We start from the raw sequence: 143490 nt of genomic DNA, 5'->3' as shown, positions 1-143490 counted from the left end.
TTGCCACCGCCACTCTCCCCGGGCTCTTACCTGCCTCCCCTTCAGCCCCGTTTTCACTGTTGCCACTCTCCCCTGGCTCTTCTCTGCCTCCCCCACTCTCCCCGCAGTCCCGTTTTCACTGCCGCTGCTCTCCCCAGACTCTTCCCTGTCTCCCAAGCTCTTCCCGCAGCCCCGTTTTCACTGCCGCTGCTCTCCCCCGGCTCTTCTCTGCCTCTCCCACTCTCCCTGTAATCCCGTTTTCACCACCACTGCTCTCCCTAGACTCTTCCCTGCCTCCCAAGCTCTCCCTGCAGCCCCGTTTTTGCCACCGCTGCTCTCCCCGGGTGCTTCCCTGCCTCCTAATCTCTCCCCACAGCCCTGTTTTCGCCGCTGCTGCTCTCCCCAGGCTCTTCCCTGCCTCTCCCGCTCTTCCTGCACTGCCTGCAGCCCCGTTTTTGCCGCCGCTCTCCCTGGGCTCTTCTTCCCACCCCCAAGAGCGTGAGAGAGAGAGAGAGAGAGATGGGGCCCGGAGGCTGGCTGCTGGAAGAAGCAGCCAAGACTCCATGGCCCCCCCAACCAAAATTCTCTGGCTCCGGGGCTGGTGCACTGCCTTAAGATGCTTATGGAATAAACTGCTGAATTGTTGGACTGTGTTATTCCTTGACTCGAGGTCTTGACACTATCCACAGTCGACCCTGCTTAGCTTCTGAGATCTCCCAAGATTGGGTCAGGAGCAATTTCAAGTATTGTGCTTTTCATTTTCCCCACAATTCATATATTTTTGAAAACTGGTTATCAGCGTGTGTGGGTGGGTGGGGGTACTACTAAGCCTTGCCTAGGGTGTAAAAAGTCTGGTTCTGGCCCTGGATAAGATAAACAGACAAAACTTAATTTCACCGATATTCAAAATACTTCATGTATATTACCTCATTGTGTGTGTTTGCAACAACCTGGTAAGTTAGGTCAGTATTATTAACCCCAAATTGCAGATGTGGGGGGGGGGGGCATCCTGAGGCTGAGAGTGACTTGCTTAGCACCCCTGTTGGGTTTATGGCAAAAATAAGATTCAGCCTTCCTGATTCATCCCTTAGCAACCACATCACACCAGTTCTATACAGCACAGAAGAAGTCCACTGAACATGTTCCTTGTGACAGCAAAACCCAAGCAGTGTACCAGAACAAGATCATCTTGCACAGAAACGTACATCCGAACTCGAGCAAACAGACAAGCAACAGCTGCTGCGTGATGCAGAACAAAAGCCAGAAGTGCAGCACCTTATCACACTGGGAAGCAGAGCACTGATGGAAAATAATTGGCAGGATGATACGTTTGCTTCCCATACTGTGTGAGGCAGATGGTGCCTTGCAGGATAAATAGCCAGCACTTGGAGAAAATGGATTTCATGCTAGTTGCAATCTGCCATTATCTGGCTGGGAGCAATCAAAACGAAAGACGACTCAAACAATCCCATTATGCAACCCAATCTCGTGGCACATTTCATACCTTCCTAACTGTTTAGCAATTGAACAAAGGGAAGATTGCATCTTGAATGAAAACCTCACCAGTCAGTATAAGAGTATGCAGACTTTAAAGTTACCTGTTTTCACCAAGCAGTATGCAGTGTAGGAGTCTGCAGCCTCTTATGATTTAAAGAGCCAAATTATATTAAAATTCAGAGCAAAAGATCAACAGAGAGCTACTATAGAAAGATCAACAGAGAGCTACTATAGGCCTCAGATTCAGCAGGAGCTCACAGGAGCATAGCTCCTGAACTTTTCTGACAGTTCAGCCTCTTAAGAACATAAGAACATAAGAGAAGCCATGTTGGATCAGGCCAACGGCCCATCAAGTCCAACACTCTGTGTCACACAGTGGCAAAAAATTTTATATACACACATACACTGTGGCTAATAGCCACTAATGGACCTGTGCTCCATATTTTTATCTAAACCCCTCTTGAAGGTGGCTATACTTGTGGCCGCCACCACCTCCTGTGGCAGTGAATTCCACATGTTACTTTACTTACTTTACTTTACTTTATTCGATTTATATCCCGCCCTACCCCACCGAGGTGGGCTCAGGGCGGCTTACAACAATAAAAGCTAACAAAGGTCGATTTAAATACAATTAAAATTATACAATAAAATACATAAAAGCCTAAAAATACATAAAACTCACATCGATATACACTATGCTACTATTACTTAAATCAGTCCTTCAAATTTCCAATATTCGGTAATCTGATGTTTAAGATTTAATAATCAGGCATTCTGCTCACAGTTAATTATATGCCAACCGGAAGAGGGTTGTTTTACAGGCCCTGCGGAACTGTTCAAGGTTCCGCAGGGCCCTCACCTCCTCCGGGAGCTGATTCCACCAACAGGGAGCTGCAATCGAGAAGGCCCTGTCCCTGGTCGCTTTCAGACGGGCCTCCTTTGGCCCAGGGATTATAAGGAGGTTCTGAGACCCCGACCTCAGCACTCTCTGGGGGACATGTGGGGAGAGACGGTCCCTAAGGTAGGCAGGTCCCAGACCATAAAGGGCTTTAAAGGTCATAACCAGCACCTTGTACCGAACTCGGTATGTTATCGGCAGCCAGTGCAGTCCTCGAAGCCCCGGCTGGATGTGCTCCCGTCTAGGGAGCCCTAACAACAGCCGGGCAGCGGCATTCTGCACTAGCTGCAACTTCCGGGTTCGGCACAAGGGCAGCCCCATGTAGAGGGCATTGCAGTAATCCAGCCTCGAGGTGACCGTTGCATGGATCACTGTTGCCAGGTCGTCGCCCTCCAGGAAAGGGGCCAACTGCCTTGCCCGCCTAAGATGAAAAAATGCGGACTTGGCAGTGGCTGCTATCTGGGCCTCCATAGTTAGGGTAGGCTCCAGTAGCACCCCCAGGCTCCTAACCCTGTGTGCCGCTGACAGAGGCACACCATCGAGGGCCGGTAAGGGAATCTCCCTCCCTGGACCACGGCGACCCAGGCAAAGGACCTCTGTCTTCGTCGGATGTTAATCACCCTTTGGGTGAAGAAGCACTTCCTTTTATCCGTTCTAACCCGTCTGCTCAGCAATTTCATCGAATGCCCACGAGTTCTTGTATTGTGAGAAAGGGAGAAAAGTACTTCTTTCTCTACTTTCTCCATCCCATGCATTATCTTGTAAACCTCTATCATGTCACCCCGCAGTCGACATTTCTCCAAGCTAAAGAGTCCCAAGCGTTTCAACCTTTCTTCATAGGGAAAGTGCTCCAGCCCTTTAATCATTCTAGTTGCCCTTCTCTGGACTTTCTCCAATGCTATAATATCCTTTTTGAGGTGCGGCGACCAGAACTGCACACAGTACTCCAAATGAGACCGCACCATCGATTTATACAGGGGCATTATGATACCGGCTGATTTGTTTTCAATTCCCTTCCTAATAATTCCCAGCATGGCGTTGGCCTTTTTTATTGCAGACGCACACTGTCTTGACATTTTCAGTGAGTTATCTACCACGACCCCAAGATCTCTCTCTTGGTCAGTCTCTGCCAGTTCACATCCCATCAACTTGTATTTGTAGCTGGGATTCTTGGCCCCAATGTGCATTACTTTGCACTTGGCCACATTGAACCGCATCTGCCACGTTGACGCCCACTCACCCAGCCTCAACAGATCCCTTTGGAGTTCCTCACAATCCTCTCTGGTTCTCACCACCCTGAACAATTTAGTGTCATCCGCAAACTTGGCCACTTCACTGCTCACTCCCAACTCTAAATCATTTATGAACAAGTTAAAGAGCATGGGACCCAGTACTGAGCCCTGCGGCACCCCACTGCTTACCGTCCTCCACTGCGAAGACTGCCCATTTATACTGACTCTCTGCTTCCTATTACTAAGCCAGTTTTTGATCCACAAGAGGACCTGTCCTTTTACTCCATGACTCTCAAGTTTTCTAAGGAGCCTTTGATGAGGAACTTTATCAAAAGCTTTCTGGAAGTCAAGGTAAACAACATCTATCGGGTCGCCTTTGTCCAAATGTTTGTTCACCCCCTCAAAGAAATGTAACAGGTTAGTGAGGCAAGATCTTCCCTTGCAGAACCCATGCTGAGTCTTCCTCAATAACCCGTGTTCATCAATGTGCCTACTCATTCTGTCCTTGATAATGGTTTCTACCAACTTTCCCGGTATTGAAGTCAGACTGACTGGCCTGTAATTTCCCGGATCTCCTCTGGAACCCTTTTTAAAGATGGGGGTGACATTTGCTACCTTCCAGTCCTCAGGAACGGAGGCAGATTTCAATGAAAGATTACATATTTTTGTTAGAAGATCCAAAAGTTCAACTTTGAGTTCTTTCAGAACTCTCGGATGTATGCCATCCGGACCCGGTGACTTATTAGTTTTTAATTTGTCTATCAGTTGTAGGACCTCCTCTTTTGTCACCTCAATCTGACTCAGGTCTTTCAACACCCCTTCCAAAATTAGTGGTTCTGGGGCGGGCAAAAAGTTCTCGTCTTCCACAGTGAAGACGGAGGCAAAAAATTCATTTAGCTTCTCAGCCATTTCCCTATCCTCCTTCAGTAATCCTTTTACCCCATGGTCATCCAAGGGCCCCACTGCCTCCCTGGCTGGTTTCCTACTTCTAATATATTTGAAGAAATTTTTATTGTTGGTCTTTATGTTTTTTGCAATATGCTCCTCATAGTCCCTTTTTGCCTGCCTGATCACAGTTTGCATTTGATTTGCCACAGCCTGTGTTCCCTTTTACTAATCTCACTTGGACTGGTTTTCCACCGCTTAAAGGAGTCCTTCTTACCTTTTACAGCTTCCATTACTTTGTTTGTTAACCACGCAGGCCTTTTCTTATGCCTGTTTGTGCCTTTCCTAACTTGTGGTATGTATTTTATCTGAGCTTCTAGGATTATAGTTTTCCTCCCCACCTACCTTGTCTGTTGAATAGTAGGTAGGTACAGCTGCATAACAATCCCTGGATCAGGAGAGTGGGCAGCCAATCAGCCACCAGGAGTTTTGCCACGCCCCCAGCAGCCTTCATTAACCTCATTAGAGCCAGTTTGGTGTAGTGGTTAATTGTGCGGACTCTTATCTGGGAGAACCGGATTTGATTCCCCACTCCGCCACTTGCACCTGCTGGAATGGCCTTGGGCCAGTCATAGCTCTGGCAGAGGTTGTCCTTGAAAGAGCAGCTGCTGTGAGAGCCCTCTCAGCCCCACCCACCTCACAGGGTGTCTGTTGTGGGGGAGGAAGGTAAAGGAGATTGTGAGCTGCTCTGAGATTCTTCGGAGTGGAGGGCGGGATATAAATACAATATCTTCATCTACATCACAGGGTGTCTGTTGTTGGGGAGGAAGATAAAGGAGATTGTAAGCCACTCTGAGACTCTTCGGAGTGGAGGGCGGGATATAAATCCAATATCTTCATCTACCTCACAGGGTGTCTGTTGTGGGGGAGGAAGGGAAAGGAGATTGTGAGCCGCTCTGAGACTCTTCGGAGTGGAGGGCGGGATATAAATCCAATATCTTCATCTACCTCACAGGGTGTCTGTTGTGGGGGAGGAAGGGAAAGGAGATTGTGAGCCGCTCTGAGACTCTTCGGAGTGGAGGGCGGGATATAAATCCAATATCTTCATCTACCTCACAGGGTGTCTGTTGTGGGGGAGGAAGGGAAAGGAGATTGTGAGCCGCTCTGAGACTCTTCGGAGTGGAGGGCGGGATATAAATCCAATATCTTCATCTACCTCACAGGGTGTCTGTTGTGGGGGAGGAAGGTGAAGGAGATTGTGAGCCGCTCTGAGACTCTTCGGAGTGGAGGGCGGGATATAAATCCAATATCTTCATCTACCTCACAGGGTGTCTGTTGTGGGGGGGGGGGAGGTAAAGGAGATTGTGAGCCGCTCTGAGACTCTTCGGAGTGGAGGCCGGGATATAAATCCAATATCTTCTTCTTCTTCTGGAGAAGCCCATGGCACCCTTTCTCCACTTCTTATGTAATTTTGGGTGGTGGGTGGCTTGCTGGCCTTTTGACTGGGGGGGATCTCTAGCCAGCCCAAGCAGGCCTCGCTCGCCCAGGGCTCTCCTTTCTTGCATTGGGTTGCTTTTGGCTTGGGGGGTGGTGGTGGCAGCATATGCTAATAAGCTCTGCCACCTATTTTTCTATAAAATTACCCCCGATTGAAAGTATACAGTTTAACATTACTGATAATTGACAAGTTAATAATGTCTACAATGTCCCTGAAGTCCAAACACTGGGGTACACACAAGATCTCACAATTAGAAATAAAATGGGAGACCCACAAAGGGTTGCAGGGGGCATCTCACTTCCCATTCTGTCACTACATTCCCTTTTCCTTTAGCGAAAGCCCCCTTAGCCTCTCCCTTTTCCTGCTTCCTTCTCTCCTTTCCACACACAAGCCAGTCCAGGTTTAGCTGCTCCTCTGTCTTCAGTTTTTCTGCTTTCCCAACCTCTCCCCAGGAAACTATGGGCCAGATGTATGATGCCTACTGAGCTGGACCCAGTTGCACTGAGTGGGAGAATCTGCAAGGACTTGCAAAGTACCTCATTTTCTCCTGCATACCCTCTCCATAGTATGTACTCTTTCTTTCATCCTAAAAAGGTAAAGGTAGTCCCCTGTGCAAGCACCAGTCATTTCCAAATCTGAGGTGACATCGCATCACAAAATAGTAGGGTTGCCAAGTCCAATTCAAGAAATATCTGGGGACTTTGGGGGTGGAGCCAGGAGACATTAGGGGCGGAGCCAGAAGCAAGGGTGTGACAAGCATAAATGAACTCCAAGGGAGTTCTGGCCATCACATTTAATGGGACGGCACACCTTTTCAATTCCTTCCTTCCATAGGAAATCATGAAGGATAAGGGCACCTTCTTTTGGGGCTCATAGAATTGGACCCCCTGGTCTAATCTTTTAGAAACTTGGGGGGTATTTTGGGGAGAGGCACTAGACGCTATACTGAAAATTTGGTGCCTCTACCCCAAAACACAGCCCCCCCCCCCAGAGCCCCAGATACCCGCAGATCAATTCTCCATTATTTTCTATGGGAATAAATCTCCATAGGGAATAACAGAGTTCCCAGCAGACATTTCCCTCCCCTCCCCCTGCTTTCTGACGACCCTGAAGTGGGGGGAGGGCCTCCAAACCGGGGGATTCCCTGCCCCCACCTGGGGATTGGCAACCCTACAAAGTAGCAACTCCCATATTCTGACCTTTCCCTGCTTCCTTCTCTTCTTCACACAGCTTACATCGTTCTCATGTCCTCCATTTTATCCACACAACCCTGCGATATCATTTAGGCTGAGAATGTGTAATTGTCCCAAGGTCACCCCGTGAGTTTCCAGTTGAATAGGGATTGGTGGTCCCAGTCTGGAACTCTAACCAACACGGTACTAGCTTTCATGGGGTGGCTGCTGTTGAAGTAGGGTTGCCAAGTCCAATTCAAGAAATATCTGGGGACTTTGGGGGTGGAGCCAGGAGACTTTGGGGGTGGAGACATTAGGGGTGGAGCCACGAGCAAGGCTTTGACAAGCATAATTGAACTCCAAAGGGAGTTCTGGCCCTCACATTTAAAGGGACGGCACACCTTTTCAATTCCTTCCTTCCATAGGAAATGATGAAGGATAGGGGCACCTTCTTTGGGGGCTCAAAGAATTGGACCCCCTGGTCCAATCTTTTCAAAACGTGGGGGGTATTTTGGGGAGAGGCACTAAATGCTATACTGAAAATGTGGTGCCTCTACCCCAAAACAGTCCCCCTAGAGCTCCAGATACCCGTGGATCAATTCTCCATGATTTTCTATGGGAATAAATCTCTAGAGGGAATAACAGAGGTCCCAGCAGGGTCCCTGATGACCCTGAAGCGGGGGGAGGGCATCCAAACCGGGGGATCCCCTGCCCCCACCTGGGGATTGGCAACCCTATGTTGAAGCGATCAGGCCTGCGTGAGTCATGTAGTTCAGGTGGTATCAAGTTGCCTGGTGATTGCTGCCAGGCTTGACCCCATGAATTTTCCCTCAAAACCCACAATATCCCCAGAAAGGGCCCTGCTCCTCCCCTTGCTTTTTACTGACAGAAACCAAGCTTGGAATGCTGGCTAAATTGTGGTTGCCTACCATCAGCTGTTGATAGGGTTGCCAAGTCCAATTCAAGAAATATCTGGGGACTTTGGGGATGGAGCCAGGAGACATTGGGGCGGAGCCAAGAGCAAGGGTGTGACAAGCACTTCAAGGAAGTTCTGGCCATCACATTTAAAGGGACTGCACATCTTTTTAAATGCCTTCCTTCCATAGGAAATAATGAAGGATAGGGACACCTTCTTTTGGGGCTCATAGAATTGGACCCCCTGGTCCAATCCTTTTGAAACTTGGGGGGTATTTTGGGGAGAGGCACTAGATGCTATACTGAAAATTTGGTGCCTCTATCTCAAAAAAACAGCCCCCCCAGAGCCCCCAATACCCATGGCTCAATTCCCCATCATTCCCTATGGGAATCGTTCATGGAGGTGCATGATGGCTGTGGGGATGGGGCTTCCCCCGCCAGCCAGCTGGCTGGAGGAGGGGGGAAGCCTGTCAAACCGGGGGATCCCCCTCTGGGACCTGGGGATTGGGAAGCCTAGCTATTGAGGGCATCTTTTTGTTAACACTACAGGCACTCTTTTTATAATTTTGGGTCTTTTAACCCCTCTCAATGCTTTTTTTAGATTTCAGATTTTTCTGTGAACCTGAGGCATGTTTCGTGCTTGTCAAAAGAGCCATCTCATCTGCTCAGTGCCCCAATCTCTGGATTTAAGTATCCTCAGATGGGACCACGCTTCACTATCAGAATATACAAGCAGGAACCCACAAGGACTGGCAGTGTGAATTTCCCTCATCCCCACTATTGCTTCTTTCTCTTCCTTGAAAGCTCCCATAGCCTCTCCTCCTTCCCAACCCTTGGCCAACCTACCTTTATCTTCTCTCCATCTTCAATCTTCCACCCTATCTAGGGTTGCCAAGTCCAATTCAAGAAATATCTGGGGACATGGAAAATATGGTGCCTCTACCCCCCAAAACAGCCCCCCCAGAGCCCCAGATACCCGTGGATCAATTCATGATTTTCTATGGGAATAAATCTCCACAGGGAATCATGAGTTCCCAGCAGACATTTCCCTCCCGTCCCCCCGCTTTCTGATGACCCTGAAGCGGGGGGAGGGTCTGCAAACCAGGGGATCCCCTGCCCCCACCTGGGGATTGGCAACCCTAACCCTATCCCTGGGACCCTCTGCCCAGGAAAACTAAGGCTTAGTTGCAGGGTGCCAGTTGCCAGGGTAGGTCCAGTTGTCTAGGGGGAACTTGCAAGGACTTGTGAGAATACTGCCTAAAGGAACTCTACCCACAGCAAAGCTGATTATTAATACAAATATTTTGAGTATGTTCAGGTAATGATCTATTCCCAAAGTTTTGTTAACACTGCAATCTGTGCAGTGTATGACAAATAAAACTACCAGCAGCACTCTCCAATTTCATTATCAGGAAATTATCTCTCTTTCTTTATTTTAAGCGTTTTTATGTCTCCTTTGCTGCCTATGGTAGTAAACAGTCAAAAATGTTAAAAACAACTTTAAAAATACACATTAAAACAATTTCAAATAGTTAAATAGTTAAAACATATAAACAGGAAAGGGGTCAGTGAGGAAACGTCCAACAAAACATAAAAATCTTCCTTCACTGGTTGAAGACAATGATAGAGAGAGAGAGAAAATCTCCTTGGGGAGGAAATGCCATTATTTTAGGAGCATGATCAAGAAGGCTCCTTTCCTGGCTTGGCACCCGTCTAGACTCAGGTGGTAGGGTCACCAAAAGCCAGGCTCCTGACAATGACCTTAGTGGTTGGGGAAGGTTCATATGGAATTAAGATATGCCAACCCAAACCCGTATAGGATTTTAAAGGTCAGTTCCAGCATTTTGTATTGGGGCTGAAAGCAAAGTGGGATCCAGCACTGGAACAAGACTGGAGTGATGTGGTTTCAACAATCCAGTCAAGTCAGCATTAGGGCCATACATTTTAAATAATCAACTATCACAAAGTAGCTAATGGTAGAAGAAATTACAAGGCAAAAATCAGATGCACTTAATTGAGGGGAGGGGGAAGAATGATGAATGTATCTTAAAGAGGAACATGTCTGGAATACAATCAGACCTGCTTACGATAACAAGCAGAAAATGAAAGGCAAATATGGGCAGTTGTTTAGTTTCTGGTAAAAAATGCAATTGCTTTATTATAATAAGTAATAATAATACCTCTGAGTGGTGGTATAGTAACTGACCCCATCTCTTTCCTGTACCTTTTTGCTGAGCTTGATCTGCTTTTCCTATTCAGGAATGAGTGAGTTGCAGATGAACAAGATTTGTTGAGAACTGAAGCCTGCTGGTAGGAAAACAGTGCATTGTCCTGTACAGCTATCCTAGCAGGTGCACAAGAAACAGATGCAACCAGTGATAGACTGACCCTAATCAAAATTTGTGCAGGTTTCAAATAATTGCTTTGCTTTGGCTTTTACAGTAAGGAATGTATTTTCAAAAAAAGTTAATTAACAGTCTTTCTCACTGAATTGCAGCAGAACATGCCACTCGTTCAACAATGGCCTGTTTGCTCAGGTTGAAGAGGCTGCACATGAAGGAATTCATTCAGGCACGTACACAGCATTTCTCAAAGCAAGGTCACCTCTGAAGATCTATGTTTGACAAAAGATTCTTGTAGGCTTCTACAATTCAGAAATACTTGTAAGAGAATCTATAACTTGATAAAGCAACCAACAAAAGCTAGACATTGGATTATTTATTGTATTGTTTTCTTACCTCCATTTTTTCTGTTCTCATGACTTCATCCATATATTCCTTCCTTTTTCTTTCATTGAATGCAACCATTAATATAGAAAGGAAAAACATCCAATTAGTCAAGCCAGAAAAACGATTGTATTGATTATCAGTCCAAAGTGTTCAAGTGTATGAATGGGAACAATACTAAAAAGAATCTGAAATATTCCACCGATGAAATTGCACGAGTATTGTATTTTGGTCACATTATAAGAAAGCAAGACTCACTGGAAAAGTTAATAATACTAGGGAAAGTTGAAGACAACAGGAACAGCAGAAGACCCAATATTATTCCAGACAACTGGAACTGGTTTTAGATTGTTGTTTTTAAACTACTGTATAATTTAATTGTTGTTTTAATTTACCTTATATTGTATAATTTTATTGAACTGTTGTTAGCCGCCCTGAGCCTGCCTAGGCGGGGAGGGCGGGATATAAATAAAATTTATTATTATTATTATTATTATGAGATGGATTGACTCAGTGGTGGTATTGTAACTGACCCCATCTCTTTCCTGCACCTTTTTGCTGAGCTTGATCTGCTTTTCCTATTCAGGAATGAGGGGAGTTGCAGATGAACAAGATTTGTTGAGAGCTGAAGCCTGCTGGTAGGAAAACAGTGCATTGTCCTGTACAGCTAGGAAGCCACTGGCCCTCAGTTTGCAAGACCTGAGCAAGGCTGTTAATAATAGGGCGTTTGGGATTAATTCATAGGGTCACACACATATTTTTCTAGGGACCGTTGTATTTTTTCCTACAATGGGCTTTACTACTAGTCCTTTAATAATTGTATAGCTTAAGGAATTTAAGCGGCTGTCACTTTTCTTGCTACTGTGAGCATAACAACCTGCACTCACTGCAGTCGCCTTGTCTATGCAGCCCTTAAAGCAGGGGTCCTCAACCTACGGCCCGCGGGCCAGATGCGGCCCGCTGAGGACGTTTATGCGGCCCGCCGGGTTATGGCAAAATCAGACCGGAAGTGACGTTCGACCTAAACTCGCGTTAGCAACGCATGCTTCCGGCACTGGGCTGAGGCGGCAGAGACAGAGTGTGAGGCGATACCGAGGTGAGGTGAGTTCCCAGGCCGGGGTGTGTGGTGTGGGGAAGGGAGAGAGATGCAGAAGACGGAGAACTGACAGCCCGCGGCCTTGTACAGTAACGGCAGTCCGGCCCTCCAACAGTCTGAGGGACAGTGAACTGGCCCCCTATTTAAAAAGGTTGAGGACCCCTGCCTTAAAGAAACAGGAGCCCTGATCTCATTTGCATCAGGAGAAAGTAGGATTGCCAACCTCCAGGTAGGAGCTGGAGGTCTCCTGGAATTACAACTGATCTGGAGGTCTCCTGGAATTACAACTGATCTATAGACTACAGAGATCAGTTCCCCTGGAGAAAATGGCTGCTTTTGCTGGTGGACTCTATGGCATTATACTCCACTGAGGTCCCTCTCCTTCTCAAACCCTACCCTCTGCAGGCTCCATCCACAAATTTCCAAGAATTTCTCAACCCAGAATTGGGAGCTCTAGAAAAGTATGCGTACACAGACAGACTGGGTCTCCCATATTCTGTTCTGCTTCTGTCCTGAGTTTTGGGTTGGAGTTACAAGCCTCAAGGTAGGGGACTGGCGTTCTCTTGGAATTATGGTTAATTTGGCTTTTGCCATCTTGTCTGTAAGGTGCTTGCCTCGTTAGTTTAGGGTTTTCCGGCCCAACCTGGCATTGGTAGACTGGATGGATCAAAGACATGGGGTGGTAGTGGCTGTCAGTGATGGTGTGACATTACTTCTAGGAAAACTAGTTTTACTGTAGAGTTTCAAGCTCTACATAGATTTTCTAGGAAAACTAGTTTTACTGTAGAGTTTCAAGCTTTACATAGATTTTCTGGCCATTCCTACAGAAGTGTTCCCAGAAATGACATCACAGTGTCACTTGACTCTAATTCTTTTTATCCTGCGAGCCACTGGAGAGCCAATGGGCAATGCCGACTGGAGTGGGAGATCTCCTGCCCCCTGCAGGCGCATGACGATCCTACACTGGTTAGTTCATCCAAATGATCTTTCGCTCATATCGGATCTCCTCCTGCCCAAACATACATCAAGCTTTTCTAGGATAGCCAGAATTATCCCTCTAGGATTGCCAGAGCCCAGGAGTTTTGTGGAGTAATGCCTGGTGAGCACAGAGTTTCAGGCCAGGAGGTGTGATGTTGCGTCCACAGTGACACTCTAAGAATTTCTCCAATCTCTGTGGTGACTATGATGCTATTCCCTCCCCCACCCATTTATCTCCCTCTCCTCAAACCATCAAGGGCCACGGACTGAGAGTGGGATGGAGAGGGAGGTTACTCATTGTTAGTGGACAAACAGCAAGTCTGTATACACCCTTCTCCTGTCCGTACTACATTCCTTGAATCTATTAGTCTTATGGGCTACAGTCTTAAACAAAGACTTGAGGTACAGAGAGTCATTTCTCTATCAAGGTGTCAATCCAGACCAATTCCATATGAGGTAGCAGATCAAAAATGGATTATGAATGATTTACCCAAACAATCAGTATTAATATGGTTGTCAGACTGCATCCCAAACCACATGCATCAACCACTAGTATTTCCTACCTTTTCCCTCAGGGCACCCATTATTCCTACCTGCCATGGGGCAAAATAATCCCTGTCGCTCTATCATCTTCTGCTGCTGAAGTATTATTAAAGGGTCCCTCTGATTGCACTAGGTGTAGTGGGCTCAGAACACCAGAGTGATTTCAGCATAGCTCATTATTAGCAAAAGCATCACAGAAAAACAAATGTGGCAAGCTGCAACTATATACTCATAACCCGCCCAGAATACAAACCCACCAACAGAAACATCAGGCGCTGTGGAAACCCCATTCCCTAGAGCAGGGGCGTCAAACATGCAGTTTGGGGGCCAAATCAGGCCCCTGGAGGGCTTCTATCAGGCCCCCGAGCCACTGGCTCTCCCTCTCTCTTGCATCCTTCTGCATAACAGCTTGCTTTACAAGGCTTGCTCAATTGCACAGGAGCTATAGAGCAAAACCTCTGTTTTCTCCATTGGCTGAGGCTTCTCCCTTGGGGAGTTATAGCTTGCTTTGCCAGGCTCTCTCAATCGCACAGCAGAGCTACTGAGCCAAGCCTCTCTTCCTTCTTTGGCTGAGGCTCCTTCCCCCCTCCCCCAAGTCTCTGGGGAAGGAAGGAAAGAGCCGGAGTTCCCTTTGCCCAGTTCCCTGGATCCCATGGGAGAAATACAAAGAAAGCACCTTTAAGACCAATGAGTGCTAACTTTTAAAGCATGTTTTAAGTTTTTTATATATATATATATATTTGTGTTTGTCTGTGTTCTTTATAAAATTTATATATCTGCTACCTAAAAGAGGTACACATATGGCCCAGCCCTACGTGGCTTGACCAAACCAGACATGGCCCGCCCCAACAAAGTCCCTTTTATGATAGATCCGGCCCTCATAACAAATAAGTTTGACACCCCTGCCCTAGAGTGTTAGTCCATAGAGGTAACCTGATTGGCTGGCTCAACAAGAGTGGCCAATCTGAGTGCATTTGCAAGGAGCCTCTCAAACAAAGGGTCTTCACTTGAAGCTCTCAATATACTACACTAGGCATCTTCACACTGGAGATCCACCATACTATGGACTATCAAGTTTCTTCTGAGATGTTTCCTGAGTTATTGGTTGGTTTTGTAGGACCCAGTATTAAAATGCTGAATATAAGATGTTCTAATTCTTTGAAAGAAATACCATCACATAAAGCAACTGTAGTGTCTCCAAACATGAAAAGGAATGGAACTCAAAATGGAATTGTTTCGGTTCTGTTAATGTACTAGGCTGATTGAGCAGTAATGAGGCTATGTACTGTAAAAGAACCTAGCAATAGAAATGGTATTTTTGTAATAACCTCTCTTGGCCAGAAACTCATTGGGACCTTCTAGCAGGACAATTTGTTCATCTGTAATTCTTTTACTAGTGCAATTTGCCTTATTATACCGTCAGATATGATGACTGAACTTTCCTTGGGATCTCATTGAAAGCTTATCTTTAACAGATTTGATTATAGCTGCATTCTTCCTCTTAGCTTGACAGAGGTTTGAAACTCTAAGTTTTCATCTGTATTGGGTAAAAGATTATTTTCTGTAATTTCTAAAAGGAGATTAGTGTTTTTAGTAGCCTGGTAAAATAAAACACATTTTCAATCCTGGTGTCCAATATTTTAAATTCATTAACATGCATGGTCTAAAAAGTTTTTCTCTCCATGTCAGCCGAAGGTGGAAAAGGTTGTTTTGCTATCTGCTGTACCAGTCTTCTGTTTCTCTTTTGCTGAGCTGCCCACCAAGGATCTCAGTTTGCTTTAGAGGCCCACATAGAGACTTCGACTGCTGTGGCTGCATCAGCACTACTGTAAATCAAAAGTCCTGTTGCACACCACACAGTGTTGATGTCCAGATGAACAGATGCAGCGTACCAGTATCCAAACAAGCCAAGTTGCAAAAGCTGTATCAATGCCTCTTTGAAAAAGGTAAAGGTAGTCCCCTGTGCAAGCACCAGTCGTTTCCAACTCTGGGGTGACGTTGCTTTCACAACGTTTTCACGGCAAACTTTTTACGGGGTGGTTTGCCGTTGCCTTCCCCGGTCATCTACACTTCCCCCTCAGCAAGCTGGGTACTCGTTTTACCAACCTCAGAAGGATGGAAGGTTGAGTCAATCTTGAGCCGGCTACCTGAACCCAGCTTCCATCAGGATTGAACTCAGGTCATGAGCAGAGTTTAGGACTGCAGTACTGCTAGGGCTGCCAAGTTCCCAGCTTCCCATAGCGGGGGACTTCTGCGCATGCAAAGCGTGTGCGCTTTGCAACGACGTCACCCAGAAGTGATATCATCAAAATGGCAGTGCCCGTGCGGGTCCACTCTAGCCGTTTTCGGGAAAACTCTATGGTTTTTCCCAGCCGCTCTAGCCATTTGGGAGGTAAAAACTCTATGGTATGTAATGTAATTTGCTATGTAATTTGCTTATATTGCTTACTGCTATTTAATGTCAAATAACTTTTTAAAAAGTTTATATTTAATATAGTTGTGGGGTCTAGCCTGGAAGAAAACCGAATTTTTAATCTCTTATTTCACCTTCAGCATTCATTGAGTCTTAATAGCTTGTCAGTTAAGTGATGGAAGGGCTGAAGGGCACCATTGTTGGTCTGTGCTTAGGGCATCAATTGGCCTTAATCCATCCCTGTTTGTTCACATCCCTATTTACTTATCATAACAGGTACCATTTCTTAAAAGTACAGTCAGGGCTTTTTTTGTAGGAAAAACCCCAGCAGGAACTCATTTGCATATTAGGCCACACCTCCTGATGTCACCATTGTTGCACACAGGGCTTTTTTGTAGATAAAGCCCAGCAACAACTCATTTGCATATTAGGCCACACACCCCTGATGCCAAGCCAGCCAGAACTGCCTTCCTGTACATTCCTGCTCAGAAAAAAACCTGAATACCGTTATTCCTGGCCTTGGCTTGAGCACTTCCTGTCCCAGCTAGGTGGATTTCCGTTTGCCCCATAGTGTGTTTGGGAGTGCCCCTCACATGGATACCTCTGTGCCTTTTTTCCAATCAGCGAAGGACACACATTTCACATCTCTTCTCCCCTGACCCAACAGGTCATCCAAATAGCCATCCATCTTCCCTGTTCCCAGCAGCTGGGGGAATAGAGATGCAGGAAATTTATTTCTGTTCAGCTGCAATTAAAACAGGTGGTGGTTGGAGAGCTCCAGGGATTACAATCGATCTCCAGGGAACAGAGATCAGTTTCCCTGGAGAAAATAGCCACTTTGGAAGGTGGACTCTATGGCATTATACCCCAGTGAAGTCCCTCCCCAAATCTCTAGGTATTTCCCAACACAGAGCTGGCAAACCTATTATATCCCCACTCCCTGAGAAAAAAGAACTTTCCTCCAGGTCTTCTCGGTGCAAAGGCATCTTGTACCCTAAATGTGAGTTGTAATGAGAATTTGTCACTACCAACCTACTTAGTCGTTTCTGATGATGAGAAGGAATTGACAGCAAGAATAGCCTTACCCTTCATCTTCTTTGCTTTCTCTGTCCTTCTGTGCTGCTTCCTTTCTCTCTTTGTGATTCTCTGCATATATTTTCTCTTTTGAACCATTATTTTGCATTATGAGCTGGTGGGGGCGGAATTGCTCCCACTCTTGGAGATAAATGGTTTGTTTGGATACTATGATCTTCCATCTGCTAAGCTCCACTTTGCTGATAGTTCTTTCTCCAGCAACGGTGTGTGTGCGTGTGGCTATTCCGGCTGGCGTGATTCTGTCGTGCGCGTTCTCAGAAGCACATCTGGCAGGTATCCATTAGCCAAAGAAGGGCGCCTCGTAGCATTTTGTCCCAACAAAAGCATTATTGGGAGCTTTTCATTTCAGACAAAATGAATTTCATTCTAAAGACATGTTCTAATTATTATGATTTTGTTTGACATTAATCAGAAAGTGGGACCTGCCAATGGTAGAAATGTTTAGACTAAATGAGTCATTGAATTGCTTTAAAAACATAAATTTGTTGAGTGTTCCTGTGCTTTTGAGTATGAAATGCCGGCAAACAATGCACAGCCACTTAGAACACCAGGAAATTCACCTTTGAATTAAAATTGCTTATTATACAGCATATAACCCTCTTCCAGGTTTGTTTAGCCTCTGGCAGCACTGGCTTACCAGATGTCCCCCATAAGAACATAAGAGAAGCCATGTTAGATCAGGCCAATGGCCCATCCAGTCCAACACTCTGTGTCACACAGTGGCAATTTTTTTTTGTGGCTAATAGCCACTGATGGACCTCTGCTCCATATTTTTATCTAAACCCCTCTTGAAGGTGGCTATGCTTGTGGCCGCCACCACCTCCTGTGACAGTGAATTCCACATGTTAATCACCCTTTGGGTGAAGAAGTACTTCCTTTTATCCGTTTTAACCTGTCTGGATCAGCAATTTCATCGAATGCCCACGAGTTCTTGTATTGTGAGAAGGGAGAAAAGTACTTCTTTTAAGGGACATCCCTTATTTTTGAGAGAACATAACTGGTCCCAGAACACTGAAATGCTACAGAACTTGGTCCTTAATTTTGAAACATCGCAGTGTCAGAGGTCAGGCATCAGAGCAGAGGCTTTTCACAGGGAGATTTTCTCACCATGTAGAGGCCAACCTGCAGTGATTCTTCTCTCAGAACTTCCTACATCTTCATTCTCCGTCTGTCATCCTTTCCATGGTTTCTTAGTCGTTTCTCTGTGTTTTCTTAAATCAGATCAAAGGTGGTTTGAGAAATCACGGAGAAACAATGGAAAACAATGGAAAGAGAACAGCCATTGCAGGTTGGAACCCTTACCACGGAAAGCCTCCATGCGAAAGACCCACCATTTATGTAAGCCCTGCCTTCAAGTTCTCCACTCGGTCACAGCACAGACCCACTCTTTTTCAGCAGCAGCCCTGCCGTAAGGGAATGCCTTTCCTGAGGGTGTGAGGAGAACCCTATGCTATTCATTTTTCATGAGGGGAAAAGCATACCAAATGCTATCCTTTTCAGGCAGACATTTCTTTCAACAACCATCTTCCTTATCTTCAAATCCCCTTCCAACCCTCCCAGCAATTAACACAGAACAATGGTCACATTCAACAGCCAGTTTCCTTATCACTACCCTTCCAGGAAGCCCCACCAAACAATGGGCACATCCACAAACCAATTGCCCCTTCATCACACCCCCTCCAGCCTAGAAATAGCAGCTCTCCAGCAGCCCTGGCCCCACTCAACGCACAGCAACCAAGAAGGTCAGAGCGCCTGCTCCGGCTGCAACGCCACTGAGGATGTTCTCCGCAGCTGAGAACGAAACGTAACTGGAAGAAAAACTTTCTCCAGTAGAACACGGCACTTGAGCCCGAAAGATTCTACAAACCCTAATGATGTTACCAGCCGTGAAAACCTGAAATCTTTGATAGACATTTCTTTAATTTACATTATATTATGGTGGGAATGTTCTGAAGTCACTTATTTCCTATTGTCTAATTTGGTTTTGACTGTATATTGCTTGTGGGTCATGCTTTTTGTAAGCCACCCTGAGTTGTCCTGGTTAGTGCAGAATGTGGCATATAAATATTTTAATAAATCAATATTTATTCGTTTTTTTCCTCTTTTTTTATATATCACCTTTATTCCATTAGGAAATTCAAAGGGCTATGGCTTAGTGAGAGAGGATTTATTTTACATACAGAATGTCCAAGGATCAATTCTAAGCATCTCTGCTTTTTAATTCTAAGCATCTCTGGTGTAGAGAGCCAGTTTGGTGCAGTGGTTAAGTGTGCGGACTCTTATGTGGGAGAACCGGGTTTGATACCCCTCTCCTCCACTTGCACCTGCTGGAATGGCCTTGGGTCAGCCATAGCTCTGGCAAAGGTTGTCCTTGAAAGGGCAGCTGCTGGGAGAGCCCTCTCCAGCCCCACCCACCTCACAGGGTGTCTGTTGTGGGGGAGGAAGGGAAAGGAGATTGTGAGCCGCTCTGAGACTCTTTGGAGTGGAGGGTGGGATATAAATCCAATATCTTCATCTACCTCACAGGGTGTCTGTTGTGGGGGAGGAAGGGAAAGGAGATTGGGAGCCGCTCTGAGACTCTTCGGAGTGGAGAGCGGGATATAAATCCAATATCTTCATCTACCTCACAGGGTGTCTGTTGTGGGGGAGGAAGGGAAAGGAGATTGTGAGCCACTCTGAGACTCTTCGGAGTGGAGGGCGGGATATAAATCCAATATCTTCATCTACCTCACAGGGTGTCTGTTGTGGGGGAGGAAGGGAAAGGAGATTGTGAGCCGCTCTGAGACTCTTCGGAGTGGAGAGCGGGATATAAATCCAATGTTTTCATCTACCTCACAGGGTGTCTGTTGTGGGGGAGGAAGGGAAAGGAGATTGTGAGCCGCTCTGAGACTCTTCGGAGTGGAGGGTGGGATATAAATCCAATATCTTCATCTACCTCACAGGGTGTCTGTTGTGGGGGAGGAAGGTAAAGGAGATTGTGAGCCGCTCTGAGACTCTTCGGAGTGGAGGGTGGGATATAAATCCAATGTTTTCATCTACCTCACAGGGTGTCTGTTGTGGGGGAGGAAGGGAAAGGAGATTGTGAGCCGCTCTGAGACTTTCGGAGTGGAGGGCGGGATATAAATCCAATATCTTCATCTTCTTTTTTAAAAAAAAGAGTCAGGGGGTCGATGGTATGAAAGACTGTCACCTGAGATCTTGGAGAGCTGCTGCCAGTCGCAGTAAACAATACTGACCTTGAGAGCAGTGGTCTGACTTAGTGTAGGACAGCTTCATTTATAATAATAATACATGGGGTTCCTAGGAGACTTCTTATACAGTAATTGACCTGATCCACGCCTGCTGAGCTTTCCCAAGCTTGCTGTATCATGTCCTCTCCGACTGTACATGGATCTTTTTCATGGCGCCATAGTTTGCGACACTAGCGCTAAAGCCAGCTAATACAACGGATCACTGAATAAGGGGCTAGTCTCGGAATGAACATCCTTGTTATCTTTAGACCCTGCACTTTCAATGCAAAATCATAGCAAATTAAATTGCATCAACAGCTTGTAAGCTGTGCCAGGAATAACCAATGGCATTCAGCAACTTGACCGTCAGTACTACTTACAGTCATAACATCATAAGAAGATCCAGAACACCCACCTTGCAATTCCACTGCGAACATGGGATTTAACTAGTTAACACAGCCACGGCCCCATTTGCTCTAAAGGCAAATGAAGGTGACTTAAAACATACCCGGAATAATGGTGTGATATACCCCCATTAACGACTCAAATTTAAGAGAGGAGGAGGAAGTTGGATTTATACCCCACCCTTCACTCAGAATCTTAGAGTGGCTTAGTTACAATCTCCTCCCCCCCCGCCACTCAACAGACACAGTGGCTGCTAACAGAGCCACACTTTGGGCCGACTCAGAGACGCCTCAGGAGGCGACCCAAAAAAACCCTCCACATGCAAACATCTGGCGGGCGTCCCGATCCCGTACTCACCCCGTCCTTGAGGCCGCTCCACCCACCTCAAAAAGGCACCATGGCAAAAGTGGTGCCTTATCGCTGGGGTGCCTCCGAGGTGGCTTCTGGCTGTCTGGAAGGCTTGGAAGCGCCTGAAGAACGCCCGGGGAGCCGCAAATGGGACTCATGAGCGTTCCAGATGCTCCCCTGGTGCTCATGGCCCACTCCTTTCTGCAAGCGCCATCCGGAAGCTCCGGGGCGCTCTATTTCTGACCAGTTGTATTCGGGGCGGCTTCAAGCTGCCCCAAAGCGGCCGTCTGTTATCAGCCCCTGTGAGGCTGAGAGCACTGAGAGAGGTGGGGCTGAGAGAACGCTTTCCAGAACTGCTCTTGAGAGAACAAGTCTGAGAGAACTGTGACTGACCCAAGGTCACTCAGCAAGTGGATGTGGAGGAGTGGGGAATCAAATCGTGTTCTCCCAAATTAGAGAACACACTCTTGCTACACCAAACTAGCTGCCACCACCTTTCTACACATTTAGGTCCAAACTGACACAGGCTGACAGAGACATTGAGCAGCCTCTGTGGCACTGCTGGACCTGGCCAACAGAAGCTATGGTTTTGGGTGTCACCTTGTTCATCAGCTCTTCTCACACCACAACTGGCCATGCCTGAGCAGAGCAATGTTGTGGTGTTGTCTGTGCTGTTAAAGGACATCTTGGTTTCCTCCTGGCCCCTAGAAGTCTACCAGTGCAGCAGACTCCCCCACACTCTGGAGATTTTTGGGGATGTTAATCCATTATTGCAAATAGAGAGTTTATGTTATTGGCTATAACAAGCATAAGAGCAGCACAGTCAGGTATGAAGTCTGTTCACCTCTTTTCTCTTTGAATACAGTGGCTTTGCAGTTCCACCACATACCTTCTTAAAGAACAAAACCTCGAAGTCGTAAAATTTGTGAGCAATCTTAACTTGAAAAACATTTTTTCATTGTTTTATATCACTAGTTCATCAAATCTAGAGCAGGGAACCTAATTAGAGGGCAGCAGGAACATCTAGGCTTGCCAATCCCCAGGTCCAGCGGGGGTGCTTCCGCTTTCCCAGGCTCCTTCCCGCCCCAGTCAGCTGGCTGGCGGGGGGAAGCTCCGCCTGCAGAGGATCATGTGCCTTTCCACCTCTAGAGGCTTCAGTCTCTGATTGAAAGGCTTCCTCTTGGAATGGTGTGCCTGTGTTACTTGGAAGAAGTTGGTAGCAACTCGTGAGTAGAGAGGCCAATCCCTTGCTTCAGAGTCGCCAGAAGCGGGGTGGGGGAAACGTCTGCTGAGCACTTCATTATTCCCTATGTGAAGATTGATTCTGATACGGTATAATTGTCAAGCATGGTGAAATTCCATTGATAATTGATTGTTATAGGGTCCTGCCTAAACCTGGTCTGTGAAGTATCATGGAGGATCCTACTTTGTCAGCTTTGTTATTCTTTCCCTTCCCCCCCGTCCTGCTTTATGGCTCACAAGTAGAATTAGTGAGAACTGAAACTTACATGAGAAGAAGTAATCAGCACCTTCCCGTACATTCCTGTAAGGGAGCACGGGACATCTGGGGAAAGCAAGGACGGAGTCCTGATAACACTATGGGAACGTAGACATTTATGATAGTTTATGTGTGAGTGCTACCCCGCACCCCCCTCCCTTGGAATCCTTTTGAAGTAAGCCTTAAAAGTATTGTATCAATATATTGGCAGCATTACTCTCAAGAACCCGTTACACAGAAAGTATCGGTATCTCAATAAACGTAGTCTTTGTATCAACTTCGACTCGTCATTGAACCCGCATGCTTGACAATAATGGGGAATTGATCTGGAGGTTTCAGGGGCTCTGGGGGAGCTGTTTTTTGAGGCAGAGGCACCAAATTTTCAGTATAGTATCTAGTGCCTCTCCCCAAAGTAACCCCCAAGTTTCAAAACGATTGGACCAGGGGGTCCAATTCTATGAGCCCCAAAAGAAGGTGCCCCTATCCTTCATTATCTCCTATGGAAGGAAGACATTCAAAAAGATGTGCTGTCCCTTCAAATGTGATGGCCAGAACTCCCTTGGAGTTCAATTATGCTTGTCACACCCTTGTTCCTGGCTCTGCCCCCAATGTCTCCTGGCTCCACCCCCAAAGTCTTCTGGCTCCATCCCCAAAGTCCCCAGATATTTCTTGAATTGGACTTGGCAACCCTAGGTACATCTTTCATGCTCTGCTTGAATGCAGATTTTTGAGATTGTGAGGGATTACCATATTAAGCCTTTATTCAACCAACCATCCCCCCATACTCTGGAAACCCTGGCTCCTAGGAAATGAAATTTGTCTCAGATTCAGTCCTTTTAGCCCTTGCATTAAAAAACCCCAGAATGAATGTCTTCTGCTGCTCAAGATTTGTGAATCAATCAACTTCTAAAGACACCCCGCCAGTGAAACTCCCCCAGCCCAGCATGGAGTTCATGCTTAAAGCAACAGATGGGCAACTGATCAGCAGTTAATCCCAGAGCTACCTTCTGTGTTTAAGAGAGAAGTCTGCACATTAGGCTTCAAGCCATTGGGGAAGGCTCCATAAACTGGCAAGGAGCCTTGCTGCTTGCTTCTTCACCACCTTTAATTGGACATTAAGCAGTGGAAAGAGCATTGATGGTAGGTCAGTGAGCTGCATTACAATTTTTGCTTTGCAGCACCTGGAGTCTATCGTCCCTAGGTCTGAGGTTGTTTTCCCCCATGCTTTAGCTGAAATTGTTTACAGCAGGAAGATGTCTAGCCTTGTGGAATATAATCATGTCCCTAGGAGAATGGAAATGCAAGAGACATCGATACCTTTCCAGAGTCAGCTGTCACCTTTAGAGGGTACCTAATATAATCATACTTTGAATCAAAATCAAATTCTGACGTTGGTCAAAATTGTTCTGCCAATGCATGGGGTGGAGAAAGTGGGAAATGTTTTCTCCCCAAATATGAGAATTAGGAGCACCCAGAAAAATGGATGAATCATAAATTACGGACAGGCAAAATAAATGTGTAATTATCTTGTGGGCATCGCTACCAGTGCCAGAGAATGCAGTGATGATCAGCAGTGACAGAGCTAGGCTCATTGTGCACACACATCTTACTGCAGATTTTCAGATCAGTAAATCTTTAATCTTGACTTTGGTGTCAGACACTGGAATACAATTACAATTATTGCTTAGCATAAGTGACTCCATTTTCTTAGCAGTGATACTAACCATGAGAAAGCTTGCTGCATATCAAAGTAGAGGTCACAGAATGTTACTAGTAGCTGGTGTGAACATGCCTTTCCCTGCAAACTAACAAAAGATACTTTCCTTTGAAGATAAGTGACTCAGGGTTGGCAATTCAGCCATCCCTGTGAAGCAGCTAAACAAAGAGATAAGAGGAAGGACCCGTGTGAAAGTTAGCACCCTGACCTAGCAATGTTTATATGTGTGGGTTTTTGCATAGCAGACTTTGATGTAGAATTCTTTAAGATATGTGCTCATGTGCAACAATGTATCAGTTCCAATCTTTCTTCGTTCAGATGCTATGGGTTCTCTAATAAATCTTAACTTTGTTTCAAATCGAAGTCTGGTTATTTGAAGTTCCATTGTCTGACATTTGGATTCTGGGCCTGCCTCACACACCATTCTTTTTCCTCTATTGTATTTATTCTGCAGCTACAATAAAAAACAACAACAACAACCCAGCACTTTTCTAAATTGGGATGGAACCTCACTTGTGATTTTTTTTGGGGGGGGGGTTGGGGGGGGTCCAATTTTTTTAAAAAATTGTACAATTGCCCTATCACAGCTAGGTTTGCCAAGTCCAATTCAAGAAATATCTGGGGACTTTGGGGGTGGAGCCAGGAGACTTTAGGGGTGGAGCCAGGAGACATTAGGGGTGGAGCCAAGATCAAGGCTGTGACAAGCATAATTGAACTCCAAAGGGAGTTCTGGCCACACCTTTTCAATGCCTTCCTTCCATAGGAAATAATGGATAGGGGCACCTTATTTTGGGGCTCATAGAATTGGACCCCTGGTCCAATCGTTTTGAAACTTGGGAGGAATTTTGGGGAGAGGCACTAGATGCTATACTGAAAGTTTGGTGCCTCTACCCCAAAAATCAGCCCCCCCCCCCCAGAGTCCCAGATACCCGCGGATCAATTCTCCAGGATTTTCTATGGGAATAAATCTCTATAGGGAATAACAGAGTTCCCAGCAGACATTTCCCTCCCCTTCCCCCGCTTTCTGACGACCCTGAAGCGGGAGGGGGCCTCCAAACGGGAGGATCTCCTGCCCCCACCTGGGGATTGGCAACCCTAATCACAGCTGCTCAGTGGCAAGTGCCTTCCATTTAAATCCTCATGGTTCAGGTTTTGTGCTTGCATTTTAGCATTAGTTTGTTGAACGAAAGGGAACAGAACAGCAGGCAAAGGGGGGAAACCCACTGTTGAAACTGATCAGTTTTTCAGAAACTGACAAGCAACTGCAAAGCCCTGTTTAGCATACTGATGAGCACTAGGGGAAGGAGTCACACCATTTCATAATATGGGGGAACATGTTGAATGTACAGAATGTACAGTAGAACCCACTAATACTGGCGTTGCAAACTGATAGTTGGCAATGTGTGTGCGTGCGCACCTGTGCATAGTTAGCTGCAACTCTAACCCGCTATGCACAGCATTCAATTTGTATGGGGGAAGAGTCCTCCGGCAGAAGCTCTGGAGAGCTTTTTGAGGCTTGTGGCACTAAATTGAAAAAAAAAGGGGGGGGGTATTTTCAATGATGCCCTAGCACAACTTCATAGTAATCCTAATTTCCTGCCCTTCCTTGCAAAACTGCATGGTTTTCTCTTCATGATTCTTTAATTTGATCCTGCACATTTTTCGTGGTATTGGCAATTTTTTTAGAGCCCGTCCTGTGCTGATTGCACTCTGTCCTCCAAATGGATCAGTCTCAAGTGATTCTTAAGTGCAGAAGGGCCATGTGTCTCAGCCACCATTTTAATTTTAGTCTTTTGGAGACTGCCAAAATGGTCCCCCCCCCCCGAAAAAAAAAACTTTGTTCACTAAAGCATGAAAGGGGGAAATGTTTTTAAAGTTTGAGGCTTCCTATTCCAGTCTATCTCGCTCTTTCTCTCTCTTTGCATCTCATATCAATTTCATTCCATGCTGACAACCCCCCCTGCCAAATTTCATTTGCATGCAGCACTGTTTTTGTTTGTTTGTTGTTTTTTGCACTGGGGACACTGCTGTTTGCCTTTTCTCTTATTTCCCTTTCAGGTCAATGCAACTAAACCTTGTGCAGCTCCTTTTAAACTCCCCAACCCATCATTTAATTTTTCTAAAAAAATTCAGCTGAGTCTAGCTATGGTCTCATATCACTAGACTCATGCTGCTTGTCAAAAAATTAAAAATTGAGGGGGAAATTGAGCTTGTACACTGAGGATAGTGGAAAGTGCAGAGTGGGCGGAATGACCTTGATGTGGATGGGGGAGTGACTTTTAAGGGGCAGCAGAAGGGCGGGGGGAAATCTGAGGGAATCTGTATACTTTTGGATTACTTTCAGCTTGGAAGGGAAACAAGGGGAAAATCAGCACAAAAGCATTTCCAGAAAACCCAGAAAAACAGCGACCAGAAAGTGAATTGAGTGATGAAGGGAGGGAAATGAATGCAGAATGACACTGAAAACCCAGTGGACGTGCATGGTGAAAGTGAGGGAAAACAGCAGTGCATAATAGGCCCTATACTCCATGAATGTGTCTAATCCCCTTGTAAAGTTGTTGAGGATAGGTCTATTGACTGCCATTAGCCATGACAGCTAAATGGAGTCACCATGTTCAGAAGCAATATACAGTACCGCTGAATGTTAGTTATTGCCAGGCCTTTTTTGTGGAAAAAGCCCAGCAGGAACTCATTTAGGCCACACATCCTTGACACCAAGCCAGCCGGAACTGCATTCCTGTGTGTTCCTGCTCAAAAAAAAAAAGCCCTGGTTATTGGGAGACAACAAAAGGGGGAGGCTTTGGCCTCTGTGGCCCTGCTTATGGCCCTTTCTGAGCATCTGGTTCGACATTATGGGAAGCAGGATGCTGTAGATGGTCTGTGGCAGAAAGGCTTTACCTTTTTTCTTACATTCCTATTCTCCCTTCTTGCCACCCCACTGCAGCCATTGTGGGGGGGGGGGGGAGAAAAGCAAGAGGGAGGTCTCCCTCCCACCAATGCCACACCACATGAGAGGGACGGTGGCTCAGTGGTAGAGCATCTGCTTGGGAAGCAGAAGGTCCCAGGTTCAATCCCCGGCATCTCCAAAAAAGGGTCCAGGCAAAAAGGTGTGAAAAACCTCAGCTTGAGACCCTGGAGAGCCGCTGCCAGTCTGAGGAGACAATACTGACTTTGATGGACCAAGGGTCTGATTCAGTATAAGGCAGCTTCATATGTTCATATGTTCACAGCTGCAGCATGCCACAGGTAAGTGGGTGGATATGGAGAGAAGGAATCCTTTGCATTAGGTTTACGTTAAAACTGAAACTAAAGAAATTGTACTCTTAAAGTACCTTCACGTTGATTGTAAGTCTGTGTTTGTGTTCAGAGCCTGGGAGTTGCAAACTCTGGCAACATCACTAATCCTCAAGCAATATCAATCTATTTTCCAAATGTTTCACAAACTGCTTCTAGAGGACACAAAACGTTTAGCGACATTTTCCAGCATGCTTCAGATTTAGACTCAATTCTTTCTTTGCCCAGTGTTACTAGTCTCCAAGCAGGACCTGGAGACTCCCAGAATTGCAACTGAATTGCAACCGATTTCCAGATGACAGAGAGCAGCTCACTGTTACCTGGTAGAGCAGAAGAAGAAAAATGGGAGAAAGTGCCATTGCAGCAATGCTGCAACATCAGTTCCTGTCCTGTATCACCGTGATACTCTCGTCCCACCCTCTGAAACTCCCAGGTTTCCCTGGAGGAAATGGGAGCTTTGGAGGGCAGGAGAAACAGATGTTTTACTGTGACATCACATTACTGCTGAGCTGCCTCCTCTTCCCAAACTCTGCTGCCCCTTGGCACCACCATTAAAGCCCCAAGAATTTTCCATGTCGGACGTGGCAACCCCCACTTCAGTGAAGAAAAACATCAGAAATAACTCAAGGGGAAATGACATAATTTCCTCACAGTCCGGGTGACTGACATTCCCATTTGGGTCTGGATTAGATCCTTAACCCTGCTGAGTTCCTATGGCTCAGAGCTTCCACAGAAGCAATACTTTGTAGATACACAGCAGCTTCCAAAGCTGTCTCCTGGCATGCCTGTTGTGTGGTATACAGACATCCCTCCCATACCTCCAGCAAGTGAAGTGAAGTGGGGATTTGTGTGCCACATTTGTAAGGTTGGCTCTTGAGGCCTACCTGCTGTTTCTCTCATTGTACCGGCAGACCTGATTGTTCCTCACAAAAGTGGAATACTAAATGAGCAGCAGCAGTCGATAAAACACAGAGGGAAGTGCTTCTGGAGAACAGGGCTGAAAGTGGCTTCCTGGGATGCACTTTGATTGTTGAGTGCTTGTCAACGGCAGGAGCTCATGAAAAATTTAATAACCCATTTCCTCTGTGCCCAGAGGCTGTATTGGGCAAGTTGGTCATTCCAGTCAAGTCACCGTGATTTGTGGCTGCCATTTTCTTCATGCTGAACATTATCACAGATGCCCTGGAGAAAAATATCAGTTTGGTTCACCCCAAGCAGTTTTTGGATGGGGTCAGAGAAACTTTATTCCACAATGCTTACCAAATCCTATGCAGTGGTTAACTGTTTCAAAAGAAGCGTATCTGTTTTATGTCTGGAACGCTATCAGTGACAGAACATTTTTGACAAAAAAAATTGCTTTAAGTCTTTTACAGTAAAGGAGTTTCCGTGGCTGAGTATATACTTTCCCCATTCATTCTCCATTTCAAGCCCTAAATGTCTGCTCTTTAGGCTTCCCAACCCTCCCGCCCTGGCGGGGGACCCCTGAATTTACAGCCTCTTCCCCCGCCCTCCAAAAACCTGGAAGCGGGGGGAGGGGGGAAACGGCGCCAAGGAGTGTGGCGAGCCGCGAGTCTGGGTCCTTCTGAGCCCATCTTGGAGGAGCAGCTAGGTGAAGCGGAGAAGAGGCGGCAGCCGTGCAGCGGCGTCGCCTGCTCCATTCCACCTCTGAGGTACAATGAGGGAAGGGGAGGGTGGAGGCAAGCCAGGAGCGTGGCGAGCCGCGAGTCCGGGTCCTTCTGAGCCTCAGAAGGACCCGGACTCGCCACGCTCCTGGCCTGCCTCCACCCTCCCCTTCTCTCATTTTACCTCAGAGGCGGAGCGGGCGACACCGCTGTACTGCCGCCTCTTCTCCGCACCTAGAAGGACTCTTCGTTTGATCTGGCAGGTCTGTTTGCATGTGTGTTTTTATGATCCATTGTCTCCACATTCCCCACTCTCCAAAGAAACACATCTCTTTTGAAAGAGCAGTGGAAACCTCGACGGAAGGGATTGAACTGGAAACGGGCTGAGTGGCGACATCCTGCCCTCTTTCTTCTCTTCACAATCCTTGTGACTTGAAGATGATTCCCGTCTTTTGTCAGGGGTTACTTATTACTTTGAAAAATGTCTTTTATCCCTTTACCTGCCAAAGGGGGGGAATGGGGGGTGGGGAAGGAGCTATTTACACAGCTTTGCTGACTCCAGGTTTCTGTGTGTGTGCGGGGGTATTATTCCGTATATTTTTTTTATATCCAGGGCGAATCCTGAGAGTCTGTTCACCAACCTTCAGCCCGTGTTTTAAAAGTAACCTGTAAAGTAGGAAGTATTTCTCATTTCTTCGGTCTCTCTTTACTTTTTTTAAAAAAGAACTTAAAAGGTTTTGCAGAGGGTTCCCCCCCCCCCCCTTAAGAGCCAGAAATGTCAGGTTTTGACTGGGAATGGAGTGTTATTGTTGTCAGTCCAAGAGAATGAAAGATGGAGAGAAACAGAGAAGGCCATAGGTTTGCCCCTAAATTCTGTTCTTAAATGTTTTGCTAGCATTTGAGCTTTGCACAATACCCTGGCCAGTGAACCCAAACGTCCCCTCTTTTTTTGTCTCTTTGCTTTTGTAAGCCACCGCTGGGCCACCAAGAGGGAGTGTTGAAAGAGGGGGCAGATACTCTAGAAACTAGCACCATGGAATGCTGTGACTTAGGGTTGCCAATCCCCAGGTGGGGGCAGGGTTTGGAGGCCCTCCCCCCCGTTTTAGAAAGTGTGGGCGGGAGGGAAATGTCTACTGGGCACTCTATTATTCCCTATGGAGAACGATTCCCATAGGGAAAAATGGGGAATTGATTTGTGGGTATTGGGGGCTCTGGGGGGGCTATATTTTGAGGTAGAGGCACCAAATTTTTAGTATAGCATCTCGTGCCTCTCCCCAAAATACCCCCCAAGTTTCAAAACGATTGGACCAGGGGGTGCAATTCTATGAACCTCAAAAGATGGTGCCCCTATCCTTCATTATTTCCTATGGAAGAAAGGCATTTAAAAAGGTGTGCTGTCCCTTTAAATGTGATGGTCAGAACTCCCTTGGAGTTCAATTATGCTTGTCACACCCTTGTTCCTGGCTCCACCCCCCAATGTCTCCTGGCTCCACCCCCAAAGTCTCCTGGCTCTGCCCACAAAGCCCCCAGATATTTCTTGGATTGGACTTGGCAACCCTTGTTCCTGGCTCCACCCCCAATGTCTCCTGGCTCCACCCCCAAAGTCTCCTGGCTCTGTCCACAAAACCCCCAGATATTTCTTGGATTGGACTTGGCAAGCCTACTCCTCTTACATGCCGCTTGCTGATTTTGGAGAAAACCTCTTCAGAGCTACATACATAAATACGACTACCCATTTTTTCTTCTATTTTTAGCTTTATAAGAGACATGGGTGTTCCATCGTGGTTTTGACTGGCGGTAGCAAACTAGATCACTATCTGGATATCCTGAACTGGGTCGTAAAGATTTTGGAAAGTGCACCTTGATTTGATTGGAGAAAAGCTGCATAGAAATATGTGTGGCCACTCAAAACTCAACGTCATGATAAAGTAAAACCTCCCAGCTGGGACAGGAAGGCCTAGACACCCCATCAGAAGAGATCAAAGCAAGGACCGGGAAAAGGGAGCAATGGTGTGAAGTAGTCTTGGTCAGCTTTTATTTTCAAAATTTCAGTAGGCTTGTGTCCCTTCCAGGGAAAGGAATGCCAATGTAATGCCAAGATGGGTAGCCATCAGTGTTCCCTCTAAGCTGAGTTAGAGTGAGCTAGCTCACAGATTTTTAGCCTCCAGCTCATACATTTTTGTCTTGGCTCGGGACCCCAGAACACACTGATTTGTGCAGTAGCTCACAACTTTAATGCCAGTAGCTCACAAAGCAGAATTTTTGCTCACAAGGCTCTGCAGCCTAGAGGCAACATTGGCAGCCGTGTCTGTCTGTAGCAGAAAAGAGCAAGAGTCCAGTAACACCTTAAAGACTAACAAAATTTGTGGCAGGGTATGAGCTTTTGTGAGTCACATCTCTGTACAGCTAGAATGCGAATCCATTTGTCCTATATATTGGAAAGTGGAGTTATTTTAGATGCCAAAATGACATTAGCAGGTGAAGGACAATAGCAGGCGTGATTGGACTAGGTGTGATATGCAGAGGCTAGTAGGTGCGGAGAAATCAGAATTGGTAATGAGGCAGGAAACCTAAGTCTTGATTAAATCCAGGTGGATACATGAAGGTAATGCAAGGAATTCTGGTTCACTACAAGTTTTGCTCAATGCAAAATCTTCATTCAGACTTAAGGCCTACAAAATAGTTTCTCACAAGAGCTGTGGTCTACAGGTTAACTGCTTGCATCTAGGGTTGCCAAGTTCCATTGAAGAAATATCTGGGGACTTTGGGGGTGGAGCCAGGAGACTTTGGGGGTGGAGCCAAGATCAAGGCTGTGACAAGCATAATTGAACTCCAACGGGAGTTCTGGCCATCACATTTAAAGGGACGGCACACCTTTTCAATGCCTTCCTTCCATAGGAAATAATGAAGGATAGGGGCACCTTCTTTTGGGGCTCATAGAATTGGACTCCCTGGTCTAATCATTTTGAAACATGGGGGGTATTTTCGGGAGAGGCATTAGATGCTATACTGAAAATTTGGTGCCTCTACCCCAAAAAAACAGCCCCCCCCCCAGAGCCCCGGATACCCACGGATCAATTCTCCATGATTTTCTATGGGGGTAAATCTCCATAGGGAATAATAGAGTTCCCTGCAGACATTTCCCTCCCCTCCTCCCGCTTTCTGATGACCCTGAAGCGAAAGCAAAAAGTATGACCCTGAAGCGAAAGCAAAAAGTATTATCAAACAAAGAATCTGCGATATAGAGAGACAAAGGGATCTAGAACAGGCCCCCTCTTTTTTAGCAGCTACTGAGACCAAATATGTTATGAGGACGGCCAAGTACTTTTTTTATTTGGAGGTACCAGCCCACAGAAGAGCCTTTACGTTGGCTCGATGCGCAGCCATGCCCTCAAAGGTGCTAGAAGGGAAATATAGAAAAGTCCCGTATGAAGACCGACGCTGTCCTTGTGCTATGGGAGAGGTGGAGTCGATGACTCATATGTTTTTTCGATGCCCTTTCCACCAGGTACAGAGGGATAGGTTTGTTTCCCCGTTTGTAGTTAAACCAATGGCAGACGCGGACGAGGCATGTTTGGAGAAACTTTTGGTAGATGCAAGTCCAACTATCTCTAGACAGATAGCCAAATTTTGCCATTATCTTGTGAAGTTCCATACTAAGAAACAAGAAACTGCATGTCTTGTATGATCTCTTGGAATTTTAGTTTATAAATGTTTTTATATACTCTGATTTAAAGGATTTATATAAATTGGAACTGACTTGAATTTTAAAATTGGTTCAATTATATTTTAGTTATCTTGGATTGTATAGGTGGGGAAATGTTTATGTATTTTATTGTATTTTATGTTTTTTTAGGAGGGTATTTTATACTATCTTAGGTATTTTAGGAGGGTTTTATATGATGTGTTATAGTTTTTATATTGGTCTATGACTGTAATAAAGTTCATTCATTCATTCACCCTGAAGCGGAGGGAGGGTCTCCAAACCGGGGGGGGGGGGTCCCCTGCCCCCACCTGGGGATTGGCAACCCTACTTGCATCTGGCCAGGGGACGTAACCTTCCTCACCTAGGCTTCTTAATTGGTGAATTTCTAACATCTGAAGAACAACCTTGTACCTGGGAAACAAGCAGCTCATCTACAGGCAGGATGTCATGTGTCTCAGGTACAAGAGGCAGAGATTACATCACCTCTTTGATTGTGATTGGTTCCTCTGGGCACGAGGCCCATCAGAATGATTTGCTATAAGTTGGCCTGTCTTTAGCCTTGCTTTCAGCTTGGTGATCACTTGGCTAACAGCATGTCAGTGGCAGCCCAGCCCAGCCCAGCCCAGCCTTGGAATCCATCTTGATTGCTGTTCTAGTATGGGCTGAAGCCCCAACTAGGGTTGCCGAGTCCATAAGAACATAAGAACATAAGAGAAGCCATGTTAGATCAGGCCAATGGCCCATCCAGTCCAACATTCTGTGTCACACAGCGGCCAAATATATATATATACACACACACACACACACTGTGGCTAATAGCCACTGATGGACCTCTGCTCCATATTTTTATCTAACCCCTTCTTGAAGGTGGCTATGCTTGTGGACGCCACCACCTCCTGTGGCAGTGAATTCCACATGTTAATCACCCTTTGGGTGAAGAAGTACTTCCTTTTATCCGTTTTAACCTGTCTGCTCAGCAATTTCATCGAATGCCCACGAGTTCTTGTATTGTGAGAAAGGGAGAAAAGTACTTCTTTCACTACTTTCTCCATCCCATGCATTATCTTGTAAACTTCTATCATGTCACCCCTCAGTCGACGTTTCTCCAAGCTAAAGAGCCCTAAGCGTTTCAACCTTTCTTCATAGGGAAGGTGTTCCAGCCCTTTAATCATTTTAGTTGCCCTTTTCTGAACTTTCTCCAATGCTAGAATATCCTTTTTGAGGTGCGGCGACCAGAACTGCACACAGTACTCCAAATGAGACCGCACCATCGATTTATACAGAGGCATTATGATACTGGCTGATTTGTTTTCAATTCCCTTCCTAATAATTCCCAGCATGGCGTTGGCCTTTTTTATTGCAAACGCACACTGTCTTGACATTTTCAGTGAATTATCTACCATGACCCCAAGATCTCTCTCTTGGTCTGTCTCTGCCAGTTCACACCCCATCAACTTGTATTTGTAGCTGGGATTCTTGGCCCCAATGTGCATTACTTTGCACTTGGCCACATTGAACCGCATCTGCCACGTTGACGCCCACTCACCCAGCCTCAACAGATCCCTTTGGAGTTCCTCACAATCCTCTCTGGTTCTCACCACCCTGAACAATTTAGTGTCATCCGCAAATTTGGCCACTTCACTGCTCACTCCCAACTCTAAATCATTTATGAACAAGTTAAAGAGGATGGGACCCAGTACCGAGCCCTGCGGCACCCCACTGCTTACCGTCCTCCACTGCGAAGACTGCCCGTTTATACTCACTCTCTGCTTCCTATTACTCAGCCAGTTTTTGATCCACAAGAGGACCTGTCCTTTTACTCCATGACTCTCAAGCTTTCTAAGGAGCCTTTGATGAGGAACTTTATCAAAAGCTTTCTGGAAGTCAAGGTAAACAACATCTATCGGGTCTCCTTTGTCCACATGTTTGTTCACCCCCTCAAAGAAATGTAACAGGTTAGTGAGGCAAGATCTTCCCTTGCAGAACCCATGCTGAGTCTTCCTCAATAACCCGTGTTCATCAATGCGCCTACTCATTCTGTCCTTGATAATGGTTTCTACCAACTTTCCCGGTATTGAAGTCAGACTGACTGGCCTGTAATTTCCCGGATCTCCTCTGGAACCCTTTTTAAAGATGGGGGTGACATTTGCTACCTTCCAGTCCTCAGGAACGGAGGCAGATTTCAATGAAAGATTACAGATTTTTGTTAGAAGATCCACAAGTTCAACTTTGAGTTCTTTCAGAACTCTCGGATGTATGCCATCCGGACCCGGTGACTTATTAGTTTTTAATTTGTCTATCAGTTGTAGGACCTCCTCTTTTGTCACCTCAATCTGACTCAGGTCTTTCAACACCCCTTCCAATATTAGTGGTTCTGGGGCGGGCAAACACTTCTCATCTTCCACGGTGAAGACGGAGGCAAAAAATGCATTCAGCTTCTCAGCCATTTCCCCATCCTCCTTCAGTAATCCTTTTACCCCATGGTCATCCAAGGGCCCCACTGCTTCCCTGGCTGGTTTCCTACTTCTAATATATTTGAAGAAATTTTTATTGTTGGTCTTTATGTTTTTTGCAATATGCTCCTCATAGTCCCTTTTTGCCTGCCGGATCACAGTCTTGCATTTGATTTGCCACTGCCTGTGTTCCCTTTTATTAATCTCACTTGGACTGGTTTTCCACCGCTTAAAGGAGTCCTTCTTACCTTTTACAGCTTCCATTACTTTGTTTGTTAACCATGCTGGCCTCTTCTTATACCTGTTTGTGCCTTTCCTAACTTGTGGTATGTATTTTATCTGAGCTTCTAGGATTATAGTTTTAAATAGTCTCCAAGCTTCCCCAAGGGTTTTGACCGTATTTACCTTTCCTTTGATGTAATGTACTGGGAGACGAGACATGGTAAAGGCATTGGTCTTTAATCGCTGGTACATTACAGAACTAGGGAACACGCGGCCGGGTCCGCTAATATATACATGCACCCCGGATCAACCCCCCTGCTGGCCAGCCCAATCCTGGCCAGTTAAACTTCCCGCGCTTGGTCTTGATTGGCGGTGACTTTTCCCGCGCTGCGCCAGGTAACCCGAGGACGTCCCGGCTTGCGCGGCGCGGGTGCAGAGTCCGATACTCAACACTCCTCCCCCCTTAGTTTAAACCACATAGTCCCGGAGGTACGCCGGTGCTCTCCGTTCCCGTGTCGATCTCCTCGGGGTCGCTCTTGGTGCGGAGGCTGGTTCCGTTGTGGGCGATGCTGCTTCTGGCTGCGGGATGTTGGGGTCTGTTTCAGGCTCCGGCTCTGGTTCGGTGTCTCTGGGGGCGTCATAAGTGGGTAGTTCCTGTATTGGCGAGCGCCCCTCCGGACCTTCGGTTGCCCGCGGTTCCCTATTCCCTACCTCCTCTGTTTCTTCGGGTAGGGTGCGGCGGCGCAGCTGATCTATGTGCCGCCTTAGTACCTGGCCCCCTTCGGTGGTCACTTCGTATGACCTGGAACCTGTCACCCTAAGGACTCTCCCCGCGACCCACTCGGGACCGCTTGCGAAGTTCTTCGCGTATACCGGGTCACCCGGAAAGAACCCCCGCACCGCCTCCCGGACCTCTGGGGACCCGCGGACCTCGGGGGCCCGGTCGGGGTGCAGCCTGTCTAGGCGTGTTGTCAGTTTCCTCCCCATAAGCAGTTCTGCGGGGCTGGATCCCGTTATGGGGTTTGGGGTGATCCTGTTGTGGAACAGGAAGGCTGAGAGGCGGTGGTCCCAATCCCCTTGTACTATTCTCCCCAGTGCTTCCTTGGTGGTCCGCACCATCCGCTCTGCCTGGCCGTTGGTGGCCGGATGGAAGGGGGCGGATCTTATGTGTCGTATGAGGTACCTCTCCGTGAACTCCCGGAATTCCCGGGAGGTGAATGCAGTACCGTTATCCGTCACCAGGGTGTCTGGGATCCCGTGCGTGCATAGGACCCTCCTGAGTGCCCGGACGGCTGCTGCTGTGGAGGTCGAGGCTACTGGAATCACCTCCAGCCATTTTGTGTAGGCATCCACAAGTATAAAAAAGATTTGGCCCTGATACGGGCCTGCAAAATCTAAGTGGAGGCGGGACCATGGTCGCCTGTTAGACTCCCATCTGTGGACCGGGGCTGATGGGGGATCGGGCCGGGATTCTTGGCAGGGTTGGCACCTCCTCACCCACCCCTCCATCTCCTCATCCATGCCCGGCCACCACACATAACTACGGGCCAGGGCTTTCATCCTCACGATGCCCGGGTGGGTCTCGTGGAGGTCTTCCAGCACCTGCTTGCGCAAGGGGGGGGGGAACCACCACCCGGCTGCCCCAAAGCACACACCCCTTGTGGGTTGATAGCTCGTCCTTCCTGGACGCGAACGGCCTGAACGCGTCTTCGACTTTGCCTGATGGCCACCCCCTCCCCACCCAGTCCCTGACCCGTGCCAGGATGCGGTCCCTCCCTGTTGCCCGAGCCACCTCCGCCGCGTGCAGGGGGCGCTCGGGGAGCGATTCAATGAGCATTACCCCATGTGCAGGGGCGGGATCCGGTTCTGTCATGGGGAGCGGCAGGCGGCTGAGGGCATCGGCGTGTCCCATGGCTTTACCCGGGCGGTGGACCAGTTCATACGTGTAGGAGTTCAGGAACTGGTTCCACCTCAGGACCCTCTGGGATAGGATTTGGGGGGTCTGACGGTCTGGAGCTAGGAGGCCCAGGAGCGGCTTGTGGTCCGTGGCGATGGTGAAACGCCTACCGTAGAGGTAGTCGTTGAACTTGTGCACCCCCGCCACGATCGCCAAGGCCTCCTTGTCAATTTGAGCGTAGTTCCGCTCCGCTGGAGATAGAGTCCGTGAATAGTACGCGACTGGCACTTCCCTCCCGTCCGGGAGTTGGTGCCCCAAAACCGCTCCTACTCCGTAGGGGGAGGCGTCGCAAGCTAGGATCAGGGGTAGGTTTTCGTCGTAGTGGTGAAGTACCGCGTTAGAGACCAAGAGGTCCTTCACTGCTTGGAACGCCGCGGCTTGGCGTTGGCCCCAGACCCACGGGGCCTGTTTATCCAGCAAACGGTGCAACGGTTCCGCTACGGCGGCTTTGTGCGGTAGGAACGTGTGATAAAAGTTCAACAATCCTAAAAAACTCTGTAGTTCTGCCTTGCATTTGGGCGCAGGAGCCTGGACTATGGCCCTGGTCTTGTCCGCCGTCGGGTGTATCCCCGCCGCGTCCACGGCGAACCCCAGGAACTCCACTCGCGGGACCCCTAGCAAACATTTCTCCTTTTTGACTCTCAGCCCCGCCGCTTGGAACCGTCTGAGGACCTCGCGCAGGCGGCAGCAGAACTCTCCTTCATTGGGGGCGGCGATTAAAACGTCGTCAAAGAAGGGTTGGACTCCGGGGATCCCTTTAAGGAGAGAGTCCATTATGCTCTGGAATATCCCCGGAGCCACACTGACCCCGAACTGCAGCCGTTTAACCCTGAACGCGCCCCTGTGGGTCACGATCGTCTGCGCCTCCGCTGTCTTAGCGTCGACCGGCAGTTGCTGGTATGCTTGTGCTAAGTCCAGCTTCCCAAAAACCTTCGCCCCGGCTAGCGCTGCTAGGACGTGGCTGACCACCGGGACTGGGTAGGGGTTGTCTTGTAGCGCCTTATTGATCGTGCACTTGTAGTCAGCGCAGATCCTCACCTCCCCATTGGGTTTAACGGGCATTACTATGGGGGTTTCCCATTCCGCGTATGTTACCGGTTCTAGGACGCCCTGGGCCGTTAGGCGGTCCAGTTCTGCCTCTATTTTCGGCTTAAGGGCGAACGGGACGCGCCTCGCTTTAAGCCTTATGGGCCTGACCATTGGGTCAATCGGTAGGGTGATGGGCGGACCCTTATAGCTCCCCAAAGACCCGTCAAAGACCTCGGGGAACTCCCGGCAGACCCCGTCGAAATTGCTTGCCTGCAAGTGGTCCACCCCCACCAGCTGGATCCCCAGGGGATTGAACCAAGCCAACCCTAGAAGTGTGGTCAGTTGGCGCTTGACCACTAGGATGTCCAGGGGCCCTCTGAAACCCCTTCTTTCCACATGCACCCGGGCCCACCCCACGATGTGTACTGGGTTCTTCTGAAAGTCCCTCAGTACGAAGTCCGCTGGCCTCGTTTGAAGGCGGCGGTGGGGGCATAGTTTCTTGAGGGTCTCCTCCGAAATGATGGAGATGGAGGAACCCGAGTCCACTTCCATGGTGCAGGGGGCGCCCTCGATTAGGACCGACATTTTGACCTTGTCTGGGGCCGATAGGGGCAAGTTCAATACCTGCAGAGTGGTGGATGCCGTCGTGTGGGTGTCCAGGGAGTCGTGATGCGCTGATGGTTGTCGGCGGCTGTTCTTGGCCCGGCAAGCCCGAGCGATGTGGCCCGTCTTTCCGCAGCTGCGGCAGTCCAGGTTGCGGTACGGGCAGTCCCGGCGCTCGTGGGGGTCGCCGCAGCTGGCGCACCTGGGACCGGTGGTGGCGGTGGCCCTCTCCGTCGCTCGCTGTCTAGTGGGGGCCCTTGTGTCCGTTCTTTGGGGCCGCCGGAGTTGAAACGCTTCTTCCTCTGTTCGGTCTTCTGGCTCCGTTTCCCCTTGGTGGACGGCTTCACCTCGTGGCTGGCCGAACGCCTTGGTGGCCCTCTCGAAGGCCGTTGCCTCGTTGAAGGCTTGTTGTAGCGTTAGCTCCTCCTTCGCGAAGAGCTTCTGCTGCAATCGCTCGTCGCGGAGGCCCCAGACGAAACGGTCCCGCAGGGCTTCGTCCCTTTTGTCAAAGTTGCAATTTCCGGCGATCTGCCGAAGGGCCGCCAGGTAGACCGCCGCTGTCTCCCCCGACTTTTGGTCCCTCTTGTGGAAGAGGAATCGGCGGGCGACGATGGACGGTTGGGGTGAAAAGTGGCCCGTGAGGAGCCTCACGACTTCCCGGTAGGTCCTCTCCGTCAGCTTAGCTGGAGCGGAGAGACCTCGTGCGATCTCGAAGGTCTCTTCGCCGCAGACGCTCAGCAGGACGTCTCTCTTTCTTTCGTCATCGTCGATCAGGTTCGCCCGCAGGTAGCACTCGACCCTTTCGGTGTAGGTCTCCCATCTCTCGGGGTGCTCCGGGTTGAATTCCGCAAGATGGCCCGTCGTTACGCTCGAGTTCGCCATGGTGGCGGCGGGCTGCCCGATCCTGCGGTCTCTCGCCTTCCTCGTCTCCGGCCGGACCTATCTAGATCCCACCTTCGTCGCCAGTGTAATGTACTGGGAGACGAGACGTGGTAAAGGCATTGGTCTTTAATCGCTGGTACATTACAGAACTAGGGAACACGCGGCCGGGTCCGCTAATATATACATGCACCCCGGATCAACCCCCCTGCTGGCCAGCCCAATCCTGGCCAGTTAAACTTCCCGCGCTTGGTCTTGATTGGCGGTGACTTTTCCCGCGCTGCGCCAGGTAACCCGAGGACGTCCCGGCTTGCGCGGCGCGGGTGCAGAGTCCGATACTCAACATTTGAGTTTCCTCCTCACATGCCTCCTCATCTCAGAGAATTTACCCCTTTTAAAGTTAAATGTGGTTGTGGCGGTCTTTTTGGGCAACTCCCTATTTATACAAATGGTGAAATCAATAACATTATGGTCACTGTTCCCAAGCGGCGCAATCACTTTTACGTGTCTCACCAAGTCTTGGGCATTACTTAGGACCAGATCCAGGATCGCCCCACCCCTGGTAGGTTCTGTGACCATCTGCTCCATAGCACAGTCATTGAGAGCATCAAGAAACTCAATCTCTTTCTCTCGACCAGAACACATGTTGACCCAATCAATCTGCGGGTAGTTAAAATCACCTATTACGACACAGTTTTTATGTTTAGCCGCTATCTTTAATCCCTCCATCATATTATAATCGTCCTCTCTCTTTTGATTTGGTGGGCGATAACAAACTCCCATAGTTAAATTTCCTTTTGGGCCCTCTATTTCAACCCAAAGCATTTCTAAAAGGGAATCTAATTCTCTGACCTCAGTCTTACTGGACCGTATATCCTCTCTGACATACAGAGCCACCCCACCTCCAACCCTTCCCTCCCTATCCTTCCGATATAACTTATATCCAGGAATCACCGTGTCCCACTGATTCTCCTCATTCCACCAAGTTTCTGAAATTCCCACAATGTCTATGTTTTCTCCCAACACTAAACATTCCAATTCACCAATTTTACTTCGGACACATCTAGCATTTGCATACAAACATTTATAATTTCCCAAGCAAGCTAGGCCTGCCACCTCTCTCCTGCCGCCTCGAGACTCTAGCAGACAGTCCATACTGTTTGTCACCATCACAGTGGACAACTCTGATCCTTTACTCGGTAGAAAAATAGAAGCCAACCCTTCATCTCTTTGAGACGAGTCCTCCCGAACCAGAGACATTCCATCTCCTGTCGGCTTTCCCCCAAGATTTAGTTTAAAAACTGCTCTGCCACCTTTTTGATTTTAAGCGCCAGCAGCCTGGTTCCATCCGGAGACAAGTGGAGACCGTCTCTTTTGTACAGCTCCGGCTTGTTCCAGAAAGCATCCCAGTGCCTAACAAACTTAAACCCTTCCTCCTTACACCATCGTCTCATCCACACATTGAGACTTCTAATTTGCGCCTGTCTCTCCTGCCCTGCACGTGGAACAGGTAGCACTTCCGAGAAGGCCACCTTGGAGGTCCTGGCCTTAAGTCTCCCACCTAGCAGCCTAAATTTCTCCTCCAGGACCTCACGACTGCATTTCCCCACATCGTTGGTGCCAACATGCACCATGACCACAGGCTCCTCCCCAGCACTGTCTATCAGCCTATCTACTACACGCGTAATGTCCGCTACCTTCGCACCAGGCAGGCAAGTCACCATACGGTCAATACGCGGTTTCGCCACCCAGCTGTCTACTTGCCTAAGGATCGAATCACCAACTACCAAGACCCCCCCTCTCCCCCTGCCCAGGGATGGTTCCTTGGCGCGAAAGGATACCCGCTCACCAACCGAAGAAGAGGTCCCTTCTGAGGGCGCATTCCCCTTATCCTCAGCAAGGTGCCCTGTTCCCTCTAGACCCTCACGCTCTCTGGCAGCAACGGGGCTGCCACATTCAGAGTGGGGCTCATCTAATACGCCCCCAAGAGTCTTCCCCAATTGCCTAACTGACCGTCTCTGCTTCTCCAGGGCAGTCACCTCGGCCTCAAGGGTACGAACTCGTTCCCTGAGGACCAGGAGCTCCTTGCATCGAGCACACACCCAAGACTTCTGTCCTGTGGGCAGATAGTCATACATGTGACACTCAGTGCAAAACACTGGAAAGCCCCCACCCCCCTGCTGGCATTCTACCTTCATGATATATATATTAAATATACAGTCCTCTTTAAATGCTGTTGTTTACGTGGCTCCCCTTCTGGAAGGTCAACTTACCTTATTGGGAGAACAAGGAAATCAGGGATCTGGGTTCCTGGTCCTTAGGAAGCCCCCAGGCAAAGAGCCACAGGCCAAGAGCCCTTTGGCTCGCGCCAAAGGCTCGCACCTTTGGCAAGGCGCAGCTTAAAATGCAAAGAGGGTGGAGCAGACCACTCCTAAGCAATCATCAACAATTACTCTCAATCAATCAATCAATCAATCACTTTCACCTTTAGCCCACTCACCCAAACGTACAGCAGTTCCCCAGCTATCACAACTCAGCCTTTTCAGCAGTCACCCAAGCCTCAGAATGAAGTCTTTCAAAACGCAGAAATTCTTAGCAACTTCTCCAGCTGTCTCAGCTTATCAGAGCTATCTGGGGACTTTGGGGGTGGAGCCAAGAGACTTTGGGGGTGGAGCCAGGAGACATTAGGGGTGGAGCCAAGATCAAGGCTGTGACAAGCGTAATTGAACTCCAAAGGGAGTTCTGGCCATCACATTTAAAGGGATGGCACACCTTTTCAATGCCTTCCTTCCATAGGAAATAATGAAGGACAGGGGCACCTTCTTTGGGGGCTCATAGAATTGGACCCCATGTTCCAATCTTTTTGAATCTTGGGGGGTATTTTGGGGAGAGGCACTAGATGTGGTACTGAAAATTTGGTGCCTCTACCTCAAAAAACAGCCCCCCCCCGAGCCCCAGATATCCACAGATCAATTCTCCATGATTTTCTATGGGAATAAATCTCCCTAGGGAATAACAGAGTTCGCAGCAGACATTTCCCTCCCCTCCCCCCGCTCTCTGACGACCCTGAAGCGGAGGGAGGGCCTCCAAACCGGGGGATCCCCTGCCCCCACCTGGGGATTGGCAACCCTACTTGTCTCTGAGACTGAACCGAGCAACATGAACTACACTGGTAACCAAGCTGGATATGCTTAGAGTCCTTATTTTTATTCTTTCACAGTCATGTCCTTTCAGAAATACCTTTGCACTTTAATGAAACAATTATATCTTTAAAACTGGTGTGGTTTTTCGTCTCCTAAAGCCTCAAAAGCTAAATCTAGAAGCCTCGGAACTGACCAGCTACTGGTATTTTAATTTGGAAACTCAGTCCATAAGCCTACCTTGCAGGGCTGACCTTTCTTATTAATTCCCTGCCCAGAGCTTAGTCTCTCCTCTCTGGTGCAGTTGGGAATAGTCAAGGAGATACTGGTGACAGATACTATTTTAGACTAGAGTGAGAATTATTCTCCCTCTAGTAGTTTTGTAATTTGTTTTGCTATGCTCTCTGAACCAAGGTTTCTTCTCATCCCTGGCTTGGGGTGAGGGGAAACCGTGACAGGTAACCATCTCAGGCTCATATTCCTGCTCATCCTCTAATGTGATTTATGCCATCACATGTCAGCAATGCCCCTCTACACTGGGGAAACAGGCTAGTCCCTTTGACAAAAGATTAATGGACAATATTCAATTAACCTTACAGGAGATTCAGTTGCTGGCTTAAGAGTAGCAGTTCTCTTACAAAAGAATTTCAAAGAGATTAGAAAGAGAGACTGCTGAACTAACTGATAATTAAGCTCAAGACAATGCATCCAGCGGTACAGTAAATTTCACTTAATCAGTGGGAGTTCAAGGACCATCCATCCAGATGTCAAATTATTTTTAAAAATCCCTTTTAGATCGATACATGGAGATGGTGCAAGGGCTTTCTGCAAAAAATTATCTCCCACCCAGGATCTAATATATGGACTTTGAACATTTTATCCTACTTTGCCTTAGATTTATTCTGTAAAAACTCACTTAAATTGAACAGAATAGAATAAATGTTTCATAAATTTCTTTTCCAATATAACCTGAATCAATACATCATGTTTAAAGTGTTGCCAACCTCCAGGCGGGGCCTGGAGGCCTTGCAGAATTACAGCAGAACTCTGGAAGATAAGAGAACAGATCCCCTGGAGAAAATGCCTGTTCTGGAGGGCACCCTCTATGGTTCTAGACTCTGTGGCCACTGAGATTCCTCCCTTCTCCAAATCCACCCTCCTCAGACTCTACCCCCAAATCTCCAGCAACTGGCAAGCCTTGGGCTACCAATGCAATCTAAGCCTATGGGCTGTAGGTGTCCTATATTAAATGTTTTGGAGTATCAAAACCACCATGTTTATTGAAATAGCACCAGAATGTTCATTTTAGGAAATTTTAAATTAGATTGTTTTAAAACTAGTTACTGTTTTTAAATACTTATTGTATAATTTATTGTATTTGATGTTGTTAGCCGCCCTGAGCCTGCCTCGGCGGGGAGGGCGGGATATAAATAAAATGTTGATTGATTGATTGATTGATAAATAATCTCACCAGTCTTTTGTACAGGACTTATTAGCTGCACACAGTTTACACAGGTGTGGATTTTGTACAGGACTTATTAGCTGCGCACAGTTTACACAGGTGTGGATTTTGTACAGGACTTATTAGCTGCGCACAGTTTACACAGGTGTGGATTTTGTACAGGACTTATTAGCTGCGCACAGTTTACGCAGGTGTGGATTTTGTACAGGACTTATTAGCTGCGCACAGTTTACGCAGGTGTGGATTTTGTACAGAACTTATTAGCTGCGCACAGTTTACGCAGGTGTGGGTTTTGTACAGGACTTATTAGCTGCGCACAGTTTACGCAGGTGTGGGTTTTGTACAGGACTTATTAGCTGCGCATAGTTTACGCAGGTGTGGATTTTGTACAGGACTTATTAGCTGCGCACAGTTTACGCAGGTGTGGATTTTGTACAGGACTTATTAGCTGCGCACAGTTTACGCAGGTGTGGATTTTGTACAGGACTTATTAGCTGCGCACAGTTTACACAGGTGTGGATTTTGTACAGGACTTATTAGCTGCGCACAGTTTACGCAGGTGTGGATTTTGTACAGGACTTATTAGCGGCTCACAGTTTACACAGGTGTGGATTTTGTACAGGACTTATTAGCGGCGCACAGTTTACACAGGTGTGGATTTTGTACAGGACTTATTAGCTGCGCACAGTTTACACAGGTGTGGATTTTGTACAGGACTTATTAGCTGCACACAGTTTACACAGACAACCAAAGCCCAGAGGACAAACATCCATTCATTAGGTTTGTTTGCTGCATCATGCTACTTCCACTGCCTGGCTAGCATATTAGTTCCATCATGGCCAGTAATCAGGAAAATATGCTGTTGTATTGGTTTGCATCTGAAATAATGAGCTTAATGAAAGGACATTTGTTTTTAAAAGCACTTCAGAGGCCTGGATGTCTTTTATGTCCAAGGGTGGGGAGGAAGTCCCTTTTCTTTTTTGCTGTGAATAAATTGAGACTTTAATATAATGATGCTTTTTAGTAATTTCCATACCATTGGGAGAAATAGCATCTTGTAGTGCTTTAGTGACAGTATCTACAGATATTCAGTTTATGTGTTCTTTCTTTCAGACATTAATAGAAAAATAATGATCACCTGCAGAAAGTACGGTCTGAAACAATGGAAAGTGCCAAATTTGAATGCTTTTATTCATTAAAAACAGACAAATTCAGGTGTGGATTTTCAGTCTGTGAAAGGTTGTTCCTTACTAATCCCCTCATTTCAGGACATTTTGCCAATGCATGGATTGGTCATGGGCACTGCATAGACAAATTCAGAGGATCCATCTATCCAAAATGTGATTTTCATTTGTTCAGTAAACCCATTCTAAAAACTGTCCCTGTGATCATGCTACTTAGATACAGACAGAAAATAGAGAATATCTATTTTCATTTTTAAAAGAAGGAATGCAAATTTAATATTATAGTAGCATTATAGTATAATCTCCATTATAATATAATTCTCCAGACAGACTGGTCATGGGTTCACCTAATCTTCCATTGGCTGAGGTGCCTGTCACTCAATCTAAATGGAGAGCAACCCCCACCCTCCAGCCATTGGCTGAGCTACCTGTTGCTCAGTGGAGAGAAATCCCTACCCTCCAACCCTAGGACAGACAAGGATTGAGCCACTGCTTCAAAGAGGAGAGAAAGAAAGTCTTCCCTCGATTGGCTGAGGGCTCCTCCCTCTCCTCCTCTGGAAGGGAAACAGCCAGAGACAGGAGGAAAAAATTGCGTCCTGTGGCAGCAGACAAATACAGAGGGAGGGAGGAAAAGCAAGGCAGAGAGAGAGAGGGCGTTTTCGCACTTACCTTTTACTGGCTCGACCACCCTCCTCACGCCGGCGGATCTGCAGGGATTTCGCACCAGAAGCGCCGGCGCAGCCAAAAGAGCCGGCAACTTCCGTCGCGGAGCCAGCTCAAACGTTTTGGTTTCCGTTTGAGCTGGCTCCGCGACGGAAGTTGCCGGCTCTTTTGGCTGCGCCGGCGCTTCTGGTGCGAAATCCCTGCAGATCCGCCGGCGTGAGGAGGGTGGTCGAGCCAGTAAAAGGTAAGTGCGAAAACGCCCAGAGAGATTGAAGTCCTGTGCTTAAGACCAACAACCAGAGGGAGACTGTTGGTCTGAAGAGTATCACTAAAGGCCTCTGAGGGAGAACTCATTGGAGCCAATCCTGACTAGGGCTGCCAGTTCCAGGTTGGTGAGAAATTTCTGGATATTTTGTAGTGGAGTTTGGGGAGGGCATAAGAGTTATGGCTTCAGAGCAGAGTCTGCCAAACCCCGGTTTTTGTTGTGGAAGCTGACTGGGTGATTTTGGACCAGTCACAGACTTTCAGTCTAATCTACCCCACAGATCAAAGGGGAGAGAGGAGAATGATGTAAGCTAGTTTGGTCCCCCCCCACTGTGGAGAAAGACTGTTCTTTTCCTAGGTAGAGGCTGTAGGGAGGGGGGGGGGAGATGAAGTCAGAGGGCAGATAAAGGGAAGCAGGTAGGGTTGCCAACTCCAAGCTATGAAATTCCTGGAGATTTAAGGGGTGAAGGGTGGGGATGGGTGGGACCTCAGACAGGTACAATGCCATAAACTGCACCCTCTAAACCAGCCATTTCCTCCTCAGGAACCACTGTTGCCAATATCCATGTGAGGGCTGGAGATCAATCAGAATTAGAACTGCTCTTCAGATTGCAGAAATAAGCTCCCCTTGAGGTGGTGGGGGGAATGAATTTCTTCACTTGGGTGGGTGGGAAGACAACAGAGGGGGCACTTGCCCAGAGCCTCTTTCTAAAGCCTGTTGTATTTTTCCTCACAATGGGCTTATTCCTAGTTTAAGCATAAGACTGAAAGAATGGATGGAGGAGTCAGAAATTTTGAGTATGGGACAAGGTGGGGTCCACCAAGAATGCTCTGCAATTGATCATTGGGTGTTGACTAGATTATATCAAGACATAGAAGTGAAAATCAGATGTAGCCCTGAAGGCCAAACTACAGATTCTATCCCAGCCTTTATAAGCGTTCAACAAGGTCCTTTTATATCCCCTCATTTATTTAATCCATATATCAGTTATATCATCAAAGTAGTTTCAGGACCTACTCACCATGCACCTATCCTTAATAATCAAGATCTTTCAGTTCTAATTTTATTTTGATGATACTGTGTTATTATCTCACACATTGATAGGTTTGAAATGCATGTTAGCTTAGTTTTGGTACCTACTGTGCTGATGAAGGTTTAATGCTGAGAAATCAAAAGTGGTTGACACAAGAAGATGTCGAGAAGAAGGACTGGAGGATGGCAAATATCAACACTGAACAAGTAACAACATTTAGATATTTAGGAATGATATTCTCCCATGACCTATCTTGGAAAAATCAATTCCAATCTCTCTCATATAAGATAATGCCATATTTAAATGCCTTGACACTTTTTTCACATGGAAGGAGGGAAGTATTACCCAGCAGCTATAAAGACTTTAGGGGGTAAAATTGATCAAATGATACTTTATGGCACCAGCATGTGGATAGGAGGTATCTCCAAGACTACTGAGTCATTCCTGAGAAAAATAACCAGGTAACCAAAGTATATATCCAATATAGCTATTTGCAAAAATTTGCAATTATTTCATTAGAATCAGCTTCACTGGATACATTTAGACTCAGGGTTAAGATTATTTTAAACTATAGATCTAAACTTCTTTTTAGACTAGAAGAAGATCCCTTCTACAGTAAATGGAAGAGGCTGGTTGATCAGATACTGCAGGGGTGGCCAATGGTAGTTCTCAAGATGTTTTTTGCCTACAACTACCGTTGGTCACTCCTGAGATACTGGAACAACTAGGCTTTATTCCAGCTTTACTATTATTGATGGGAAGTAAGAAAACTGTATTCCAAAGACTCAGAAAGCAGCTATTGATGCCAGATTTCAGAAGCACAAATCAATGAGCAAAAGGGGTATGTTCCCTTGCCTACAATGGACTTGAACCTCCAGCTAACTTACCAGCATACTTAAAGTTCATGACTGTTCCCTCATATTGTGGGTGTCTGGGTGTGTGGTTTTGGCTGCGAGAATGAATGCTGTATCAACCCTAGAAGGAGTTCCCTTTTCAGAACACTGGTGTTTCCGCAATACAGGGAAGATAGGTACTTTGGCTCATCTAGTTATTGAATGTCCCAAATTAAGTTAGGAGAGACAGAAGTGAATTACCCTGATATTTGAGAAAAATTTGCTCAGAAAAGCTGAGCCTTTCTTTTCTTTTGTCCACCCTTTCCACTAGACAGGTGCAGATAATATATCACCAGGTCACCGGCATCCTATCTTTTAGCAACCCGGCTTAAAATTTAAAGACTTCTGTGACTGGAGTGAGCTCCCCCCCCCCCCGCTCGATCTCTCTGTGTGATTAGGCTCAAGTCTGTGGCCAAAAGAGCACTATCATTGAAGGAAAGGAAAAGCTCTTCATGGCCTGGGACTGTCTTATCATCTATGAATCTGTGCAAGAACACTCCTCTGATCAGCTACGGATGCCAGCCTCCAGGTGGAACCTGCAGAGTCCCTAGATTACAGCTCATCTCCAGACTACAGAGATCAGTTCCCCCTGGAGAAAATGGATGTTTTATCATTTCAAGTTTTTTACTGAGTTTAAGCAGAAGGAAAGGGGAGGAAGAGGGAACAATACCAAAGAAAAATGAAATAGACACACTCCAGTTATTTCTACTACAGAAAAAACTATAAGATTCATTATATCTTCAAGCTAGCATATCTTAACCAAATATTACCATTACATTCTACTAACATTTTTTGACCTTTTGTAATTTCTTACAGTTCTGTTAATCAAAATTATAGATCATATCCATTTGTCCTTAATACCTGTACAACGAAAGAAGGAAAAGAAAAGAGGAAGGAAAAATAACAAATAGAATAATTAAAAACAAGAAAAAAGGAAAAAGTAAAGGAGAAGTGAGCAAGGATTTTTAGTCTGTCATACAAGCTCATTGCTACCAAAAATAAGATAACTTCACAATACAACCATGAAACTATCTATATTAATGAGAATTCCAAGTAAAACGTGAAAAGCAGATCTCCAATGTTATACAGCAGAAGTGGCCAACAGTTGCTCTCCAGATGTTTTTTCTTACAACTCCCATCAGCCCCAGACAGCATGACCAATGGCTGGGGCTGATGGGAGTTGTAGGCAAAAAACATCTGGAGAGCTACCTTTGCCCACCCCTGTTATACAGCATATCTATTCCCTAAAATACCATAAATTGACAACAGTAAAACATGCACTTAAAAAGTTATTCAAAATTATCAAAGATTTCAGGTTTTCATGGCTGGTAACATCATTAGGGTTTGTAGAATCTTTCAGGCTCAAGTGCCGTGTTCTACTGGAGAAAGTTTTCCTTCCAGATGTTTCGTTCTCAGCTGCGGAGAACATCCTCAGTGGCGTTGCAGCCGGAGCAGGCGCTCTGACCTTCTTGGCTGCTGTGCGTTGAGTGGGGCCAGGGCTGCTGGAGAGCTGCTATTTCTAGGCTGGAGGGGGTGTGATGAAGGGGCAATTGGTTTGTGGATGTGCCCATTGTTTGGTGGGGCTTCCTGGAAGGGTAGTGATAAGGAAACTGGCTGTTGAATGCGACCATTGTTCTGTGTTAATTGCTGGGAGGGTTGGAAGGGGTGTGAAGATAAGGAAGATGGTTGTTGACTGTGCTGATTGTTCTGTGGAATTTGCTGGTTGTTCTGAGACTTTCTGCAATTTATAGCCTGTAGGGTGTTCTAGGAATGGTGATCAAAGCAGCAGGGCATCACAGGGACAGCTCAGGGAGTTGGTCACCATCAAACTCCCAAGCTTTGTCAATCTGCTTGCCTCCCAAGACCCTCCCCGGATCTTGGAGTCGAGTCTCCCTGTCAGGAAGACCCCCCCCCCCCCCCAGATGCCAGATTTATGAGCAGCCACCGGGAGCGAGTCTGGGGCTGCTTCTAACACTGAGATGCCATCAACCGGAAGCCAGAAAATGGATGTTTTAAAGGGCATTGTACCTCACTGAGGTCCCTATCTTCCCCAGGCTCCATCCCCAAATCTCCAGGAGTTTCCCATTCTGCTTCTGGCAACCTACCCCCATTCCCACTGGTGGACAGGGGGACCTGGCAAGCCTAGCTCCTGCTGTCCCCACTAGACAGGTGCAGACAGTGACAGCACACTGAAAATGTAAGGAAGGTCCCACTCAGATGGGGCTGCAAAATTGAATCTTTAAAGACAGTTTACAATATTCCTTGAATATATTCTGGACCACATGGTAGAATGAAGATATTGTGCTGTGATACTTTAACACGTATTGTTCCTGTGGATTTCATTTGTAGCTACCCCCCTTGGATATTTGCCTAAGGTAGAAAGTTGGGGTTCTAAGTATTTAAAAGAAATAATTAAAAGCAAAGATTTTTCACTGGAGACAAGGACTGCAGTTGTAAGCTCCCTTACATTAGAAAAGCGCCCCCCCCCCAGCTTTTCATGTCAATATATATTGAAATCAATGGCTCTGCAGCCAAACAGGAAATGCCACAGGTGAGGGGTAAATAACAAAGCAAGTCGAAAAGGCCCTCCTAGGAGAAAGCAAGAGAGCCTGAGATCAGGAATAGGAGAGAAAGCTCAGGAAAGCAGATAATGATAGCTAAAGGAAAGAAATCAATTTTAAGACATCTTTGTAAATTCTGCCTCTCTTAAGAACAGAGTTACCTTGGATACTAAAAGTGCAGTGTCCAGCAATTTACCCCATGTGTTTCTATTGGCTTCTTTTATTTCTTTTCATTTACAGATTAATTTATTTAGAGTCTGACATCTTTTTGTTCTGTTTCGTTTAGAGAACTTTAATCAACACTCTTGGTTGCCATGATGCAGCCACTTACAAATACCCTGCGCTCTTGCTTCTGTTAGTCAGGTTCTTTTAATATCAGAACCTGCCCTCTAAATTGGTTTGCTTTCTGTGAAGTCACAACCCACCTGCTATCACCCCTGCCATATTCTAGGGCCAATCTAGTTTGGTCCATGTACTTTACAAACTCTGACTCAAGAGTGAATTTTAGTACAAAAGTGGCTCCATAGCTTGGAGCATCTCTTAACAACTGTGCTACATATGCCAGATGTAATCATTCCTGGGAAAGGACTGATCAAAGTTATCCAAACCTAGTGATATGCAGACTACTCACTAAATTGAATTGCACATGTAGCTTTTTAAAAGAGTCTCCAGGGGTGCGGTCACATGTACCGTTAAAAGTGGGTGTGTAGCGCTCAAATCTGAACCACTGAATATTGATTCGATGCAGGGCAGTTCAGACGAGCATCCAAGAATGAGATTCATTCTGTTGTTGCGCGATCAGACATCCAATACTATCACGCTCTTTTCTTGGAGCGTGCATAATCAGATGGTGATTTCTGGGAGGGGGGGTCCATTGAACATGCGCCCAACTGTTTGGAGCTGGGAAATCAAACATTGCTTCAGAGGCAGGGGGGAAGGGGGAAAGTTTCCGGAATTAACATTGCCGATCCAAAACAAGGAACTGCCAGGAATTAGTTTCCTAGAAATTGGCAGTGACAATGATATCTTGAAATCCTCCACATTGAAAAAAAAGATGTTTTTCCTGTTCTGAATAGTGGGATAATGTCCCCCCCCCCTCCGATCCTGTGTTGATTGGAGAAGCAGAAGCGTCACCTCAGATTCCCGGATGATCTGGCAATGAGCATGTCTGCTGGGGCTTTAAAAAAAAAAAAAAAAAAGATGGGAGGCAGTATCACGCGTGAGCTGTCCAAACAACAAAAAGCCGATCTTGTGCTGCTGTTTTGAAAAAGGGCTGGACTTTCTGTGCTGTCAAATTAATGCGGCACTGATCCGCAGCAAGTCGGAATGAACCTGGATGATGCTCGATTGCCAGATGTGGATGTCTGAATGAACACATTTAATCTGTCAGCGAGACGGAGCTGTGTCGCCACTAATGGTATGTCTGGCTGCACCCCAGGTACTCCCATTAATGCAGAATATGGTATCAATCTCTTGTCTATAGTGTTTTGTTTCAATGTAGCCCATAGATGGCTTCTAGATATAGAATCAAATGCATATGAAAGGACTATGAAAGCTGCATATAAAAAGCCCTTCCTTGCAATGGCATACTTACTGATCAGGTGGGATAGCACATAACAGTGATCAAGCATACAATATTCTTTATCTTAGAATCAGCCATCCAAGACTGAAGTCCGCTCAACAAAAATGCCTGACAACAAATAGGTCAATGGTTCTTAGGGTTGTTTTTATCTCCAGCTTTATGGAGTGGGACAATTATACTGGAACACCATTCAGGGGGAATCACCCCACCTGTAGAGTTCACTCTAATAAAAAAAGATTACTTGAAGTGACAAGCCAATGCATATTATTAATGATAAATTGTGCTAGAATACCATCAGGGTCTGCAGCCTTTTGAGCAAGGAGATGTTGAATAAGGTTTGCTCTCTCTGAACACAGAGATCAAGAGACAATGAAGTATCTAGGTTGTCATCATTTTTCGACTTACAATACAAGGATGAAAAATATGGTACCCAAGTCTGGAGCAGTAATATAACATGAGAAAAACTACCTCTGATTTTTAAAGAAGAGGAAACTCTATCAACCAGAATGTAGATGACTCATTATACTGGGCAGCCTTAATTAGCTTCTGCCAGGATCTCATTCTGGTGACAGCTTTCTTTCCAGTTATAAGCACCCTTAGCAGCCTGGAAATCTTTCACCAAACTATAGGTTTGAAGCTGTCTCATAAATCACAGTTTATGAGATACCTGCCATTTTAGCAGCTCTGCATGCTCTGTCAAACCAACTTGTTTCTGGAAGCTGCTTTATAAACATATAGCTTAAGTAAAAATGGAGAGAAAATTTCCATCAATCTTGAAAAAAGACCAACTCCCTTTCTATGATCAATGGTATTCATCAATGTATAAAGAGTTTGACTTCTTTTAAGTCTAAGACTGCTTTCAAAAGGTAACCTAATGATGGGGACCAGAGAGCAGCTCTCAAACCCTTTCGTTGTGTTTCCAAATGTGTTTCCAAATGAGAGCCAGTTTGGTGTAGTGGCTAAGAGTGTGGACTCTAATCTGGAGAAGCAGGCCACCTTCTTCGGTTGAGTAAAAATATGCTTTGTCTTTGAGCAAAGGGGTCTGTTGTGAAACTGCCGTTAGAAACTGACTTTACCGCCCAGTGGGTGTGAGCTCCAGCTGTAAGATTAGATAAGGGAGCAGCCTCCTACAGGTGAACAGTCGCCTACAGGTGACTTGCTGTATATAGATAAGTAAGGAAACTTCATCATGGAAATCTACTAGAAGGAGTTCTGTGAAGGCGGGGCCTTTGAAATCAGAGAAGCCTGTGTGCATGCCTGCTTGTTTTCTGTGTGAATAAAACGGTCTATATGTAGAATGATTTTAACAATTCTACCTCACAAATTTTGGTTCTTACAAGACACCTTTTCTGAGTGTTTTGTTTAGAAAATCCTTTCTATGTTTCATTTGAAGTTATAGCATGTGTTATAGAAGAATATCTGTACTCTTCCTTGGGTAAAACTACCCTCTCGCTGTGCATTTTCTCTCTTAAGTTTTGAGAATCTAATAGTTTTTTTACCAGTGACCCAATTATTCTCAGTGTCGTGTATTCTCTTTACCCCATCTCTGTCAATATACTATTTCATTACCCCATTGTAGTGTCATTTCAGTCTTTCCTGGGAATGTCAAAACCAAATTGTCACCTAGCTGTCCTTCCTGAGTGGTCATACAGAATTAATGTGTTTAATGATGATGATGGTCAGTCTCCTTCAGTCTAAATAAGTTTTCAGAAGACTGAAAGGGGGGAATGAAGGAGTGCCCCTGAATAATTAATTAATACCCCCAATAATAATAATATTTGTCATATGGAGTAAAAATATACTTTGTCTTCAAACAAAGGGGTCTGTTGTAAAACGGCCGTTAGAAACTGACTTTACCACCCAGTGGGTGTGAGCTCCAGCTGTAAGATTAGATAAGGGAACAGCCTCCTACAGATGATTTGCTGTATATAGATAAATAAGGAAACTTCATCATGGAAATTTACTAGAAGGAGTTCTGTGAAGGTGGGACCTTTGAAATCAGATAAGCCTGTGTGCATGCCTGCCTGTTTTCTGTGTGAATAAAACGGTCTGTATGTAGAATGATTTTAACTCAGTCATTTTAGGGGCCCATGCCCGATTGGGTACCATAAAGTAAACCTTGCTTCAAACCAGTAAGTCTGTGTGGACCTCGTTATTTCTCTGCTTCAGAAGCCTGGAAGAAAAACTCCTTTGTAGAGGGTCTGTGGTTCACAGCTTTGCATGAAGAAGATTCCAGACTCACTGCCTAGCGCTGCCAGGTAAGCGGATCTCAGGGTACAGAGACTGAAAAGGACCTTTATATACCTGAAGCTTTGGAGAACTACTGTATCTGCAACAATGGAGATAGTACTGAGCTAGATGGGCCACATAACTGAGTTTATGTTGGATTAAATGTAAAAACAAAACAAAAAACCCAATTGCCTTGAAAGCACATAAGCTTTGCACATTATCCCCGATTCTCCACCTTTCTTGGTAGAGGGAAACAGCTTTAAAACAAATTACAAAGATGATTTTGATGGTAACAAGAGAAATATATTTTTGCTTACAAAAAAATAAGCACATCTCACATGCCTATTTCATGTAGGTACGTTTAACTCATTTTGAATGGATTAACTTCAAAAATAGGTTAATTTGCTACAGCTCCAAGCCCAGGTAAGAGAGAAGAGAGGTCCTATATTAGATGAAAACAGAAGGCAAGCAATGGCCAAAGAGGGTCAACACCTAATTCAGGGGTGTCAAACTTGAGGCCTGCAGGCTGAATCCAGCCTGCACAGGGCTCAAATCCATTCCCTGAGCAACTTCCCTCTCTTGCTTCCATTTCCATGGCTGCTACTGCAGCCACACCATCGTTTGCTTTTTTCCCTATCTCCCTCAGTGGCTCTTCATTTCCTGTTTTCTGCCTCTTACCTCCCTCCCTCCCAGACACACATGCACACACAAACAAGACTTCTGAGGGTGCTTTGTGCAGGAGAGATATAAAGACAAGTCTCTGTGTGTCTCTCTCTGGCACACACACGTAGAGCTTCTGCTTCCTTCTCCAGGGCTGTTCCTCATCTTTTGGGGAAGAAGGGAGGGGAAGGGGAAAGAGTCCCATGATGGCAGTTTCAAGATCAACATTTTATTCCAGGTACTAGGAATAAGGCCCATTGTGAGGAAAAATACAATGGGCTCTAGAAAGAGGCTCTGGGCAAGTGTCCCCCTTGCCGTCTTCCCACCCACTCAAGACGGTCATTTTCTATAGTGGAATTGATCTCACTTCATCTTTCCATCTCTTCCCCTCTCCCTGTAGCCTCTATCTAGGAAAAGTACAGCCTTCGTCTGCATTGAGGTCCAAAACAGCCTACACCATTCTCCTCTCTCCCTTTTGATCTTCACAACACCCCTGTGAGGTAGGTTAGTCTGAAATTCTGTGAGTGGTCTGAAATCACAGTGTGGACTAAAGCAGGAGAGAAGCAACCTCAGCAGGGTATTATGACACAGAAACCACCCTGCAAAGCAGCCATTTTCTCCAGGGGAAGTGATCTTTGCCATCGGGAGAGCCCTCACCTGGAGATTAGTAACAATGGTTCCTGAGGAGGAAATGGCTGGTTGGAAGGTGCAGTGTATGGCATTGTACATGTCTGAGGTAGGTTAGGCTGAAAGTCTGTTAGTGGTCCAAAATCACCCAGTCAGTTTCTACAGCAAGAACCTGGGTCTGGCAGACCTTGCTCTGAAGCCCTAACTCCTATGCCACACTGGCTGTCATAGTGGGGCTGCTGCTGAGCAGTAGCAAGCAGCCAGGCCTAGGGTAGCCAACCTCCAGCTGGAGCCTGAAGATCTTCAGGTATCATAACTGAACTCCAGGCAACATATCTCTCTGGAGAAAATAACTGCTTTGGAGGGTAAATGAGTCTAAAGCATAATATTCAACTGAGGCCTCTCCCCCCCTTCCCAAACCCTGCCCTCCTCAAACTCCACCACAAAATTTCCACTAACCTAGAACTGGCAGCCCTAGTGCAGACTGGGCCCAATGAGTTCTCCCTCAAAGGCCTTTAGGGATACCTCAGACCAACACTTTTTCTGAAAACATTGTTAGTCTTAAACACAGGAGTTCATTCTCTCTCTCTGACTTCCCCTCCCTCCCTCTGTATCTGCTCTGCTACTATGGGACTCCATTTCCCCCCTTGTCTCTGGCTTCTTTCCTTCCAGAGGACTTTCAGCTAAAGTTCATCTGGTCTTTTTCTCTATGGCAGATTCTGCATAATGGTGAGAGAAGGTGTCTCCACTTTGGAAGCTTCAGGAAGTAGGATGGAGGTGGGTAGGGACAGCCTCTGCATAGGCGTTTCCTTAGCTGCTCTCCCTACCCCCTCTGCCTTTTATCTGTCACATCAACGTAGAAGTGCCAAGGACACCACAGTTGCAAACCCTGCCCCCACCCCCAGCGATAGGGTTGCCAAGTCCAATTCAAGAAATATCTGGGGACTTAGGGGGTGAAGCCAGGAGACTTTGGGGGTGGAGCCAGGAGACAAATAACAGCTCCCCCAGAGCCCCCAAAACCTCCAGATGAATTCCCCTATACCCTATGAGAATCGATCTCCACATAGGGAATAATGAAGTGCTCAGCAGACGTTTCCCTCCCCCCCCCGTTTCTGGCGACTCTGAAGCGAGGGATTGGCCTCTCTACTCATGAGTTGCTGCCAACTTCTCCAAAGTAACACAGACACCCCATCCCAAGAGGAAGCCTTTCAATTGGAGTCTGAAGCCTCCGGAGGGGGAAAGTCACATGGTCCTCTGGGGGTGGGGCTTCTCCCCCTGCCGGCCAGCTGACTGGGGGTGGGAAGGAGCCTGGGAAAGCAGAAGAACCCCCGCTGGACCTGGGGATTGGCAAGCCTACCCGGCAATGGCCTCCTTTCTCTTCACTGCTGTGTGTAAGCCCTTTCAGCTGCGGAAAGGAGGCCCAATAAAGAGTGTAAAGCAGGAAGAACAGCAGAGTTTAGCTTAATCCTTTCCTTTGATTGGGTGTATGCAGAGCTTCCACATGAAGGCTCTGCCCACAGCCACTCCACAGTTTCCCCTTCAGAGAGGTATTTCCTTTGCTCTGGTTTAAAAGGGAAAGCCCCAGGAGCCATATGTATTGTGCTCCAAATATATTGTGGAAGCTCCCCTAAACGTGGGGGCATCTCATTGGCCACAAAAGGCAAAGGCCATGTGTGGAAGTAGCCTGCATGTCATTTGTTACTTGTGTGATTCTTTTAAAATTATTTATTATTAAAAGGTTTGTGCTGTGTTTGCATAGTGGGTCCTGGTGTGGAAACACTACCCTCTAGAGGGAGGCAATTTCTACAGAGAGACTGAATGAGTGATTGCCTAGCAACAGGACAGGAAGGCAGGGTGAAGTCCAAGAAGGAGAAGCAGAGATAGAAGAAGCAGAGGGAGTGGAGAATGTCTGAGAAAGGCAGTCGTCAGAAGAGCGGCCACCTTCTGGTGTGGGCATTTGATCCTGAGTATTTCGGAGACTTCTGTAACTGTGAGGAAAAGTGACTTCCCAAAAGTTAAGGAGAGAGACTTCACCAAATGTGCAGTTTATGAATCAAAACCCAGAGGCGAAGGTGACTTCCTTCTGTTTCCACATGGTCTTTGGGACTGCTCCATATGATTTTTATTTACAGTGTTTTGCTTAAAACTCCCAGTTCTCAACCCATTGTATCTCCACCCACCTTTCAAACTGTGACTATGAACACAACTCTTTTAAGTCTGAAATATTTTTCAACAAGATTCAGGTTGAAAAATACATGATTGAAATGCAAAAAGAGAGCCAGTTTGGTGTAGTGGTTGAGTGTGCGGACTCTTATCTGGGAGAACCAGGTTTCATTCTCCACTCCTCCAGTTGCACCTGCTGGAATGGCCTTGGGTCAGCCATAGCTCTGGCAGAGGTTGTCCTTGAAAGGGCAGCTGCTGTGAGAGCCCTCTCAGCCCCGCCCACCTCACAGGGTGTCTGTTGTGGGGGAGGAAGATAAAGGAGATTGTGAGCCGCTCTGAGACTGAGATTCAGAGTGGAGGGCAGGGTATAAATCCGATACCATCATCATCATCATCATTGTATGAAGTTATTGAACTGTCTGCTGTATTAAGAATTAGTGTGAGACAGTTACATATAGAAATGGGGAATTACTGTGCGTTTCCTTCAGCACACCCTCTCCCTACGTACACAACTTTATTTTAATATATCTTCAGCTACTGACAAATTGCTCCACTCCTTCCCTCATCTTATGGCTACGGAATCAAGCTAAGATGAATTGCTGCTCTCAAGCCAGACTATTTACTCATTCTGAAAGGTGAACTCTAGGCTATAGTACAAAAGAAGGACCTATCCATAACCTTGGGGAATTACAGAGAAGATGCAGAGGAGGCATGAGACGGCTATTAAATAAATATCCCCTTCAACCTCAGAAGATTCAGACCAGGTGGTAAATAAGGTAATATATAATGGAAGTGTTTATACAATCATTGTACATGATTCATGCCAGAATTGTTAGACTAAATATAGCGATTATTGATAGGATGCATTGCATCTCTCGACATAGGAGCAACTGGTCCTGGCAATCAGGTTTAATGGAGATTAACCAATGTAGACGGGAGAGAGTTTCTCAGAATCTCTAGGGAGGAGACAGCATCAACAAGAGGAGGCTTTTGATTAAAGGGTTTAGAGAAGAGATTTTGCTAATATATTAGTGCGTGTTTTGAATGTATTTGCTTGTTTTGCAGTTTGTATGCTGCCGGAGGGCTCCATCAAATTTGACCAGTGAAAACAGCAATCAAAAAAAACCTTCCGGAGGGTCTTCTGAGTTCACAGATGTAGAGGTCTCCTGAGTTTATATGCAGACTATTGTAGCATAAACCACTTGAGGTTTTAGTTTTAAACAAAAGGTCTCCTGTCATCAGTCCAATACTGGAAATACGGCCCACACCATTAAGGAACTAGCCAAGTCCTCACTACTCCTTCCTCCTCCTTTACGTCTAAGGAGAAAACTACAAATGGGAACTGCATATGCTAACCTCATTCAATCCTTACATCTGTATTCTCACCAGTCCCCCAGAAGGGACATACATCCTTTTTATTTTATTTCTTATTTGGAATAGCAGATTAGAAGAGTATATTGTAATATTATAATATAGTAGGTTCAATGCAAGGAGGAGATGAGGTTGCAGTGATCACAGCTCTCTTTATTAGTTACAGCATGGTAACGGCTGAACTAGGCTTCCCAAATCCCCCGCCTGGGCGGGGGACCCCCGATTTGGAGCCTCCACCCCCCGCTCAGCAAAAATCCAGAAAGCAGGGGGAATGGCAGCCCTTCCCACGCAGCCTAGATCCCAGCAGCTTCTCCTCATCCCTTCCCACCGATCCCTGATGCTTCTCCTCCTCCCTTCCCTTCTCACCTCGGATCACAGCAGCTTCTCCTTGCCCCTCCCCTTCCCACCCAATTCCATCGCAGCAGCCGGAGCTTTCCCAGGCTGCTTCCTGCCCCGCCCCAAAGGACCATGTGCCTTTGCACCTCCGGAGGTGGTGAAAGGCTTCAACTTTCTGTGTCTGTGTCTTTGTTACTGTGAAGAAGCTGGCTGGTGAGTAGAGAGCCAATCCCCTACATCAGATTTGCAAGAAGGGGTGTGTGTGGAGGAGAGGGAAACGTCTTTATTATTCCCCATGTGGAATATTTCTCATAGGGTATAATGGGGAATTGATCTGGAGGTTTCGGGGGCTCTGGGGGAGCTATTTTTTGAGGTAGAGGCACCAAATTTTCTGTATAGTATCTAGTGCCTCTTCCCAAAATACCCTCCAAGTTTCAAAACGATTGGACCAGGGGGTCCAGTTCTATGAGCCCCAAAAGAAGGTGCCCCTATCCTTCATTATTTCCTATGGAAGAAAGACATTTTAAAAAGTGTGCCGTCCCTTTAAATGTGATGACCAGAACTCCCTTGGAGTTCAATTATGCTTGTCACACCCTTGTTCCTGGCTCTGCCCCCAAAGTCTCCTGGCTCCACCCCCAAAGTCCCCAGATATTTCTTGAATTGGACTTGGCAACCCTAGGCTGAACTAGAAGACTGCTTTTCTGGGCCAATGGGGCCAGATATATACAGATCAAGGTTCCTGTGCTAGGGCACCACTGGACCATTCAAACCAGCAGGGAGTCCGTGATTGGAGGAGGACAGCAGGGATTTGGATCCTCCTGCCCCTTGTTCCTGAGTCCCCAAGCTCAGTCTTCCAGGCTCCAATGAGCCAGGCAGGAACTTTACTGATAACAGATAGATTAGTCAATATACACAACAAATATAATGTATAGTAGAATGCAATGTAATTTGGAATGGTAGATTGGAATGCATTTCTCTGGTCTGGGGAGAGGGGAGATATGCTACACAGCCAATGGCCCCACTTCAAAGAAGATGATGCCGTGAGGTCGCCTCCATGCTTGAAAGGAGATGGATAGAGAGTAATGGCAGGGTCTTAGTTAATTATTCTCAGCATTCCACGGTTAAGGATACATCTGCCCATCAATCTCCAATTTTGATATATTTATTTCCTTCACTTATGTTCTCTCCCAGAATTAAACCCAAACAAACAGTAACCATGTAAACTAAGCTTGTTATTCCTGTTCGGTCCTTGAATCTGTTAAACATCTTCATTATGCTGTATGCTAATTTACTGTGTTGGGATTAACTGGTATAGTTAGACCAGTTCCCACTACTTAGCAAAGCACTTAAATAAAGCTACAAATGCAGGAGCATCACTTAACCAGGTTACTCAGCTTACGGAGCTACACAGAGCCACATCTGCAAGTTTAAAAGGAGAAAATGCTCCTCTCTTTATTAGAGAAGTACACTTGGATAGGAAAAAGCAGAGGCAGGATAGAGTATTAACTTACTAGCTAAGGATGGAAGCTGATGGCAAGAGGGCCGTCTGCCTCATGGTGCCAGGAGCATGTTGTCCCTCCTGGTGTGTGCAGGGAGAAGGCATAAGCATTGTGTAAGAGAGGACAGACAGAAGGAAGTTCCCGGAGAAAACAATCCACACTTTAAAGGGATAAAGGCAGAAGAGTACATGCGTAGGAATGGAGGGTCAATGTGTGACTATCTAGCTATCTACTCTGTTGCCACGATGTCTGGAGGCTGATACGGGGGACAGTGCTTTCACTTCTAACATACTGCTCACCCTCTGCCTATATGTATGCACTGGTATGTTCCATTTCATTGTATCTGAAGAAGTATGCATACACATGAAAGCTTATACCTTGAATAAAACTGTTGGTCTTAAATGTGCCATTGGACTCAAACTCTATTCCATACACACAATGAAATCATCCTTAAAAGCCAGAGCCAAAATGCACATGCAAAAGCATAAAAACAGTTAAAAGGTTGGGCAGGCAGGAGGGATCACTGAGGGAATTCCAAACAAAACAAAGGCTTTACCCACTGATGGAAGATGGCAGCAGAAGTGGATACAGATGAATCTCCCTGAGGAGAGAGTTCCCCAGTTTTTGGTACCTTTCCTGAGCTGCTGCCCTCATAATCTCAAAAGGCACTTGAAGTAAGGTCTCAGAAGATGGCTACAGTGGCTAGGTAGGTTCAAAATGGAGTAAGCAGCCCTTCAGATATGTTGGTCCCAAACCATACAGGCTTTAAAGGTCAACACCAGCACCTTTAATTGTGCCCAGAAACAGGTTGGGAGACAGGAAAGATAGGCCAAGACTGGAGATATATGTTTCATAAGGCATATTCCACCTAGCTTCTTGACTGCTGCATTCTGTACCACTGAAATTTTTGAACACTTTTGAAGGACAGCCCCATGTAGGTCACATTACAGTAATTAATATAATAGTAACCATAGCTACCACCTGCTTATTCAGCAACAGGCCTAGATCCAAGAGGACCGTCAAACTATGGCCGTTTCTTACGGGGAGTGCAACCCCATCTAGAACGTGTGACACCTGAAATCTAGGTTCAAACCTTCCACTCACTAGTATTACTTCTATCTTGATAGAATTAAGCTTCAATTTATTAGCATGCATTCACTCCAAAACTGCTTCCTGGTTCAGGGTTTCTTCAGTGTCCCAAATAGGCTTCCCAATCCCCAGGTCCCAGCGGGGGATCCCCTGGTTTTACAGGCTTCCCCCCTCCCCCAGCCAGCTGGCCGGCGGGGGAAGCTCCACCCCCCATAGCCATTATGCACCTTCAGGAACGATTCCCATAGGGAATGATGGGGAATTGATCCGCGGCTGTCAGGGGCTCTGGGGGGGCTGTTTTTTGAGGTAGAGGCGCCAAATTTTCAGTATAGCATCTAGTGCCTCTCCCCAAAATACTTCCCAAGTTTCAAAAAGATTGGACCAGGGGGTCCAATTCTATGAGCCCCAAAAGAAGGTGCCCCTATCCATTATTTTCTATGGAAGGAAGTCATTCTAAAAGGTGTGCTGTCCCTTTAAATGTGATGGCCAGAACTCCCTTGGAGTTCAATTATGCTTGTCACACCCTTGCTCCTGGCTCTGCCCCCAATGTCTCCTGGCTATACCCCCAAAGTCTCCTGGCTTCGCCTCCAAAGTCCCCAGATATTTCTTGAATTGGACTTGGCAACCCTAGTCCCAAAGATCAGCTGGAAGTATGATATAAATATGAGTGTCATCCACATATTGGTGTCAATCCAGCACAAAATCTCCAGACGACCTCTCTCCCAGTGGCTTTATTGAGGTCACTGAAGAGCATAGAAGACAAGATGGAACCTTGTATTGAGCAGCAATCCCCTCCCCTCAGCCCACACACTCTGAAACCTATCTTGCAGACAGGACCTGAACTACTGCAAAAGGCAGTCCAGAAGGATACCATGATTGATGTATCAAAAGTTGCTGAAAGGTCCAGGAGAATCAACATCTGGCCATCTCCCAACACAGGTCATCAAACAAGGTGACCAAGGCTGTTTCTGTCCCATAACCAGGTCCAAGTACAGATTGGAAAGGATCTAACACAATTTGCCTCATCCAGGAGAGCCTGATATTGTCTAGCTACCACTGTTCTATTACCTTGCTCAAAAACTGAACATTTGGAGTGGTTGATAATTATTAAGATCACCTGGATCCAGGTATACTTCTTTAGAAGTATATGCATCATAGCCTGTTTCAATGCTGGGGTGATCACTCATCTCTCAAAGATGCAAAAGAGTTTATCTGTAAAGTGCTAAGCAATACAGGCACAAAGGGCCACTGACCAGTTCACCTCATGCAGGTAATATTCCAGCAGGTCTCTGCCTGCCTGCACTGTGCAGACATAATGATGATAGGAAAGTGTTGTTTCTTTGTTATTATCACTGCTATGGAGTACAATTTAAAATGAACTTTTTGCCTGTCTCTTATTATATTTGTTCTGAGTCTTCCCCCAGGCACTCTACCCATATCCCATGTCTTTTCATCACCCCCTCAGTAATCCAAGGGGCTATCTGGGTTCTAAGAAAAGTTGCAAGAAAAGTGTTAATTTTAATGGTTTTATAATGCAAATTTATCTTGCATGTTTAAAACTGTTAGCCACCTTGGTAGCCCTTGCAAGGGCAGAAATTCAGGATATAATCTTGTAAATAAATAAACAGAAGTGGAGAGTGGAGGAAGAGGAGACTAGCTGGGGTATAGCGGCTGGGGACTCAAGTTGGCTGAGTAACTTCTTCATTCCCTGTGGTGCAGAAATGGCACTGGCAAGGCCTGTCTCACCACAAAAGCCATGGATATAAGCTTTCTGTTGTGTCCTAGGTTCAAATGGAGAACTGTTACTTTTGGAGGGAAGCTGAACAAGCCAAGCTTGTACTCCACACCAGGGTTCCAGAGAAGGCCTAAGCATGCCCAATCAGGGGAAGGATTGAAACATATGTAGCCAATCAACATCTAGGCTCATACTGTACCCTGATAGGCCCTTAGGCCTCTGTAAATAGCCAATCCATGTACATAGTTAAGGTCCAATCAGAAGGGGGCAAGAATTGTATAAAGGAGCAGGAGGTTTGAATAGAGCTCAGTCTGTGTTTGTGTTCCTGAAGTAAAGCTTGCTGAAATCACTCTCCGACTCTGGTCTCTTACTGCGTCGACCCCAGTACTTTACACTTTCATTGCAATTAACTACAGTGACAACTTGCATTCTCTCATCCTCGGTGGATTGTCTGGGTATAACTAATAAGCAATGGTTTTATCTATGTTTCCAATGTACAATCATCCAGAGCGCTGTGAGGACAAAGGATGTGTGTCAGATTTGTTACCAATAAATAGGGTTCCCAGCCGCCCGCCAAGGGCAGAGGTTTTCCCTGATTTTGGGGCCTCCAATTCACCACCACGGAACTGGCCCACCCCTGAAGAGCATTGGCATGCCACAACATGCCTGGCATGATGACGTCACCTGGAAGCGACATGATCACTTCAGGCACATTGCAGGGGGATGCTGAGTCCGCTTGCGGAGAGGGCGGGTTAGAAATTTAATGTAATAAATAAATATGATAACCATAGAGGGTTTTTTTAGGGTTGCCAAGTCCAATTAAAGAAGAACCTGGGGACTTTGGGGGTGGAGCCAGGAGACATTGGGGGTGGAGCCAAGAACAAGGATGTGACAAGCATAATTGAACTCCAAGGGAGTTCTTGCCATCACATTTAAAGAGACAGCACACCTTTTAAAATGCCTTTCTTCCATAGGAAATAATTAAGGATAGGGGCACCATATTTTGGGGCTCATAGAATTGGACCCTCTGGTCCGATCGTTTTGAAACTTGGGAGGTATTTTGGGGAGAGGCACTAGATGCTATACTAAAAATTTGGTGCCTCTACCTCAAAAAATAGCCCCCCCCAGAGCCCCCAATACCCACGGATCAATTTCCTATTATTCCCTATGGGAATCGTTCTCCATAGGGAATAATAGAGTGCCTAGTAGACATTTCCCCCCCACACACGCTTTCTAAAGGGGGGAGGGCCTCCAAACTAGGGAATCCCCTGCCCCCTCCCTCTCACACACACACACTTACCAGATGTTCTGCCGGACAACTCTACTTCCTGTGAAAACGAAAGCAAAAGAAAGGGAGGGGCCGTTCTCAGAAGCCCTTTCTGCTCCCTGCTTCCTGCCCAGCCTTAAAGGGGCAGACATTTTGCAAACGGCTCAGGAGCTCTACAACATGAAGCCTAAAGGTATGTTCTCCCTCTCCCCCCACCCCCACCCCCCGCTTCCAGAGTTTTGAAGAGCGGGAGATGAGGCTGCGAACCCAGAAGTCTCCCGCCAGAGCAGGAGGTTTGGGAAGCCTAGGTTTTTTGTAAGTGCTAGAGCATCCCCCCTGCAATGTGCCCAGTCCAATTACATCACTTCTGGGTGACATCATCATGCTGCGCACACAAAACGCTCACAAGGAAGATCCCCCACCCAGAGCCAGGTAAGACCCCGTCAACTCTACCAATAAAAGCGTCTGGTAGATCAGCCCCTTATTCAGTGTTTTACTACAGATATCCCTTGTTGAGACACAGCACACGTTCGTTGAAAGCAGGTACAATTTTATTAACTAATACAAAGCAAACTGACTATACATTAAGCAATTCTTTTACTCTAAATTCAGTAAGGTGAAGGTTCCAAGTAGAATGTATACAATTATCTAAACTTTGGAATAGTCTTGAGCTACCACCAGTGCTGCTCAGGAAAACTAATCTTCTCAGGCGCATGGGACAAGCTGAAACACTGCCAGTAGCTGCTCCTTCATCTTCGGGGTGTAAGTCTTCCAAAATCTTCTAATTTAAATACTTTTATATATGATTCTACACACAAAGGTCACTTGCAACCCTGGTACATCATCACTGTCATGCAGATGCCTGTGTTTGGAACTCCTGAAACAATTCTACCTATGTGGATAATTGTCCTGTATCCTTGGGGATCCCTTTGTTATGAAGTCACATCCCAGATCATTTCAAATTCTTGGCTAGGGGAAGGCATATATAGTGCTATCGCCACAAGCTGACAGATACAAAATACATCCCTGCTTGTTTTACCATAAAATGGATTCTACAGCGTCGGTGCTTCAATAACTGCTACCTAATTTGTTATTATTTTGGTTGGAAGCATTCAGACATCTAGGGAAATCAAACACCCACGCTACCTTTTGAAGCTTCTAATAGAGGCCACTTTTAAGAGCCATGGACAACGAAGCATATGGATAATTGGCACGAGCCATCTGGCTACTCTTACTCTTTTTAGAATTCCATATTATGTTCTTTAATTCATACAAACTCAACCACAATGATGTTCAAGAAGGATTCCTCCCTCGATTAGAGCCAGGTGAAAGGCCTAAGTGACATTAAAGGTGATGAACGAATTGACAGCTTTCTTTTGTCGTCTTGGATGTTCTGTCTCACTCCATGTTTGGACAGGAAACTGACAGCAGGAAGATGTCCTGGCATATGTGGGATCACTGACATGGGTGACCTCAGTCAGATCTGCTTCCAAGGTACTAACAGTGTGGGTCACCTGTGCCACATGGACCTTGTTGGCGACTCTTTTGTGCAAGAGGCAGCTAAAAATCTTCTTGAATCCCTTACGAAAGTGCTTGGATACCAAAGCATAGACAATAGGGTTGACACAGGAGTTGGCATATGAAATCAGGTGCGAGAGGATCCTAAGCACATAGGTGGAATTGTTCAGTGGGAAATAGCCAAACCAAAAGCAGAGGATAACGAGGTGATGGGGGAGCCAGCAAATGCAGAAGAGAACAGCCACGATAACGATCATTCGAGTGACCTTGTGCTTGGCCTTCTTGGAATCAGACATGTCTTCAATGGGATCCACAGAGGTCCAGAGATAACGGATGGTCCTCACATAGGTGAAGCTCAAAATTAACACCGGAATGACATAGCTAAAGACAAAAGTGCAGAGGTCCATGACTTTGCGCTTAGAGATTTTCCAGATGGGATGGCAGACAGTAACGTTGGCTATCTGGAATTCCCGGTAGTAACTCAGATATGGTCCAGAAAAAATGAAGGAAAGACCCCAGATGAGACAAATGGCTATGAGAGCGTTCCTGGGTGTTCTTAGTTCTCTTGAATGCAACGGGTACCTTATGGCCAAGTACCTGGGAAGACAAAAGAAAAGCAAGAAGTACTATGATACTGAGGCACTCTCAGAATAACCTGGAAAATGCTATAGGTGAGGAGAAACTAAATTTATGAGGCACAATAGCAGTAATATAAATAGCTGGGATAATATTTGGAGTGATGGAGAAAGATATGAAGGAGTTGAATCATTGATCCTGGGAAGATGCTGATGACGTCTACAGTGAATGATGAGCGCTGAAATAAAATATCCTTAACACTGGGTGGAATCGGATGAGGAATTTGCTGCTGTGGCCTCTCAGCTCAAAATAAATAAATAAATAAGCCGATCCTAAATAGGGTTGCCAAGTCCAATTTAAGAAATATCTGGGGACTTTGGGGGTGGAGCCAGGAGACATTAGGGGTGGAGCCAAGATCAAGGCTGTGACAAGCATAATGGAACTCCAAAGGGAGTTCTGGCCATCTCATTTAAAGGGACCGCATACCTTTTCAATGCCTTCATTCCATAGGAAATAATGAAGTATAGGGGCACCTTCTTTTGGGGCTCATAGAATTGGACCCCCTGGTCCAATCGTTTTGAAACTTGGGGGATAGTTTGGGGAGGGGCACTAGATACTGTGCTGAAAATTTGGTGCCTCTACCTTAAAAAACAGCCCCCCAGAGCCCCAGATAACCACGGATCAATTCCGCATTATTTTCTATGGGAATAAATCTCCATAGGGAATAATAGAGTTCCCAGCAGACATTTCCCTCCCCTCCCCCCGCTTTCTGACGACCCTGAAGTGGGGGCAGGGCCTCCAAACCGGGGGGGTCCCCGCCCCCACCTGGGGATTGGCAACCCTAATCCTAAAAGAGGCATGCCGTGGCAATCACAAAGTTCCTGGGATGCTGCTGACTCCTACACAGGCTGCACACATGCTGAGAGGAGTATTCACAATGCTCCTGCGCATGTGTGGCGAGTCCAGCTGGAGCAACTTGGAGAAAGTGTGGGATAAAAATGTACTGAAAAGACATTGCTTAAGCTAATTGGAATATTACATGGTTCAGGAGGTTTTGATGTCAGGGAGAAAAGTGGAAAAAAAAATAGAAGACGTGTGAGGGAGCAGGAAGGCAGATTTATAAACTAGTATGGGCAGAGGCTCTAGGATGATATTCCCTTTATACTCAGAGGCACATTACTGCTTCGAAGTGCCACGGCATGCAATGCTTCTGGCATAGAGGCACATGTCTTCCCAGTCAAGTCACAGTGATGTAAAAACCCATGGTATTTTCTCTTTGTTCTCACAAAGGAGGAATACCTGCTAGTTTCTTCCACTAAATCAGGGTAACTTCCCAGCTAAACTCTCAGACATGTATACAATCACATAATGGCTGGGAACTTCATAAGCTCTGTCACTGATATAGGATTGTCAGCATATATCCACATGGCTGGCACATAGTAGGCCAGGTAGGCGGCTGCCTAGGGCACCACCTAGCCACAGAGGCAGGGAGCATGCCCTCCCCACTTGTGCCGACTGGCTTGGCTCCGAGGTGTTGAGAGCAGCTCTGAACGCCTCGGAGTTGAGCAAGTATGCCACTCCCCACAACCAGCCCCTTCTGGATCTGGAGGGAGCTGAGTGGGGCACAAGGTGAAACCTGTTTTCTCAGCTCTGAGGCATTCGGAACTGCTCTGAATGTCTTGGAGCCAAGAAAACATGCCCCCACCCAGCCTCTTCTGGGTCTTCTGTGCCGTTTGGAGGATGCCTTCCCTTGAGAGGGCAGCCTCCAAGCAGCGCAGAGGCACCCACCACCCCTTTCACCTGCCTGGGACTCGGGGTGAAAGGAGTGGCACGGTGGTAGGGTTCCCAATTCCCAGGTCCCAGCGGGGGATCCCCCATTTTTACAGGCTTCCCCCCGCCCCCAGCCAGCTGGCCGGCGGGGGAAGCCCCGCCCCCACGGTCACCATGTAGTTTTGGAGTTCCTGCAGGTTTAGAAACCTGCAAACAGGTCCGTTTTTAAAATGTGTGCCTTTAAGGCTGAGCAGGAAGCAGGAAACAGGAAGGGCTTCATGGGAAAGGGTCAGTAACAGTTTCGTCGGACAACAGCCCCTCCCTTTGTTTTGCTTTCGTTTTCAGAGCAAGTAAAGTTCTGCAGGAAGAAGACCCAGTAAGTATTTGTGCGTGTGGGAGGGGGCAGGGGATTCCATGGTTTGCAGGCCCTCCCTCCGCTTTAGAAAGCGGGGCGGGGAGGGAAATGTCTACTGGGCACTCTATTATTCCCTATGGAGAACGATTCCCATAGGGAATAATGGGGAATTGATCCGCGGGTATTGGGGGCTCTGGGGGGTGCTATTTTTTGAGATAGATGGACCAAATTTTTAGTATAGCATCTAGTGCCTCTCCCCAAAATACCCCCCCAAGTTTCAAAACGATTGGATCAGGGGGTCCAATTCTATGAGCCCCAAAAGATGGTGCCCCTATCCTTCATGAGTTCCTATGGAAGAAATGCATTTAAAAAGGCGTGCTGTCCCTGTAAATGTGATGGCCAGAACTCCCTTGGAGTTCAATTATGCTTGTCACACCCTCATTCTTGGCTCCACCCCCAATGTCTCCTGGCTCCACTCCCAAAGTCTCCTGGCTCCACTTCCAAAGTCCCCAGATATTTCTTGAATTGGACTTGGCAACCCTACATGGTGGTGACGTGCACACCGCTGAGAGGAAGGCAGCCTCTGAGCAGTGCAGAAACTCCCCACTGCCCCATTAGCCTGCCTGGTATCCGGGCAAGTGAAAGGGGTGGCGTGGTGGCAACGTGTGCACTGCTCAGAGGTTCATTCAGAAGACTGCCTCCAAGCAGGCGAAAGAGGCGACATGGCAACAACATGCATGTGGTTGCTAAGGGGTGGGGGTTCTTGCCTGGTGCAGCAGAACCTCTAGCACCAGCCCTGTATATCCAAATAATGGAGGGACTTGATAGCAGTATCATGTTCTTTTTGGCCTGGTTACTTGAATGTAACGGTGTTGACTTTTATTTCACAAGAAAATTGTCCTCCTATTGCTCATTTTATTAGCCCTAAAAGTTTGATCCGCTTTTAATCTGTTAATCATTTTGGCCCACAGCCAGGTATCCCAGATCTATTATTCTACTTGTATTTCTACTATATATGAAAAAGGTACTGACTTACTTTATGTACTTATTTATGTTCATTTGTACCTCACTCCTCCTGTGAACGGCTTGGAGCTGCTTCCAACATAATAATTAAAATAATAAACAATACAATAAAGCATAATTAAAATCATAATATATCATAAAACAGGTGTCAAAACTCTACAAGCTACAATCAGTAATGGTGGCCATGTGGCATATCCACATAGATGGTTTCTTATTAACAGAAACATCAACAGGGAGCCAGATCACTCTTGCCAGTTGCCTCGAGATGTTAACCAAAGGCCATCCGGAAAAGCTTGGTTTTACAGGCCCTGTGTAACTGTAACGAGTCTCACAGGGCCCTATCTTCCAACAGCTCTAGTCAAAGCCAACTGTAATGGACTAAAGCAGTTAGTCTGAGTAAGCAGGGAACAGCTTGCTCTGATTGGCTGAGCCGCAACCATGGATACCAAATGTATCAATTTGCAAGAAGGCTTACAGTGGGGGAAATTCGCCTCACAGTTGAGTTCAGTCTGAGTACTGAAGCAGTTCACTCTGAAGGAGTTCAGTTGTGACAATCAACTGGGAAGGAGCTAAGAACAGCATGTGGGCTGAGTTCCTTGTAAGACTGAACTGATTTTAGGGTTTCTATCTGTGAGAGAGTTAATTGGAGCAAGGGGCAAAGCCAGGCTCTTTCTGTGAGGAAACTCTCTGAGTGGTAGCAGAGGAGAATTGAAGGCTCTGCTTAGGAGATCTGTCAGATCATCAGGGCAGACTTCTGGTTCAATTAAGAACACACCAACACACTGGGGGAGAGACTAGATACTTATGGCTGAGAAGAAATCCCAGGAGACAGGGACACTAGCTGGGTGGGACTGAGACACACAAGATTGATGGGCTTGTGGGATAGCACTCAAAGGTGTGAGTCCTGCGGTATTTCTCTAAGGTCAGAAGTGTGCCTGTATGCTAGTGAGATAGTGTCTGTATGGGGAAAATTCTGGCACAAGTCAGATAGTCCTCGGTGTGAAAGACAGAGTGTGTGACCCTTTTTAAAATTTCATTCCCTCCCTTTTGTAAATCAATACATATACTTTTTGGTTTTGAATCTGAAAATGTCTGGTGCTTACACCATTCTGTAATCAGAATTAAAATTCACAAAGGAAATTCAATATATGGAGTTTTGGAGGTAGGTAGTGCTCAGAGTGGCGAACTAGGATCTGGTATCTGGTTTGAATCCTTACTCTGCCATCAAAGCTTGCTGAGTAACTGTGGACCAGTCACACACTGTCAGCCTAATCTAACTCACATGGTTGTTGAACAAAGTTTGAGTCCAGTGGCACCTTTAAGACCAACAAAATTTAATTTTGGGAATGAGCTTTTGTGTGCATGCACACTTCATCGGATACTAAAGAAATGTGCATGCACACAAAAGCTTATACCCGGAAGTAAACTTTGTTGGTTTCAAAGCTGTCACTGGATTCAAACTTTTTTCTATTGCTCCAGACCAACACTTGAATCTATCACGTGGTTGTTATGAGGATAAAATGGAGGAGAGGGAAACAATGAAAGGTGTGTTTTGGTAGGGTATAAGTGAATTAAATAAACTATTTTAGAATCTTCTAGGTATCAATCTGGGGTGTAAACTCACCCCTTTACAGTAATTTCTACAATTCTTTCAAAGGGGGAAGAACCCCCTGCTGTATCTCTGTCTGATGATCTCAACCAAGATTGTGCATGCTGAAAAACTTGTTTGTCTCCCAGCCTTCCCTACTGATCATGCTTTTTCTATGCCTTGTTCCACAACAGCCTTGGACCAGTACAGTCTCTACAGTTTCCATTCCAAGGCAAAACCTTCCTCGCCTAACATCAGGAAAAGATTAGAGGAATTTCTCCAACACACCGTGCTAAACCACACCTTGAACCAGTACAGTCTCTACAGTTTCCATTCCAAGGCAAAACCTTCCTCCCCTAACATCAGGAAAAGATTAGAGGAATTTCTCCAACACACCGTGCTAACACGGGTTAATCACATTCTCATCAGAAATTACCCCCAAACATATTTATTTTCCACTGAAACATGGTATGCAACTCTTCTTGGTATTTATTCCTCAGTAGCCCAGTCCTATACATTCACATTCACTGCTTTGGAACAAACAATATAGATGGGGGAAAAAAAGACATGGTTGTGTATTTCTTAACAGCCCTTTTCTTATACCAAGGGTCCTTGCCTGAGCTCCACCTCTGATCCCTGACTACGTACTGCTGAAGGCTTTGCTCCGCTAGCAGTACACTCAGTTTATTTACTCAGAAATAGCCTGTCCTGGACTGCTTCCATACAGGGATTTTTCTCTGCATGGATAATGGGAAGCCCCATTTGAGAGCATCCACGGGACATTGTGAAGCTGGCAATGGAAATAAGACTGCAGAATAAAACCCAAAAGTGGAGACACTTTAAAGAATGAGAGTAGGTATAGAGAAGATTCAAGAAAGGCTGCATGGTCTGTCGTAGTACAGAACAGAAAACAGCAAGATGATTAGTTGCTAAAGCAGAAAAGACTTGAAACCATTTATACATAATAAGAAAGTCAGCTGGAACAAATCACAGCCTTCATAGCCAAAAATAAGAAGCTCCGGCGAAGCATGCACTAGCATGGTATGAAAGAGTATCTAGCTAAGAAGTCAAGGTTTTGACATCAAAGTATGCAGCCACTGACATAAACTTCTGCAGCACATCGTCAAGGGCATCAGAGCTCGCAGACAGACAGGAGCTGCCTTCTGCCTTGGAACTGAAGCAGTGATCAGCCTAATCCTTTGTACACATAGCAGAGCCCAAGTTTGGGCAATAAAATAACCTTACAGATCATAAATAGATGGATCAACAGAGAATAAAATTATGTCATCTGATCTGAATCCAAACAAACAAGGTAATCTATAAAAATGTAAAGAAGTAAATAAGAAAATAAATAAATAATAAAATTAGGTCATATGGCAGGAAAGGAAAGGTCCCCTGTGCAAGCACCAGTCATTTCCGACTCTGGGGTGACGTTGCTTTCACAACATTTTTGTGACAGACTTTTTACGAGCTGGTTTGCCATTGCCTTCTCCAGTCATCTACACTTTCCCCCCAGCAAGCTGGGTACTCATTTTACCGACCTCAGACGGATGGAACGCTGAGTCAACCTCGAGCCGGCTACCTGAAAACCCAGCTTTCGCCGGGGATTGAACTCAGGTCATGAGCAGAGCTTAGGACTGCAATACTGCAGCTTTAACACTCTGCGCCACGGGGCTCTTAGGTAATAAGGCAAGGTCATAGCTATTAGATTATGGTTGTGATGCCTCTCTACAACCTAGCCACCAGTTCCCATCATGCCCCACTCTCACCATTTTTACATAAATCTTGTGTGGAAGACTCTTTGTTGAGTTCAGACGACCACTGTGATGCCCAGAGGTATCCTAATTTATCTCCCTTCCCTTTCCCACATCTGCTTTGCACCAATTCTGGTTCCTTATGCTTTCTGCCTTTTTCAGTCATTACATTTTGTCACATGTATAGGGAAAATTCACTACACATGATTCTCCCAATAGGGGCAATCACCCTTTTGACATGTGCATGGCAATCGCGTATATCAGGAGGACCATGTATTCTCTCCATATGTGTGGTAAAACTTAACGACTGAAAAAGGGCTCGAACATAGTCCCTGGGAAATTTGTTTTTTTTTCTTTATATATTTATTTCCATTTATTTATACCCCACCCCTCCCGCAAACGGCTCTTGCTATTAATTTGTTTATAATGTGAATGTACTCCCTACATTGTACAAAATGTCCCTGGCAGCCTCTCTTCGGCTTCCTATTCCATGTCCGCAAGTTTGTCTTTACAGGAAGACAGATGCTGAAGAGCCATTTTTGCTCATGCAGATTGGAGGCTCATCTGGATAGGGCGTACCCCAAACAGTCTTCATCTGCATTGCAAAGTGTCAATAGAAGAAGAAGAAGAAGAAGAAGAGGAGGAGGAAGAAGAAGAAGAAGACTGCAGATTTATACCCCGCCCTTCTCTTTGAATCAAAGACTCAGAGCGGCTTACAATCTCCTATATCTTCTCCCCCCACAACAGACACCCTGTGAGGTGGGTGGGGCTGAGAGGACTCTCACAGCAGCTGCCCTTTCAAGGACAATCTCTGCCAGGGCTATGGCTGACTCAAGGCCATGCCAGCAGGTGCAAGTGAAGGAGTGGGAAATCAAACCCGGTTCTCCCAGATAAGAAGATGATATTGGATTTATATCCCACCCTCTGCTCTGAAGAGTCTCAGAGCGGCTCACAATCTCCTTTCCCTTCCTCCCCCACAATAGAGACCCTGTGAGGTAGAAGAAGATACTGGATTTATATCCCGCCCTCCACTCCAAAGAGTCTCAGAGCGGCTCACAATCTCCTTTATCTCCCTCCCCCACAACAGACACCCTGTGAGGTGGGTGGGGCTAAGAGGGCTCTCACGGCAGCTGCCCTTTCAAGGACAACCTCTGCCAGAGCTACGGCTGGCCCAAGGCCATGCTCCAGGTGCAAGTGGAGGAGTGGGGAGTCAAACCCGGTCCTCCCAGATAAGAGTCCGCACACTTAACCACTACACCAAAATGGCTCTCTATAAAAATGCCCTTTTCAGTCATTACATTTTGTCACATGTACAGGGAAAATTCAATACACATGATTCTCCCAATAGGGGCAATCACCCTTTTGACATGTGCATGGTAATCGCGTGTATCAGGATGATCATGACTGAGGAAATAGGAATGCATGTTTATATCTGCCCTGCAATGTGGGTGCAAATCTTTACCCCTTTCTTTCTGTCCCCAGCCACTAGTCAAACATGATTGTTGTGCGTGACTTCCCATGTACTGTGCATCACCATTTCTTCACCGAGCATATTACATCGGAGAAAACTAAAACAAGGATTTGTTATATATCCAAATGGTCCGGTCATCTGTCTGGGACTTCAGTGCCTCAATGCAAAATTAATCTCATTTTCGTTCTGCATCTCTATCTGACTGATAAAAGAAGCTTTACATTTCAGAGGCTGCAGCATTTTATAACCATTACTTGGACAATAAGAGGTATAACAATTGCAACACTCTTTAATAGTTCACTTTTTAGTATTTAAAGGGTTTCATAGTGTATCAGCTCTGTAATCATTACAACAACCCTGCAGGGTAGGTAACCGTCCCCTTGGAGGTGAGTGCTAAGACTGAAAGAGAGGCATTCCTATGGCTATTTCAGTAAACACATGACTGAGGAAAGATTTGATTCTTTGGGGCTCAAAGTTCCTGCTCTTAGCCACTACACCATACCTTCTCACTGCTTCCTTTCTTCCCTGACACTTATTCTGTGTGATCAGAACATACTCATAATTCAGGTTATTTGAAAATATTCTGTTCCACAAGTACTCTGCATCTCTTATCTGGATTTGGCACATTGTGAGTCACCTTGCATGGAATGATCTACCAGGAGGTATGCCTAAATGGACTCTCCCATCTCCTAGGAGGGTGTTGTACTAAATGACCCGTTTTCACGTTGTTGTTTCAAATCTCCTTTGTTTAGTTATCAGTCAATGCATTTGTGGCATTAGTCAATTAGCATCTGTTGTCCTGAATGTATAAAATGTATACTGATGGAATAATGACAGCTGCAATAACACCTTCAGTTGAACGGAGTTGCTTGAGAGATTCTGCCTCCTTTTCGTGATGATAACTCTAGACTATGTTTGCAGCGGCAAAACGAAACGGGTGCCCAGTGACACTTTAAAAGCTTGCGACATTTATTCCAGCTTACGTTTTTTTTTTTGAGCCAGAGCTCACTTCATCAGAATGTTTCTGTTTAAGTGGGCTCTGATTCACAAACACTTTTAGTTTTTAGGATGCCACCGGACTCCCAGTTTACTTCCCTTCTTTTCAGTCATTGCTAATGAGACTAAGTGGTGCCAGCATGCAGGAATACGGGAAAAGATGAAACTGTGACATGCTGCAGAGCGATTTGGAAATCTTCCAAACTACACCATGTCACTCAAAAGCAAAAGCAAAACGGTGTCTCCTGCCTCCCCACCCCCCACTTGCCTGCTCACCTGTCCAGGGATACAGTTGTGAGGGTGAAGCTGCTTGCATACATGGTCAAATAGATGAAGAAATGCACAGCTTTGCACATGTAGGGCCCGAAGATCCAGTCATCCAGGGTATAGATGGTGGCCTGGAAGGGCACACAGAAGACAATAAAGCATAGGTCGGCCACTCCCAGATTGAGGATGAAGAGATTGGTGGTATTGGTGACTTGCCTGTTCCTCAGCAGCACTGCTAGCACCAGAGAGTTGCCCACTGTGCCCACAAGGAAAATCAGCGAATACACTAGGGGAATTATGATGGGCACTAGCTGCCAACTGTTGCTTTCACCGCTGCCAGAAGAGTTCAGCTGGTGCACGGATCCGTTCATCTTGGAAGCACGATTCAGGCTGTCGTTTGAGAAGAGATGACAGAAAACGGATTCTTCAGCAGCCTGGGCACCCGCATCACTTCCAGACGGAACTTCTCTTCTGAGAAGAGTTTTCCTTCGTAGCAGATCTTTTGCACAGCCATTCTGCAGCTTCACTCAGTATTGACTCCCAGCTCAGCACCAGTCCCACTCGCAAATGCTGCCTGTTAGCAAATTGATATCGTACTCTTAGAGCTCTGTCTTTATTTTCTTTCTGTACTCAGCAGGTTCTGACTTTGCACTGTGCTGGAGTCTCTTTCAGGCTGCTTGGCTGCCTCTTCTCTGACTGAAAGTGCCAGCAGCTTATAGGTGTGCAAAGCAGAGGAACTAAACTTCTCGCCACTTGTGGTTATTGGTAGCTTAACTATCCCCTCACTGAGCCCCGTGTGCTCTGAATGCTTGTGTATAGAGTATTTGGGGGAGGACTAACGTATTCAAGCCCGCCTCTTGTTTCCAGGGAGACAAACAGCTAAAATAAAAGTAATCGTGTCTATGGAAACAGCCCCCTCCCCACATCTACACACTCTGACCATTTAGGTGGTTTGGAAGTGTGGGGTTTACTCATGTGTTTTAAAAAGAAGGAAAAGATTGCTTTAGTTCTTTTCAAAGGGGAATGGGTGTTCATGGCTTTTTTTTAGCAGGAACGCACAGGAACACAGTTCTGGCTGGCTGGGTGTCAGGAGGTGTGGCCTAATATGCAAATGAGTTCCTGCTGGGCATTTTCTACAGAAGAAGCCCTGGATAACTGCATAGTGCAAAGAATGAACTTGACACAACAGAGGCTTTCCACTTCATTGGAAGATTCATGGAAAGGGCAGAATGCTAGGAGTTCTCTTCCAAGGATTTGTGGGCTCAAGCTCACACAAGTGGCTAGTTTGGATACTTACAGATTATTGATATTGGATTTATATCCCGCCCTCCACTCCGAAGAGTCTCAGAGCGGCTCACAATCTCCTTTACCTTCCTCCCCCACAACAGACACCCTGTGAGGTGGGTGGGACTGGAGAGGGCTCTCCCAGCAGCTGCACTTTCAAGGACAACCTCTGCCAGAGCTATGGCTGACCCAAGGCCATGCCAGCAGGTGCAAGTGGAGGAGTGGGGAATCAAACCCGGTTCTCCCAGATAAGAGTCCGCACACTTAACCACTACACCAAACTGGCTCTCTCTTATACTGTGGTAAGCCCCAGGGGCACAGTGGCTGGAAAATGTGCTCAAGGTGATTCCTGTCAGCACTGGGACACAGGCAACCAGGGCCTCAGGGGGCTGGAATAGGGCAGGTTCTTGGGAGCATGGTTGGGGAAAGATTTGGGGCAGCTTTAGGCTGGCAGAAGGCAGGCAGGGAAAGAGTAGGTGCTTGACGAGCTGTGAACACATGAAGTTGCCTTCTGTTGCATTAGTCCATTGGTCTATCAAATTCAGTGTTGTTCACTGACTGGCAGCAGCAGCTCTGCAGGGTTAGGTCTATATTCAGTCATATCACTTGATCCTTTTTAAGTGGAGAAGCTAGTTCCATGGAAGCCTTACAGCTGGTGCCAGACAATGACATGGGCCTGATTTGGAAGTATGTGTAGGCTACCTTGGCCAGGAGGCAGAATCTTTGCCAACAACGAAAAAACGCTGAAGGCTTTGTATCTCATTCATATTATGGAGTGGTGATTCTCTATTAGGTTTGAAGAAGTACACTGACTTGCTACTAGATCTGAGGAAGATTCTTATTGAAACAGGAAAGTCACCATCCATCAGTTTTCAAGTTCAAGTGATCAAGTCAATGCTACTGGATTTTGGATTTCTGGACCATGTGGATGAATGCTTATTATTTTGCAACTTATAATTATTTCTGAACCTTTGAAGCCACTTACTGGATGCATATACTAACAAATATTGTACATTGCAAGTATTCCAGAAACAACAGGCATTGCTACATGTATTGTTTTTCAAATATATTGATTTTATTATTCAAAAGAAGTACAATATTTGTAAAAGAGCTGCTCTTAATTACATGGTTGTTTCTTTTCTGTTCTGCTGTACCTGAGGATGTAATAGAATACACAAGAGTACACACAGGCACTTTACAGTCTGTGATTAATTCTTTCACCAAGAGTGCACACAGGCACTTTTTATGGGTTCCACATGAAATGACACAAAATCCTCACATCAAATTGATTATTCAACTTTACAGTCATGCAAACTCAGTCCTCTAATATTTCAGTGAAGTGTAAGGATAAAGAATAAGTTCATATAGCCAGTCCATGTTAGCTGGTGCCAAACATTTTGTTGCCTCTATCAAGACTGAGAGCCAGTTCGGTGTAGTGGTTAAGTGTGCAGACTCTTATCTGGAAGAACCAGGTTTGATTTCCCACTCCTCCACTTACAGCTGCTGGGATGGCCTTGGGTCAGCCATAGCTATTGCAGGAGTTGTCCCTGAAAGAGCATCTGCTGTGAGAGCCCTCTCAGCCCCAACCACCTCACAAGGTGTCTGTTGTGGGAGAAGATATATTGTAAGTCGCTCTGAGTCTCTGATTCAGAGAGAAGGGCAGGGTATAAATCTGCAGTCTTCTTCTTCAGTGGAACCCAAAAATCCTGTCATTTCCTCACAAGGCTCTAGCTCATTCTTGTATATGGGTTCTCTGTATATAAACATATAGGTCGTTTTCGCACTTAGCGTTTGCTACCGGTTTTCGCTGGAGCAATTATGTCCGGACCATTTCCCTCGTTTTCGCACTAGTGACTCTTTTGCGGAGTCGCTTTCCATGAAGCCCCAGCTCAAATCGTTTTCGCACTGGCATCGACTTGAGTTCGATGCCCTGTCAATCATTTTTTTTAAAGCGGAAGTCTGGTTGCGTTACTATGTAACAACGTAACAATGTAACAATGAGTGGTCACAGCTGTTCCTTCCCCTTCTTTTCGTGGGCAAACCGCATCACATGTGCTGCTTCTGCTTATGGATTGGCTGCAGCTGTAGCATCCTCCACAGCCTTTTATGTATTGACAGAAGCATTCACAGTGGAGAATCTGGATAACGAGACTGTGGCATGTCTTTATTCCAGAGTGGAGGTTTTGCTTTTGTGTCTGTACGCCGGACGCCAACTGATTAATACATATGCAAGGAGTCTCACTTCCATGAGAAGCCTCCCAGCACTAGATTCCCCCCCCCCAACACTTATGTCCACAGGGATCGACCCTGATTCCGTAGTTCCGTATGACCAAATTCCGAAGTTGCGAAATATCGCAATAACGCTGACAGCCTGAAGAGAGAGAGGGAAATCGAGGGGTAATCGAGAGAGAGAGGGGGTGTGTGTTTGTGTGTGCATGTGTGGCAGCTTCTTCCCTTCCCAGCCTCGCTCCCTCCCGGCCTTTCCACAAGACGCGCCTGTTGAACACATTAAAACTGTGCTGGATGCGAAGGTTGGGCTTGGAGAACCCTCTTTGGCTCCCCCTTTCCCCGTCCCGGTCTCAGAGACGTCATGGGAGGGAGGTATAAAATTTCAAGGCAGAAGAGTAGAGAGAGGCAGTGTGTGCTGTGAGCCAGCGATTAGCAGCTGGGCAGCAGGAGCGGCGGCGGCAGCAGAGCCCAGGCGAGCGAGCAGGGGGCCAGGGTTCGCCTCGAGCTGCGCGACCGTGGAGCAGGCGAGGAAGGAGGCCAGGCGCTCCCGGCGCTCTCCCTCCCCTCTCTCCATGAAGCCAAGGCGTAGCTCTTGAGGGGTGAGTCCGCTCGGGCGCTGCTGCCGTCCCGAGGGGCATGCCAAGCCCGCGGGAGGCATGAGTGGGGCGCAGCCGCCGCCGCAAGTGCGCTCCGGGGCCCGCCTGGCACGTGGGCTCCCGGCTGTGCCTCTGCCACGCCTGGCTGGGGAGCTGGCCGGCGCAGCGTAAATTCGGAGCGCAGACGGGGCCGCCCAAGCTGGCAGGTTCTCCTGGCCCCGGCAAACCAAGCCGCCGCTTTGCTTTGGCCCGCGCCGGCACTAGATTCCCCCCCCCCAACACTTATGTTCGCAGGGATCGAAATTTCGTAGCTGTGAAATATCGCTATTACGCAAGGAACTGAAATGAAGAAAAAAAATGGCCGGGCAGGCACGTTTCGGAAGCACCACGAACACGGCTGATGATTGGCCAGGCCAGCAGCGTAGGGATGGAGTGGGAGGTCTGAAAGGCAGAGGAGGGTGCCGCCCCCAAAGCAGTCGATGCGGATCTGATGAGTTTCCCACTAAAAAATCCGCGGAGTGGATCCGGTGTGGATCTGCAGGTTTTCGGAAACTCCGGAAGCCTGTGGATCAAGAAACTCCGGGGTGAAACCCCTGAAGCCCCGGAGCAAACCGCGACCGCGGAGCAACATGTGGGAAATCCAGGAAAAGATCCGGAGGTAAACTGGATGCCACCCCGGAGCAAACGCTAATGCGAAAACGGCCATAGAGTTTTTCACATTACCCTATTATAATTTTCTTGTAATATATGCTTTGTTAAAATAGTGTTTCTGGTTTCACACTGACATATCTTCTATCAACCATGAGGATGTGCCAGGTCATGCTGAAATAACTGTGCATTACACATATCACGAGGGTACATGTAGAGTATTGGAATCAGCACAGCGCCGCGCAACCCGAGCCGCCCGCGGGTCGCCTTGCGCAGCGCGGGAAAGCCACCCCAATCAGCTCCAAGGGCGGGAAGTTCAACTGGCCAGGATTGGGCTGGCCAGCAAAGGGGATGTTCCGGGATGTTGTATATATTGGCGGACCCGACCGCGTGTTAACCAGTTCGGTAGTGTGCTAGCTATTAAATACTTATGCCTTCACCACGACTCGTCTCTCAGTACACTACACTGGCGACGAGGATGGGATCTAGCTAGGCCAGGCCACCCCGCGGGGAACCAGCCCTGGCCGGAGACGAGGAAGGCGAGAGACCGACGACCGAGCAGCCCGCCGCCACCATGGCGAACTCTAGCGTAACGACGGGCCACCTTGCTGAATTCAACCCAGAGCACCCCGAGAGATGGGAGACCTACACCGAACGGGTCGAGTGCTACCTGAGGGCGAACTTGATCACTGATGATGACCGGAAGAGAGACGTCCTGCTGAGCGTCTGTGGGGAAGAGACTTTCGAAATCGCACGAAACCTCTCCGCTCCAGAAAGGCTGACCGAGAGATCCTACGGGGAGATCGTGAGACTCCTCACGGGCCACTTTGCGCCCCAACCCTCCATCGTCGCCCGCCGATTCCTCTTCCACAAGAGGGACCAGAAGTCGGGGGAGACAGCGGCGGTCTACCTGGCGGCACTTCGGCAAATCGCCGGGAACTGCAGTTTTGATAAGAGGGACGAAGCCCTGAGGGACCGTTTCGTCTGGGGCCTCCGAGACGAACGGCTGCAGCAGAAGCTCTTCGCAAAAGAAGAGCTCACCCTACAACAAGCCTTCAACGAGGCGACGGCGTTTGAGAGGGCCACCAAGGCGTACGGCCAGCAACGCGGGGAGGCAGTACACCAGGGTGAAGCAGAGCCAGAGGTCCGAGCAGAGGGAGACGCGTTCCAGCTCCGACGACCGCAAAGAACCGACACACGGGCCCCCGCGAGGCCACGAGCAACGGAGAGGCCCACCGCCACCACCGGTTCCAGGTGCGCCAGCTGCGGCGACCCCCACGAGCGAAGGGACTGCCCGTACCGCCACCTGGACTGCCGCAGCTGTGGGAAGACGGGCCACATCGCCCGGGCTTGCCGGGCCAAAAACAGCCGCCGCCAACCGTCAGCGCATCACGACTCCTTGGAGGCCTACACGACGGCTTCCACCAGTCTACAGGTACTGAACCTGCCCCTTGCAGCCCCCGACAAGGTCAAAATGTCGGTCCTGATCGAGGGCGCCCCATGCCTCATGGAAGTAGACTCGGGTTCCTCCATCTCGATCATTTCGGAGGAAACCCTCAAGAGACTATGCCCCCGCCGCCGCCTCCATACGAGGCCAGCGGACTTCGTATTAAGGGACTTTCAAAAAAACCCGGTACACATCGTGGGGTGGGCCCGGGTGAATGTGGAACGAGGGAGTTTTAGAGGACCCCTAGACATCCTGGTGGTCAAGCGCCAACTGACCACACTCCTAGGGCTGGCTTGGTTCCAGCCTCTGGGAATCCAGCTAGTGGGGGTAGACCACATGCGGACCAGCAATTTCGACGGGGTCTGCCGGGAGTTCCCAGAGGTCTTCGACGGGTCCCTGGGGAGCTACAAGGGGCCGCCCATCACCCTACCGATCGACCCAACGGTCCGGCCCATAAGGCTCAAGGCGAGACGCGTCCCGTTCGCCCTAAAACCGAAAATAGAGGCGGAACTGGACCGCCTCACGGCCCAAGGCGTCCTAGAGCCAGTCACATACGCCGACTGGGAGACCCCTATAGTGACACCCGTAAAACCCAACGGGGAGGTGAGGATCTGCGCTGATTACAAGTGCACGATCAACAAGGCTCTACAGGACAATCCCTACCCAGTCCCGGTGGTCAGCCATGTCCTCGCAGCGCTAGCCGGGGCGAAGGTTTTTGGGAAGCTGGACTTAGCTCAGGCATACCAGCAACTGCCGGTCGACGCTAAGACAGCAGAGGCACAGACAATCGTGACCCACAGGGGGGCGTTCAGGGTTAAACGGCTGCAGTTCGGGGTGAGCGTGGCTCCGGGGATTTTCCAAAGCATAATGGACTCTCTCCTTAAAGGGATCCCCGGAGTCCAGCCCTTCTTCGACGACGTTTTGATCGCCGCCCCCACCGAAGGAGAGTTCAGCCGCCGCCTGCGAGAGGTCCTCAGACGGTTCCAGGCGGCGGGGCTGAAGGTGAAAAAAGAAAAATGCTTGTTGGGTGTTCCGCGAGTGGAGTTCCTGGGCTTCGCAGTGGACGCAGCGGGAATCCACCCAACCGCGGACAAGACCAAGGCCATTGTCCAGGCCCCTGCCCCCAAATGCAAAGCAGAACTACAGAGTTTTCTCGGATTGTTGAATTTTTACCACTCATTCCTGCCGCACAAAGCCGCGGTGGCGGAACCATTACACCGTTTGCTCGATAAACAAGCCCCATGGGTCTGGGGAAAGCGCCAAGCCGCGGCGTTCCAGGCGGTCAAAGACCTCTTAGTCTCAAACGCGGTTCTTCATCACTACGATGAAAACCTTCCCCTGATCCTGGCTTGCGACGCCTCTCCCTACGGGGTGGGAGCGGTCCTGGGGCACCAACTCCCGGACGGGAGGGAAGTGCCGGTCGCCTATTACTCCAGGACTCTGTCCCCAGCCGAGAGGAACTACGCCCAGATCGATAAAGAGGCCCTGGCGATCGTGGCGGGAGTCCACAAGTTCAACGACTACCTCTACGGTAGGCGCTTCACCATTGCCACGGACCACAAGCCACTCCTCGGCCTCCTAGCCCCCGACCGGCAAACCCCCCAAATCCTTTCACAGAGGGTTTTACGGTGGAACCAGTTCCTGAACTCGTACACCTACACGTTGGTCCACCGCCCAGGGAAAGCAATGGGGCACGCCGATGCCCTCAGCCGCCTGCCGCTGCCCGCCACAGACCCAGATCCCGCCCCGGCCCACGGGGTGATGCTTATAGAGTCCCTCCCCGAGCGCCCACTACACGCCGAAGAGGTGGCTCGAGCTACGGGCAGAGACCGCATCCTAGCGCGGGTCAGGGACTGGGTGGGAAGGGGGTGGCCAGCGGGCAAGGTGGAAGATGCATTCAGGCCATTCACGTCCAGGAAGGACGAGCTATCGACCCACAAGGGGTGCATACTCTGGGGGAGCCGGGTGGTGGTTCCCCCCCCCCTTGCGCAGACAGGTGTTGGAAGATCTCCACGAGACCCACCCGGGCATCGTGAGGATGAAAGCCCTGGCCCGGAGTTACGTGTGGTGGCCAGGCATGGACGAGGAAATAGAGGGGTGGGTTAGGAGGTGCCAACCCTGCCAGGAGTCCAGGCCCAATCCGCCGTCCGCCCCGGTCCACAGGTGGGAGTCAAACGGGCGGCCGTGGTCCCGCCTCCATTTAGACTTCGCGGGGCCGCATCAGGGGCAACTCTTCTTTATACTGGTAGATGCTCACACAAAATGGTTGGAGGTGATCCCGGTCACCTCGACCTCCACCGCAGCAGCCGTCCGGGCGCTCAGAAGGGTTCTCTGCACACACGGGATCCCTGACACCCTAGTGACGGACAACGGCACGGCCTTCACCTCCCGGGAATTCCGAGAGTTCACCGAGAGGTACCTGATAAGGCACATAAGGTCCGCTCCCTTCCATCCAGCCACCAACGGCCAGGCGGAGCGGATGGTGCGGACCACCAAGGAAGCCCTAGGGCGCATTGTCCAGGGGGATTGGGACCACCGCCTCTCCGCGTTCCTGTTCCACAACAGGATCACCCCAAACCCCACAACTGGTTTCAGCCCCGCCGAGCTGCTCATGGGGAGGAAACTGACCACCCGGTTAGATAGGCTCCACCCGGACAGGGCGCCGGAGGTCCGCGGGTCCCCCGAGGTTCGCGAGGCAGTAAGGGGATTCTTTCCGGGCGACCCGGTGTACGCGAAAAACTTCGCAAGCGGCCCGGAGTGGGTAGCCGGGAGGGTCCTGAGAGTAACCGGCTCCCGATCCTACGAAGTGACCACAGCAGGGGGCCAAGTACTGCGGCGACACATCGATCAGCTGCGCCGCCGCACCCTGCCCGAAGAGCCGGAGGCAGCCGGGACCAGGGAACTGCCGGAAACGGAGTCCCCAGAAGGGGCCCCGCCGACTCAAGAACAGCCCATATACGAGGTCCCCGGGGCCGCGGAACCCGTACCAGAGCCGCTACCCGACCCGGACCATCCACCGCCAGAAACGGAGCCACCCGCAGCTGGGTCGGGCTCCACACCAATAGCAACCCCGAGGAGATCAACCCGGGAACGCAGGGCACCAACGTACCTACAGGATTATGTAGTTTAAACTAGGAGGGGAGGAGTGTAGAGTATTGGAATCAGCACAGCGCCGCGCAACCCGAGCCGCCCGCGGGTCGCCTTGCGCAGCGCGGGAAAGCCACCCCAATCAGCTCCAAGGGCGGGAAGTTCAACTGGCCAGGATTGGGCTGGCCAGCAAAGGGGATGTTCCGGGATGTTGTATATATTGGCGGACCCGACCGCGTGTTAACCAGTTCGGTAGTGTGCTAGCTATTAAATACTTATGCCTTCACCACGACTCGTCTCTCAGTACACTACAGTACAGGAAGGCTGAAACGCGACTGTAAATCAAATCTTCCTTTGTGGTTCCTCAGACTGTTCAAAAACCAGGAAAAAAATGCACTTAAAACTGCCATTCTGTTTTGCCATGTGTTCCTCAATAAAGGCAGAGGGCTGAAAAGCACTTTAAGTAGCACATATTAATTCAGTCTTACCTTCTATGCCCTCTGCGATGCTTGTAAGCTCCTTGGCTGGCCCCTGGAGATTGCTTCATGTAGCTTAAAGTGTGTTGGGCTATATGACCTCTCTAAAATGTAATTACTCGTTGCTTCTCCTTTGTTTAGTTACCAGACAGTGTTTCTTTTTGGGATCTGAATTTGTAATTTTAATTATTTTAATTCATTACAAAAACAATAGTATGCTATAGTTAATTGAATTGTTCAAGAGATCAAGGTTCTTTTTTCAAGCAGCTACCACTGTGGAACTGCTATGACAGAAACGTGTTTCTTTCATCTTTGAAAGTTCTACTCCCTAACAGTATAAAAAGAGTTCTGCTCCATCAGACAAAGAGTCCATCTTGTCTAGCATTCAGTATTCAATAGAAGCTGACCAGATGCCTCAGAAAACCCAGTGGCCAAAGCCTCTCCCTTCTGCTGTCCCCAGCAACTGTAATTCAGAGATATACCGCCTCTGAACACAGAGGTCCCAATTAGACATTGTGGTGAATATCCTTTGATGAACCTAAGCTGGTGGCCATCATCCCATGGCAGTGAGTTCCATGAGGTAATTGTGCATTCTGTAAATAAGTTCTTCTTGTCTGACTCTAACTGGTAGTTGTCCTGACCTTTCCATGATACATTTTGGCCTTTTTCACCATGGGGGAGTTGCACTACCTGCATTCCAGCAAGAACACTACCAGGCAAGAACACCTTGCCCCAAATCTTCTTTCTTCTTCCCCTGTGTGGCTTGTCTTGTAGGTTACAATCCTGAATCCTATTTTCATTTGTATGCCAGTAGCACAAGGTCTGTGCTTGTAGTTGTACTGAATGTGAACCATGCTGGGAAAGAATTTTAGTCTGAAAGCCATCTCCTCCCCCAGACTATGGCCCCAGGCTGAATTGGATGCACAAAGGGTTGCCAACCTCCAGGTGGGTCATGGAGATCTCCCAGAATTAGAGATTATCTGGGACAGTCTTCTGGAGAAAATGACTGCTTTGCAAAATGGCATGATAATTCATTGAGGTAGGGTTCCCAAGTCCAACCCCAGAAATATCTGGGGACTTTGGGGGTGGAGCCAAGAGACTTTGGGGGTGGAGCCAGGAGACACTGGGGTGGAGCTAGGGGGGAGGGGGGAAAACGACGAGCCGCCCAGTCTCGGAGCGGGCGAGGCCGCTGCCGCCTCTTCTCCGCTTGCGGTGGCTGCTCCTCTGAGATGGGCAGACGCCTGCAATAGAGAGGCGCTTCAGATGATTGGACTGTGCTTGTTGACATCATAGAGTCACTCCTTTATGTTTATGCCTATGTGATTATACAGTAATGTATTACTATTTATTAAATACTTTGAAATTTTTATGTCGTCTTTTGCAAATATATCACAGTTTTATGTTATTACTAATTATTTTCTACCTACCTGGAGGGTTGACAATCCTAGTTAAAATCTTTTTTTCCATGAGCACCACAATTGCGATCCAAATCAGGTAGCACCACGAGTGGAAACTGAGGGGAACCAATAACTCACATCTTTCCGTTCCACAAGATACAGGGCGGGGACCCAAGACCCAGCCTGTGCACTTCAGTGTAAAGAGGCCTGAGAACTGCACTGTGACCAGGCCATGTAAGGACACTGCTCTGTCTAGGCCCTATCAGTGAAGAAAGTGACCCTTCCCAACAGCTGAAGGGAAGGGACAGATTAAAGGACCAGTAGCTTGCACGTGGTAGATACAGGGAAGTGGGCAGGCTCTGCTGAAAGCTGACTGAAGCACCTTGGGGTGCATGATTTCTCTTCTTCCCCCCTTTCCCATATGAACATGATTGGATGTAGTGGATCTACTGTCCTGAATTAGTGCTCCTGTCATTCAGGGATGGTCTGTCCACTAGGTAGCCCTAGGAGATTGCCTAGATGCCAGCACAGGGGAGGGGTGCCAACCACCCCAGCTGCCCCTTCTTCCCCCTGACTGCCCCCCCTGGCCACCCGCCCTCAGTATGGACAAGGAGGATGGGCTGGGACTTCTGGCTTCCTCGTGTCCAACAAGGAGGGGGTGAGGAAAGTGGGTTCCCCATGAACCACCTTGCCTGACCGACAGGAGACAGGCTCTTGGGTCCCTGCAGGCAATGGAGGAGGAGAGCAGCTCCAGTCTTCTAAGAAGAAGAAGATTATTGGATTTATATCCCGCCCTCCACTCCGAAGAGTCTCAGAGCGGCTCACAATCTCCTTTATCTTCATCCCCCACAACAGACACCCTGTGAGGTAGATGAAGATATTGGATTTATATCCCGCCCTCCACTCCAAAGAGTCTCAGAGCGGCTCACAATCTCCTTTCCCTTCCTCCCCCACAACAGACACCCTGTGAGGTAGATGAAGATATTGGATTTATATCCCGCCCTCCACTCCGAAGAGTCTCAGAGCGGCTCACAATCTCCTTTCCCTTCCTCCCCCACAACAGACACCCTGTGAGGTAGATGAAGATATTGGATTTATATCCCGCCCTCCACTCCAAAGAGTCTCAGAGCGGCTCACAATCTCCTTTCCCTTCCTCCCCCACAACAGACACCCTGTGAGGTAGATGAAGATATTGGATTTATATCCCGCCCTCCACTCCGAAGAGTCTCAGAGCGGCTCACAATCTCCTTTCTCTTCCTCCCCCACAACAGACACCCTGTGAGGTAGATGAAGATATTGGATTTATATCCCGCCCTCCACTCCAAAGAGTCTCAGAGCGGCTCACAATCTCCTTTCCCTTCCTCCCCCACAACAGACACCCTGTGAGGTAGATGAAGATATTGGATTTATATCCCGCCCTCCACTCCGAAGAGTCTCAGAGCGGCTCACAATCTCCTTTCCCTTCCTCCCCCACAACAGACACCCTGTGAGGTAGATGAAGATATTGGATTTATATCCCGCCCTCCACTCCAAAGAGTCTCAGAGCGGCTCACAATCTCCTTTCTCTTCCTCCCCCACAACAGACACCCTGTGAGGTAGATGAAGATATTGGATTTATATCCCGCCCTCCACTCCAAAGAGTCTTAGAGCGGCTCACAATCTCCTTTACCTTCCTCCCCCACAACAGACACCCTGTGAGGTAGATGAAGATATTGGATTTATATCCCGCCCTCCACTCCGAAGAGTCTCAGAGCGGCTCACAATCTCCTTTCCCTTCCTCCCCCACAACAGACACCCTGTGAGGTAGATGAAGATATTGGATTTATATCCCGCCCTCCACTCCAAAGAGTCTCAGAGTGGCTCACAATCTCCTTTCCCTTCCTCCCCCACAACAGACACCCTGTGAGGTGGGTGGGGCTGGAGAGGGCTCTCACAGCAGCTGCCCTTTCAAGGACAACCTCTGCCAGAGCTATGGCGGACCCAAGGCCATGCCAGCAGGTTCAAGTGGAGGAATGGGGAATCAAACCCGGTTCTCCCAGATAAGAGTCCGCACACTTAACCACTACACCAAACTGACTCTCCACACCAAACTGACTTTCTAACCTCCCTGCAGTCTGGAGGAGGGCAGAGGGTAAGGAGGGTGGGTGCTTCCTCCTCAAAATGCTTTAGCTGGCCCTGTGTGCTTCCACGTGCACTTCTTGCCATGCATTTGTAAATAAAGCAAATATGACAAAAATCGCTATCCGTATCTGGTGTTCTGTCCTCCAAAAAAAAACCAACCAGGCAACTGGTGCCCTTGCAACTTCTCACTACTTACAATAATGGGGAGTGTATAATAAACAGCTATCTTGTCTGCCCTTCCACACAGGCAGACATATCACAGCTCCTCATGGCAACTCAGGGACAAATTCTGTTGGGAGAAAACAGCATGGAAGGCAGGGAGGGGAGGAAGGATTAAAGAAAACACTGGGATATATAGAAATTCTGCCCTCGTCATACTTGCTTCTGACAAGCAAATATATCTCAAAATCTAAGAAGAACAGAAACCCAAAAGGGAACAGATGGGAAGAGATCCTTTTATTCCTTAGTCACCCCGCAGTATAGAAGAGAGGGGTTCATAACTATCTCCTGTGCATTACATCACTCTTGAATTCTGTGTTCATTTTCTCATTAGATCTTACAAAAAATGGAAGGGGGTGGGGGGTAGCAAAGGCCCTTGTGAATTTAAGTGAGCTGCAGCAAAATAAGAGCAGTGATACGACAGCAGAGAGCTACAGCCAAATCTTACTAATTGTTCATTAATATTAAATTCACTTCTCCGGGTAGGAGAAAGGAGTATATGTGTATGGGGCCGTGTCCATCATTTGAAATGTAATGCAGCAGAGCCCTCCAAATAAGAAATAAATTAACAAAAGCAGCAATTTTGCGTGAGATGTGTTTTAACAGCCATAGTGAAATGTCTCCTGTCAGTTTTCAGATTAAGAGTAATGTTTGGAGAAGAAATCTAATTTACTACTGGCAAATTGATGAACTTAAAAGCTTTTTTAAAAAAAAAAATGTTATGCTTTTAAAAAATGTTATGGTCTTGGGGAAATGCATGGTTTTGTAGGTTAATATGTATTTCAGTCCATTTCCATGTACTTGATTTGCTGCCCTTTGGGAGCAGAAGAGTGGGATAATGCATTTGCTACATTTCCTCTTAGGGAGAGCTGGGTTCTGAAAATACCCACCATAGAGCACACATAGCCTAATTCTGCTGCCCTCATGGTCCTTTTGCAGTGAAGTGGCACTGCCCAATGGGAGAGATTAGGGTTGCCAAGTCCAATTTAAGAAATATCTGGGGACCTTGGGCGTGGAGCGAGGAGACTTTGGGGGTGGAGCCTGGAGACATTGGGGGTGGAGCCAGAAACAAGGGTGTGACAAGCAGAATTGAACTCCAAGGGAGTTCTGGCCATCCCATTGAGGGTAAAGAGAGTTTTAGGTATTTAGCTGTGTTGGTCAGTCTGCAGTAGAAAAGCAAGATTTGAATCCAGAAAGACCTTAAAGACCAGCAAGATTTCCAGAGTGTAAATCAAAGCTCCCTTCGTCAGATACCTTTGCCAGATACGATGAATGCTGCACCAGACTACAATCTTCCCTAAGAAGAATCTTCCCTGCGCGTTGCAAAAGAACTGGCAGAGAAAAATGAGGGGGCGTCAACAAAATCGCGGCTGCACAGCCGCGTGCGACTAGATTGGGAGGGCTGTGGGTTAATTCCAATCAGTCACCGGGTCGTCGGTTGAGCGGACAGCTGCTCTCGCATGCGTGCTCGTCCTGTTCTGACTGTGGCTCACTTTTCCCCCTGCCTCTTCTCTCATTTTACTTCAGAGGCCGAGCGGAGCGGAGTGGGCGACGCTGCTGCGCTGCCACCTCTTCTCCGCTTCACCGTAGCTGCTCCTCCAAGATGGGCTCAGCCTCAGAAGGACCCGAACTTGCGGCTCGCCATGCTCCTTGGCGCCATTTCCCCCCCTCCCCCCGCTTCCAGATTTTTGGAGAGTGGGGGAAGAGGCTGCAAATTCAGAGGTCTCCCGGCAGGGCGGGAGGGTTGGGAAGCCTAGGAGAGATTCAGGCAGGATAGTAGAGTAGTCTGGGAGCACCTAGGGTTGCCAGCCTCCAGGTGGCATCTGGAGTTCTCCCACTATTACAAAACTGATCTCCAGATGCTCAAGATCAGTTTCCCCGGGAGAACTGTTGCTTTGTAGGGTGGACTCTATGCATTATAGCCTGTTGAGGCCCCTCCCCTCACCAAACCCCATCCTGCCTTCCCCAGATCTCTGGGTATTTTCTAACCCAGAGCTGGCAACCCTAGAGCAGTCAGATGCAGAGACAACCTCCTGACACTGATAACCTTTTATGCTGGTGGTAGGGTGGCCAGACCGTCCCGGTCTCCCGGGACATTCCCGGATCTGGCCACCCAATCCCGGATCCCGGGCTGCCTATACCGGGACCATTAAAGGTCCCGGTTTAGGCAGCCCAGGAGCCGGTGGGCCGCGGGCGCGGGCGGGGAAGGCGGGGAGTGAGGGAGGGAGCGTCCCTGCGCCTGCGCAGGGCCCCTGCGCACGCGCAGGGACGCTCCCACCCTCACTCCCCGCCTTCCCCGCCCGCGCGCGGGGGCCCGGCGGCAGTGGTGGAGGCCTCTCCGTGGCCTCCGCTGGTCGCTGGAAGCCCTCCAGAGACTCTGGAGGGCCTCCAGCGACCAGCGGAGGCCGCGGAGAGGCCGCGGGGCACCCGGCGCTGGTCCCGGAAGGCCTTCCAGAGCCTCTGGAAGGCCTTCGGGGACCAGTGCCGGCCAGCGAAGGCTTCCCCGCGGCCTCCGCTGGTCCCTGGAGGCCCTCCAGAGTCTCTGGAGGGCCTCCAGGGACCAGCGGAGGCCGCGGGGAAGCCGCGGGGCACCCGGCGCTGGTCCCGGAAGGCCTTCCAGAGCCTCTGGAAGGCCTTCGGGGACCAGCGCCGGCCAGCGAAGGCTTCCCCGCGGCCTCCGCTGGTCCCTGGAGGCCCTCCAGAGTCTCTGGAGGGCCTCCAGGGACCAGCGGAGGCCGCGGGGAGGCCGCGGGGCACCCGGCGCTGGTCCCGGAAGGCCTTCCAGAGCCTCTGGAAGGCCTTCCGGGACCAGCGCCGGCCAGCGAAGGCTTCCCCGCGGCCTCCGCTGGTCCCTGGAGGCCCTCCAGAGTCTCTGGAGGGCCTCCAGGGACCAGCGGAGGCCGCGGGGAGGCCGCGGGGCACCCGGCGCTGGTCCCGGAAGGCCTTCCAGAGGCTCTGGAAGGCCTTCGGGGACCAGCGCCGGCCAGCGAAGGCTTCCCCGCGGCCTCCGCTGGTCCCTGGAGGCCCTCCAGAGTCTCTGGAGGGCCTCCAGGGACCAGCGGAGGCCGCGGGGGAGGCCGCGGGGCACCCGGCGCTGGTCCCGGAAGGCCTTCCAGAGGCTCTAGAAGGCCTTCCGGGACCAGCGCCGGCCAGCGAAGGCTTCCCCGCGGCCTCCGCTGGTCCCTGGAGGCCCTCCAGAGTCTCTGGAGGGCCTCCAGGGACCAGCGGAGGCCGCGGGGAAGCCGCGGGGCACCCGGCGCTGGTCCCGGAAGGCCTTCCAGAGCCTCTGGAAGGCCTTCGGGGACCAGCGCCGGCCAGCGAAGGCTTCCCCCGCGGCCTCCGCTGGTCCCTGGAGGCCCTCCAGAGTCTCTGGAGGGCCTCCAGGGACCAGCGGAGGCCGCGGGGAGGCCGCGGGGCACCCGGCGCTGGTCCCGGAAGGCCTTCCAGAGGCTCTGGAAGGCCTTCGGGGACCAGCGCCGGCCAGCGAAGGCTTCCCCGCGGCCTCCGCTGGTCCCTGGAGGCCCTCCAGAGTCTCTGGAGGGCCTCCAGGGACCAGCGGAGGCCGCGGGGAAGCCGCGGGGCACCCGGCGCTGGTCCCGGAAGGCCTTCCAGAGCCTCTGGAAGGCCTTCCGGGACCAGCGCCGGCCAGCGAAGGCTTCCCCGCGGCCTCCGCTGGTCCCTGGAGGCCCTCCAGAGTCTCTGGAGGGCCTCCAGGGACCAGCGGAGGCCGCGGGGAAGCCGCGGGGCACCCGGCGCTGGTCCCGGAAGGCCTTCCAGAGGCTCTGGAAGGCCTTCCGGGACCAGCGCCGGCCAGCGAAGGCTTCCCCGCGGCCTCCGCTGGTCCCTGGAGGCCCTCCAGAGTCTCTGGAGGGCCTCCAGGGACCAGCGGAGGCCGCGGGGAAGCCGCGGGGCACCCGGCGCTGGTCCCGGAAGGCCTTCCAGAGCCTCTGGAAGGCCTTCGGGGACCAGCGCCGGCCAGCGAAGGCTTCCCCGCGGCCTCCGCTGGTCCCTGGAGGCCCTCCAGAGTCTCTGGAGGGCCTCCAGGGACCAGCGGAGGCCGCGGGGAAGCCGCGGAGCAGCCGGCGCTGGTCCCTGGAGGCCTCCAGAGGCCAGCGCCGGTATCGGAGAGGCCCGGCGCTGGTCCCTGGAGGCCTCCAGAGGCCAGCCCCGGCAGCTCCCTCCCTCCCTCGCCGCGAGTCCGCCGCCGGAGGACTCCCCCGCCGCCGCCGCCGCTGGATCCGCCGCCCTGGATTAAGGTAAGGGGGCCGAAAGCGGGGGGGGGCGGGGGGCGGCCTTCCTTTCTTCCCTCCCTCCTCCCTTCCTTCCTTCCTTTCTTCCTTCCTTCCTTCCTTCCTTCCCTCACTCCCTTCCCTTCCTTCCTTCCTTCCCTCCCTCCCTCCTCCCTTTCTTCCTTTCTTCCTTCCTTCCTTCCCTCACTCCCTTCCCTTCCTTCCTTCCCTCCCTCCTCCCTCCCTTCCTTTCTTCCTTCCTTCCCTCCCTCCCTTGCCTTCCTTCCTTCCCTCCCTCCTCCCTTCCTTTCTTCCTTCCTTCCTTCCCTCCCTCCCCCTTCCTTCCTTCCTTCCTTCCCTCCCTCCCTCCCCCTTCCTTCCTTCCTTCCCTCCCTCCCTCCCCCTTCCTTCCCTCCTTCCTTCCTTCCTTCCTTCCTTCCTTCCTTCCTTCCTTCCTTCCTTCCTTCCTTCCTTCCTTCCTTCCTTCCTTCCTTCCTTCCTTCCTTCCCTCCCTCCCTTCCTTCCTTCCTTCCTCCCTCCCTTCCCTCCCTCCCTTCCTTCCTTCCTTCCTTCCCTCCCTCCCTTCTTCCTTTCTTCCCTTCTTCCCTTCCTCCCTTTCTCCCTTCCTTCCTTCCTTCCCTCCCTCCCTCCTTATGTTGTTATGTGATGCAGAGTGTTGGACTGGATGGGCCACTGGCCTGATCCAACAGGGCTTCTCTTATGTTCTTATGTGACGCAGAGTGTTGGACTGGATGGGCCACTGGCCTGATCCAACAGGGCTTCTCTTATGTTCTTATGTGATGCAGAGTGTTGGACTGGATGGGCCACTGGCCTGATCCAACAGGGCTTCTCTTATGTTCTTATGTGACGCAGAGTGTTGGACTGGATGGGCCACTGGCCTGATCCAACAGGGCTTCTCTTATGTTCTTATGTGACGCAGAGTGTTGGACTGGATGGGCCACTGGCCTGATCCAACAGGGCTTCTCTTATGTTGTTATGTGACGCAGAGTGTTGGACTGGATGGGCCACTGGCCTGATCCAACAGGGCTTCTCTTATGTTGTTATGTGATGCAGAGTGTTGGACTGGATGGGCCACTGGCCTGATCCAACAGGGCTTCTCTTATGTTGTTATGTGATGCAGAGTGTTGGACTGGATGGGCCACTGGCCTGATCCAACAGGGCTTCTCTTATGTTATTATGTGACGCAGAGTGTTGGACTGGAGGGGCCACTGGCCTGATCCAACAGGGCTTCTCTTATGTGACAATACTGACTTTGGTGGACCCAAGCACTGATTCAGTGTAAGGGAGCTTTGCGTTTGTGTCTTCTAGTGCAATTTTGTTCTCAGATCCTGTATTTACTTCATCAGTATATGGGATAAGGCACTTTCTCAACTGTGCTGCATAATGCAGCCTATTTATTTTGTCCTGTTGGCTCTGTTGGCTCTATCTGCGCCACCTTCATCACTTTCGGGGTGTGGATCCCCCAGTGGAGTGGTCTCCCGACTCCCTCCGCCGGCTGTTTCTGATAGCCCTGCGCCCCCTCTTTCATTTGATATGTGTCCCGTGCGGGTGCCACCCTCCCGCCGGGAGATGCCGCAAAATGAGCCCCCTTGAGGCTTATGGCGGCAGGGCTCGGGGGAAGCGAGCTAGACTGCTGTTCTTTTGAGGGGTTATAGAGTGTTTCGAGCCCGTCCCTGTGGCATCGGTCCCATCATTGTGGGGCCCAGGGGGCCGGCGCAGCGGCACGCTGAAGCAGCCTGTCGGTCACTTCCAGGTTCCTGTCCTGCATCTTGACCGGTGTTATTAGTGACAGGCTGCTTCGGCGTGCCGCTGCGCCGGCCCCCTTGGTCCTAACTTCCCTCCTGGGCAACTAAGAACTCCCCTCAGGGGCTTCCTAGGGATCTTTGGGGCTCCCCTGGAGAGTTGGCAACCAGCCATCACGCCACCTATCTCCACCCTAGAGATTTCCTGACCCTCTCCGAGCATCTCCAAGCGGCTGGGGAACTATGTGGTACAGAGAAAATCAATCTCTTAACATTCAAAAGATTCATTTAAAGATTGTAACTATATACAGGCAACGTATAAGTGAACGGGAGAATTAAATCAAGGTTGGCAAAAGTGCTCCATCTCCCTCCCTGTTTAAATTCATGCCCTAACTAGATGGTTTAAGCTGGACAACAATTTCCAACTTGGCCATGGATACTGGCCTAGAAACAGAGCTGTGCCTCCTACAAGCACCAATCACTCCTTTGAACTTCCCTGCCCTGCCCAAAAACACTAATATAAACGGCAGTTCCCACCCAGGAACTGGCCCACTCTCCTGCAGCATTCTGGGACAGTCCTCTCAAAGACTTCCTGTCCTCTCTAGGGAGCTATTCTGCAATTGGCCAGAAATTTGAAGCCTCTGGATTGGCCAGACTTGATATAAATGCCAGCCTAGGTGAGACCTTTATCTCTCTCCTCACCAACAGAGCAGGACCTTCTAGGCAGAAGCTATGGGGCTCTCTGTGTACATGCAGAAACAGTAGGTCCTCCCAGAAGGCAGCAAAAAAAAAAAAAAAAGACAGCTCTATAGGGGCTTACAACAAGCGTTTCTTCTAAGCTTGAGTTAGTGTGAGCTAGTTCATAGTTTTTTAGCCTCTGGCTCACACATTTTTGTCTAAGCTCCCAACCTTAGCCAGAGCAAACTAATTTACGTAGGCACTCACAACTTTAATGCCAGTAGCTCACAAAGTAGCTACTGATAAGGCTTTTACAACTTTAATAGCAACAAGAGACAAAGAAATTCAGCAAGTTTGGTGTTCCCCAGTGTGGCAGAACATGCCTGCTCTGGCCTTAGGCTTCCCAATCCCCATGTCCCAGAGGGGGATCCCCCGGTTTTACAGGCTTCCCCCCTCCCCCAGCCAGTTGGCCAGCGGGGGAAGCCCCGCCCCCAGAGCCATCATGCACCTCCACGAACAATTCCCATAGGGAATTATGGGGAATTGATCCGCGGGTATTGGGGGCTCTGGTAGCCTTCCCAACCCTCCCGCTCTGGCGGGGGATGCCAGGATTTCCACCCTCTTCCCCCACTCCCCCAAAAAACGGAAGTGGGGGGAGGGGGAAACGGCGGGCACCCCATCCCAGAGCGGGCGACACTGCTGCGCTGCTGCCACCTCCTCCCTCCCCGCAGCTGCTCCTCCGAGATGGGCCCAGGCTGAGCCCATCTCGGAGGAGCAGCCAAACCAGAGAAGGGGAGGGTGGAGGCGGGCCAGGAGCATGGTGAGCCGCAAATCCGGGCCCTTCTAGGACCCGGACTCGTGGCTCGCCACGCTCCTGGCCCGCCTCCACCCCCCCATTCCAACCCAGAGGTGGAGCGCGCGACGCTGCCACGCCGCACCCCCCCCCCCCAGCAGCTGCTCCTCCGAGATGGGCCCAGCCTGAGCCCATCTCGGAGGAGCAGCCAAACTAGAGAAGGGGAGGGTGGAGGCAGGCCAGGAGCATGGTGAGCCGCAAATCCGGGCCCTAGGACCCGGACTCGCGGGTCACCACGCTCCTGGCCCGCCTCCACCCCCTCCCATTCCACCGCGGTGCCCCCCCCCCCCGGCACCTGCTCCTCCGAGATGGGCCCAGCCTGAGCCCATCTCGGAGGAGCAGCCACGGCAGTGCAGCAACGCTCCCCGGCGCCGTTTCCCCTCTCCCCCTACCTCCACCCCAGTGTCTCCTGGCTCCACCCCCAAAGTCTCCTGGCTCCACCCCCAAAGTCCCCAGATATTTTAAAAATGGGACTTGGCAACCCTAGGCTCGGGGGGGGGGCTGTTTTTTGAGATAGAGGCACCAAATTTTCAGTATAGCATCTAGTGCCTCTCCCCAAAATACCTCCCAAGTTTCAAAAAGATTGGACTAGGGGGTCTAATTCTATAAGCCCCAAAAGAAGGTGCCCCATCCTTCATTATTTCCTATGGAAGGAAGGCATTTAAAAAGGTGTGCAGTCCCTTTAAATGTGATGGCCAGAACTCCCTTGAAATTCAATTATGCTTGTCACACCCTTGCTCTTGGCTCCGCCCCAATGTCTCCACAGCGAAGCCCTGCTCATTGCCACCCTACCAGAAGACTTGGCATTTCTCCACACTCAGAATAGGGATTCAGCCATGAGGAGAAAGCTAAAGCTGTTAAAGCTAAATAAAGCTAAAGCCTGTCAGGAGAGTGCAAGAGGTATGGATGCCCTGACAGGAAAACAAGGTGGATTTTGAATGTGAAATTGGATCCAATCTTGGGTGTCATCTATTGGAACAGATTGGGTGTACCTTAAGATCTTTCTTTTAGTTCCAGCCTACATTTTCACGTCAATGGGATGATACCTAAACCATCAGCTCTTCATGTTTCTTATTTACTTCTAGAATTTCCGGCTCCTATCTGGCTGTCAGCTGGGGATAGATCTTGCACATGTTTTGTATGTGCAGTGCAATGACGTCACCTGGAAGTGACATCATCGTGCTGGGCATGTTGTGCGGGGGACACTCTAGCGTTTGGGTTAAAACTCTGTGGTGCCATTACATGCCTTGCCTGATGACATCATTTCCAGGTGACATCATCACACTTGGCATGTTGGGTGCCAACAGAGCCCTTTGAGGGTGGGGATCCCCCCGCTGGCCAGCTCTGTGCCAGCAGGTTGGGGGGGGGGGGCAAAACCAGTGGAAAACCCACCCCCAGTGGGAGTCTGAGAACCCTATCAGAAGATGTCTAGAGCTGTCTAAAAAGTGGAATTCTTCCCACCCCATTCTTCAGTGGTTTGGCAAAATATAAGAATTTTTGCTCAGAAAATTAGGCAGTAATTCAACCAACTATGGACAGAGCTAAACCAGAGGCCTTTCTGCATGCTTGGATCCATGCATGCTTCAACCAACTATGGACAGAGCTAAACCAGAGGCCTTTCTGCATGCTTGGATCCATACATTAAGTATGCCAAAGATCTTGGTAGATAAGCATCACAGCACAAAAATATCTGAGATATTTGTGATATTGTAGGGTTGCCAGGTCTGATTGTTGCACCGGCAGGGGACAGGGAGGGACATTCCAGGAGAGGGGAGGAGCGTTGCAATGTGCCTATGTAAACAGGGAGTGATGTAAGCATGTAGGGACATTGAGGGGCACTGGCACCAGGGGGTCCAATTCTATGAGCCCCAAAAGAGGGTGCTCCTATCCTTCACTATTTCCAATGGAGGGAAGGCATTTCAAAGGTGTGCAGTCCCTTTCAATGTGATGGCCAGAACTCCCTTTGGAGTTCAGTTATGCTTGTCACAGTTCAATGATGCTTTCTCCTGGCTCCACCCCCAAAGTCCCCTGGCTCCACCCCCAAAGTCCCCAAATATTTCTTGAATTGGACTTTCAAGCTTCCTGGGTGGCCTTTGGCCAGTCACACTCCCTCAGTCTAACCCACCTTCCAGGTAATGCATTGCTAAAATGCTTTACAGTTAAATAAAAATATAGCCATGGCGGCAAAGTGTTTAGACACTTTTCATCAAGAGAAGGCTAATTATTATAACACTATAGCTTTTTTGAGCAGGAACCTATAGGGAAGCAGTTCCGGCTGGCCTGGCATCAGAGGGTGTGGCCTAACATGCAAATAAGCTCCTGCTCGGCTTTTTCTACAAAAAAACAAAAAGCCCTGACGCCACATCTAAAAAGGCTACTGCTGCAAACGTTCATTAACTCAGAAGTAAACCGCATGGAGGCTAATTTAGGGTTGCCAATTCCCAGGTGGTGGCAGGGGATCCCCCAGTTTGGAGGCCCTTCCCCCCCCCCCCCGCTTCAGGGTCGTCAGAAAGCGGGGGGAGGGGAGGGAAATGTCTGCTGGGAACTCTATTATTCCCTATGGAGATTTATTCCCATAGAAAATAACGGAGAATTGATCCGCAGGTATCTGGGGCTCTGGGGGGGGGCTGTTTTTTTTGGGTAGAGGCACCAAATTTTCAGTATAGCATGTAGTGCCTCTTCCCAAAATACCCCCCAAGTTTCAGATAGATTGGACCAGGGGGTCCAATTCTATGAGCCCCAAAAGAAGGTGCCCCTATCCTTCATTATTTCCTATGGAAGGAAGGCATTGAAAAGATGTGCCGTCCCTTTAAATATGAGGGCCAGAACTCCCTTTGGAGTTCAATTATGCTTGTCACAGCCTTGATCTTGGCTCCACCCCGAATATCTCCTGGCTCCACCCCCAAAGTCTCCTGGCTCCACCCCCAAAGTCCCCAGATATTTCTTGAATTGGGCTTGGCAGCCCTAGGCTAATTCGATTGCAACAGCGCAGTTCCCACGCCCTCCTCTCTAGCAAGCCTGGCTGGTCTCAGAAACACGTCACTGCAGGGGGCGGGGAATAAACTGACTGACAGCTCCGCTCTTTCAAAAGTCCGGCGTCCGCCCCCGCCCGACCTCCTCTAGACCGTCATCCTCCGCGGCCATGTCTTCTGCGCGTGGCACTCCCAGCTCCGCCTCCGCCCCGCCCCATGATGCTTTGCGCCTCAAGCGGAAGAGGCGCAAAATGGCGGCGGAGCGGCAGGTGGCTGCTGGTGGCGGCGCCCGCGGAGGAGGTAGTTGCGGGGCCCCGGGCGCCGCGGCCGGCCCGGAGGAGAACAAGGAGAATGAGAAGCCGAAGGCGGATGGCCTCGGTGATAGCCTGGGCCTGGAGAGTATCCTCACGGAGTGATGGGGCGGGTCTGTCAATAGGGACGTGTCACTTTAGGTTCCACCAGGCTGCAGTTAAGCCCTCTTGTCTGCTTCGTCCAGTCTCGGGTATGAACAAGCCTTGAATGACTTCTCTCCCCACAAACCTCTCTGCAGTTATTCCTCTTCGGCTGTGGCTGGTGGGAGGAGGGCATCGGCCTCTTTCGAGGGGAATTTTTGGAGCGTTGGATTCAGGATGGCACACTTGGTGCGTGCAGACTCAAGCGCGCACATCTGAGAAATGTAGCATGATTTGGCTTTGCTGATGTAGCGTTAGTTTAATTTTTTTTTTCCCCAGCATGAAATTTTACAGGAAAGAAACCCATCACTCAGGTTTAGGGTCCAGCAGCGTATGGCATGTTTAAGAAAAGGCCCTTCCCAAGCCCATTGCTGGAAACAATGTTTTTGAGATCTGTTTTGTGAAATTAGCCCAAGGTAAGTTCACCTGGGAAAATCATGCAAGCATGTCTGTGCATGAAATAATTAGCACATTATGTGAAATACGTATGCAGTTCACAGGAAAATTGAGATCAGGGGATGAGTTTTTTGCTTGTAGATGTGATTATGGCTTTTTGGACCAGCACCTGTGGTCCTTAAATAGTGGATGTTTTGAGTGTGGGTCAGTGGACTTGACCTTCTGGAACATGTTTTGCGAAACACATAAATGAATAAAAAATTGATGCTTTGATATGAAAAATACATCCCTAGTGTGTGAATGGCTGTGGGTCTCTTGATGATCACTGTTTGGTGCCATTAGACTACTTGTTGCTTCAGAGTGACAAAAGGGGATTTGAGGGAGGATTTTGACAGTAAAGACAATATGGCACATGAGTTCTGAAAAGGCATTCCTGATGTATAGTGGTGGGTCCAGAGGGAGGTGTTTAAAGAGAAGAATACTTTGGTAAGCTGAGGAAGGAGTGCAGGATGGGATATGTTTAGGGTAGTAGCATAGACTGTACAGAGCTTAAAGGTATGGCCAGGTTGTGTACTGAGTACAGACTTTGATCCAATATAGTAGGGGTGGGGAACCTTTTTTCTGCCAAGGGCCATATGGATATTTATAACATCATTGGCGGGCCATAAAAAAATTATCAACTTAAAAAACAGTGCTCCACTGAGGGAGAATGATTCAGAACAGCAAAATTAATGCAAATAATTGTATTTCTATTTGAAGTCATGTGGGGAGAGCCTAATCTGGCACGCACACGGCCTGCCACGCTAGGCAAATGCATAGGTCCAGGGCTTTTTTGTAGAAAACCCAGCAGGAACTCAGTAGCATATTAGACCACATCCCCTAATATAAGCATATTAGGTCACACACTCATTAGCATATTAGGCCACACCCTCTGGGATAATCAAGTGCAAACTGAACTGTTACAGTAACTATTCCAGGCCCTACAGCGATTCTTGCCAGCCATCCAGGCCCCAGGGAGGCTGCTGTACAGTGCAGCTGGGCCCTGTGATCCCTGCCTGGCCCCGGGGAGACTGCTGCACAGCATGGCTGGGCTCCATGATCCTTGCTGGACAGCCAGGCCCCAGAAAGGCTGCTACATGGCTCGGTTCGGCCTAGCAATCCCCGAGGGCCACACCAAGTGACCTTGAGAGCCGTATATGGCCTCGGGATGGAGTTTCTCCACCCTTGCAATATAGGAATGGGAGAATGGATATCAAATTCTGAACTGTTACTGCTAAGTGTTCAATGTAGTGCTAGGGATATTAAATTTCTCTTGCCCTGGATGTGGCCAGAAGATTTAACATTAATATCCCATAAAATAAGGCATGGTAGTTCCCGAAAACTGCCATTAAATATTGCAAACCATTAACTGTAGAGATAGTAAACACTTTTTTGCAACTTTTGAATTTAGTGTTTGGTACTATGTAATTCAGTAGTGTGTATTAGAGATTTATTATGGGAAATTCTGTACTGTTAAAAAGGTAGTTAAAATGAAGAAATGAAAATACACAAGTAAGTAATTTTCACAAATTGGACAATCTCTATTGGAATCTATTCTATTTTTAATGTATAATATGGACTAACAAGCATGATAGTCTAAGTCGGGTTTGCTGTTAATTCCAAACTATTGAAGATGATTGAAAAACTCTCTTGTCTGATGAAGTGTGCTTAGAGAGCACATGAAAGCTTACGTTCTGAATAAGACTAAGTTGGTCTTAAAGGCGCAATCGACTCCTATTTTGTTCTACTTTCTTACCAAGCTGTTGATTGAGCAACAAAATGGCAAACGCCATTCAGCATAATTGTAAAGTAATGCACATTGGGGTAATGTGTAAGGGTATGCAAGTATCTGTCAAAAACTAGTGAATAACTAATGAATAATAATTAGTTTCCACAAGTACAGTGTGTGTGTGTGTGTACACACACACACACACACTCTGACTCAATGATTTGTGCTGGTATTGTAGACACTGGTATTAAATCTACAGCTTTTAAAAGCATTGTAAATGAGAATGAAATGCCTCTTTTTCTTCCAGAGGGTATTATCCTATTGTAAACATTTTACATTATTTCCTTTTTTTACCCGCGTAAAATAAGGTTTTTGTTTGCCACATGTTAACTATTTTGATTAATGCTTAATAAGTTACTTTTGATTTAACACATTTGTAGAGTTGAGTGTATCCAATTTAAAATTTACAGAACCTTCCAATCAGTTTTTGGGCTCTCTGAAGAGATTTTTTTAAAAAAACTACATTTGAATAGAGGATTTCAGTGAAGGTTTCCCACAGATGGATTTGGATGTGCTCAGTAAACAATATCTTAGCTGCAAACATTTCATAGTGTGCATATATGAGCATAAGAGGGATATGACTGGACCAGATCAGTGGTTTATTTCACACTGTTGCTGTGGGGGATCAACAGACAGGATGTAGAGGCCTAGACCTTCCCCATTGCTGCTTCCTAGTTCTGGTGTTCAGAGATTTACAGTCTCTGGATGTGGAAAATTCCCTTTAGATACCATGGCTAGCAACTATTGATGAGCCTTTTAAAGTTGTCTATGATGTCGCCTTCACTGCATCCAGTGGCAGTGAATTTCAGAATGGAATAACTCATTGAGTGCAGAGGTATTTCTTTTTTTGTCTCGAGTTTGTTGCTCATCATCTTTACTGGGTGACTCAGAGCTTGTGGGAGGAAACGTTCTTTCTATACAGTTTTTGCACTTTGGGTCTAATTTATCATGCTCTCCAGTCATCTTTTCTCTAAACTGAAAGTCGCAGCCTCTTGGGCCTTTCTTCATCAATGTTGTATCAGTAATTTCTAGCAGACATGCTTCAGAGCATATTAGTATTTTTCAAATTTCTTCCTTCAGGGAATCCTTACCGCATGAACTCATTTGCCATGTAATGCTTATACAATTTGTAAGATTCTGGATCGTGACTTAGACCATGCCTTTACAAATTTCTTCGGCTCTAGGAGCCAGCCAAAAATATTAGGAGCCAGGCTCATTTTTCAGTCTTCATTAGTACGTTAATCGCCATATTTTCTGATGATTGCTGCCACAAAACCTAACCCTAACCTCTTCAGAGGTCCTCATTAGTTTTATTAAAGCTATGACAGAAATGCTATATATAAATAAATACAGGGATGGCCCTGGTTGTCATCGCTACAACAAAAAGCTAACCCCTCGCCCTAGCCTTTCTCCCCTTTTCCTGACAATTCCATTATCGGAGCCAGTATCAAAAGCAGCTAATTAAGAAAATAATTCACCACCTCTGAATGGGGTGATGTTTGCAGTGCCAGAGCTTCATGTAGATGTTTTTGGGTATTTTTGCTATGCAACAGAAAATACTCTGATGTGAATGATAAATGAACTTTGTACTTCTCGTTGCAAGACGCTACAATAAAATCATTGCTGAGCGCTACAGTGGTGTTTCATGACGGCCTGCCATTTGGGATTTGCCAAGGCTTGGTTTAAACCAGAGCCGTCAAACTCATTTGTTATGAGGGACGGATCTGACATAAATGAGACCTTGTCAGGCCGGGCCATTTGTGTCATAAAATGTAATGCCAGGTAGCAGAGTTATAAATTTTATAAAGGACATATACAAACACAATTGAAGATTTAGAAAAACCCAAAACTTAAAATAAAACATGCTTAAGATAGTCGCACTCATTGGTCTTAAAGGTGCTTTCTTTGGATCTCTCCCATGGAATCCAGGGAACTGGGCAAAAGAAGCTCTGGCTCTTTCTTTCCTTCCCCAGGAGACCAGGAGGGGGCGGAGCCTCAGCCAATAGAAGGAAGAGGGGCTTGGCTCGGTAGCTTTGCTGAGTGATTGAGAAAGCCTGGCGAAGTAAGCTCTCTGTTTTCTCCTTCCTCCTCCAGGGAGGAGCCTCAGCCAATGGGGAGAATAGAGGTTTTGCTCTGTAGTTCTTGTGCAATTGAGCAAGCTTGGCAAAACAAGCTGTTGTGCAGAAGGAAGAAAGAGAGAGAGAAGGAAACAGATGAAAGCCAGTTGTTCAGGGGCCTGATAAGAGCCCTTCAGGGGCCTGATTCGGCTCCCGGAACATATGTTTGATATGTTTAAACTGGTTTAAACTGTATATTTAGAGCACATTGGGCAGTTGTTCAAGCCTGTTAGCCCTAATCATTGTGAACTGACCAAGAACACAACCAGTATTTTTTGGGGGGTTGCACACTGGAAGGGAAGATCAAGTGGCACTTAAGGAAGTTGGTCCACCGTTATTGCGCATCCTGTTGAGAAAATTTTATTCCAGGGTACCTTTGGGTGATTCCCCAGGGCACAGTTTGAAAATAACCATTTTAAAGAAATAAGTAAAATTAGTGTACACGGTTGTATTGGTTTACCACACATTTCTGTTTAAATATTCAGAGTAAAGAGATAAATAGCCATAGTTTAAAAAATTACCTCAAGTTTTATTTGTTTCTGTTCATCCAAAGCTTGTTCTTTTTTTTTTTTATCCCAAGGCCAAACATGCTACAAACACTTGTCAGACTTTAAAGGTGTGAATTGGTCTGAGTAAAGGGGAAATGCCTGTCACCTAACCAGCTTTTGCTTAGCCACTTACAGGTGGCTTTGGTAAACTCCTTTTTCTCAGCATGACAAGTTCATTGATGTATTGAGCAAATCCATGCACGTATCTTTAACATATTTATAACTTTTCTTGAATGAAATGTATCAAGTTTCCCTAACCAGTTATTCAGTACTTCAGATTGTTAAAGAATCACAGCAGCAGCATGGGTTGCGGCATGGTGATTTTCAACGATACAGGTTAGTATGCTGTGGTCAGTGTATACAAGCTAATTGCTAGACTGTAACGGTTGCCAATTCTTTAAGCAGTTGTGCAGGAAACGTCTGCATCTGTGATGGCTGTTACATTCAAGTATAAGGAAGTTGTGTAATTTTTTTTTTTGTGGGAGAGTGTTTGCCTCATTGTCTTTGAGCACATCTCAACCAGTTTGGTGTAGTGGTTAAGTGTGTGGACTCTTATCTGGGAGAACCGGGTTTGATTCCCCACTCCTCCACTTGCACCTGCTGGAATGGCCTTGGGTCAGCCATAGCTCTGGCAGAGGTTGTCCTTGAAAGGGCAGCTGCTGTGAGAGCCCTCTCCAGCCCCACCCACCTCACAGGGTGTCTGTTGTGGGGGAGGAAGGTAAAGGAGATTGTAGGCCGCTCTGAGGCTCTGTCCTTGAAAGGGCAGCTGCTGTGAGAGCCCTCTCCAGCCCCACCCACCTCACAGGGTGTCTGCTGTGGGGGAGGAATGGAAAGGAGATTGTGAGCCACTCTGAGACTTTTCGGAGTGGAGGGCGGGATATAAATCCAATTTCTTCATCTACCTCACAGGGTGTCTGTTGTGGGGGAGGAAGGGAAAGGAGATTGTGAGCCACTCTGAGACTCTTCGGAGTGGAGGGCGGGATATAAATCCAATATCTTCATCTACCTCACAGGGTGTCTGTTGTGGGGGAGGAAGGGAAAGGAGATTGTGAGCCATTCTGAGACTCTTCGGAGTGGAGGGCGGGATATAAATCCAATTTCTTCATCTACCTCACAGGGTGTCTGTTGTGGGGGAGGAAGGGAAAGGAGATTGTGAGCCACTCTGAGACTCTTCGGAGTGGAGGGCGGGATATAAATCCAATATCTTCATCTACCTCACAGGGTGTCTGTTGTGGGGGAGGAAGGGAAAGGAGATTGTGAGCCATTCTGAGACTCTTTGGAGTGGAGGGCGGGATATAAATCCAATATCATCATCATCATCATCATCTTCTTCTTCTTCTTCTTCTTCTTCTTCTTCTTCTTCTTCCTTCTTAATGGAATTTTCAGATTCTTAAATTGCTTTATGGTGGTGGTGAAAAGTGTGGTCAAGTCATAGCTGACTTATGGTGACCACGTGGGATTTTCAAGTCAAGTGATGCTCAGAGGTGGTTTGCCACTACCTTGCCTCTGTGTTACAACCCACGTTATTTTACAAACTGTAGATGTATTATGCCCGGAACTAAACCTTTTTTGTTCAGGTCTGACATTGAAAGAATTTGTATTCTTTGTACGAGCTGCTACTCTTTATGATTTTTGTTTTCACCAGGGGTTACTGCTCCCGCAGGCTGAGACGGCTCAGAAAAACTCTTAACTTCAAGATGGGAAATAGGCACAAGTTTACAGGGAAGAAAGTAACGGAAGAGCTTTTATCTGATAACAGGTATAGGGAACGCTAATAGCTGTGCTGTGTATGATGTGTACAACCAGTGAGACCAAGAGTACACTCTTAAATCCATAGCAAGAGGTCCAGCAGTTGGGAAGGGGAATGGTGCTGCATGCTTTTTAATGCAGCTGCTCTAAGATGCACGCTCAACCACTCAGAGGCCCCCGTTCCCCTTCCAGGTTGTGCTGCGGAGTAGGAGTACTAACTAGGTCCATGAAACTGATGCATGGCTGGGGGAGGTAGATGTTCCTGTTTTGTTAGGCTAATGGCTAGGGCTAGCTCTGCTAAATGTTACAAAAATGCTTTGCTGCAGATTTGTTTTTCTTTAAAAGTCTGGGGTTTTTTTGTTTGGGGAGCACATTCAGCCAGTGCTGAGGGAGCTGCACTGGTTGCCTGTTTTGTTCCAAGTTCTCTTCAAAGTGTTAGTATTAACCTTCAAAGCCCTTTATGGTCAGGGACCTGCCTATCTATGGGACCGCCTTTCCCCATATATCCCCCAGAGAGCACTACGATCAGGGACAAAAAATCTGCTGTCTGCCCCTGGCCCAAAAGAAGCCAGGCTGTGTGTGACGAGATCCAGGGCTTTTTCGGTGGCAGCACCAGAACTTTGGAACACCCTCCCAGAAGCCATAAGGGCCCTGCAAGATTGGTCTGCGTTCCGCAGGGCCTGTAAGACCGAATTGTTTAAACAGGCTTTTGCGATTTGACTGAAAGGGCTGCCACCGGACATCTTACAGAATGCTGGCCATCACAGACGAGAAGTCGATACCGCCTATACTGTACTGAAATAGCGCCATAGAATGGTTTTAAAGTTGATATACGTAAATTATGGTTTTGCATGTTTTATTGGATTGATTGTATTTTATGATGTTGTAAGCCGCCCTGAGTCCGCTTGCGGAGAGGGCGGGATATAAATGGAAAGTAATAAATAAATAAATTTGTGTTTTTTAAAAAACCTGCCTATTCCATCTTCCATACTTCTGGGAGTTACTTGGATAGGCATACATAATTCCTCTGTTATGCGGTCAACAGCCCTGTGGGGTAGGTTAGGCTGACAGTGTGGTGGCTCAGGGTCATTCAGCAAGATCCATGGGCTGGAGCAGGGGGTGAAACCTGCATCTCCAATACCTTAGGGGCCGTATTAAACATTATGATTTTTCATGGGTTGGGTCTAGGTTTCCTGCCTGACTTTCAGATGTTACACTGGAGAGCCAGTTTGGTGTAGTGGTTAAGTGTGCGGACTCTTATCTGGGAGAACCAGGTTTGATTCCCCACTCCTTCACTTGCACCTGCTGGCATGGCCTTGGGTCAGCCATAGCTCTGGCAGAGGTTGTCCTTGAAAGGGCAGCTGCTGTGAGAGCCCTCTTCAGCCCCACCCACCTCACAGGGTGTCTGTTGTGGGGGAGGAAGGTAAAGGAGATTGTGAGCCGCTCTGAGACTCTTCGGAGTGGAGGGCGGGATATAAATACAATATCTTCTTCTTCTACACTACTGTGAACTCATTTTTTCAAATGTGCAGGGCCCCAGTTTGGGTTGGGATCCTGGTGCAGGGGGAGAAGGGACTTTAGCCTTTCTGACTTGAAATGGCTGTGAGGGGCTGTTTGTCCTGTGGGGAGCTGCGCGTGTAATGTCCCTATGAAGCAGTATCAGGCTCCCAGTTGGAAGAATGGGGTAGGCACCGTGGTCCCGATCCACGCCAGGGCCCCATATGGTTGGGAAATGAGTTTCCTGCAGCATGACATGTGACTGATGGTTGGAAAGACAGATCAGGAAACCCAGTCTCACCCGGAGAAAAATCATAATGTCTAGTTCGGCAAGTGCTGTTAGCCACTATACCACACATACAGGGTCCACGGTACCACACATGCCACTATACCACACATATTGAGTCCACGAATTCAACGTGGGTGACAGTGCAGAACAGTGACTGCAGTCGCTCTTCCTTCTACTTAGTGATACTTCTTCAAGATACCTTTACCCCTTCTTCTGCTTCAGCTTTATAAGACGTGGAATCTAATGGGATTGCATGGGATGCCGCATGAGAACTTCCACGAGAAAAGAATTAGCATTGATTTCCTCCCTCTCATCTTGCATGAGATTTTCTGCAAATGGGGCAAAAGCATACGTAAAACCTGGTGTGATTTCTGCTGATCATGCCTTGCTGCAGTCTTTCATGCTGCCTCGAATACTGATCCTTGGGTTCCACCGACCCTCAGCATTTGTTCAGAAGTCTACAGTGAGAAAACGCTGCAAACTCACTGTAGTTAATTGAATCCAGCCCTAGTTTCTAGTGGGAAAACTGCAGCCTTAACACAGTATCAGAAACTTTTTTGGGATCTAAAGTACGCTTGGCATGCAATCAAGTACAATGCAAAATTGCTGTCGTGTGAAATTGTTTAGATTTTGTTCAGGGCTTGAATAGTTTTGCTAATGTAAGGCCTTTAGGCTTGATCTGTATTTGGATCTGATGAGTAGCTACATGCGTTTGTTCTGATTTTGGCAATTCTCTAGTTCAGTGGGGTTTATTGCTTGAGTGATAGATAAATGTTTGGAACACATTTTTTGAACCAGTACATGAGAAATAATGTTCTCTCATGCTACAGGTACTTGCTTTTGATTCTTATGGATGCGGAGAGAGCTTGGAGCTATGCTATGCAGCTTAAGGAGGAAGCCAACACAGAACCCCGTAAACGATTCCACTTGTTATCTCGCCTGCGCAAAGCTGTAAAACATGCTGAGGAGCTGGAGCGCCTTTGTGAAAGCAACCGTGTGGATGCCAAGACCAAGCTGGAAGCTCAGGTTATCGCTGGCTGTTAGAACTGTTTTGTAGCAGAGGCAGAGAGAATATAAATTAACTCCTTTTCTTGAATAAATGAGTCTGAATTGTAAAATAACATGTTTGGGAGATTAGGTCAGGAATGTCTAGCATGCTTGTAGCTGATGTTAAGCCCTAGTTATAGAACATGCACATTGGTTCTCAACAGTGGTTCATCTCATGTTCTGTTTCAAGCACATGCTTGAGCAATAGACTGGATGCTGCAGCAGAAGTGGAAAAAAGAACAGGCAGCTAATGGTTGGTTGTTTAGTTACTAGAGCTTACTCTCAGGTAAGTGTGCATAGGATTGCAGCCTTGGTGTAGCATAGCCTGCTTTGGTTCAGTCTGTAGAATGTTTCAGTCTGTAGAATGTTTGGTTCAGTCTGTAGAATGGTGTAATGGTTAAGTGTGTGGACTCTTATCTGGGAGAACCGGGTTTGATTCCCCACTCCTCCACTTGCACCTGCTGGCACGGCCTTGGGTCAGCCATAGCTCTGGCAGAGGTTGTCCTTGAAAGGGCAGCTGCTGTGAGAGCCCTCTCCAGCCCCACCCACCTCACAGGGTGTCTGTTGTGGGGGAGGAAGGTAAAGGAGATTGTGAGCTGCTCTGAGACTCTTCAGAGCGGAGGGCGGGATAGAAATCCAATATCATCATCATCATCAAGCCAAGTATTGCATGTTAAACCACTGCTGCTTCATGTTGTCCAGCTGGCCCTGAAGGGGCTTAAGTAGTATCCCACAATGAGAGATAAGAGAGAAGTAAGTAGAATTTTGATATGTGTATGGGAGCATTAGTGGAGGTGGAGTATGGGGTTCAGAAAATCTAGGCCTTGCCAAATTAGTCTTTGAATGTATAACAAACGGAACGTCTAGTTCGTTCTGTTCAGTAGATTTCATTTCCCTGCTTTCATTGGAAACCATGGTGTGCCATAACATGAACCTTTGAACAGCAGCCTCCAAAGTTAAGCTGATAAAGCATTTTGCCCTTTTTTGTTGTATATATCAATTTTCTATAATAAACATTTTGTGTTGGTGGGGGCGGGGAGTTAAGCCAACTATGATGCACCCTGTCCACTTCCATCCTTCAGAGGCTAGATTTTCCCCTCTGTTTCTTTGTCCCCTCACTGACTGAGCAGCCCTGGTAACATGTTTTCTTCTCCCCTAAAGAAACTTTGGCTTACTGACACTCAGTAACCTGAGGGAGGGATAGGATTGTCTTTTAACTTAAACCCTTTAAAATGACACTTGAGATACTTCAAAATTCAGAAATAACGAAAGGTTTTAGTAGACACTGAGGGGAAAGGTCAGGTGAAATCAGGATGAAATTACTGAGGTAAAACTAGTACAAGCAGAGACCTATGTTCTTATATATCGGTCTAATGAGAGGTTCTTAATTTATTCAGTTATTTAGATCTTTATATTGAGGATATTTTTGTTCCAGTGTTTTCCCAGTCATTCTTGTTCACTTTATTTGTCTAATTTCTGGCTCTTTTTGGTGCCCAAAAGGCTGGTACCCTCTTCGAAATACCCAAACCCTTTCTCTTTGGAACACCAGTACTCTTACTGAGGTTTCGACTGACTTGTAAGGTCTCTTTCTAGTCACAACCAACCAGGGATCTCTGTACTCAGAGATAACACTTCCTGTTTGACTGGGAAGTGAATCTTCTCTCTGAAGAAGATGTATCCCATTTCCTTTGGTTTGAATGAGAATCTTCTCTACTACCCATACATCTTTGCCAAACTTTCCCCCAGCTCTCTCTCTGTGTTCAATCAAACTGCTCTCAGCTAATGCTGATGTCATACTGTGTTCAGTCAAGGTAGAAATCTGACTCTGTCAGCACTAAACCATTTTTCTGTCAGGGCGCTATTCTCAGATGGTCTCCGTATATGTCTTTTCTCAGTTAAGGCAGGAATCTGACTGAATCTCCTCAGCATCCATCTCTCTCAAGCCATTTTTGGGGTTTTTTTGGCTCAGCTGATGCCAACCAATCAGATTGCTTAGAGCAGTCTGTCAGTTAAGGCTCTCTGGCTCTGTGAAGAATTAACCCTTCACAGTCCCTTAGTTGTTGGTACAGCATTTTTAAACCTCTTAAAATTCGCAGTCTATCACACCAACCAATTTCTCTTTTAAGAAAACCAAAACCTACAACTCAGATCCTCCATTGGGGAACATGCGAACTTTATTTCAGAATCTTCAGTGAGAAGTAGGAAACCACTGCAGACAGATTAATAACGGAAAGTAAGCGTGGCCTGCATCTTTCAGTGTTGCATTTAAGTATCGTTGATGAAAACCTGTACTTGTGGGTTCATGTGAATCTTTTCTGCATGCTTAGAAGGTAGTCTTGTAAATGGACATGAGAGCTTTCATATGAAGACGTTTGCTTGGTGTACTCTTTGACATTGGACACCGAGTCCCAGTTTGCCCAGAAATTTAAAATTGGTTCCTAGAGATGTGAAATTTGTCAGGAGCTATCTGTCATCTGACCTTTTACATATAGAGCTTATAGTCGTTACTGCTAAAGGCACTGAGGCCATGTATTGAATTTCCAAGATGGTTTGGTACTGTATATTGTTAGATGTAACCGATACTGTTAAAATTCTTTTGTGTGTTTGAGTGTTTAATATGAAGTTTGTAACGTAGAATGCAGGGTTACATTTATCTTTGTGTAGTCCCACTCACCCAAGGTCCTTCCACACAGCATTGCTGAACTACCAGGAAGAAGTTTCCTGAGTTCACTTCAGACATGAATTTTATAATGTCTGTTCCAGTGCATAGCAGGGTAGAAGAGCTGGAAATAGATCTCAGGTCTACTGTGGAGCGTTACAGTTATGCCTGTTAACTTATTTGTAATAATGAGATAGGAGAATGCCATCTGAAAAGTAGCTGATCAAGAGATATTCTTGATAGTCAAGAAGAGATCATTTCTGTCACACTGACTGCCATTCATCTTGCCTTCTGTATGCAGGCATATACGTCTTACCTCACAGGTATGCTCCGTTTTGAGCACCAGGAATGGAAAGCCGCCATGGAGGCTTTTAATAAATGCAAGTGAGTTTGTCTTCCCTGTTACCTTTGTGTTAAACCCACTCAGGCTGCATGCTAGTTGCACTTATGAGTATATTCATTCAAATTCTTTGAGATATTTCAATATTACAAATCTCACATGCATACCTTAGTGACTTGTGGTTTTAAGCAAAAAGATTGAAGTAGGACAGATTTGTTTTCTTGATGCATTTTAATTTAGTAGTGTTCTACTGAGAAGCACAGTAATAAAGTTAAAACGCTGTCCTGAAGATTGATCTCACTAATTCTTCAAAATAAGAGGGGCTTACTGTGCTGTACTAATTAAGCTTTCATCTTCCTGCTACAGAACCATATATGAAAAACTGGCAAGTGCTTTCACAGAGGAGCAGGCTGTACTATATAATCAGCGAGTGGAGGAGATCTCACCCAACATTCGTTACTGTGCCTATAACATTGGTAAGTAAACCAGAAAAAAATCCCTTGAGCAAGTGCCAAACACCTGTGTATTGGTTTTCTTCTAAAATGAGTGTTGTAATACTTGTCCCATCCATCTTTTTCAGCATGGCATTTAGGGGAGGGACGGTGGCTCAGTGGTAAAGCATCTGCTTGGGAAGCAGAAGGTCCCAGGTTCAATCCCCGGCATCTCCAAAAAAGAGTCCAGAGAAATAGGTGTGAAAAACCTCCGCTTGAGACCCTGGAGAGCCGTTGCCAGTCTGAGAAGACAATACTGACTTTGATGGACCAAAGGTCTGATTCAGTATAAGGCAGCTTCATATGTTCATGGGGAGGGACGGTGGCTCAGTGGTAGAGCATCTGCTTGGGAAGCAGAAGGTCCCAGGTTCAATCCCCGGCATCTCCAAAAAAGGGTCCAGGCAAATAGGTGTGAAAAACCTCAGCTTGAGACCCTGGAGAGTCACTGCTGGTCAGGGGAGGGACAGTGGGTCAGTGGTAGAGCATCTGCTTGGGAAGCAGAAGGTCCCAGGTTCAATCCCTGACATCTCCAAAAAAGGGTCCAGGCAAATAGGTGTGAAAATCCTCAGCTTGAGACCCTGGAGAGCCGCTGCCAGTCTGAGAAGACAATACTGACTTTGATGGACCAAGGGTCTGATTCAGTACAAGGAAGCTTCGTATGTCCATATGTCATTTCAGTGTTTGCTTCAGCATTTCTAGCTCCCATAATTGCCGAGAACAGCTTGAAAACCTGCAAGAATCTACTGAAATATAGGACGCCCCCCCCCCCCCAAAGTTAAGGCAGGGCTCAGGTGATCGTAAACCCCTTGTTTTCCTTCAGAGCTTTGGTCTGCATCATAACTCTCCCTTCATAGCATTCCCATTCGCTTCCTGGTTGTGCAAAAAATTATATTAGGTCAAACATGTAGTGCTCTGTTCCTTTTAGTTTTTCTGACACTTCCTTCATTTGTTTTGCAAACTGCATTTGCAGAGACTACAGTTTGCAATGTGAGATGAGTGCAGAGGAGGCACTATTTAACCCAGGGGTGTCAAAGTCATTTGTTATGAGCAATGTTTCCTCGAAGCTGTGAAGTCTTATGAGCAAAGATTCTGTTTTGTGAGCTACTGGCATTAAATTATGCTGCATAAATTATTGTGCTCTGGGGCCGGTTCTCCTGAGCTAAGACAAAAAGATGTGAGTTGGAGGTGAAAAATCTGTGAGCTGGTTCATGCTGACTCAGCTTAGCTGGTTATGAGGGCCGGATCTGCTAAATGACACCTTGTTAGGCCGGGCCATATGCGTACCTATTTAAGATTAGGTAGCAGAGATATAAACTTTATAAAGGACACAGACAAACACAAAGATTTTTTTTAAAAAACTGAAAAGCAATCTCTTTTATTTTCTCCTTTATATTTTGGAGCTGATTGTTTACCGGTGTAAACATCGCAACTACAGTCTCTGTCAGGTGATTTATTGCTGATTGAAAAGTCTTCTCAGAGACGGGGGTCTTCAAAGCATTTTTCAGTATAGTGGGACGGTTCATCTCTCTCACTACTCCCCGCAGCCATTACTTCTGCCTTATCTTTCACCTTGTCGCTTGGCTTAAAATAAGAACACACTGACCTGGGGTTTTTTCTTGCACTTGGCTTCTGCTTCTTCATTAATTTCAGAAAGTCTATAGTTCCGTTATCAAATTAAAGTGGTGGAGACAAAACTTTCCTGGGAGGGAGAGCTGAGCTCAGATTTTACGTTGTTGCCATCTTGAAAGCCTCATTCTAGCTTTGGTTGCGTATTTATTTATAATGTCAGAACCTGACCATCTGTACCAGCCCCTCACCTGAAACCAGCCTGTTCCATTCCCAGGATTGGACTGGTTTCCAATCACTTTAAAAGTCAGTTATAAAAGGGAAAGACCGTGAAGCTTCCCGGCCACTGATAAAAGGCTGATTGTCCTGTAGTTGGGTGGGTCTCCTTTATCTCCCTTCTTATTAAGTGATATTATGATAGTCTGTCTCCATGCGGGTGGCATAACTCCTGTCACATTTCTCAGTGAATACAGTTGCCAATATCTCCTTCCACCATGGGATATCGGCTTTGAAGTGTTCTGAGGGGATTAAATCTGCGTCAAAGGCCTTCCCATTCTTCATATGAGAAATTAGAAAACTAAATTTCAGCTGGTCAAACCAGGGCCACTCCAGTAGTTCAGCTGGGTTTCAGTTATTCTGATAATCCCTCACCTGTCATGATGCTGTGTTATCTTACCTTAATTTATTATTTCATCTCTGGGCCCACTGCTGTACTGATATATGGAATGCACCCAATGGAAACGACCGCCTGTGACATATGTGCTATTTGTTTTATTGTACTTTATGGTTTTAGCTTGTAGTTTTTAATTGTTTTAACTTTTGTTGTTATCTGCCCTGAGCCCGCTTGCAGGAAAGGTTGGAATATAAATTAACAAAGATAAATGAAATCATAGTTAACTACAAGAACTAGCAAAGAGAAGAAGATGATATTGGATTTATATCCTGCCCTCCGCTCTGAATCTCAGAGTCTCAAGACCGGCTCACAATCTCCTTTATCTTCCTCCCCCACAACAGACACCCTGTGAAGATAACAACAAAAGTTAAAACAACTAAAAACTACAAGTTAAAACCATAAAATACAATAAAACAAATCTCAGAGCAGTTCACAATCTCCTTTATCTTCCCTCCCCCACAACAGAAACCCTGTCAGGGGGTGGGGCTGAGAGGGCTCTCACAGCAGCTGCCCTTTCAAGGACAACCTCTGCGATAGCTATGGCTGACCCAAGGCCATTCCAGCAGGTGCAAGTGGAGGAGTGGGGAATCAAGCCCGGTTCTCCCAGATAAGAGTCCGCACACTTAACCACTACACCAAACTGACTCTCAAATCCCTGATAGCCTTATAGCAAGATATTAGCAAAATATTCCTCCTAGGTATGCAAGGAGAGATGAGATGAAAGTGGGCTCCAAGGATGTAAAACAGAGCTAACCAGTTTCCAAAATTCACTCAGATTTCTACTATTTCTAGCAGTTCTGATTAGCTTTTGCCAATTAGTGAGGCAAGTGTCATCTTTACTCTTGTGTGTAGCTAGTCTGTATGCAAAAATGAAAAGCTTGTAGGGTAATTGAAGGGCTAGCATGCCTGTATTCTGTAAGTGCCGGATAGCCAACTTTTTTAGACACACTCAAGATGATAGCAGCTATTTTTGTAGGCTTCATTGATCAGTTTAGAGTAGGCAGGCAATGTGGGAGTAGATTTGCTCTGGTTTATAGCAGCTATCGTGCTCAAGATTCTAGAGTAATTTCTATCTTAAAAGGATGACATTATCTGAGAACATCAAGGTTCTACACAAAGTAGTTTTCAGAATTCCATCTTACTGCTCTCATTTTGGTATGGTATGGTATGGTCTTGGCAGATGGGTATTGGATTACTATTTTGAGCACCAAAATCATTAGGCAAACTTATTAACAGAAGGGCTAGAGATATGCGTTTAGGTTTACCTGCACCAAAAATATACCTGAAAAGCACCTTATCTGTATTTTGGGGGTATATTTCAATATCTCAAATGTATCTGGGATTTTCAGGAGAACCAAACACCCCCCCCCCCCCCCAAAAAAAAATCACGGCTATATTTGAGAATTACCGGCAAACCCGGAGCAACAGCTGAGGAGTTACAGCAGATTGTTTCCACTGCTTAGCTATTTTTAGGCTTCTGCAATCCCTTTAAACAAGGGGGGGGGGTGGTTAAAGGGACTGCAGAAGACAGCCTGCAAAATAGCCAAAGGGACGCTCCCCGCCAGCTCAGCTGGGGCTTTTTTGGGCTGTTGGACCAAACTGCTGCAGAGAGAGGTCTTCCCGCAGGATCAGCTGCTTTTCGGCTTCTGTTGAGCAGTCTGGTTTAAACTGGGCCCCGCAGCAGAGCTCCAGCTGAGCCTGCAGGAAGAGTTCTTCCCCCAGAATCAGCTGCTTTGTGGGCTCTATTGGGCAGTTTAAACTGGGCTGCCAACAGAGCTCCAGCTGAACATGTGGGAAGAGCTCCTTCCTCAGGATCAGCCGCTTTGTGGACTCCGTTGGGCAGTTTAGTTTATAGGGACCACCCAGGAGAGCCCCAAGCTGCCTCTCAGCTGGTTTTTTTGCGGCTTAGCTGCTGTGTTTTTTCCCCTCTGTATCTTTCAGTTCAGGTCTATTGGATTTTTTTAAAAAAAAGGATTTCCAAAAAATCCTGGATCTGAATACAGTATTTGGATGTGTGCTTTCCCAGGAATCCCAGTTTTGGGAGGGGGGTGGTGGTTAACAGACCCCCCCCCCCAAAAAAAATACCAAGAAAAAAAATTGCACACCCCTAATAAGGGCATATGATCACTAGCAATACCCCCCCCCCCCCGCCTTTAGGATAGTTTCCAGATCAGTCAAATAGCAAAGATAAAAAATATAGTCTATAACACTTGCTCCAAAATTGTTCAAACAGGTAAACTCCCCATAGTCTACTCTCTCTTTAAGACCTTTTTAGTTTTCTGCTATCTATAAATGTGGCCATTAGTTTCCCAGATATCCCGGAGACGCAAAATGAAAGACTTTTAGGGCAGTCCCAGTACAAGCTTCAAAATAAAAGATGCCCTAAGTATCTTCTAGTCAAATGACGTATGTAGTTATCAAACTGATCCCAAAGAGTGATAGCTGGTGTCTTCACTCATTGTGTAGGCAAATTAACATTTATTAAGACCAATGGTAAGGAGCCTTTCTCAACAAGAACTGCTAATGCCCAAACATAATGACAATTATATCAAACTAAGGAGAACTCCTAAGGGCATTCCCTTACTGCCAGATTGAATAGCATCAAGTGAATAAGCCTGGAATCCAGAGAACAAGATTTTGTCTTGGGCCCAGGTCTCCTGCAGAAACACAAAGTCACTCTGTGCTAATAGTTCTTTAATTTCTGTTGACAGGAGACTGTTGGCTTTTAAGTTTCTGTCCAGCAGTGGTAGGAAGGGAACATGTCTGTCAGATACGCACTGCAAGGATCACTCTACACTGATGGATCATTCACTTGGTTAAAAAAAGAAAACCCAAATGAATTGCTCTGGTTTCTCTAAGTAACAGATGTTGTCCTAGCTTTCATATTGACAATATTTGGTCCATTGTCTCTTAGGTGACCAGTCGGCTATTAGTGAGTTAATGCAAATGAGGCTGAGATCTGGAGGTACTGAAGGGCTTCTTGCTGAAAAACTGGAGGTAATTATTTGTACCCTAAACATTTGGAGGGAGTGCTAATGGTGTATATTTCAACTGTATGTTCTAAAGTCCTTAATGTACTTGATCTGTTCAGGATTACTCATTCCCCTTCCCTTTCACCCTCTTATTGGCAGACTCTTGACCTCCTTGCATCAAGTGTCAGCCATTAGGTTTGACAGCATCTTCCTGCTTTAGCCTAGTGTTGGGGTGTCAGGCTCCAATTACAGGGTGGGGGGGAGTTGTCGTTCAACAGACGTTTAGGATCATACCTGTAATTTTCCAAACAAAACATTTCCTCGCAAACTTTCCTGCTTCACTTAATAAAAAAGGCATACGAGCAGCTAACCCTGATAGAGACAGGGCCCAAATATAATTTTCAGTATTTTGTGTGTAGCATGATAAGAGGAGCTGCAGACCGTGTTGGAACTCCCTAAAGGGCCGGACAATACCCCCAACCCCAGCTTAAGACTATTTTATACAAGCGAGAATTTTCTAGCTAGAAATAGAGGGGCGTTGTTTAGTTGTTGGTCTTTTAAACTAACTATTTAATTAAATGTCATGATTCCTATACCAAACAAACCTTAGTATGGAAGTAAGAGCTGCAGTGCACATTTCACACTAATAACTTCTTCACTCTATAGGCGCTCATCACCCAGACTCGAGCAAAGCAGGCGGCCACTATGAGTGAGGTGGAATGGAGGGGAAGAACTGTGCCAGTAAAGATAGACAAAGTGAGGATCTTCCTGCTTGGACTGGCAGATACTGAAGCAGCTATTGCTCAGGTAAATGGAAACTCCTTGCTAGCTACTTTGCTGTGAATAATGTTGCAAATCCTTATGTGTGAATATCTTAACTGCACGTTATCATTCTCCTGTATAAAAAGAATGTGATGTTCTGTAATACAGCTTTATGGCCAGGAGGTGGTGTAGCACAAAATTGTGCATGGTTCTGGGTATAATCTGAGAGGCTCTAGGAGAGTTTTGTGCATGAATAAACATACAGCCAGTTTGATCATGTTTTATATCTGTATAATAGCTTCTGGAATGCTTTCCTCTGAATGCATGCTTGTGGCTAATGTCTAGGAACACTCTTTCTTGAAAAACAAATAATGTTTGGTAGTGAGAGATATGTGTTGTCGGCTCCAGCAAGCACAAAGGTTGTGCCCGTATTTGTACTAATTCTAGACTATTAGTGTGATTTGCGTGGCTCTGCCCTTGAAAATGTGCATTCCTGCTCAAAACAAAAGCCCTGGGCATATCGTACACTACACAACATAAACCACTGGTAGGCAGTGTTGACAAAAGCTTGCAGCTTCTTCCTGTTAAAAATTTTGGCACGCTAGTTAAACGGAAGAGGCAAGGCAAGGGTGGTACTTGGCCAGATGTAATGGGAGCAAGCTGAGCTCCAGGTACTTGATCTGGGGCAGAGAATTGATGCCCTAGGGTGCCCTACCCCTAGTTTTCTTCAGGAAGTGCTTGGGAGTGGTTAAAACTGTATACTCAGTTTGGGGACATTTTTTTTAAAAAACTTCATTGCCATTCTAGTTGGTTTTCTCTTTGCATGTCTGAAGCTGAAGTACACTCACAGGTGTGGCTAAGAATGCTGTCCGACTTGTTTAGCTTGCCTCTGTGGTGGTAGCTGTGATCCTGCCTTAGTATTTAGAAAACTTCTTAATTTGATTATTAAGCTTTCCTTAAACATCCCCAGAGGTTAGAGTGCATGCTTATGAAGTTAATTAATCTGAGTAACATTAGAAAATAATAAGTTAAAGCTGCTGTCCACAAACCAGTTACTCTAGAGTGGCTTTTTGAAGGCTTTTTTTTTTTTGCGTTAATAAAAGTGCTGTGTAGCAAACTAGAGGATTGCTTGTTAAGAACATAAGAGAAGCCATGCTAGATCAGGCCAATGGCCCATCCAGTCCAACATTCTGTGTCACACAGCGGCCAAATATATATATACACACAAACACACACACACACTGTGGCTAATAGCCACTGATGGACCTCTGCTCCATATTTTTATCTAACCCCCTCTTGAAGGTGGCCATGCTTGTGGCTGCCACCACCTCCTGTGGCAGTGAATTCCACATGTTAATCACCCTTTGGGTGAAGAAGTACTTCCTTTTATCTGTTTTAACCTGGCTGCTCAGCAATTTCATCGAATGCCCACGAGTTCTTATATTGTGAGAAAGGGAGACAAGTATGTCTTTCTCTACTTTCTCCATCCCATGCATAATCTTGTAAACCTCTATCATGTCACCCCTCAGTCGAGGGGTTGTTAACCATGTGAGTTGTGTCAAGCTTTAAGGAAGGCCAGAGAATCCTTGGGCCAGTCTGACTTGAGGAGCATTCTTTTTCCAGATCAGGCTAAACATGGGGGGGGGGGGGGTTACTAGGTGTCACTCTAGAGATTATGCCTAGCTCCACAAGCATCAGCATACAGACTGTAGTTATGGCAGTCTCAGGAAGTAGGGAGGAATTAAAACACTAGATCTAAGAAAGAGAAATTAATTTCTTTGAACAACTATTAACAAGCTATTTGGAATAGGAATTGTGGTTTCAGTGGTTTAGTGTAGAGTAGCATAGATGTTGGCATTTAGAAAGAGTCATACTGCACCTGTTGGGGAACAGAGAAAGCGAACAAGGCAGGTGAAGAGCCCTTTATGTTTTTTATATATATTGTGTGAATTTTGTGTCCCTGGATAACCAGTTTATTTCTGAAGATAATGAGGATCTCCTTGTGCCTGTTTAATTCATTCTAAGAATCAGAATGCTTTTCTCCTTTTTTTGTTTGCATTTTTATGTTATTGAGCTGAGGAAGTAGCAAAACAGTGTTTTACAAATTATCCAGAAGGAATTAGTGCAGAAGTGTTCTTGGAGACTTGGACTGACATATACCTTAGTCAGTCTTAGGGGCATTAGGGGGAAGATAACCAGTTAGTTCAACTTGTCTGAGATTGATGATCTCATTGAACATGATGCTTACATGCAGGCCTTGAATTTAGCAGGAGCTCACAGAAGCGCAGCTCCTGAACCTTTCTGACGGTTCCACCTCCTCCTTCCCACCTTGTCCATTGAGTAGTAGGTGCTAGGGGTGTGCATTCGGTTTGGCCGAATCGAAGAAACCTCCGAATCACCCCTGATTCGGAAGTATACGGTGCCGTATACTTCCGAATCCATTTTGAAGCCATTATACGGGAGCCGTATACGGCTCCCCGTATACTTCCGAATCCATATTCGGAAGTATATGGAACTCCACGGGAAAGGCAGGAAAGGAGCTTCTGCAGCCTCAGGGGAGCTGCTTGCCTCCTCTCCCGTCTTTGGAAATCTTTTCCCGCCTCTCCCATAGCCTCCCTGAGATCAGGGAGGAAGGGGGAGAGGAGCCCCAGCAGCAAATCCAAAGCATGCATGCTTTGTAGGGCTGTTGTGAGCTGATGGCTGGGCTAATCCCCCAGCCATCAGCAACATTGTTGTTGTTTTGTTTACTTGGATATCCAAGTAAACAGTGTTCTCTGGCCAATCACAAAGCAGTGGTATTTTTTTAAACTGCTCTGTGTAGGGCCAGAGAACCTTTTTAAGGAGTCTGCCTGACTGGACTCCATTCCATTTTTGCTGTGTTGGTGTGAGAGAGAGATTGTGCTGCGCTGGCCCTTGGCCTCAGCTGCTGCTGCTCTCTCTCAGCCTTGCCTGACCTGCCTGGAGAAGAGAAGACATCTAAGGTAAGACAGTCTTGGGGTTCTTGTTTTTATTTTAGTTAGTAAAAAGACTTTTTAAGACAGTCCCTTTACTTATCCAGATTTGGGTGGATGAATACTGGGTAGCTTATTTGGGGTTAGGGGGTTCTGCTGGGGTTGGGGTCTGGGCTGGGGGGGTTGCCAATTTGCCCATATCTTACTTTAGTGAGAGGACTTTTAAAAAATGCAGTGTCCTTTTACTTTTCCTGATTTGGGTGGCTTGGATTTCTTGGAGTTAGGGTGAAGGGGTTTTTTGGGGGGGAGGGGGGAGGGGTTGGTAAAGTTCCTGTATTGTTAAAGGCAAGTTTTTTACTGTTTTAAAAGGATTCTGTATTTGATTTGTTGCTGCTGTGTTGTGCTGCTGTTTTCCTTTTCTCTTCTGGTACTTGGGGGAGGGGCCTTTTTGGTCTAATTTTCATTGTTAAAAAGGTCACTTTTTTAACAGTTGAGTTTGTTGGCCTTTTCTCAGTGATCTGTTTGGATCTGTTGCTGTTGGTTTTGGAATCATGTCCTGTTGTCCCTTTTCCTGGTTCTGGTTTTTTTTTTGGGGGGGGGGTGTTGTTGACTGATTTGGCCTGAGGTTTTTTATTGTTGAAAAGGTCACTTTTTAACAGTTGAGTTTCTTGGCCTTTTTTCAGTGATCTGTTTGGATCTGTCCACTGCTTCTCTTGTTTGAGAGTTGTGCTGTTTGGGGCAGGGCTGGAGAGCTGGCATCTGTAGATTGTGTGTTCTGTGGCAGGGAAGCTGGCACCTGGGTGAAAGACCCAGAACCAGCAGGCTTGTTGTGCTTGGCCAGCTCTCCCCGCGTTGTTTGGGGCAGGGCTGGAGAGCTGGCATCTGTAGATTGTGTGTTCTGTGGCAGGGAATCCGGCATCTGGGTGAGAGACCCAGAACCAGCATGCTTGTTGTGCTTGGCCAGCTCTCCCTGTGTTGTTTAGGGCAGGGCTGGAGAGCTGGCATCTGGGTTTGCTGCAGCCAGGTCTGCAGAGCAAACCTTGAGCAGATTGTGTTTTGTATGACAGTGACGTTGGCAACTGGGTTTATATCGGTTCCAGGCCAGCAGGGTTCATAGAGTAGATAGATGGATGTAGTGCATTTGGGTCCTATAGAGATTCTCTGGTGTGAAGTTAGGTTTGGCTTTGGGTGCCCCAGGAATTGGACCCCCTGGCCCAATCTTTTTGGAACTTGGGGGTTTTGTAGAGGAGAGTCCCCTGCAGTTTTGGGGCTCTCCCTCAAACCCCCTGCCCCCCAGCAGCCTCTAATTATGCCCTATGTTGCCATTGATTTCAATGGCCCATAGGATATAATGGTGGGATACGGGCACCCTCTTTGGGTGGCCCTGGAATGGGACCCCCTGGCCCAATCTTTTTGGGACTTGGGAGGTTTGTAGGGGAGAGTCCCCTGCAGGTCCCCTACATATTTGGGGGCTCTCCCTCAAACCCCGTCTCCTCCAGGCAGCTTCCAATACCCTATTTTGCCATTGATTTCAATGGCCATAGGGTATAATGGGGCCGTATATTCGGAAATAGCTGCGCATCTACCATATATACGGCTATTCCAAGTACCGGTATTCGGAAATATAAGGTATTCCAGATTTTCGAATCCGTTTTTTTTTTTTTTTGCACACCCCTAGTAGGTGCATTTGGGTTCGATAGAGATTCTCTGGTGTGAAGTTAAGTTTTGCATAACACTCCATGGATGAGCTCCACCACCTGTTTTTCTACAAAATGACCCATGCTTACATGTTTTTAATATTATATAGTAATTGTGATTGGATAAAAATGGCAGCGGCCCAGATGTTTTGAATGTTTCCGTGCGGTGTTTTTATTTAGGCAGAAGAAGAAGAAACTAAAGAACGCTTGTTTGAGTCTTTACTGAGTGAGTGCCGAGATGCAATACAGGCTGTTCGTGAGGAACTGAAACCAGACCAGGTGAGTAAGTGTGGTTGTTGTGGAGGACCTTATTTGTGGCTAGCATTGTTTTTCATAATTTTTTGTTGTCGGTGGTGGTATTTTTTATTTTATATATGTGTGTGTGTCTGCACCTGGAAGTCATGGCAACCTCTGGTGACTGATCTCTGCTGAGGGCATGGGGGATATTCAGAGAGGTGACTGAATAAAGCCTGCCTGTGTTCTCCTGACTACTGGTATTTCAAGGAGGTCTCCTATCAAAGGGCATGCCAGAGTTCCTTAGCTTCCAAGACCTGACAAGATTGGGCTTGCCTGAGCTATCCACCTCAGGATGCGTTGTTTTTCATAATTGAGGTTCACTTGAAGAAACCATTTTGGCAGGCCTTGTCCGTTTTTAATGACATAATACTAATTGCAGGTGTTGCATCCTTTACAATCAAATACAGCAAGTGTTACCTTTATTTCCTACAGAAGCAAAGAGATCATTCTTTGGAAGTGGATTCTGGGAAAGTCACAAACATCCAGTACTTGCACAGGTAAGAATGTTTCTGGGCGCAGCGGTCTTTCTTGTTGATTCACTGGCTCTTTAATTCAGAGATGCTCATTGGTCCATTTTTTTCCACACTAGTTCTGAGAAGATCTGACAAGTCTTTTCTCAGAAGTTCCTCATCTACCTTGCATGTTAATTGATAGTGGAATCTTTATGGTGTTTACGCCCGGCTGGTTTTGAGCAAGCTTTTAACAGTATCCCAAATTTTGGGAATGATGTTTTATAGTTACCTGACTTACATCAAGCTGTCCACAGCGATCAAGCGCAATGAGAGTATGGCGAAAGCTTTGCAGAAGGCATTACTGCAGCAGCAGCAGCTAGAGGAAGATGGCAAGCGTACCGCTCGGCCTCAGGACTTGATACGCCTATATGACATAATCTTACAGGTAGTAATGATGGCAGAAAAGATTAAGTGTTTGGCAACAGATGCTTACGGTCCTCTGCTGAAGATTGCAAAACGTGGAGTATCCCTTGCATTCGTGAATCTAATGCCATTTCAATCAAAGCTGTTTTGCAGTTCTTCACGATGAAGTGAACTTATTTGCCTTAGTTGGTTGCTACTGTAGACTTCATTAGTCTTTATTGGTTTTTTAAAAAGATTTGGGCACTGCATAAAGTGTTAGTTGATTGCGTGCAAACTGAATTTAAACACATTTGAGTTTCCTAACGGAACATTTGCTGGTAATTGCAAGTTGTGCTCTGGACAGCGAATGGAAAGGATAACAGCTTGTAAGGAAGTTGGTGCTTAAAGAGACCAATGCATTGGATAATATGGGAGCTTCTGGTTTTGCTTGTTGAAGATGTGGGTGGGTCTTCCCGAAGAAATGGTTCACCAAGGATGTAACATGCTATCAAAGAGAGCATATCTTTATGAAGTACTAGATAAGAAGCAAATTTATGTGCAAAGATGTTCTTTTGAAAATTCTTATTTGATCTCTCTGAAGAATTTAGCAGACTTGCAGCAACTTCCAGGACTAGAAGAGGATAAAAGCTTCTTAAAGGAAATAGGAATAAAGACGCTGGTGTATAAGGCTTACAGGTAATTCTCATCAAATAACAAGGTGACTTAATTAGTTGGGAGTAAGCCAGGGGATATTCCCCACATACCTGACATTTCAGTACATTGTGTTCAAAGTAAGATTAGGAAACATGCAAGAAATAGGCTCTGATTTCACTGTTGCAGGAAAGTGTATCTGATATTATTGTCCTATCCCCCTAGGTGTTTTTTCATTGCACAGTCATATGTTCTGGTGAAGAAGTGGAGTGAAGCCCTTGTTTTGTATGATCGAGTTCTGAAATATGCCAATGAAGTACAAGCTCAAGCTGGAACTTATAAAAACAGCTTAAAGGTATTAAATTAACCCTTTCTTTCTACCAGGTACAGCGTGTTAAGCTTTTACACAGTCTTGTTACGATGAACTTTATAAGCTTGAGGCTCATGAAAAACCACAAGATGGGGAAACTATTTTGAAATCTCCCCCACCCTCAACTCTCCCTCTGAGATTATCTAAACTCTCAAGAGCTTGAGCAAACTTCCCCAGACCCCCTCAAGCAAAGCTGCTGTCAGCATTCCATCCTTTCTGAAGAGGCCTTTTTCATTTGTCTCTGTGTAAAAAGTCATGTTCTGAAGCCTCCTGAGCATGCAGAGACCCCTTTCTGCCTAGTTGGTGGGTAGTCCTATTGCACTACCTTTGCCAGTCATGCAGGGGCCAATCATTTTACTATTAATTATGGTTTTATGCAGGGCTTTTTTTTGGAGTAGGAACTCCTTTGCATATTAGGCCACACACCCCTGATGTAGCCAGTCCTCTACAGGGGTGGCCAACGGTAGCTCTCCAGATGTTTTTTGCCTACAACTCCCATCAGGCCCGGCCATTGGCCATGCTAGCTGGGGCTGATGGGAGTTGTAAGCAAAAAACATCTGGAGAGCTACCGTTGGCCGCCCCTGCTCTAAGAGCTTACAGTAGGCCCTGTAAGAAGTGCCCTGTAAGCTCTTGGAGGATTGGCTACATCAGAGATGTGTGGCCTAATATGCAAAGGAGCTCCTGCTACAAAAATAAAAGTTCTTTTTTTATGTATTGTTTGCAGGTGTGGCTTTCGCAGGCTTTTTCAAGTTTTTAACAGTGCTGAATATATGCATCTCAGTGTTATTGTCAGGTGCTAGCACTAAAAAAACCCTTAATGGATCCCACGGGGTGACTTTGTTAGTCATGTTGCATTTCCTCATGTCTGATGCGGTGAAAAAAGCTGTTCTACATGCTCTGCTCTCTGTTGTGGGGGGGGGGGGGGAATCAACATTAGTTGCAACTGGAGAGCCAGTTTGGTGTAGTGGTTAAGTGTGCGGACTCTTATCTGGGAGAACCGGGTTTGATTCCCCACTCCTCCACTTCCACCTGCTGGGATGGCCTTGGGTCAGCCAGAGCGCTCTTATCTGGGAGAACCGGGTTTGATTCCCCACTCCTCCCCTTGCAGCTGCTGGAATGGCCTTGGGTCAGCCAGAGCTCTCTTATCCGGGAGAACCGGGTTTGATTCCCCACTCCTCCCCTTGCAGCTGCTGGAAGGGCCTTGGGTCAGCCATAGCTCTGGCAGAGGCTGTCTTTGAAAGGGCAGCTGCTGTGAGAGCCCTCTCCAGCCCCACCCACCTCACAGGGTGTCTGTTGTGGGGGAGGAAGGTAAAGGAGATTGTCGGCTGCTCTGAGACTCTGGAGTGGAGGGCGGGATATAAATCCAATATCTTCTATCTTCTTCTTCAACTTGCTGAGCACTATAATACTCCAGTGCCTTAAAGATACTCGATCTGATATTGCCTAGGAGCTGCCTGATGTCCAAGAGCTGATTACCCAGGTAAATGCAGAGAAATACTCCTTGCAAGCAGCTGCCATATTAGGTGAGTATTTTAGTACTGTTAGGGAGCCGCTAGTTTTCCACGACTTCATTCCAACTGTTACTGAGTTAAAAGTATGTACCACGTAAGGGACCGTATCCCGCAAAGCACTCACAAGGGCTTCATCCTATGACAGCTTGAATCCCTCCTCCAGAGATCCTGCTTCTAGGAATCCAGCTAGTATAGCATCACGTTTGACTTGCTCTTGGCATCTCTGTGCCATACCCCTTACACTCAAAGTGACATGGCTGAGCATGCTAGTGGCAGTGGCTGTCACCAGATCAGACAATCTTGCTTTTAATCCCACCTTTTCCTCCAATTCAGGGTAGTGTACCGTATTTTTCGGACCATAAGACGCACTTCCCCCCCCAAAAAAAGTGGGGGGGAAAGTGTGTGCGTCTTATGGAGCGAAGGTACGTACCTTCCGGGGGGGGGGTGTGATCCACTGCCTCTGCCTCCGATCCGGCGCTTCCCCCGCACCTCCCTGCCTGGCTCCATCTTCTTCCAGCAAGCGCTGGGATCGCTCCACGTGGCCCCACCGCAAACCCAGCGCTTCGCGAGCGCCGGCTGGGGAGAGGGCAGCATGCTTCCTCCTTGTCTGTCTGCCTGGCTCCACTCTGATGCTTAAAGCAAGCGCTGGGATCGGAGGGCAGAGGGAGCGATCCCAGCGCTTGCTTTAAGCATCAGAGGTGGAGCCAGGCAGACAGGCAAGGAGGAAGCACGCTGCCCCCTCTGCAGCTGGCGCTCGCGAAGCGCTGGGTTTGCGGTGGGGCCACGTGGAGCAATCCCAGCGCTTGCTGGAAGAAGATGGAGCCAGGCAGGGAGGCACGGGGGGAGCGCCGGATCGGAGGCAGAGGCAGCAGATCGCCCCCCAGGAGGAAGGTGCGTCCTATCGTCCGGAGCGCCTTATGGTGCAAAAAATACGGTATATACTTTGCCCCTCCTCCATTTGGTTATCACAGCAACCCTGTGAAAAATAGACTAGACAGAGAGAGAGAGAGAGAGAGACTGGTCCAAGGTCACCCAATAAACGTCCATGATGGAGTGGGGATTTGAACCTAGTTCTCTCTGGTTTTATTTCTGTGCTTCGCTCACTGCAGCACACTGAAGGGCTTTTGCTTCTCTTCCGTATCTGCATGAGTTGTAGGACTCAGTCTCATTCTGAACAGGAACATGAAGTATTACAAATCTTAGACTCTTTCTGAAATGTGTGAGAGCCATAATGATATCCTAGATTACCAAATACTTCTGATGATGGGGGGAAGGGGGGGGGGACTCATTAAGACAAATTTCATACTTGAACAGCTTCCCCATTATGAAATACACATGCATAGCCTTGAAGAGTGACCATACATGTTGTTCACAAACTGTGACTGAAAAAGGAGCCAACCCAATACTTGTGTGTATATTTTGAATTTAACATTTACATTTTATTTCTTTATTTAAATATTTGTATTCTTGCTTTTTTTCCTGAGCAACAGATAATGTAGAATACAATGAGGGGGAAGACTGTGGGTTAGCCATGTAATCACTTAAATAATTGTTGCTTAATTTATGTAATTGTGAATATATTCCCATGTACAAAGTGTTGTGTGAAATACTTTTTGCATTCATCTGGCTTCAGTGAAGTGGTTGTATTGTGGGCAACTACATTTTCTTAGAGCATCCCTGTGACTCTTTCAGATGCAGAAGATGCCCCTGAGGTTGAGTCCCCATCCCAGGTCAAGGATGGCAAGGTAAGCCAGTTTCAGTCATGCTGATGTGAAATTTCAGAATGATCAGCAAACCTGATTTCTGATACCAGCTCCCATTGTTTCAAAAATGTAAATCCATGTTGCTAGTGTTATAGATCATACAAAAATGCCTAATTGTCCTGATTCAGTTTGCAAATAAGATTGTAGCACATATGACTTGAGTGAGCCAGTGTTGGGAAGCAGGGAAGCTCCAAACTAGAGAGCCAGTTTGGTGTAGTGGTTAAGTGTGCGGACTCTTATCTGGGAGAACCAGGTTTGATTCCCCACTCCTCCACTTGCACCTGCTAGCATGGCCTTGGGTCAGCCATAGCTCTGGCAGAGGTTGTCCTTGTAAGGGCAGCTGCTGTGAGAGCCCTCTCCAGCCCCACCCACCTCACAGGGTGTCTGTTGTGGGGGAGGAAGGTAAAGGAGATTGTGAGCCACTCGGAGACTCTTCGGAGTGCAGGGCGGGATATAAATCCAATATCTTCTTCTTTTTCATATGAGGAACAGTAGGGAGGCAGCCTGAGAAGCAGTGGTTGAAGGGCTGTGAGCAATGCAAAGTTTCAAGCATACTTCTCAGTTCTACTTCCTTAGATTTCCTTGTCTCACTTAAAAAGAAATTGTCTCACCAAACATGAGGAATAGAAATATTTTTACCTTGATTCTACGTTGTGGGATCGTGTTAACCATAGACAGATTCAAAGGAGAACTCTGTGCAAATAGTTATATTTCAGCCAGTATCACTTTTGAAAAAGTGTCAACTTTCTGTTATATATATATACACTCTTAAAGAGGTTTAGAATTTGAACTGTTTCTGTTGAACTGTTGGGGAGGGACGGTGGCTCAGTGGTAGAGCATCTGCTTAGTAAGCAGAAGGTCCCAGGTTCAATCCCTGGCATCTCCAACTAAAAAGGGTTCAGGCAAATAGGCATGAAAAACCTCAGCTTGAGACCCTGGAGAGCCACTGCCAGTCTGAGTAGACAATACTGACTTTGATGGACCCAGGGTCTGATTCAGTATAAGGCAGCTTCATATGTTCATATGTTCTCTTCTGTCCCTAAGCAGGTGTCTCGGGCTGGTTTGGGGTGATGTCTTGGTACTTGTTCATCTCAGATATCTGATATTTTATTATCCCTGTACATTGCTTTGGGGATATTATAAAATCTGAGGCAGTGAAAAGGCCCCTGAAGTTTCTGCTAGTAGAGTTGTACTATTTCCTGGCTGTTATACTAGATTTGGTTAGGTAGCCACGTTGATTTCAGTTAATCTTTGCTTTTGTTTCTTTTTATATCAAGCCACTTTCAGAACGGTTAGAGACTTTCTGTCTGGATTCTTCTCTGGTCAGCAAGCAAGCCAGTCTGGTGCATTTTCCTCCAGAATTTCAACCAATACCATGCAAGCCTTTGTTCTTTGATCTGGCCCTCAACCATGTCACTTTCCCGCCCCTGGAGGACAAAGTAGAACAGAAAGCAAAGAGCGGTCTTACAGGATATATCAAGGGCATCTTTGGGTTCCGAAGTTAACCAGGGCATTTCTCAAGAAGAAGAATGCTGTTCTTTCTGGACTTTGGGGGAAACTCCAGCAAATTTAGACCTTAACCGTTTGTGTCTGAAATCCATATGGGAGGTTTTTAATATCTTTCTGACATTCTCTCTTTGTCTGTACATCTGATTTAGTAGAAGCTTTCCAAACTAAAACATACATAATTCATCCGGTTGGTCTTCTACAGCACTTGAAACTGATGGAAATTTTATCCTACTTTCTTGAAATAGCTAGAATCTGAAACCACTTCTACTCTGTGGTTTAGGCTGAATCAATACCCATTAAATGTGGCCTGGGCCAATCCTTATTTTCTTTCAGTAGTTGAAACTATACGCTTATTTTTAGAAAGCTAGCCTATCTTGAACAGGATAGAACAGAAGGGTACTAAAGTACAGGTCTGCAGTTGGGTTGCAAAAGCAAGGTGTAAACCCCAGATTTAAATAGAACATTCTACTGTCTGCAGCTTTGACTTTAAAAAGTGCAAGAGAGGGGAAGGTTATGTTTCAGATGCTTTAGAGCCCTTGTATAATAAAATTCAGAAGCGGCTGTCTAAAATCTCTGACGATAAAGTGAGTTGAGTATTTGCTTTTTAATGGTGTAATTTTTCTGCTCTTGAAGCACCTCTGAACAGGAATCTCTGGGAATCTACCTGAAAAGCCTTTGGCTTCAGAGAGAACAAATTATTATTCGGTTTACAGATTCTGTGTTTCTTTTATCTATGTATAACTTAGGTGTAATTGGTATATATTGGGAGTTTCTTTTTTATTAACTCTTTTCATTCTTTCTAGCATTACATTTAGTAATTTTAAGGAATCAGAAGGATAGATTAGTAAACTGAACTAGTGAAATCCTAAGCAATAAAGATTGTTGCCACGTGTTCATGGGTGCATTTTCTGGGAGAGAGCTTTTAACAGTGCTGTGGAAATCCAGCCTTCTTGTCAGCGTCATGTTTTCAAAACTATGAATAGGCACAGTCATTCAAAATATTCGTGAATCTAAACTGTATTAGGGACTTCTCCATGAGTTCTGCTACTTGTCTTAAAATATTTTTCCTATTTAGCCTAACGTATTTGCTGGATCAGAAAGTCCTTAGTTGTATTTCTGTTACGCCAGTGTCCAGTTTTGCTGTATTTTCTTCTTGATGTTGTTGGAAATAGTAGAAAAACTGGATTGATCCATTTGAAAATAATTCAGCAAATGATGCATCTCAGTCCCTGAGTTAGCCAGCTGCAGATAATAATAGTTTTCAGATAAACATGGAATTTCATTATACCAAAATTATTGGATTCATTTATTTTACATCCAAAGACAGCCTCTTTTAGAGGAGTGCGATAGTGCCGCATTTGTTTTAAAACATGTCTGTGAATTGGGCTTTCTAATCTGCTTTGCAGAAGGGGCATTTTACAGAAGCAAAAGATTTTTTTTTTTAATTTACACACGTATGAGGCCTACTAAGCCAATGACTTCTGGATTCTGTTGAAGACTAATTGCAAACAAGAAATCTTGTCAAGAGACTGTCCAGTTTTCTTTCTGGGCACATGCCTATTAGTGTTTTGTTTGATTGTATTTTGCTCCAGACTGCTTTCTCCTTCTTTCAGACTGAATTAAATCTGAGAACTCTGTTCCTCTTATGGATGCTACTAATGTTTTGTTTATTTGTTTGTTTGTTTATTTATTCGATTTATATCCCGCCCTCCCCACCGAGGCGGGCTCAGGGCGGCTCACAACATAAAATACCAGAACAATAACATTAGTAAATATTAAAACACATTCAATAATTTACAATAATTAAAACTATAAAACCAGGGGGAAAAAAACAGTCTAACAGTTTGGTGCTATTCTGATGGCCTTCCTCCGCAGTTCTTAAATACCGGTCAGTTGTATGCCAACCGGAAGAGGACAGTCTTACAGGCCTTGCGGAACTGCCCAAGGTTCCGCAAGGCCCCTCACCTCCTCCGGTAGCTGGTTTCACCAGCAGGGGGCTGTGATTGAAAAGGCCCTATCTCTGGTTGACTTCAGACGGGCCTCCTTCGGCCTGGGGATTACTAGCAGGTTTTGAGATCCAGATCCAAGTACTCTCTGGGGAACATGTGGGGAGAGACGGTCCCTAAGGTAGGCAGGTCCTAGGCCATATAGGGCTTTTGTTTGCCTTCCACCTCAGGCCTGTGGGCAGCTGAGCACATTCCACTCTCACTGCTTTTGCTCAGACAGAAAAGAAATCCTGGAACGACAGCAACAAAACCCCTATTGTTTCTGGTTTTTAGAAGTGTAGCGTATATCAAGCAATGAGAGGTCAATATTGCTAATATTGAGCTGTTTTCATGCCGCTTCACTTGTGCAGTTACCGGAGGTAAATTTCTACGCAGAGCATAAAATTAACATGTTAAATCTATTGTAATAAAAGAATTTCTCACTTCTCCTGCCCTTACATATCTGAGCACTGAGAAGCTGTCATCTTGTACCCATAGTCCTACCAGGAAGAGGAAGTAGTTTATCATAACCTAAGTCTCGTGATTCAGGCGTCTTGGAGGATTGTCTCAAGGACTTGGCTGCTGTGGTGGTGTTGGAACCCATGGGCCTCTTCCAGTGTCCTCACTGTTCTAATGAGTGTTACCTTTTCTGTAGCAAAGTTTTCATCTTTGGGTCCCTTTTGGGCATAGTCGCATCAAATCAGTTTTTCTTCGTTCATGTATCACCAGCATCTGCGTCGCAGAGCCTGGCAGTTCTATCGCAAGTAGATTCCTTTAACAATTCTTACGCTCTAAACTCATGAACAATGAAAAAGAGCCCGTGAAGCTCTTAATAAAAGCACTGGCAGATACTATGAAGTCTGATTTTTCCCAGAGGGGGGAAAAAAATGACTTCTTAAATGACAACCAGCTACTGTTGTAAACTAAACTGATAGTCTTTGCGTTGGAAGGTGTCGAATGGATTCCAGTCAGGAGAGGTTTTTGCTGACAGCATTAAACGCTGCAGAGGGGCTGCCGAAAAAGTCAGTTGGCAAGTTTACAGAAGCAGACGTTTTCACATACACCTGAGCACGTGCGAGATATGGATAAACCATTTTTAGAGGAGGAAAAAGACACTCTGGTGATAGCCAAGAGGTTTTTTGTACATTGACCACTGGATTCATTTGGTGATTTTAAAAAATGGTGTGCTATGAATCTCCACTTTTCATTGCCCATGGTTTAAAAAGCCAACCCTTAGTTTCGCCATTAGTCATCTCTGATGTAAATTCAGCCACTATTAATATAGGGTTTTTATTTTATCAAATTTATATCCCGCCCTCCCTTGGCGGGCTCAGGGCGGCTAACAACTTAACCATATAAGATACTAAAAGATTACACAATAAAATTAATACAGTTTACAATCATTTTAAGACCAAGATGTGCGTTTCTAATTGCTCTGAATGATCTTGCTTCACTTATGGGAGGTTCAGTGGGATTATCAGTTTGGGGTAATAGCTACCTCCCTTCAACCTCTAAAGGCAAGTTGAAATAACTCGGTTTTACAGGCCCTGCAGAACAGCTGCAGGGCCCTGATGTTTTCAGGTAAGGCATTCCACAGTGCAGGAGCTATTACTGAGAACGCTCTGGCTCTGGTCGAGCCTCTTCCAGTCCGGGGATCTTGAGATGTTGGTACCCCGAACGAAATGCTCTCTGGGGCACATATGGGGAGAGGCGGTCCCGAAGGTAGGCAGGTCCCAGGCCATATAGGGCTTTAAAGGTTATAACGAGCACCTTGAAGCGAATCCGGAATGCCACGGGCAGCCAGTGCAATGTTTCCAGCACAGGTTGAATTTGTACCCGTACAGGTATCTCCATTAGCAACCTGGCTGTTGCATTTTGCACCAGCTGCAGCCTCCAAATTTGAGTCAAGGGCAGCCCTATGTAGAGGACGTTACAGTAGTCAATTCTCAAGGTGATAGTCGCATGGATCACTGTTGCCAAATCCCTGCGCTCCAGGCATGGGAGCAACTGCCATCTATCTAAGGTGATAAAATATGGATTTGGCAGTGGCAGCTCCAGGAGCACTCTAAGCTCTTGACCTTCAAGGCTGGCACCAACGGTGTCCCATCAAAGGCTGGCAGAGGGATCTCTCTACCCAAACTGCCGCGACTTAGACACAGGACCTCTGTCTTTGCTGGATTCAACTTCAGTCTGTTCTGCCTGAGCCATTTCACTACAGCTTGTAAAGCTAGGTCCAGATCTCCCAGGGCACACTGGCCCCCCATCAAAAGATAGAGTTGGGTGTCATCTGCATACTGGTGGCAACCCAGCCCATATTTCCGGACTATCTGGGCAAGGGGGCATCTGTACATGTTAAATAGCATTGGGGAGAGAACCGCCCCTTGAGGCACACCACATACCAGTGGATGTCTCTGGGACAGCTGCTCCCCTGTGGCCACCCTATGTCCCCAGTTGGAGAAAGGAGGTAAGCTATTGATGGGTAGGCCCCTGAATCCCCACATCGGCAAGGCAGCGAAACAGTAGCTGGTGGTCAACTATCAAATGCAGCCGACATTTGTCTCCAGATGTCTCAAGAGATCATCCATGAGGGCAACCAGTACCATCTCCATCCTGTGTCCCGGCTGAAAGCCAGACTAAAATGGGTCCAGTATGGAAGCGTCATCCGAGAACCGCTGTAACTGTACTGCCACTGCCCTCTCAATAACTTTACCAAAAAAGGGCAAGTTTGACTCCAGCCCATAGTTTGCCAATGTGGCTGGGTCCAAAGATGGTTTTTTAAGGAGAGGCGAACCACTGCCTCCTTAAGGGAAAGGTTCCTTCACTCAAGGACCTGTTTATAATCTCCTGCAATGGGGCTCGCAGCTCCGACCAGCAAGCACGTATCAGCCAAGACGGACACAGGTCCAGGTTGCAGGTAGTGGGACGTACAGTGCAGAGGACCTTATCAACTTCCCCCAAGCTGAGTGGAGTGAAGTGATGCAAGATCAAATCAGTGATGCAAGACAGAGCCTCAAGTTCGCTTACTGTGTCAAAATTGGTGGGGAGGTTGTGGCGGAATGACAGGACTTCATCTGCAAAAAATTTTTACAAAAGCCTCACAGCCAATTTCCAATTCCCTATCATTTAGTTTGTTCTGTGGCAAGTTTGTATGTGTCTGAATTGTGCTAAATAATTGGGCTGGGCAGGAATTAGCAGATGCAATCTGGTTTGCAAAGTAGGTCTTTGCAGCCCTGGTTGCCATCTCATAGGACTTCATAAACAGCCTTTAAGATGTTCTTGTCGCCTCGTCATGGGCACGCCGCCATCGCCTCTCTAGCCATCTAAGCTGCCATTTCATCAGCCGCAATTTTGGGGTATACCACGGTGCAAGCCATGAGCGGCAGCGAAGAGAGCGCCAGGGTGCAATCTCGTCAATGGCTACGGAGAGTTGTTGGTGCCACATCCCTGCTAGTTCATCAACGAGCCGCCAGGGGGCCAAGGATCCCGCAGAACCATCTGAAACCGCATGAGGTCCATCAGGCTCCGTGGGTGAGCCAAAATCCGCTTGCTGCCTCAACAGGGTTGTGGTGGCACAGCTATATGGGCCTTCAGGGCATAGTGGTCTGAACATGGCACTGCCTTGGCAGAGATCTGGTCCACTGTAACTCCTGCTGCAAAGATCAGGTCCAATGTTCCCAGCCTGATGAGTGGTAGTTGTTACATACTGGGACAGCCCCAGTGTTGCCATGGATAACACCAGGTCCGTCACCTGTATGGAGTTTGCGTCATCAGCGTGGATGTTGAAGTCACCCAGGACTAGAAGCCACAGGTACTCCCAATGCCCAGCTTGCTACGGCCTCCATCAGGGACAGTAAGGCACTGGCCACTGTGTTAGGCAGTCAATACATCAGCCAGATAGTCAGCCTCTACCCCACATTCCATAACAAGCCAGTACACTATATGCCGGCGATCATTAAGGGCAGGAGCGCCTGGAAGGAGTAAGCCTCCCGTATAAGTAGTGCCACCCCTCCCCCCTGCCCACTAGTCCATGTCTGGTGAAGGACCGAGTACCCAAGTGGAGCCATTTGAGAGAGAGCTACTGTATCTCCATCTCGCACCCAGGTCTTGGTCATACAAGCCTAGTCCATTGCCTGTTCAAGCAGGAAGTCTCGTAGGAATGTGGTCTTATTATTAATGGACCTTTTGTAGGCACTTTGATTCCTCTGGTAGGTTAATGTGGCCTAATGCTTGTTTAATTGATCTATAAATGCACTACTTCTTCCGTTTAGTCTTTTCTCCTTGTTATATTTGGTTGAAGTTCAGACATCTGTTTTTATTTAAAAGGTCAACAAGATTTGGCAGGGCTAAAAATATTAGATATTACATGTGTCTGTGCTACTTCATAGCATGACATGGTTCTAAATCTTACCCCCGAGATCTCATGCAATGTGTTGCATGAGGCAAAAACATGATTAGCAATACACTCTGAAGAAACGTAAGAGATGATAAAATAATAGACAAGGAACTACTGAGAAATTTGGTTGCAAATGGTTCAGTTTGATTGGACAGGGACTTAGAGCAACTATTTTTGCAGGAGCCATTTCATCAGACACCTTAGAGGGCTAGAAGCATATTGTTTATTACAAAACCTTCAGATATGGCCATAAGAACATAAGAGATGTTGGATCAGGCCAATGGCCCATCCAGTCCTACATTCTGTGTCACATAAGAACATAAGAGAAGCCATGTTGGGTCAGGCCAATGGCTCATTCAGTCCAACACTTTGTGTCACATAAGAACAGAAGAGAAGCCATTTTGGATCAGGCCAATGGCCCATCCAGTCCAACACTTTGTGTCACATAAGAACAGAAGAGAAGCCAGTTGGATCAGGCCAATGGCCCATCCAGTCCAACACTCTGTGTCACAGAGTCACAGAAGAACATAAGAGAAGCCATGTTGGATCAGGCCAATGGCCCATCCAGTCCAACACTTTGTGTCACATAAGAACAGAAGAGAAGCCAGTTGGATCAGGCCAATGGCCCATCCAGTCCAACACTCTGTGCCACATATGAACATAAGAGAACCCATGTTGGATCAGGCCAATGGCCCATCCAGTCCAGCACTCTGTGTCACAGAAGGACATAAGAGAAGCCATGTTGGATCAGGCCAGTGGCCCATCCAGTCCAACACTCTGTGTCACAGAAGAGAAGCCATGTTGGATCAGGCCAATGGCCCATCCAGTCCAACACTTTGTGTCACATAAGAACAGAAGAGAAGCCAGTTGGATCAGGCCAATGGCCCATCCAGTCCAACACTCTGTATCACACAGTGGCGAAAAAAATTATATACACACACACACACACATATATATATATATACACACTGTGGCTAATAGCCACTGATGGACCTCTGCTCCATATTTTTATCTAACCCCCTCTTGAAGCTGTCTATGCTTGTAGCTGCCACCACCAGGTTTGTGGTGGTAAGAGTTTTACAGTTGTGGGGCAAATATGCTCCATAATCATGGATAAAATCTAAAGTAACGTTGGTGTGTAAAATATATCAACTTTTGAAATAAATTTTTCTTTAAGGATATAAAGATGCTCGGTGCTTAATCAAGCCTCTACTAAGTGGCTGTTAGGAGTCAGAGACAGATCTAGGCATCTAGTTGGCCATCCCTTGTCTAAACGGATAGGTGGCAGATACTATCTCACAACATTTAAAATGTGGCTCACTGCTATTTCCCATCTTTCACTCCTACACCATCCTGAAAGAATTTTTGGGCTTTAAACTCTGTGAGACAGCTGTTTTACAATTTCATGTATGCTATTAGAAGTGGCTTCATTTAGCAGCTGTACAGGGGGCTTGTCTGTAGCTGCCAGCTGAATGAAAAAAAAAATGAGAATCTAATCCTAGTCCCTATTAAGCTTGTAGTATTTGCAACATACTCTGGAAGGTGGATTTGTTCTGCACTGGTCAGTGTTTTGGAATGTGTAACCTCAACACTGCTTGGAAATTGTAGTGTGTGGAGCCACCACCACAGAAGAGACAGCTATTGGCAATCTTACTGACGCTCTGTTATCAGCTGCTGCCCTAGAACATGAGGTATACATCAACTGCTTCCTTTCCAGTCTTCCTTTCCATGTGCAGCTGGACACTTCTGGTATGTGACAGTGTGAATTGCTCATAGAAGTGGAAATGAGAGGCAGGCAGTTATGCCTTGGGAAGGGTGCAAAATTCTTGGTGAGTCTGGCCAAACCTTAAATTTGACTGGTTTGGTTAATTCATAAAAGGCTCTTTCCCCCAGAAAAAGCTTGTGCAAAAAGTTTTTTTCCCATTCACTCAACCTAAATGCATTTGATTTTGTAATTATGTTCACATGAGACATGCCCTTCCCTTGAGACATACCTTGGCTTCCCCTATGATGACTGAATTGTGGATTGCTATTTTAAATTACCTTCCTCTAACACAGCTTCAGCTTTCAGGAGAGAAAGAGCAATTTCTCACGTAGTCTACATAAAGTTCTAAAATCAATTTTGAGCATGCATCAGCAGGGCCTGATCCAAGCCTCAACTTCCTAGCCCAAACATGAGCTGAACAGGAGTGAAAGTCTGGTATCAACTCAGAAGCCATTAAACCAAGAGTTTCAGCATCACACTGCTGAATTTAAAGCATGATATGTGCAGTAAGTTGTATCATCTGCTATGAGTAGGCTTCCCAACCCTCCTGCCCTGGCGGGGGACCCCAGGATTTCCAGCCTCTTCCCCCGCTCCCCAAAAAAACGGAAGCGGGGGGAGGGGGGGAAACGGCACCAAGGAGCGTGGCGACCCGCCCCATCTCGGAGCGGACGACCCTGCTGTGCTGCTGCCGCCTCTTCTTTGCTTCACCGTAGCTGCTCCTCCGAGATGGGCTCAGGCTGAGCCCATCTCGGAGGAGCAGCTAAGATGAAGCGGAGAAGAGGCGGCAGCAGCGCAGCGGCATCGCCCGCTCCGCTCTGCCTCTGAGGTAATTCACCTCAGAGGCGGAGTCCAAGCATGAAGCGAGTGACTCAGGTAGGGACCTCAAACTTCCCAGAGCGTGCCATCCCTTTAAATGTGATGGCCAGAACTCCCTTTGGAGTTCAGTTATGCTTGTCACGACCTTGATCTTGGCTCCACCCCTAATGTCTCCTGGCTCCACCCCCCAAAGTCTCCTGGCTCCACCCCCAAAGTCCCCAGGTATTTCTTGAATTGGACTTGGCAACCCTAGCTATGAGTGAATGGACAAAATCGCTAGTTCAGTCATGTAAGCATGTCATACTAAGACTGCTACTACAGTGAGGCAATAGGAATTTTAAAAGAATGAATATAAATTTACTTTTTTAGACTAACATGGTCACCATTCTGGAATGATAAATTACAGCTATTACTAGACTATTACTATTGCATAATGGTCTACCGGGTGAGCATACCTGATAGTTTATCAAGAATACCTCGGCAATGCTAGCAGTGTTACAGTTACTGTTCTGAAACGGAGTATATTGATTTATGGCAGAGTAGTACGAACAAAAAAAATGTGCCAAGAATTTTCTCATGTGCAACTGTCAGGCATTGTATGTACTGTGCATGGGAGTATGAGACAGACGTGTGTATCTGCAAAAAGTAAGCCTATTATTTTGGAGCTAGCAGATATTCTAATATTTACTCCAACAGCTCCTGGTGCAGGACTTTTTTTGAGCAGGAACGCACAGGAGTGCAGTTCTGGCTGGCTTGACCAGGGCTTCAGCTAAAAAAAAATGGTCTCCGGCAGAAGGAAGGCACTAGGCAGCCGCACGCTTCAAGACCGCATGCTGTGTCCTCTCTGCTGCCTCCAGTAGGCTTCAAAGAGAGAGCTCCAGAGCTGCCCATGAGCCTGCTGCTGCCCACTCCACCGCATGTGGCTCACTCTGGCTGGGGTGGGGACAAGGTATCTCATTGGGCTGTGTAAGAATACACGTTCATGAATGCAGCTGATGGCATTTGTGTCAATAGGTGGAGAGTAACTTACTGAATGAGTGATGTCACTTCCAGTGCGGTCAGGTGCTGTGGTCTAATATGCAAATGAGTTCCTGCTGGGCTTTTTCTACAAAAAAAAAAAGCCCTGTCCTGGTGTATTTGCTTAAAGTAGAAGGAAATCTGAGGAATCAGATTATCAGAGCGGAAAGAAAATGAAAGGTATTTAGCATGAGCATTCAGAAAAGCACCGAGAAAATGGTTACAGGATCCATATTTAGAAGTAAAATAATTAAAATAGAATTGTTCTGTTTTCCTTTCTCACCAGTTGCTATAAAATGTGCAGTTTAATCTTCTTTTTTAAAAAAGGCAGTCTGTTTAAAAAGAAGACATTTAAAGTAGCATGCTAATAAAATTTCTGTAATGTACAAAAATTATATTCAAGAAATACTGGCACAATCCTTATTATACAAATTCCATATGTAATAAAGTTCTTCCAACCAAGCAGTTTCTTAACTCAGGCAGTCTTTTAATGTTTTTCACTGTTGTCTTCAGATGATTATGTTCTTTGAAAGTAGCCTTAGAAAAAATTATAATTCCCCACTACGTGCTTTCCGGATTTTAAAGCGTGTGTCAGTCCATGGTCCTTCCTCAGGTAAGGTATATTTCCTTCCAGAAAAATTCTAATTCATACACTCATTCCAAACACTTTCAAAAACATTCCCAGGAGATGACAAAACACCTTGAATAAGCCCTGGAGGTTTGCTAAAGTCTTGAGGAAGGATCTGAAAGAAATTAAAACATCTGCACTTACTAATGAAACTTCTGCTTTTTTTTTTTTAATATCCAGTTACACTATGGAGTACAACCACATTCACTAATGTCTTTCTGCAGACCAAATAATATTTCTGAGCAGGGAAGGGGAGGGACAAGAACATATATTTGAAAATTGCCTCATCTCCATGATATTTTCTAATTCTTTATAGGGATCCTGCAAACTCCATGTTGAATATGTTGAACAGACGCACATATGCTATTTGACAACCACACTCACCTGTGAGAATAACCTCTGATCTGTTTGCCTGTCCACCAGCTGTCTTGAATGGTTGTTGTGCAGTTTTGCAGCTGTACAACAGTTGTGGGGGGGGGGAGTTTCACGGAGGCTTTTGCGTCTGTACAGTAGATGCGGTGTTCACTCAGGGTCATGGAAGATTAGATCAGATAATTGACAGGAGGGGGGAACTGACTCTGTCATAAGAATATGCAAAAATGTGCATGCTTGAAATAAAGCTAATAAAACAATCTTAAATCAACACTAAATAGTAAGATTTTTTTCTAAAAATCCAGTGCTTATAACTGCTTGCTTGCTGAATCGCTCACTGTTCGTCTACTGCAAACCGTGCAATGAGAACTGGTCTCTGGAGAAGGAAAGTAGAAGTCCCATTGGGCTGTGTGAGAACACGCTTGCGTGAAACACTCTTGATCGCTATTTGAATACATGAAAAGTAACCAAACGAGCAGGCTCCAACTGTGAATAATCAAACTGGTCAATGAGAAATTGCCTTCTTGTTTGGGATAAGTGAACATACCATGAACTAAAC

General features: G+C 47.1%; 2 protein-coding genes and 1 non-coding gene across 3 annotated transcripts; 2 read left to right on the top strand and 1 right to left on the bottom strand.

Annotated features, from left to right (window-relative positions):
• Positions 1-66589: 66589 nt before the first annotated feature.
• GALR2 (galanin receptor 2) lies at positions 66590-81138 on the bottom strand. The gene is made up of 3 exons (XM_060252109.1): positions 80908-81138; positions 76977-77401; positions 66590-67764 (listed from the first exon to the last, which is right to left on the bottom strand). The coding sequence occupies exons 1-3, from the start codon at positions 81136-81138 to the stop codon at positions 66984-66986; spliced, it is 1437 nt and encodes a 478-aa protein (XP_060108092.1). The 3' UTR covers positions 66590-66983.
• Positions 81139-101115: 19977 nt separating this feature from the next.
• On the top strand, positions 101116-133610 carry SRP68 (signal recognition particle 68). The gene is made up of 16 exons (XM_060252149.1): positions 101116-101365; positions 106577-106643; positions 107953-108066; positions 110673-110868; positions 113850-113932; positions 114255-114364; positions 119533-119615; positions 120257-120397; positions 125181-125279; positions 125730-125794; positions 126035-126194; positions 126753-126847; positions 127028-127157; positions 128620-128695; positions 130376-130428; positions 131724-133610. The coding sequence occupies exons 1-16, from the start codon at positions 101137-101139 to the stop codon at positions 131949-131951; spliced, it is 1929 nt and encodes a 642-aa protein (XP_060108132.1). The 5' UTR covers positions 101116-101136; the 3' UTR covers positions 131952-133610.
• TRNAT-AGU (transfer RNA threonine (anticodon AGU)) lies at positions 131266-131332 on the top strand. The gene has a single exon. It is a non-coding gene; the product is annotated as a tRNA-Thr (tRNA).
• Positions 133611-143490: the final 9880 nt, after the last annotated feature.

Source organism: Heteronotia binoei, chromosome 13, assembly GCF_032191835.1.
Source record: "Heteronotia binoei isolate CCM8104 ecotype False Entrance Well chromosome 13, APGP_CSIRO_Hbin_v1, whole genome shotgun sequence".
Lineage (NCBI taxonomy): Eukaryota > Metazoa > Chordata > Lepidosauria > Squamata > Gekkonidae > Heteronotia > Heteronotia binoei.
The sequence above is the reverse complement of the archived record's forward strand: the minus strand, read 5'-3'. Positions and strand labels throughout refer to the sequence as shown.

Excerpts from the sequence above, each read along its gene's own strand:
- GALR2 (XM_060252109.1), bottom strand. The coding sequence starts at position 81,138 with ATGCCTCCCGCGGGCTTGGCATGCCCCTCGGGACGGCAGCAGCGCCCG. Across the intron at positions 77,402-80,907 it reads CTGCTGCCCAGCTGCTAATC|GCTGCTGAAGAATCCGTTTT; the intron begins GCTGGCTCACAG and ends GCGGGTGCCCAG. Across the intron at positions 67,765-76,976 it reads ACAACTGTATCCCTGGACAG|GTACTTGGCCATAAGGTACC; the intron begins GTGAGCAGGCAA and ends TTGTCTTCCCAG.
- SRP68 (XM_060252149.1), top strand. The coding sequence starts at position 101,137 with ATGTCTTCTGCGCGTGGCACTCCCAGCTCCGCCTCCGCCCCGCCCCAT. Across the intron at positions 113,933-114,254 it reads GAGGCTTTTAATAAATGCAA|AACCATATATGAAAAACTGG; the intron begins GTGAGTTTGTCT and ends TTCCTGCTACAG. Across the intron at positions 125,795-126,034 it reads AACATCCAGTACTTGCACAG|TTACCTGACTTACATCAAGC; the intron begins GTAAGAATGTTT and ends GATGTTTTATAG.